Source organism: Rhinolophus sinicus, chromosome 1 (genome assembly GCF_057876585.1).
Source record: "Rhinolophus sinicus isolate RSI-liver-muscle chromosome 1, RSI-T2T, whole genome shotgun sequence".
Taxonomy (NCBI): Eukaryota; Metazoa; Chordata; class Mammalia; order Chiroptera; family Rhinolophidae; genus Rhinolophus; species Rhinolophus sinicus.
In genome coordinates, this window is record NC_142501.1 from 109,376,775 (window position 1) to 109,520,953 (window position 144,179).

Sequence of the window (144,179 nt, forward strand, 5' to 3'; positions counted from 1 at the left end):
GCATTTGTTTCTTGGCATCTGTAGGAATGAATAGGTATCTTCAACTTTTCAAATACCGTCTTAATTTAGTAGTTGATATTGCGGGAACATATCTATATGTACCTAATGATTAATATATCCTATTTTCCATTGATTGGATGATTTCTTTTCATGAATGAATAGGTAAAACAATCAAATTGAGTCTAAGTTTTAACAGTTATACAGAGTAATACCGGAATTTAAAAGTGTAATGGCAATAGTTAAAGAAAAATATAATTCATTTCTTATAAAGACTACTCATTTAGAATTATTTTTCAATTGTTCCTACAGAGATAAAGTTTATTTTCACACAATGAAAAATGCTGGAATTAGGTTCTTTTTGACTAGGGGAAATCCCTACCTAAAATGTAAGACACGAAAGACTTAGCAGGAACTTCATGACAAAGAAGTTAATTTTTTAAAAAAAGAAAAGAAAGAAAATGAAAAAGGCAGTCTCCACTAATCATCAGATCAAATACCAGGTATATATTATTTAAACACATGCACACACACACACAGCTGGCTGAAATTTGGCATTCCCAGAATATTTCTTTAAATTATTTATTCTTTAAAAAAATACTGGATTCCCACAGCACAATGAATCCCTACAGCTTCCGTTTCCATCAGAAATAAGGGTCAGAGATTCAGTTTCATATGAGTGGATCTCATGTCATGTGTTAATGCTTCAGATAGTCGGCCACATATGATATCTAGAGCCATTAATTGAGCAGTCGAATCAGCCTATTTTGTATGTCAGATTTTTAATCCTGATATGTATGCAGCATTTACCAATCCAGATGTACTCTATTACACTGCAGCTATGAAATACTTTTTCTTAACTTCCTAAAGGGGTTAAAGGAGTGTCATCTGAGAAACATCTTACTCTCTATTTGTGATTATTCTCCTCTTCATAATGATAATTCAAATGATTAACTCCACATGTTATATTCAAGAGTGAAAATAATATGAATATATTTAAAAACTCTATTCCTACATATACCTTTGACTTTTGATCCAGTTTGTTTATCTACCATCATAGCCAATCAGCTTCTCTGTACAGCATTGATACTGTCGCCTAAATAGCACAACACTATATTATTTTAATGGATTATTGCCCTCTCCCCTTTTTTGCATTTTTCCATGAGAACAGTTTGAAAAAACTTTCCATCTTGTACTTTGGGCTGTCATTCTAGGATATATCACAGAAAGCAGAAGAACTGGCTAAGCAAGTATTTGGAGCCAAAAAGCATACACACATTTTTGGGGACGGGGATGCAGTAAAGAAATTGGAGTGTTTCTTGTCTTCTCACTGAATTAGTAAGGAAGCAGTTAGGGAGTATTGTGCCAAGCAGTGCTATTTCTTTGGACTATTTTGCATTCAAAATAATTATAACGCAGTAGAATAAAAATATCAGTTAAACTGATGACCACAAGTAACATAGGTAGTGAGAGACGGTGATCAGGAAGTAGCTCAGATAAAAAAACAAAAAAACAAAAAAAAACCCACAAAAAACAAAAAACACACATGGACCATCTACCTACTTGGGGCCGGGGGAAGTGGCAGAAATTGGAAAGAAGTCTGTCCTGAGAAGTGAATATAAGAAAGGCATGGTGCCCATTTAGATAGGTTGTCTATTAAATTAGCTTTTCTGGAATTGGGAAAAGTCTAAGAGAAGTCAACAGGCAGAGATACAGAGAGACAGGTGGTAAATGCAATGAAGGTCTAACAATAGGTAGAATGGACCCAATCTCTAGGTAGAGACTTATGAATCCATTTTAATCACTGGGAACTTGTAAAGAGAGGGGAAGAAACTGTAATGCAGAAGGAACCAGTGTTATCAAGACATTTATTCCTTCATTCTCCATTTGACAAGTATTTATATAACAGCAATCACATATTCTTATACTAGTTTGAGGTTCCTAACCTCAAAGGACATACAAAATGTCCTTTGCGAGACAAAGTCTGTGAGACAACAAAATACACTATGTTAAGTGATGTAATGGAGTAATGTAAAAGATTCAAAGGTAACGTAGGGGATATCATATCTAACTTGGATCTGAGGTCTAAGGAAGATGGTAAACCTGAAGGAGACTCGAGATTGAGTTACCCTTCTGGATAGATAAGAATGGGAAAGCCATTTTATGCAGAAAGAGCATTAAGAACAAAAGAAAGAAAGCTTGAGTACATATAATGCATTTCAGAAACAGTGTTTCAGTACAATTAGATGCCTGGTACTTGGGGAGAAGTATAAGAAGTGGGACCAAATAGTACACAGGGTCAAATTGTGAAGGCTCTTTTTCGTTACTCTGGAGAGTTTATATACGAGGTCTGATAATTAAGGTCACGAACTTAATGCAACGATGTTGCTAACTAATCTTTTCTGATATCAGAGGGATTATTCATTATGCATTTGTACCAACTGGACAAACAGTTAACCAAGTTTACTATTTGGAAGCGCTAAAAAGGCTTCATGAAAAAGTTAGACAAAAACAACCTGAACTTTTCGCCAATAATTCATGGCTCTTGCATCAAGACAATGCACCAGCTCACACAGCACTGTCTGTGAGGGAGTTTTGAGCCAGTAAACAAATAACTGTATTGGGACACCCTCCCTACTCACCTGATCTGGCCCCCAATGACTTCTTTCTTTACATAAAGATAAAGGAAATATTGAAAGGAAGACATTTTAATGACATTTAGGACATCAAGGGTAATACAACGACAGCTCTGATGGCCATTCCAGAAAAAGAGTTCCAAAATTGCTTTGAAGGGTGGACTAGGTGCTGACATTGGTGTATAGCTTCCCAAGGGGAGTATTTCAAAGGTAACTGCAGTGATATTCAGCAATGAGGTATGTAGCACTTTTTCTAGGATGACTTGGCAAACTGAATTTTCTGACCTCTATATGTGTATTTTCTAAGTTTGATTATCATGATTACACTGTTGAAGTCTCAATTAGAATAAAAATATCTTTTACCATGTAACACACACATACATACACACAGACACAAACACACACACTCACACCACACAATTACTAAATCAAACATTGCCACTTCTCAAAGAAACCAGAGAGCTATGCTTCCCTGCACACAGGTGTACTTATATATGAATGGACAAGAGGCCCAGTGACTTATGAAGAATAATTATATTTGACTATAAAAGGCGGTGAGATCTCAAGTGTATATATCTACCTCTTACAATTTTCAATATAGTGATAGATGATGCCAGTTGATCTCTGCAAATAATATTACAACATAGCTAAATGCATATATTTGGAGACTAGAAGAATGTAGAGAACAAAGTGAGCATGTGGGACACAGTTATTCTCGAAAGACACTGGTGAGTGGAGGCAGTTCTTCTCCAGGGCACCCTGGAGAGTCAGTGAGCCCATTCTACTGGATTCTAATTCCGCTGGATATAAATATTTAGGAAGAGGAGAGTGAACAAAAGGACTGTATGGCGAGCAAGAGTTCTTTTTAACTTTTAGCCAGCAAAATTGTACTCAGAACTGCAAGAAACATGTGATTTTCCAGGGTTACATTGTTTAAAAGTTACTAACAATCTTTTTTTTTTTTTTTTTTTAGCACAATTTGATGGTTTTCAAAATATTATTTTCTTGAATTTTCTGCTGTATATTGTCAACATCATCCTTAGATTTTGTGTGTGTGTGTGTGTGTTTGTGTGTGTGTGTGTTGGTGTGCACGTGTATGTGTGCTTACTGTGCCAAACACGATTCTATCACTACTATCACATCTCAGAGAATTAAGTCACATCCACAAAGAGATTATTTGGGACCACAAAACAGAACTCTGGTATACCAGGCTCATCTCATCCCATCTTGTTTTCACCCGACTCTCTCATTTAATGAACTTGCCTCACTCATCATGAAAAAGAAGCAATTAGAGCTGAAATTTACCAATCAACCTTCAATCCTATCTCCATCTGCATGCTCTGGGAGTATTTGCTCCTTCAATTATTCTTTCTCTTCTGGACCACAAGCCTCTTCTAGTCTACTAAGTTATTCTCATCCAGCTACAAAACATGTTCCATCTTTAAAACAAACAAACTCCCATAAAAATAAAACAACAAAATAAAACACACAACATTCCTAACTCCAAAGCCCCCTCAGGGAATCTCATTTCAATTGTTTGCCCTTCAGACACAAACGTGTTGAATTATCAATGGTGTCACCTTTATGTCTTCTTTTCACTTCAAAATGTATGTTGCTGTCATAGCTCCCCTGAAACTGTCCTTGTAATTATGACTCCTAAATTTGTATCTACAGTACAGCCTTCTCTTCTGAATTTCAAATCATATATATGATTATATATGATTATATATGATTATACATGATTATATATGATTATACACACATACACACACATATTGCCTACTTATCTAAATCACATAGTAAATGGAGAGACGATATCAATGAAATATTTAAAAATGAGGAAAAAAACAAGGATTCTGAAAGCAGACTGCACTGGTTGGAATTCCAGTTCCACTATTCCTTAGCTATGTGACATTAGAGTGCTTTATTTAAGTGTTTAGGCTTCAGTTTTCTCATCTGTAAAATGGGGATAGGAATAGTAGCAAAGTTGTAAGTGTGTACAAATGTGTTCAATCAAAATGATTAAAATTCTGACTGGCGCACAGTAAAGTACACAATAAGTCTCAGCTGTTTTTCCTTTGTTATCCATGGCATTTCCAACCAGCACATCCCAATAGATTCCCTGTTGTTTAGCTTCATGCCTGTGCACTCACCCAATCCCATGTCACTGCCCAGCAACTCACGCCAGCACCTCAGCGTCATCTTTGTATCCTCGTGTTCCCTCATCCACTGCATCCAAAGTCATCTCAGTGTTTGCGGTCTTACATCTCACCTCCTTCTTGTCACCCACTCTAAAGGACAAGCATCTGTGGTCTGTCCTAGCAGAACCAATTCCTAACAGGTCATTTACCTTCAAACCTCCTGCCCCACTCTAATTCCTTCTCTCTTTTGAGGCAAGAGTAATTTTCTTAAAATGCCAACTGAATCATGTTCATCGCCACACACTCCTCCCAACTTAAAACCTAGAGTGAGCTCCCACTGCAATTAGAACCAAATTCAAACTCTTGGCTTCAGCCTGTGAAGGCAGGTGTGTCTGGCCCCCAGTGGCACTGCCCCATGCTACTTTTACCATGCTCTGGCCATTTGACTCCCAGGACGGCTCCCACAGCACTGACAGGCAGAAAATTCCAGTGGTCAGGAGGTAACAAGAGAAATGCTTTCCTCAATGTACATACAGGTGGTAACCAGATATCTGGGAAATCCTCGAAAATGCTTCAGAAACAACACTCTCTTCTGAGTTTTATGACCTGAGCTATCTGCCTCCGTTCCCCCTCAAGATTTTCAAAATTTTTAATAGGATTTTGAATTGTTATAGAACTCAACAAGCATTTTGCCGTGAATACTTTGGCCTTAAGACTTTAAATTTGTTTCTCTTTGACCTCATCACCTGAGCCATGTGTTTCACATTTTTCACTTCAATGGAACTGACAAGTCTAAAGTCAGATAGAGCTTCTTAAATGATGGCTTAATTTTTCCAATTTTACATCATTTTTAATCTCTCCTGTCTGCCCCATCAAAAATAATTTACAAAAATTAAAGATGGATTTATTACCTACTTCCATTAGAAAAGCTGAATGTCCATTAAATCTCCCTTTGGCACAGCTGGCTTTATGTTTTACAAATGCACCGGACCTGATGCCCTGTATACTCTACCCACAATGCCTTGTCTCAATATAAAGGGTTGGAGATTCACTTATTGGCTCCCATCTTGAGTGGCGTTATGTTGATTTTCAGTACTTTCCATTGATAATAGTATTTTTTGAAACTGTGTCTTCTACCTTCACATGCCCAGTAAAAAATAATAGATATTATGCAACACTCATGTCAGTAGAGGAGAGAGCCTAGGATAAAGGCTCAAGGATATTGATTTTGATTTTTCCAGCCACATATGTCCCATCCCTCCCAAACATTCTTGATAGGATAATACTTTTCCAGTTGTTCCTTAAGAGGTCTAAAAACTGCCACATGTTTTAAGGGGAAAAATTCTACCCACTACCAAGAGACTCTCAGTAGAAAGGCTCTCTGTATACAGATGAATTAACTTTGTAGGGAAAACACTTGGAAATGGTTCCAGTATACCTTAGATCAAAGGCTAAACATGTGACAATCAATAAATATTCCTATCGGATATTTTAGCTTCCTCGACATTGCATATTGGGTGCTTCTGTATATTTTCCTAGCATCCCACATTAAAAAGATATTATTTAATGCAGCTGTCCTTTACACTACACTGTGAATTATTTCAATAATTCAGGTAACATACGACATAACATGGAAGAAATTATGTCTCATGAGAACTTCAGTCCAGGTAACACCGTGAATAGATATGTGATCCACAAACAGAAAATGTCCCCCACACCTCAGTCTCTGTTTTTGTGATACGGGTTCATGCCTAAAACTAGCTTTGTTTTAATTAGATTATTGATGTCTTACCCAGGAATCTGATATGTGAAGTAAATTGATTCTGGGTTAACATTATTTGATAATAAATGCTAGATCATCATAGAAAACATGGCATGAGCTTAGAAAGATGGAAGCCAATCAACTGGAAAAATTCAAGTCTTAATGTTTTGATCTGCACCATAGTCACTTTTCCTTCAAAGAGCTCATGAATTTCATTATTTAAATGATGAACTAAGTTGCTCATACAGAAATACGACCCTATGAATTGTATCCTCTCTAGTTAAAATCTATAGAGGACTATTTTTTTGACCCCACTGCTTGGCTTTATGCTTGCTTTTCCTTGGCCGTACATTCCACACACAGATTCCTGGCTCTTTTGAATTGGTTAGCCAGGAAAATCTCAAGGAAATATTGTAAAACTTTTCATGTGTAAAAGAGGTTTTCTCTATTTCCACACTCTTAAAGTTTAACTTCTCAGAACAGGAAAGAAAAGGATATTAAAAGAACCAGCGTTGGAGAATAGACAGGAGAGCCAAGAGGAAGGAACAGACCCTGAAACTAAGAGAAACACAGCGGAAGGTTTGGAGACCCCTGAATGGTAGCACATCCATTTCTCAACAGCATCGGCAACCAGGACATGGATAGGATGACAAAGCAGAAACGTGAGTCTGGAAGAATATGAGAAGATCATAAATTCTCTCTCTGAAGTGACCTTGCCTTCTGAGAAAAATAGTTAACTAAAGCTTTCCTCAAAATTATGAGGATTGCCCCAGGGGACCACTGTACTCACAGAGGACCGCCTCTATATAGGAGTGATTTTCTATTATTGAAGAGAATGCTTTCTCTGCTTTTCACTCTCATTCCCCTAATTTGTTATTCAAGATCCAGTATCTTGTTGATATGTGGGTTTGAGGTAAGGTTCCCGGAGTCTTGGTCACACAGCAGAATCATATTACCACAAGCGAGATAAGAATCATTCCAAGTCTGCGTGTCAGCTTCTATAGCTCTGTTATCTTTTTAACTGTGGAAAGGTGTGTGAGACCCACACAAATAGAGTCAATGAGAAAAAAATCATAACGTTAGGAATTTGCCAACTCTGAGGATCGCTCAAGCGGAATAAGCAAAAAGATTATAGCCCTAATTAAAATTCTCTCTGCAGTTTCATAAAACTTTAAAAATAACCTGTATGGAGGGAAATATATTGGGGGGAAGATATTAGAAATTATTAGAGTTTCATTTGATTTTTTAACAGTGGAATTAAGATTTTGAATTCTACTTTCCTGACAACCACTTTCTTACTTAGGGCAAATCACTTATATTCTCCTTGCGTTGGCCCTGCTCTTTTGAAACTAGACTTTATAAGGACATAGACATTAAAATAATGAATTATGTAAAATATGCAAAAATGCACAGCAACAGTCACATAAACTACTGTGTCCAATAGTGTAAAGACTAGCAGTCAGAAGTCACAATGGAGGCTGTTAATAAACCAAGACTTTTCTTGTATAATTCATACGTCCATCATATTTTAGTTCTCCAAGGCAATAGACCCCACAGTGTGTAAAATCTCATTGACAGAAAGGAGGAGTTGGGCGCTGTGCATAGGAAACACAGGTTTTTCTTTAGAATTCTTTCTTGACCTTATAATTTAGCAAAAAAGGCTTTGAACCAGCCTAGTTATAAAGCATATTGCCACTGACACAGAGCTGTAGGGAATTTATATGAATGAATGAATGGCTTTATTACGATTTATTTATTTAAAAGGTATTAGATGGATATTTAATAGTGATACTCCATTCATGCAGGGAGAGATAGGGCTTTCAGCAGGTACCATATTTACATCTTTGCTGTAGCACTTCTAACAGCTTATTGCATCTGTTTCACTGAGTGTCCTCCTGCAGGCCAGGAAGGAACATACTTGTTTGGTACTGCTGTGACCCTGCATGTCGTGTATGCAGTGGGCTGCTCTATTAACACTGAATTCATGAAGAGATGAAAACCAGAAAAAAAAGAATCAGGCTACTTACTTGTCTTGTTCTCGTTTTTAAATAATGCCATACTACCATTTAAGGGGGAAAATATTTCTCCTTGTCACCAACTTCCTAGGTTCAGAAGTAGATTATCAACATAGTAGGTGAAAGGGCATTCTCAGAGTAAATTTGGCTTTTGCAGGTCAGAGAAAAAATGATCTTCCCGAGAGTCTGCTCTACCAAGATTTCTAAACTAACCTGTAGGGCAGAGTGGCTAGATATATTTAGATAAATTGTTGACTGTCATACTGACTGCTGGAGACTTGATCTATTATTGTTTAATATCACGAGCTGGCACTAGGTTTGGCATTCTCCTCAAGACCCCACCATTTTAGCTACATCACTAAAGGAAGGTGGAATTATTAGACCCCAAGTATATGAGTGCTATGTGCAACATCTAATGGAAAGTATACAATTCTAGTTTGACCCTCAAAAGCAAGTAGCTTCAAAGAGTCAGCAGAGGCCCAAAGAGCTAACACTTGCCTATTTTTCTGACTTTCAAATAAAATCCAAATTTCTAACCTTTGTACCTGAGAAGCGTTAAAATCTCACCCCGTTCTACCTTGTTACATGCTATCTCCCTGTTCATCTCCTTTTACTAAGAGCCAGTTCTCAAACCAAATTATTTGCTGTCCCTGTACCTAAATATCCAAGTCTAGGGTTGCTTCTGTTTTACCTGCTTAGAACTGAATTCTTTAATATTTCTACATAGCCAAATTCTTATCTTTTCAGATGTGAATCAGAAGCCACTTCTTTCCTGCTTACCTCAGTGTAGAGACCCTTGTTCCCTCATGAACATACCAATATATCATATGTTTCTGTCTCTGAGCCTGAACATGCCCCACAAGTGGCCATTATGGCCCACCTCAGCCAGAGTGCACCTTCCTGACGAGGCAGTAAGTTTTTGAGGCTGATGGGAGCTGTTCCTGAATCATCACACTGCCTATCAAAGTGGGGTGATTTCTCTATGTGGTTGATGTGTGGAAATAGGAGAGAGATTACAAATAGTCATGGAATAAAAGAAGAAATATGCATTCAAAAACTAATATAGGATGAAAAAATTACAGAGTTCAAAGTTGTAAGATAACAAAAATTAGAGCCCAGGTATAAATATATAATTACTGCTCTATGTCAGTAACAGAAATACATGTGAATTATGTAATGAAAATGGCAATAAAGTAATATCAGGAGATGACTGTTCATATTTTGGGGGATGAATAAGGATATTCAGAAAGTCTTCATGGAAGAGATAAGTCTTCAGTGATTTTTAAAGCAGACAAGCTTTATTTCTAATACATACAGTACTCACCATCATCAGAGTTATCAAGATTTCTAGAACAATTTAATTAAGTAGATATTAGATTATTGACAGTTTTGCCCCACAATAGACTAAACTGATTTGCACTTTAAAATTCTTAGAGATAGTGTAAATATATAGTGTAAATATATATATGTATGTATATATTTAGAATAGTTAACTTTTCCAAAGACAAAATTTCTTTCTTGTTTCTGTTACTGCATTTGGTCACTGACACTGCTGAGAATTACCACCTTGTCATTACATATCATTCCATAAGTGTTAGTTCATTTTTGTAGTTTTGTGAAACTTAACTTTTTTTGCTCGTGAATCTAAAATTAACCAAATTTTTTAAGAGAAAAATATCATCAATGTAAAATAGTTGTATGATATTTTTACAGCTATGCTTTGTGACAAATCACTAAGATATATTACATTTTTTGAAAGGAATTAAGATTATAAGATAGTGAACAAGAAAAGTCAACAACTTAAAAATGAGTTTTCAGTGATAGAAAATGCAAGTCTCTTTAACCACATAATAAGGGTTACAGAAGAAATTCCAGTTATGTACTAAGGTTTACATATTTTCAAAAGTGGAAGTAAAGATGAATTCTATTAATAAGTGTACTTTATCTTGTACTATCAGAAAGAAAATAGATGTCTTATCATAGAAACCATGTTAAAAACTCATAACAATTTTATGCTATTTTCACAACGGTCAACTAGATGACAATTAAAAAAACAAGAAAAGCCTTACAATGAAGATAGGTAATTTACTCAAACAATTTAATTTTCCAGAAAATGATGAGAAAATATTTGACATATTTATCTGAAATTGTTAGGCAATTTCAAATCTATAAATCTGATGCCATACAAATATTACTATGGCCATGTCTATTAAATACAGATTTATTTCTGTGCAGCAGAAAATAAGTTGGGAGTTGACCCCCATATGGCAATACAAACTAAGTAAGTAAATAAGCAGTCAGGATACATCATATGTAAAAATATATGAAAATAACTTAAGTTATTGGATTTTTTTCTTACACTGTCAAATACTTAAACAGTTCATTTTGTCTGATGTTTTTAAATAATGGTCTTATGGGTTCACTCTGAGGTCAGGTATATACGAAAGTATAAGAATTGGATTTGCTTATGTCTTTGTTCATTTCTGCCACTGCAGACTCCTTTGTAAAAATAACATTTATCATTTAAGAAAGCTGAAAGTTAGATAGTTAAAAGCAGAAAATATTAAAGAATGCTACTATTTCCTTATGGGTTGAACCACCATCAGACTTTAAAAATTATTAATTGCAGTTAAGGAATAACACTTGAAATATCTTTCCTCATGACTCTGGTCTAATAAAATCTCTAATCTCTCGTAAAGATGGAAGTACCTTTGAATTATTTTAAAAAGTAAAATAGAATATTACTCACACGGAAGAGGGGAGAAAAGCGTGATAGAGAGTCCAGAGGTGACATGTGACATTTAATCCTAAGTCTCGAGACCATGACAGAACTGTATGAATTTGAAGAGCATATGTATTTACTCACCCTAAATAGAATTATATGCTATTCACCCAAATTAACACCTATATGGTTAATTTTTAAAATATTCTATATTATCTACAATTAGGGAATCATTTTCTTTAAATTCCACATATAAAATGTTGAATCATAAGTTATGTTTTGACAAAGAGCTGCAACTCTTCAGATCATAAAGAGACATAAAAATTATTTGTCTCAGTTAGATTTAATAGAATAATGAAACATGAGAGCCAAGGGGAATTGCATGTTCCTGAATTTGCTGGATTTGATTTATGTTTCAAATGGAAATCTAGACTCTGGTGTTTCCAAGAAGAATTCAGAGTTTCTGTGAAGTTTAATTATGACATGGAATAATAATTGCATTAAATCACACAGGAAGAGTAATGGAATAGATTGAAACATGGGGTCACTCACTGCCTTAGCTTTTATTTCTGTGACCCATGGAAACCATGAGAATACGAATTAAACTACCCATGTAAGAATACATGAGGTGATGAAGCAACCCAAGCACACATTAAACTCTGAGCCACAGGCACACTGAGACATAGGGACAAGAAGAAATAAGTAGAAATCATTGTCCATCTTTTTCCATCTTTCCATGGTGTGCATACTCAAATTTCTACCCATCCACCCATGTATCCAACACGTATCTCTGCTACAATCTAGGGTCATGGGAAACCATGGGATATCAGGCCAATGCTTCTATTTGTGGAGGAACCTCTTGGACCTGTGAGCAAAGCTATTTTCAATACTACATGGAGAATGCAAAAAATACCAGCAACTCCTGAGATATACGAATATTCTATGTGGGCAGAGAAATCACTTTGAGTTGGCATTCACTAGGAAACTGTTTAACAGCTGGATAAGAGGGATGCTTTTTATTGAGAACAGTTCATCCATGGGGCATTTTGTTGGTAGCAAAACATGGACAGTAATTTCCGACTGCAGTATAGTTGTTATCATGAGAAGGGAGGGTATGTGTAGAATATATGGGATCAGCAAAACAGGGCCAGAGAGTCAGACGAGACTGTGCACAGGTCGACAATGGGATGTGTTGTCCTGTGACTTCCTGTCCCTTTGTCCTCTGGACTTCTAAAGCTCTTCGTAAAATACTTTTGCGTGAAGGTATTGTTATATATGGTTAACTAACTCTTCAATAGCCACATAAGATTCAATAAATATCGGTTACATGTCTATTATATGTCAAGCTGTGGGAACTCAAAGATGGATGAATTGTTTCTGCCCTACACAAATGACAGCCTCAGAATTTCTTCTGTAAACATGAAGACTGAGATGGGGGTGGGCATGAGGGGAGAGCACACCGGGGAGGAAGGTGGGGAGACAAGTTCCTGAGCAGTTCTAGACTTCTTGTGTATGCAGGTGAGATTGACATCTAGGTTGCTGTTGACTGAGACACAAAGTTGTAAAAAAATCTGCAAGCAATATGCTCTTTCTAAAAGTACTCAATTATTGTAGAACCCAATTTCTTCACTGGTTGAGGTTGAGGGGTCCTATTTGAGTTCTTATCACCGTCAGAAAATAAAAATCTCTGACCATCCTAACCATTAGGCTTTACCTATGTATGAGAAAAATGAAATGATACCTAAGTGAATGACTTAACTGTGATAAAAGCCACTTAGCCATTCCAGCCATTCAGTTAGAATTACTGGTATAAGCTTCAATTTCTACCATTTTTGGTGCCAAAATTTTATACTACACACACACACACACACACACACACACACACACACACACATACAAACTGAGTGAACTTTTTTCATATATATATCCATTCCCAAGCATATGAATGAGTATTCATGTATGTGTGTGTGTATATATAAAAATGACTCCTCTAAAGTCTCTAACTAAAGGGAATCCACAGGGTTCAATTATAAAGTGGAGGGGTGGAGGGGGAGGGAGGGAGAGAGAGGGAGATGTAAATGATTTCACTTGATCTTGACCTTGAATGTAATTGTTTCCTAAAATATGTGTACATATGAATTCAATTTATTTTTTAGATGCAGCAAGAAAAGAAGAAGCACTATGGACTAACCCGAAGAACTATATGGTACTTTGATGGAGTTGGGAAAACACAAGAACATCAATTGACAAGGAAAGTGCCACAGCTGATAGGGATTGGCTAGGATGAAGCAGTCCTGGGGTCTGAGCCACAGTCACTTTACACTTGCTTTTCCTCCCTGTCTAATGTCTGCAAGAGGATGAAGATGCAAGGACTCAGTCTACACATCTGCTTCCTTTACTTTCAGACAAGTAGTTTGGGAAAAAAAAAGAAATCCTGAAACACTGGCCTTCTGAATTCTTAGAGATTTGCTGTTCACCAATTTGGGTGTGAGACTCAGTGCAATGTAATGGACTTAACTGTCCAAATGTCACCCTCAGTTCCCTTTTCTTTCTCATAGGCGTGCTGTTCCAGGTTTTTAAATCACCTTGAGTATACGGCTAAAAGCATTTTTCTCGCTTTTATGTAGGTCCTTCCTTTCTGGTTCAGGTTCATTGTCCTATACACTGGACTCATACTTACTTGTAACAAGTACTTTAACACTTAATTCTTCTGTCTATTGTTTCATACACATTAAATTTGTCTCTTCAAATACATTATAAGCACTCTAGCGCTCAGTATAACATCTTAAACTCTTCTTTTTACAATTCAGTTTGGCAACTGTTACTGAATACTCACGACTTTGTCTTGTAACTGGTGCTACAACTGAGACCACACAGATGATAAGACAGCAATGCATTCCCCATAATGCCTGTTCATATTGATTCTCTATTGTTTGTTATTTTGCAAATGGATTAGAGAGAAATACTTGGCTAATTGGTAGCACCTATCTGATGGTTCAATAATCAATCTTTGATGGATCATAATAAAACACACTCTAAAGAAGCTTCCCCAGATAAGTGCTTCTGATATGAGTGACCTTAATTCTCAAGATGTTCTTGAATGTCTTGAATCTAATAGGAGTATCTGCAGTACATTAGGAAATTAACATAGATAAGCCTTACAGTTCCATATTTATGTCTACAACAGCGAAAAAGTACCTGATTTCTGAGCATTTGAGAAATTGCTGTTATATTTCTTATTCATCATTTGCCTCTTTATATTTTCTGCATACATTAAGCTATTGATTTTTCATGTTTGTATTTTATTTTTCTAGTATGGATATAGCTTTTCATATTCATCAGAAACTTTACTTTTGAAGTTGACCAAGTTACCAAATTCATCTTTATTTTAAAGGTTATCCTAATTAGTCAAATAATGAGTTGGGAGGTGAAAACAAAGCCATTATATGTTAGCTGAAACTGTTATAGTATTCTGAATAACAACAAGGACTTGTAGCCAGATAGTCTGAGATTAAATCCAGACTGTTACTTACTTGCTGTGTGACATTGGGAAGATGGCTTAACCTCTCTGCATCTCATTTTCTTCACCTGTAAAGAAAACGAAAGACGATTAAATCGATTGATGTACATACAATGTTTCTAGCTGTGCCTGGCTCACAGTAAGTGCTACAAAAGCATTTACTATTACTACTGTCATTAACACAAACAGACTTATTAAAGTGTTTTCCCAGTATAGGTTGATAAGATTCTCAAGAAAGCTGCTAAGAAAATAAATTTGTCTTGACCTCAAATACAGAAATGCAAAACAAGCTTGTTGACTAGCTGATTATCACATACTGGCTTACAAAGTATCTTGATTTTCAGTGATGAGGCTGCACAATCTTTGTCAGTTATTCAGTTACCAGGATTAGTGACTGCTCCACAGCTTCCCAGGTCTGCTGACTTTCTTTTCTGTTATATATGGTAGAGCAAAGTTGATGATGTTTTGTTTTGAGTCCTCAAGAAGGCACTTTATTTTGCTCTTACATACATGCTTTAAATGTTTAAAAAATATATGTATGAGAACGATCTTAGTTGACTAACATTTAGAGAATATATTTTGATATTAACATGAAAGAATAAATGTGATAAAATCAGGCTACTATGTCTTTATAGGTCAAATCGGATGGTAAAGAGTGACAAAAATCATCTTGAATTGTAATATAGCTTCGATTTTAACATTTTATATTTTATTCCACAAGACGCAATATTGCTGGCACTGTATTAATATTACATCTAGAGCAAAAATGTCATTTCCTTAAATCTTATTTCCTGACCCATAGTTTCCTAGGTAAATATGGGCACTAAGACATCAGGGAGGTTTCATATAAATCAGTATTCGCCGCCCTCTGCACATGAAAATGACCATGACTTCTTATGAGTACAACTGCATACTTTTAATTTTACTAATGTCTAGAAACTGCACTGAGCTTTACATATATATATATATGTTCTTCATATATATATTAGTTCTTCATGTCTCAAGGACCTATGTATGTGACATAAGGTGAGAAACCTTTTAAGTATTGAAAAAGATGAGAAAAACATTTTTAGTTTCTAAAGACCACCCTTAACATATGTGAACAGATACTAATGAGATTTGGTCTCATTTCATCTTATTTATAATGTATTATCTTAATAATATATGCGCATTGGTGTGTATATATCTGTAGCTAAACGCATTTTTTTCCTGTTGTGCTTTTAATTGAATATACCTTCCCTGCAGGCTTATCTTTTTACGTCTATTGCAATTCTTGAGTACTTAAGACATGTGCTTCTATCTTCACGACAAAGGTTCAGACGCTGACATTAAATAATGTGTACATGACCACATACGTACATAAGTAATGGGCAGAGCTATGAATAAAACCCACTTTAACAGGGTTTCAAGTCTTATTTATTAAAATGAGCCAGTACACACCTTTTGCCTATGACACTAAGAAATCTACATTAAGTGAGTCATAAAGAATAAAATTTCATTTTACTCATTGAATAATGTCATTAGAGTAGGTAGCAGAGAATGTAAACTGGTACAATTTTTATAGGGCATTTAGACATCTTTAAAGTTTTACGAAAATGTCAAAATATATGCTTTACCAAAATTAAATAAAAAAAAGGTTTGTGGATCCAGCAGTCAAGTATTTTGTAAAATAATATTCATTGCAGCTTTGATTTTAAGAGCAAAAAAATATTATACAGCTATTTAAAAGAATGAGATAAATCTATAGGTAGTAACATGGAAATTCATAATGTTCTAAGTAGAAACTACTTTTGGAGAACAGCAAACGCAACATTATTTTATAATTTTAAAAAGAAGAAAAAGCATATAAATTATAAATGAATATTTGTGTACGTGCGTGCATGTGTGGCTGTGAAGGATACCTGCCAAACCTTTTGACAGTGACTATCTAGGAGTGAATTAATTGATTGGTAGAACAGAGAGGAAGTAGATAACCTTCAATTTTGGATTTATATACTTTGCAGTGCTTGGATTTTCACAAATATGCGTGCATTAATTTAATAATCAAACAGAAATAAAACTCGAAGCACATACAAATGTCAAATGTGTAGATAAAATGCAATTTTCTTGGTTGCAAATACTCTCTGATTGACTTTTGTCAACGTGTGTTCCCTATAAATGGAAATGAAAAATGGGCATTTCTGACAAGGATAAGGTCATCTCTAGGTTAAAATAGTACAATGAATCAAAACCAATATTACATTCTACATACAACAAAAATTGTAAGTCATAGCATTTGGGAAATAATGCCAAATCTCACCAGCCACAGTCAACCAAACCCAGGCTCATTTCATTCTCAGAATTTCATCAGCATTTGCCTGAGATTTTAAATTGAACAATGGACTGACTGTGTGTGAATGAAATGCATGCATTCCTTTTATACTTTTTAAATAGCAGTGCAATCTGGGGAGACCCTGGGGAGGGAGCAGAGGGCCTGGGCGGCAGCAGGGGAATGGGTGTTGTATGAGATAGGGACTTAATGAGATAAGGGAATATGTATTTTTGTGAGGGGGAAGCAAACTTCATAACATTTTCCGTATGAAACACACACAAGAATAATGGAATAGATTATATCTTGTGAAATGTGGCCTACAGTAAGTTACTGTTGCATGTCCTTCTTCCATAGAAAAGGAATGAACTGGAGACATTCACTTACAATGAAAATCGTCTGTATTTTTCTCAATTGAGAGAGTTCATTGAGACTTCCTAGAGTAGTTTTATTACATATTACATGGGAAGGAAAATACACATTTTTTTGTTCCAATAACAACCTTTTATCATGCACAACAATATACCTCCCTGGCAGTTGTATCAAAAAGAAACTGCTGCAGATCGTGAGTCAAAGTGGAGGGGCTTTCCAAAGGGTCCTTCATCTGCAGCTTTCGGCAAGTGAAACACAGGCATATTTGGGGGAAAAAGAGAAATCATTAGCTTTTTCCGACACCTACCACAGTGTAGCTTCTGTTTGTTTTTGGTTATTGTTCCCTAGCCCTCCACTGTTCATTGAAAAGAAGGAAAAGGAGAGAGAAAATTTGTGAACATTCTGCTACTTAGTGGTCATGCTCTGGGGACTTGGGAAGGCTGCACTCAGCAGATGGAAAAGGTATGACAAACGCCGCACATTAACTATTTTTCTGTCGGACCGAGAATCCTGGAATCCAACATTTTACTGCAACCTGTCATCTCACCCGTATTCAAGGGGGCTCCAAGTCTTCTAGGTTCTCCGTCTCAAACAATTCTCATGTTTCTTCTTTTGAGCTGTTCTAAACACTTCTGAGTCTGGCTTTAAAAGAAACTTTTTTTGTTGTTTGTTTTTTTTGTTCATAAAACCTGTCCTGACAGCTTAAGCAAAACCTGTCCTTCTCCTTAAGCAATACCAAGTGGCAGCGTTTCTAAGGAAACCACCCCTTTACCTGATGCTCAAACTCTTGATAACATTGACCCAGGATAGATTTCAGTTTATTTGCACGCTTTCGTTTGTTTCCAAGATTGGTATAAAATGTTCTTTTCATTGCTTTTTCTTCAAAAAATAAATTGTGATTTTTGTGATTTCCAGGGATTCTTTTTGAGACTTGTTTAAAATCCAAGCAATTAAGAAGTTTGAAGTGGTTTTTGTTGTTTATGTAACCATATCTGGGATTACTTTTATATCATGTGGGTTTCAAACTCCCTACTTTATGGGATTTAAGTTTTCTTTGCGGCGAAAAAAATGAGTAATTCTTGCAAATTTTCCATGGCTCTAAGAAAAGAATATATATTCTTTCTTTTCTTGGTATGTTTTATATACACATTTATTACATTGTTTTATATATACATTTATATAATACATTTATTACGTTGAGCTTGTTGCTTCTATTGTTTAAATCTTTTATGTCCTTACATTTTTTAATCTGTTCATTCATAAAGAAAAACACTGCATCTTCCTCTATGATATTATAGTAAAATTCTCTCAACCTCTAATATAACTTTCCATATGTATTTTGCTTTACATATGTACGGTGTTTAGTGTTTTTGATTCCATTGTCAAGCTGAGTGGTGATGACTGCCATGTAATTGTCTTCTTCGTCCTGTTTAATGATTTTTGTCATGAATTCTATTTCCCAATTTTTTATATTCTGCCACTCCATATGTCATTTTTCATTTACCTTTGTTAATATAACCTATTCCACTCCTTACTTAAACATTTGGTGGGGGGAGCTTCAGTTGCACAAAATTAGTTTTATTATACTTGGTTCATGGCACACTGACATCAACTAGTTTTAAAAAATAAATAAATAAAGCAATAACAACCTCCAAAACTACCAGGCAAAATGAAAGCTAAGATCTTGGCAATAATGTGTAGTTAACCATATTGTTCTCCCATCAAGCCGTCTCACTACTTCTGCCTACCCAATGCAGTAAGATCCCAAAAGCTGGGTTCATTTTTTTCTACACTTTTCCTTTTTATAGACTTTTATTGTATCAGTATACATTACTTAAAATATTTTTAAAATTGTATGTGTTTCTACATTTATGAAAAGGATGTCATACCATATGTAGAAATCTGTGACTTACATTGCTGAAATTTAGTCAAATTGTTGTGTTGCTCTCGTTCATTTATTTTGACTTCGTATATAATTTTGTTTAGTAATTATCCAAGTTTTTTCACTGCTTTCCTATAATAGGTATTTGTGTTTTTTCCATGTTTTTACATCTCTCTCTTTTTTTTTTTTTTTTTTTGCTAAATTTTCACTACATATATTTCACATCCTTTTTCTTTTAAATGTCTTACTCCTATGCTAACTTCCTGGATCTCTCTTCCAAGATGCTTATCTTTCCCCTATGTTTTCCATCTCTTTTGACTCTGTGTTTGCTTTGTGTTGTGAAGGTTTATTTTACTTTATCTTGAACTTGACAATCATTGCATTTTTTAATCTGAAAATTTCTCTTTACTTTTAGTGTGTGTGATCTAAACATATCTACTTGATCAGTCTCCTTACTTTTTTTGTTGAAGTTATCATCTGACCTTCAATGGACTCTACTTCAGTTGGATCTACCAGCTGCTTTCGCTTACTCAGACCCTTACCTGACTGGGTTGTCATTTTCCTTTGCCTCATTATTGTTTTCAATTCCCTAATTACCAGTATAAGTCAGGTCCTTTACATTTCTCAAGCATTGGAATGACATCAAGTAGTAGGAAGCATAAAACTTTTGGTCTCTGTGCATTGATGAGGAGCTAACTGGCAAAACATTTCCTCTCCGCTATAATATGGAAACGAGGATCCCTAGCTCTAAGCTTCTCCTAGAGCAAGGATTTGCCTTCTCCCAAGTGGAAAAAAAAAGGGGGGGGGGCAATTCAGGTCATCTGTGTAATTCCCTGGGGTTCTACTGCAATCAGGGTTATCACAGAGTCACACCCAGGTTGAGACAACTAATGTGTTGATAAGATGAGGTCTTTCCCTAAGGGGACCAGGGCCTCCGAGGTAGCCATAAAATCCCAGGGAGGCAAGCACTGATCACTTGCTGGCAAGGCACCAGGGAAAAAGATCAGTGATCCTAAGGTCATGGAAAACCTTAGAACTTAGTTTGGAGGGTTAAATAACACTAGATTTTCATGACCCAAAAGGAAAATATTACTGCCTTCCTCTCATGCCAACTGACAGAACATGTCACTTTCATCTCCAAGCCATTCCAGATCTGATCTACTAAGAATGCAAGCTCTTTTTATATTTTATCTCTGTCTTATAATGCAAACTCCTTAAAGCCAAGAGTTTTATCTTCGAATATGTTATATACAAGAGTGATCAGAGCTAGAGCTAATTAGTGTTTTTATAGAGTCATTATTATTATCATTTTAAGTGTAGGCATATATCAACCTGACAACTCAAATTTATAGGATAGATAAACGAAGAACATTTACTCATTTTACAAAAGAGGACTGCCCAGGGCTTATTAAATCTCACATTCTTTAACATTTTATCAATGTAGCATAGGACTTTTCAGGAACACACATAATTTTATAAAGCAGAAAATGCCATCTAAAACAGATTAAAAAATAAATAAAAGTTTCTATGCTGAGTTTCCTTTTCAAGAATATCTTCAAACAGAATGTATCAATGCTGCCTCTTGAGCAGTCTCCCCCCTGTTCATAATTCAATGGATTGAGAAATTTCTCCCATCAGCCCCAGCACTCTGGGCCTATAGCCTGGCCTCATATTCCAATTTGCATCCTCTCTTTGCTATAGGTAATTAAAATTAAAACAAAACATGCTCTTTAGTGCTAATAATCTTACAGATATAAGTTAGAAATTGAGAGACAATTTATAAGAATTCAGCTGACTCAAACAATGTATTATTCTTTCAGCAAAATCGTTTCTCTTTTTATTTGATCTTTATCTTGAGGTTTGTTAGTCTCCCTTTTAGACCCACTGTCATAAGAGATCCTGGGTTCTCTTAGACTAGATGGAGGTATCTCACCTGAGTTTTGCTGTTGTTGTTGTTGTTTGTTTGTGTTTTGTTTGTTTTCTTGTGAGTTTTTTTTTTTTCCTTTTGTTATTTATTCACAGTAGTCACCTAAAATCACTTGATCAAATTTTGGATAACTTCTATTTCAACAACCACAATTATATTGTGTTAATAACAAAAATAACACACCTCTAATTATAAGTGTGAGATACTACTGGTTCTAGGATGTATTTTCATTTCAAAGATGTTAAAATGTGAAAGCATGTGTTATACACAAGCAGTGAAATATGGAAGCAAGCATTTTCTGGCTTGCGATGCAGAAACTTTAAGATTCTTTTTATGTTTGTAGGGCATCAAGCCTTAGATCAGATTGACCCCTAACTTTCATTACCAACCTTTCCTAATTTCTAAATCAACCTTACCAGGACTCGGAATACATAACGATTACTGCCCCATGAGTTGTGGGTCCTAGTAAATCTGGCTGCTTTAAGCATGGCTAATCCTGGGACTCTATGTTCTTAGAAGTCACTGTTTTCTCTGACTGATCTTACTGCTGGCTTTTTGGGAACTTAATCTCTGTCTGTTTTCTCATTCGGCATACCTGCCTCTTACTGGACCTCGAGACTATGCAAAGCCGAGCTGGCATCTTAGTTCATTCGAGCTGCTCTAACCTCAGAGTAGGTGGCCTATAAACAACAGAACTTAATTTCTCACAGTTCTGGAGCCTGGAAGTCTTGGATCAAGGTGCCCGCGTGGTTGGGTTCTTGTGAGGGCCCTCTTCTCAGCTGTAGACATGGATTTACCTTTGTACCCTCCATGGCAGAGAGCAGAGAGAGGAAGCCACCTCTCTCCTGACTCTTATAAGCCCATGGATCCCTTTCATGAGGGCTCCACCCTCATGACCTCAGCTAAGGCTAATTACCTCCTGAAGGCCCCACCTCTTAAGATAATCATGTGGGTGGGGGGCACGGTTTCAATGTATAAATTTGTGGGGCCCACATATGTAGTCTGTAACAACTGCCTTGATTGGATACAGAATTCTGAGTGGCTCTTTCTAGTTCTTTCAGCGTAGAGGTTAGGAAGGATCCTATACTCTACCTGCGCTGCTCATTTGTTGCCCAGGTGCCTCTATTTCTTATTTCCTCATCCACCTTCTCAGAGATCAGTACCTCTCGGAACCAAACCTGGGGTTGGTCTGCGTCTTCAGCCCCTCGGTATTTCTGCTGGATTCCATGTCAGGAGTTCACTCTTCTCTAGCACTTGAAACCCGCAACGTGCCCAGCAGTGCTAGACTATGTATTTCTAGATTTCAAACAACCTGCATTTGGGAGAGCTGGGGCAGGATGGCCAGCACCGCCAGAATAATGCCTGTCCCACCACCGTCAACATGAGGTTTGGCACTAGTGACCAAGACTTCACTTTCCTAGGATAAATAAAAAGCCCATCTCTCCTGCACACATTCAGACTCCCAGGTCAAGCCTCCTCTAATTAATGGTGTATTGTTTTATGTGGAGCATGGATTCAAAACTCAGCTGCCAACATGGAATTCCCTTTCATTGGCTTGGACTGACATGGTGTATAAACTTCACTGTTGTCACCTCACTGGGCTCGCAGTAGTCCCTTCTCTCTATCTTCTGCCCTGGCCCCCTGAACTGCCGCCATCCCGGCCCATGGTTCACTGGGGCTATGTGAGAACAGGGAGAAAATGGAGAAGAAAAATAGCTACCGAATCGATCTCTCCTTTGTTCTTTACCCAGTCTCAGTAAATAGGAAACACGATGAACGTGGTGTTTTTATTTTTTATTTTTTTCTTATAATATTTTATTGAGGAAAGGTTAACATTAAAAGGAAATTTTCTGACTGTATGAATGTTGCAGAGTTATTTTCGGACCTCTGGTCCTTCACCCATGTCAATACGTAGTAGTGGTGTGTAGGAAGACACAGTGGCAGGGAGATACATACAGTTATTAGGGACAAACTAAGAATGAATATCAAACACAGTCTTAAAGATTAGCAATCAAATACCAAGATGATGCAGTAGGTAAATGCTATGCTTACCTTCTCTCACAACTACAACAAAATCACAACTAAACTATGAAACAACCATCACTGAAAATTACCTAAAATCTTGCTGAACCGAAGCCCTACAACTAGGGACCTACCTCAAGACCGGTAGGAGGGGGCAGAGACTCTGAACCGGCTGGTCCCACACCCTTGTGTGACCATTAATGATCAAGAGGGATATTTTGGCTGTGGAGGCCCCCACCCCCAGAGGAGTGAGAGGTCTCAGCCCCACCCCAGCCCAAGGTTCCAGTGCTGGGGAGAGAAATCCTCATAATTTCTGGTTATGAAAACCAGCGGAGATTGTGACTGAGACTGAGCATGGCTGCACTGCCAGGTGCTCCTCTTAAAGGGACCGCATGCAGACTTACCCACTGACAGAATTACTTGCTCTGAGCTCCAGCACTGGGGCAGCAACTGGAAAGGTGAGAGGGACATATAGTGGGGAACTGAGTTGTCTGGCTTAGAACTGGGTCTAGAGAGGCAGCTTTTTCATGGATGGAGGAACTGGTGGAGGCCATTGTTCCTTTGCTGAGTCCTCTCCCTTCCCTATGTGTGGACACAGGTGGCCACCATATCTAAGTCTCTGCCAATTGTTCACCACACCCTGGCGATTCAAGACCTGGCCCCACCCAATTTTCAGTCACACCCAAGCTGCTTCCAGTGGCGTTTTCATACAAATTTTCTGCCTTGGCTCATGCTGCAGACTTTCCTAGGGTCTCTCAAAGGTTCACAGAACCCAGACAAGCAGCATCCAGCTTGAGCATGTCCTGTACCTCTGGCTGAGCAGCTCTAAGCCTGGCACTAGCAACAGCTGGCCTTGGTTTGAGACTTGGCCTTTCAAGGAGCATCCAAGCATGGCACGGCTGCCTTTCAGATTGCTTTGTGGCTCCTGCTAGGTGGCTCCAGGCATGGGCTGTGGCTGAACTTGACCTACAGCAGATCCCTTTTAAGGTGGTCCTGGGGCTGGCACCCCTAGGGGCCAGCTTCAAAATGAGCTACAACATCACCCAGCTGCCTCCAAGTATGACGCACCCAGCAGGTGGATTGGCCAGGCACCAGGGCCCTGCTGAGGCAGATCGTGCTCCACAGGATCAGCCCCTGCACAACAACTCTCCCCCTGTAGTCAAGGCCAGTCCTCACAACCAGTGAGCCCAGGGTCAGTCCCTCCCACTGATGTGCAATTATCAACCAAGGCTCAAACTACAAGAGGAGGGCACACACAACCCACACAAGGGACATACTTGCAGTTCGTGGCCCAGGAAGACTGAGCCCCACAGCACACGTACTACATAAGGCAACTCTACTAAGACCGGAAGACATAGCAGCTGTGGGGACAGAGCCAGGAGTGCAGTTTCCAGGCTCTTGGCCTCACGTGGAAAGGTGCTGGCTCAGGTAGTAAATGGTCATCAATTGTGATTGGATGGCCATCAGCTGTTTCTAGTTGGCCGTCAGTTGTAACCAGTGAGCCATTGGTCACTAATATAACTGCTGTGGCTACGCTAGCAGAAAATGGGGGCTAGGAAGAAGATGGTGGTTGAGCCTGCAAATGGTGCAGTGAGGGTTGTGAACAGTGTGGCTCCTGCTTCTTGTGTCTCCAACCCATTCGCCAGCGAGAGTATAGTGGTATGACTCCCCTATCTGTGACTCCGTGGGTGTTCCTTTTTGGCCTCACCATGTCCTGTGTTCTTATGTGGGGAGCGGGAGCTGAGATCCCGCAGGCCACCCTGCATGACAGCAGCCCTACCTAATACATAGAAACAAACACAGGGAGGCAGCCAAAGAGGGGAGACAAAGAAACATATCCCAAATGAAAGAACAGAACAAAGCTCCAGAAAAGGAACTAAGCAAAATGGAGACAAGCAATCTACCAGATGCAGAGTTCCAAACACTGCTTATAAGGATGCTCACCGATCTCAGGGAGAACTTTAACAAAGAGATAGGAAATATAAAAATAGAGATAGAAAACATGAAAAAGAACCAATCAGAAATAAAGAATACAAAAACAGAAATGAAGAATATATTACAGAGAGTCAACAGTAAATTAGATGAAGCAGAGAATTGAACCAGCAATGTAGAAGATAGGTGTGGGGACAGAGTCCCAGAGAACAGTTTCCAGGCTCTCAGCCTCACATGGAAAGGTGCTGGCTGGGGTAGCAGTTGGCCATCAGCTGTTACCAGTTAGCCATTAGCCACTGATATAACTGCCGTGGCTAAACTAGCAGGCGGCGGATGGTGGCTGAGCTAGCAAGCGCGGATTGCAGTTAGCACAGTGCATGGCAGTTAGCACGGCGGATTGCAGTTAGGAAGTGAGATTGGTTGGCAGAGTAGACAGCGGTTTGCGGATCGAGTGGCTCCTGCTTCCTGTGTCTCCAACCCAGCCGCCAGCGAGAATATAGTGGTATGACTCCCCTATCTATGGCTCTGTGGGTGTTCCTTTTTGGCCTCACCATATCCTGAATTCTTATGTGGGGAGCAGGAGCTGATACCCCGCATGATGTCCCGCATGACACCCAGCATGACACATGGCACAGCGAGCAGGATATGGTGCCGGCCAAAACTCTCCGAAGGACGGTGGAGCAGTTTGTGTGTATGAACACTCAGTCTCAGGAAGACCAGGAGGAGCAGCTGCCGGAGAGCTCGACCCCTGTGGAGGGGTGGGAGGACACGGACGGTTCCCCAACCAGCATAAGTCCGAGAAAGTGAAGATCATTGAAGCCCTGTGGGCTGGGAAGTGCTTGCTGAGGCAGCCCGGATGCAGAACTTGTAGTCCCATGAGGAAACAGTTGCTGAGTCCTCCGTGGGAGATGAGGGTGAGGTCAAGGTCGTCCCTCACCCCAAGGGCAGCCCTGGCGAATGACTATGGACTATAGGGAATTGCTTTCTATCCCTAATTTAATAGATCGCTTGACTGTTTGGTTGGGAACGTACCACCATGTAGTGGAACTAGCGGATGTTTGCTTTTGTCTCGACTGACCACCGTCGAGAATATGTGAGATCCCTGGTTGTGCCCAGAAAGACTGGCGGTACCCTGAGAAACCCTGGCTGTGCCCAGGAAGTCTGGCTGTGCCCAGAAAGGGTAGCAGTGCCCTGAGAACCCTGGATGTGTCCAGGAAGTCTGGCTGTGCCCAGAGAGAGTGGCAATGCCCTGAGAGGCCCTGGCTGTGCCCGGGGAGACTGATGGTACCCTAAGAAGACCAGGAAGTCTGGCTGTGCCCAGAAGGACTGGTGGTACCTTGAGAAACCCTGGCTGTGCACAGAGAGCCTGGCTGTGTCCAGGATATTGCATTCACCTTTAGGCTCCTCGCACAGGGTTCCTCGTGGAAAACGCTTGTCGCATAGATTGTGAGGTGAGACCCTGTAGGGGTAGAGAGTGGGGACAAAGCCAGGAGTGCAGTTTCCAGGCTCTCGGCCTCACATGGAAAGGTGCTGACTCAGGTAGTAAATGGCCATCAACTGTGATTGGATGGCCATCAGCTGTGGCTAGTTGGCCATCAGCTGTAACCAGTGAGCCATTGGCCACTAATATAACTGCCGTGGCTACGCTAACAGCAAATGAGGGATAGCAAGAAGATGGTGGCTGAGCTAGCAAGAGCGGATTGCAGTTAGCAAGTGAGATTGGTTGGCAGAAAGAAGTGGACGGCAGGTTGCAGATAGTGTGGATCCTGCTTCCTGCGTCTCCAACCCAGCCACCAGCAAGAATATAGTGGTATGACTCCCCTATCTATGTCTGTTCCTTTTTGGCCTCACCATATCCTGCATTCTTATGTGGGGAGCAGGAGCTGAGACCCCGCATGACACCCTGAATGACAATAAGGTAGCAGAAAACACCGAATCACAACAGCAAAGAGAAAAAAAGAATCCAAAAAATTGAGAGTTTATGGGGCCTCTGGGACAACATCAAGTGTGCCAACATTAGCATTATAGGGGTACCAGAAGGAGAAGAGGGAGAGCAAGGAATTAAAAACCTATCTGAAGAAATGACAGAAAAGTTCTCTAACCTTGTGAAGGAAATAGATATACAAGCCCAGGAAGTGCAGAGTCCTAAACAAGATAAACCCAAAGAGGTCCACACCAAGACACATCATAATTAAAATGCCAAAGGTTAAAGACAAAGAGAGAATCTTAAAAGCAGCAAGAGAAAAGCAGTTAGTCACCTATAAGGGAGACTGGCAGCTGATTTCTCAATAGAAACTTTGCAGGGCAGAAGGGATTGGTGGGAAATATTCAAAGTGATGAAAAGTAAGGACCTACAACCAAGATTATTCCACTCAGCAAGGCTGTCATTTATAATTGAAGGACAGATAAAGAGTTTCCTAGGCTAGAAGAAGCTGAAGGAGTTCATCATCCCAAACCAGTATTACAAGGAATGTTAGAGGGACTTCTTTAAGATGGGAAGGTGGTTAGGAATGTATGAAAGGGGCAGGGATTAAGAAGTACAGATTGGTTGTTACACAGTAGTCATGGGGGTGTAGGGTACAGCATAAGGAATATAGTTAATAATATTGTAATAACTAGGTGTGGTGCCAGATAGGTACTAGGTCTATCAGGGCGATAGATGGGAATGGGGTTAGGGGCAGGGTGAAAAAGGTGAAGGTATTAAGAGATACAAATTTGTAGTTACAAAATAGTCAAGGGGATGTAAAGTAGGGAATACAATCAATAATATGCTAACAAATATGGTGGTACTAGTTAGGGGGATCACTCCCTAAATTATATAAATGTCTAACCACTATGCCATACACTTGAAAGTAGCATAAAATAATATTGAATGTCAACTCTAATTGAAAAATTCAAAAAGGGGTGGGGGGAGATCAATCATATTGTGATAGCGTGGTGCAGTGTCAGATGGTTGCTGGACTTATCATGGTGATCACTTGTTTAGCATAGGAAATAAAATCAATAATGTGGTAATAACATTGTATAGAGCTAGGTTGGTACTGTTGAATAACTATGATGCAAACCTGAAACTAATATAATATTGTACGTTAGCTGTATTTTAGTAAAAAGCCTCAAAAAAAATAAATAAAAGATTAGCAATCATCATGGACGTAGAGGCGAGCTTCTTAGGAATGTTCAGCAAAGTAGTTTTACCCCATGAGATTGCATGATGTTTTATCTAAGTGACGTCTGTTGCTCTCTTTAGAATTCATAAAATGTAGCAGGAATACGTGACTTGGCAGACCTGGGCTGAAAGAAGGAATTGTCACGTACTGGCTGTGAGACCTTAGACAAGCCTTCTAATCTCTCTGCGGCTCAGTGTTCCCCTGTAAACTAGGGACCGGTATCTGCCCTGTGTATATCATTTTAGTGCGACGGACGATGCAAACAAAAATGATGTAATAAATGTGAAAGAACACGTGTGTGAATTTTGAAATGCTGGGTATCTGACAGTGAATAGGAATAATCCCTCTAACAGTCACTGTCTTGTCACATGATGTCTGTTCTCCACCCCCTTGCCTTTCTCTCCTGGCCCCAGTAGTCTGAGCACCTCTGGCTGCTTTGGGATTTGCGGGCCTTGCTTCTGGGTGGAGGTTATGGATACATGCTGGATTCACAGACTAACAGCTGCCCCAAGGAGCGAATTTAAGTTAGACATAGATGTAAAAAATGGTGGCAGTGATTGACTGTAGAATGCAAACTTGAGGTCTCTGCATGCAAATTCAAGAATGGGATTACATGCGGTGCCCTTGACCCACTGACTGTCTCCCGCCACTCTGAACTGTGAAATGCCCTTCAGTCATGTGCTCATCTACAACCTGAACAACAAAGCACCCTGTGCAACCACAAAACGTTCTCACATCTAAGAAACAGGCCCCGTTGCACATTCTTATTCATTGGTATCTACGTTTTCCCATACGATCTATTTATTTGTCTGTAGGAAACGTCCACTTTTCAGACTGTTTCATTGAGTGATCTATAAGCAGTGGTCAATCCTATTTGTGTTACATTTATAGGACCCCTTGAATTTCCTAAACTAAAGAGGAGAATCTGCTGTTTAGCTAAGAAATCTGTTCAACTTAATGCAGATTTTATACTTCCTTTTAAATCCCAGACTGAGCTCTTCTTTTTCAGTTTTTCAGAGAAAAACCGAAGCATGTACTTCTAAGAAACCCGTGAATGCAGCACGTGTCTCCATCATTAAGGCAAACAGCATCTTTCTTACATAATGGGAATATGAGGCATCAACTCTAAATCTGATCTGGTCCTAATTCAATTAAATCATTACATTCTTGTCCTTCACTGATTTTCTTGCCTACAGAAAACCATGCAATGAATGTGTTAAATGGCCATTTTTAAATAGTATGTGCATTCAAAGAGGGGGAAAAAAAAGCCCACAATTTAATGCTAAAAAGGGGAATAAACTGCTGATCTTTTTTTTTTCTTTCTTTCTTTTTTCTTTTTTTTTTTTAACAAATGGCTGGGAGGGTTATAATGTATTAGATTTTTTTTCCAGGGGTAATCTTAGATGTGGAGTGAATGAAGTGAAGTCTGTTATCAGTCCATAACATCTGCCGCAGTGTCAAGTGATGAAATGGGTGACTCCAGAGCCCAAGACAGCTGGGACGGCTTTCTTAATGCAGGAGGGTATTGTGCAAACAAACAGACACTGATACGGTCTATGGTTGTCACAATTATTCAGGCTGGTGATACATCTTCCCGTATTAGCTGCTTGAGCAGTCCTATTTCTTTTAAAGTAAACTACTGTATAACAATCACCATCCTGGCCTGTGAGTCAGTGGGTACAAATAGAATAAATACTCTGGATATAAAAAATAAATATAAATTAAAATTTATCACCAGAGCAATAAACTGAAAAACAGATGCAAGATGTAACAAAACAAAGCAAAATGTAGAGTGAAGGTGGGACAGAAGAAAAGCAAACCAAAATCTAAAACGTTACCTAAAACAAACAAACAAACAAACAAACAAACAAACAATGAATGAATAATTTTCTTGAATCTTTACAGTGTTACGGGTTCCTGTGTAGTTTAAGTAAAAGGTGTTAAAAACACTGGGGCAGCTGATTTTATTTCATGTTTCTGCCAAGGTCTGTGATCAGCATCACGGGACCAGTTATTAAAAATGACGGGGCCTAAGTTTTAAGCATGGGGGAAGGTTTTATACAATGGAGAAAAGTAATCATTCAGCAATTTATTATTTACATAAATCTATATTTAAAGGAGTTACCGAATTTCATTACAAATGAAAGCTTGATTTCCTCCAGACAAGCTTTCTGGTGGATACAGAAATATTTTGATCCTAATTGGAAATGTTATAGCCTGCACATGACTTTCAGTTCAAATATTATACAATAAATCCTCAAATACATAACCTGGCTTTTGGATCAACAATCTAGGACCTGGTGCAAGAATTATAACCTTTAAATTCTCTGTGCTCTGGGCACTAAGAATCACTGACAGCAAGACTGTTCATGAGACCTCAAAGCTCATGTAGTCTCATGTAATAATCGTGCAGATGGGAAAAGTAATATGAAAGAGGTGAAGATTTTCCTAGTAGGTAGTTTGGGCTTGTGTTTATTCTATCACATTAAGCCACCTCTTTCTCCATTACCAATATACTTACCTATAGCAGAATTAAAAGTAAGCCATTGTCCGTTTCTGTTAACAAGACAGACACCTGAAAATCAAATAAAAGTGGAAAATTAAATCCAAGTTACTAAAGTTTTATTGAGATAGTGTATCTTAAAAATCAGGATGAAAAAAAACAAAAATCCATTCAAATATTTTTATTTTAAATTTTACCAGGTGCACACTGGTACGGATTTTGTAACATGCATTTCAAGTATGCGTTCATTCATGATTAAGTCAAGTGCAAGTGCCATGAAGGCCCCAAAATGCCTAAATTGGTATTCTGTAAGGAATGGATCCTACCTTATTCATCACTGTATCTGTCGTAATATCTCACAGTGCTTCAATGCTTGGCAAATTGTAGTTATTCATCAAATGCTGATTCAACTTTTTTTTTTTTTTTGGTTTTGAAGAAGCAAAAATAAACTCAATTATCTTAGAAATCAGGTACAACTGTTATGAGAATGCTTCCTCTCTGACAATGGGACATTGTCGCTCATTCATTCATTCAACAAACACTTGTTGAGCAGCTCCTGAATTTACCTTTTAAAGGTAAAATAGTGGAACAGTGAATGAGACAGAACAACTCCTGCCCTTAGGAAGCTTACAGTCTCTTAGAAAGGACTGACATTGAGCTAGTAATCCTAAGTGTAACAAAGGAGACATTCAGGGAACCCTACCTACCGTGTTTCCCAGAAAATAAGATCTAGCTGGACAATCAGCTCTAAATGCGTCTTTTGGAGAAAAAATTAATATAAGACCCAGTATTTGTATTATATTATATTATACCCAGTCTTATAGTAAAATAGACCAGTCTTGTATTAATTTTTGCTCCAAAAAACGCATTAGAGCTGATTGTCTGGCTAGGTCTTATTTTTGGGGAAACACGGTACACGTAAAAGGAAGCTCAGCTAGTAGTGTCAGAGAAGGTACTATGGACCCACTGTTTCCCTGAGGAACTGGCTTTTCACGTTAAAGTCACAGAAGAAGTAGGAGCTCCACATGCAACAGGGGAGGGAGCAAACACAGAATTCTAGACAGAGAGAAAGGCATAAGCAAGAAAAAGCATGGTGAGCTCCCAAACCCCAGGAAAGCAGGGGTAAGTGAGGGACAGAGAAAAAGGAGGTGGCAAGGTGCTTGGAGAGAGGAGTGCTTACGTAAGATCGAGTTGAAAACATAGACCTGGCCATACTGTACAGGAACTTAGGAGCAGGAACGATATTCAAACTATTTAGCAGTCACTAAATCATAGGCACTAATCATTCAGAAGTGACTCCCGGCCCTGAACTCTAATATTAACCCAAAGACAATCAGTTAGCAGTAGTTACATATGTGAGTGTGGAGTACAGGACAAAAATCTGGGTCCCTAAGTGATGGCCTGGAGCTCAGCAGCTCGATGGGCCTGGAACCATCACCTCAGGAGTGTTACGTTTGTGAAAACAGACACTTAACACTGTTTAAATCACTATCCCTGCGTGTCTTTCACAATGGCGGCTTAGCTTTGTCCAGACTAAGATAGTCGGCTATATAGGTTGTTCAGAGCAGAGATGGGATTATAGCTTCTAGAGAATGACCACCTGTCCACACACATTTTGACGGTGAATAATACTAGTATATGCCTCTCTCAAGAGGTGAAGTCTGACACACGGCACCCCAAAGAACCATTACTCAGAAAGTTTATAAAGCTGCAGTGAGGGGAGAGTTGATACAAAATAAGAGCTTGCTTGTTTATTTGTTCATGTATTTTTAGCAGTCAAAAAAATTATTTGACCTAAACCAAGCATATGCGAGGTAGAGGTTTTAGAACCCTAGGACTGCCTTCTGACCATAGTCAATTAATCCTCCCAAATTGCCACCCCCTCTTCTGTTTAAAGTAAAAAGATATTTCATATGGCTTACAAGTAGGGCTGATATTCAGCAAGTGTGTGTTGTTTGTTTAATATTTGTATCTGTTGATATTGTTTCAAAGAGATTTTGCACAAATGGCACCTTTATAAAACTGCCCATCCATGCCAGCACTCTCTATTCCCCTTACCTGTCTCTCTTTTATTTCTTCCCCCAGCGCTTTTCTTTATATAGCATACTATGAAATTTACTCATTTACTGTCCTGCCTGTTTACTGCCTGTATTTCCCCACTGGAATAAAAGCTACACAAAGGAAGGGATCTTCCACTGTTTTAGTTCCTTGGTGTATTCCGAACATCCGGAAGGTAACTGGCATTAATAGGTGCTGTGGATAATTATTAAATTGAGCTTAAGTGACGTGGCTTGTTTTGCTCCTTAATTCAGTGGTGCATTGCTACTACCCACCTGGTCAATCTTACTTACTGCACAGTGGTGATTCGAGCTGGTGGAAGAGGCATGCCCATCCTAAGGCTTGGACTAGAAATGGCACGTTATGGTTTGCACTCATATTCCACTGGCAAGCACTCCATCACACACCTACACTTAACTGCATGTGAGGATAGAAAATATAATCTAGGAGAAAAAACACCTCTAAAACAAAAGGAGAGTATATTTTGGTGGACAACTGACAGTTTCTCCTACTTTGACCCTAAGTGTTTGCTGAATACTCACTGAAGCAAAGGTCTTCATTGAAATGGATTGATGCTGTTACCCAAGCAAGAGGTTTTTCTGAGGGAAAAAAAAAAAAAAAATCAAATATGTATTGTATTCCTTTTGCCAATACTAGAATAAAACTGAAAGTATTATCTACAGATGCTTTCTAAGTAACATAGGAGCAAAATTACAGAAGTGTAGGATGATGGCTTCGTTAAAATATTGCAATAGTTAATTATGTGTCATATATTTAACTAAGCTTTAAATATCTAGAGCACATTTTATTTTATTTTTTTGCCAAGAGATCAATCAAATAGTAAATAAATAGACTTAATTGTAATTATTAGGGTTAACCTAAATTAATTTTAAAAATTAAAAATGATAACTGTTGAACAATATATCTAAAAGTTAACATTAAAAATTAAAAACCTAACTTGTTTCTCATTAATTCAGTAAACATTTTTTGGTAAATCTTCCTTAATTTTGTTTATAGAAATTAGTATCCTACATACATTTGATATCCTTGTAGTTTATAGCACTAACAGTCAAGTTATTACTTTTTATGCCCTGAACAACTAAGAGAGTCTCACTCTCTTGGAATGGGAGAGAAATTCACACTTAATGAGTGACAAATGTATACCAACAAATTATATGCTTGTTATTTTTCCAAATAATATTTGTAAGGTAAGTATCATTGTTAAAGTTTGTGTATATTTTAATAATATTTCCAGCATTACCCATCTTATAAATAGGACGTCCAGGATTTGAATCTAGTTGGTCCAAATCCAAAACCAAAGAAAACTGTTCTAAATAGTCACACAGTTAATAAATACATTAATTCATATTTTTAATTTAGACATTCATGTATAAATGTAAGTGTTTAGAGGGCAGAATCCTTATCTGTCTTGTTTGCAAAGTATTTTCAGTACTTTAAACATTGCCAACAGAATTAAGGATTCAATAAAACTTTGTTGGATGAACGAACGATGGTTAATGGCTGGAAATCTGTTATGTGCAAAACTCTGTGCTGGATCCTATTGGGGTAAAACCTTGAGGATATTATATGAGGTCCCCTAAGTCATAAAGCCTTAGACTCTAGTAGAGAAAAATAAATATTGTACAAATAATGCCCCAATAACATACAAGACAAAAATATCAATGCTTTAGTGCAAGAAAGAGAAGGAGATACCATCTATGTGAGAAATCCAGGACAGTCTTCTTTGAAGATGTAACAAATGAGCTAGACATTGCAGAATAGATTGCATATCAACAAGTCAAAGTTAGGAGTTGAGAGGAAGTTAATGACTGATGAACAACACAGCATATTCAAAGTTGTCGAGGTGGAAATACAAGAACATTATATTCAGAGATTAGTAAGTAGTCTTAAAAATTGTTGATCTTTTTGAAAAACAAAACAAAAACAAAAGAGGCATAAACCATTATATCTATATCATCTGTGTAAATGACTTACGTGGTTCCATTATATGGATGGCGATACACAAGGGACCACTGAATCTAGAGACAATCTTTATTCTTGAAACCCTTTCTGATGACAGTAGTATGCAGTGACAGAACTCTGTAATATAGCATCTTTCTCAATTAATGATTTAAAAACAAAAAACCACAACATAGTCTGAAAGAGTGTTCCACAGATGTCCTGTAGCTGTAGTTGGGCACGAGGTCAGAAAACAAGATGTACAGGTTTTCGTTTGTTTTTTTAACTTTGTAACTAACTCAACCAAATAAATAAATTGGTTTTTCACCCTCTCAAGCACCAACTCATGAGTTTGCTGCCTAATTGTTTTTGAGCATATAGGTCACTGTAAGATGATAAGGAGAACAGAATTACTCCAACTCTTATTGAGTAGGATTATGTGAGAGGCCCAGTGCGAAGTGATGGTGATACAAAGATACGTTAAACAGCCTCTGGCCCTGAGACATCATTGTCTACATAGGACAGTCTTCCAAATAGATTGATAAGAATACCTTACTGAGCTTTTCATGTACAAGTAGAGATCTTTCATTCTAGAAAGATCTACCATGAACCGAAATTAAAAAAAAATAATAATAATAATTTAGTAAGTTCTAGATCAGTTTTGTTACATTTGTTTTGTATCAGAGCTCTCAGAAGAGGAAGATTTTGCAGAATTTGGAAAAATAATCTTTTGTACATTAACAGCAAATGCTGCCAATTGGCGTTTCTTTCACTCCTTTCTTCCCTTTCTCCCTCCCTCCCTTCCTTCTGCTATAAATCCAGTATTTCCCTTATGGCAAGACTAATTAATATTTTTGAAAAACAGCTTCTCAGAACCTAAATATTCAGAAAATTTCTCTAGTATTTGTAATACTTTAATAATATAATACTTTCTAGACTAATATTTCATTTCTTTAATTAGCTAATGACTTTATCATATTACATACAGCTCATTAAAAATATCTTCAGATGGACTTGATGAAAATGGAATTTGATACTCTAAGGAATTTCAACTAAGCTTAATTATTTTTAAAAGATAAATTTCTTTTTTGCATTGGTATTTGTATCACTGACTTTCTATAGCTGAACATATACTCACAGACTTGAGGAGATATGCTTCAGTTTGCTCTTCTGCAAACTGTTTTTGAGAATCATTATTGAGTGGTTAAATCAATTTTATAGGTGAGAATTGGTTTTTCAAATGAAAGACAACATAGTAGCATAAATTAGAATAGAGGTGAAAACTATCATGCTACATTGCCCAGAGAAAGTATATGCTTAGCTTCTGAAACATTTTTTTATGTGAATGTGGATGTCAAGTCAGGATATAATTCTTATTTTGGGAAACAGAATAGTTTGAAAAACAAATACGCTTCATTTAGGCATAGATAATTGATGGTAGTTGGAAAGAAGACTTATTTTTCATCTAAATAGTTAGGATACCATGGGCCATAGAGGTCAATTGCTTGGTAAAGTTCTCTTCCTGAGTGTGCAATTGTAATGGAAGCCACCATGTAATTGATATTCTTTGAAATGGCTCAGACAGGTGATTTCTCCATTGATTTTTTTTTTTTCATACATGACCAAGTTACCACTATCCTTCCAAAACTAGATATATATTTCTTGCTTGGAACTGGGCATAAATTTGTTTTTTCTTTACTCAAGGAAAAAAGAGGCCAAATTGTATTGGATCACAGTACAGTCTGTTTTGTCCCATCTGTTGCCTTGAAAGGTTTTGTGGCTGACCTTCCAGCCTTTTATCATGGCCGGCTTTGTCAACATCAACAACTGATTATTCAGTACATTTAGATTTTGCTAGAATTTGCCTATCTCTGGGTAACCACCTGTTTCAAACACTGAGGTCAAAAATCTAAACACAGTCATACAGGTTCTCCCATTCATATCCTGTTCTCCTGGTTGGTTTTGACTGAAAAGGAAAACTGCTTTAACCATATTCTTGTTTGTTCTTAATTCATTTCAGGCTTGAAATGAATTATGTCTATTTCAAAAATTAGTTTGAGGCAGAAAAGAAATGAGATTTCTTCCCTTTTTTTCTCAGTGTCACCAGTTGCCCTTATATTTCATTGCTAGACATAATTATTACATCATTTAGGTCTCAATACAATGGCCATGTTGCTAAATCATGATAGCAAGCCACTGATAAAGTCTTTTGATTAGTCACAGACAGCTTTTGTAGGTGTCAGCTTGTATTCACTGCCGGCATCTTTTAAGCAATTTGGTTCCTCAGTAACTTTGTGTAGTCCTTCAGTTAATTACTGCTCGTACATTCTGGGGATTGAGTTGAGTTAACGGATGTCAGTACCCTTTCAGGATGCTAAATAGATGATCCCACAAATCCTGAAGGTGCCTGAGGTGATGCTAGCAGAATTATCTATAGCTATTTTCTACTTGGCATAGAAAATCCAGATAGTCACATACCTTCTACCTTGTTCTGAGAGATCCCCAATTACTTTAGCCAAAAACTGTCTCCAGCAATTTAACATGGTTCCCAATGTAACTCTATTAGAGATTGATCCTTATGAGTTCAGCCATTTTTCCCAGTCATCACCCAATATAATAAAATTATTTCCAAAAAGATGAACAATTTATAAAGCATTGTCATCTCAAGAAGAATGTGTTTGCTCCTTATTTCCCAGAAGGAAGTAATGGTCTTGTGGAATAAGAACATAGTTTAAGAAAAAGAAAGTTTTTGGCTCCCATTCTAGATCTGTCATTTTCTAGCTATGGCTCAGGTAAAGTCACCTCACCCCTGTGTCGGTCAGGGAATAATAAACCCACTTGCCCCATCCACCTTCCTCACGGGGCAGTTGTACAGGTTACATAAGCTAGAATAGGTGCAGGAGGAGAAGCAGTATTGTGTGGTGACAAAGAGCACAGGCTCTGAAGCCAAAATGCCTGAGTTCAGATGCCACCAAGCCACTGACTGCTGACTGGGTGACCTTCCTGTGCTCAGTCATCTCATCAGTAAAATGGGAATAATAACAGTAACTATGCAGAGATGATTGTGAGGGATAAATGAATTAATAAGTGTGAGGCATTCAGAACAGTGCTTAGCACCTAGTAAGCATGATGAAAATCTGGCTGTTACTAAGCGAGTGTGCCACCATCCGCTGTGAAGATGAGACAATCCTCGTAAGTTTTTAGGGAGTAAATTTGAAGGGAACAGGGCTTAGGCAAGGAAAGAAGACATGGGTAAAGTTACATAGTGGGGAGCTCTGGGTCCCGAAAACAACAAGAAAATAATTCAGGAAAGGGAAAGCAGATTTGGAGCATGATGGCAACCAGTTGGTAAGGTGTACACTTAACAATTTTGTTCAGAGTTGGCTTATGTTATAGTTTCTGCTCTCTCACATGCAATGAAAAATGCAGCAGGCTACAATGAAACAATATTTAGGGATTAAGAACATTTTAATATCTTACATGTATATTTATCTTCTCACATTAACAATCACACCAGGAATAACTCAATAAAAGAAGCCTGAAAATGATATGCATTTTGAGCCATAACCTTCCAGAAATTATGCAAATAAATTGTAAGTTTCCTTCAAAATAAACATCCTCATTCTCTCATAATAACCAAATAAAAACTTATAATAACTTACTCAGTTATTCCAATAATGTTGCCATTGCTCGAAATAGCTTTAGAACTTTTTCTTGAATGGCTTTCAGAGTCAATTTTGAGCTACATGAAGAAATCAGTCAATTAATTTAATAGCTACACTTATAATTTCATCTCATATTTTATTCATCAGTTGGTTTTTCTCTCTTGAAGATTTCTAGATTACAGTCAAGGCTACCAACCTAGTGCCTTTTACTCCTGTGATAACCTTGTCTTTTTTAATTTATTGGGGTGACAATTGTTAGTAAAATTACATAGATTTCAGGTGTACAATTCTGTATGACATCATCTATAAATCCCATTGTGTGTTCACCACCCAGAGTATAACCTTATCTTTTATTCCTAAAGAATTAATTTAATCCAATGATCAAACAACTTTTTTTGGACAGCTTTAGATAATAAATACTTTAGGTTTTGTGGGCCATCCTGTTTCTGTCATAACTAATCAAATCAGTTGTTTTAGCTTGAAAGAGTCAGAGACAATATGTGAATGAATGAATGTGGCATTGTTCCAATAAAACTTTATTTACAAAACAGGAGGTGGGCCCAATTTGGCCTACAGGCTGCGGTTAGACAACATCTGATATAACCTTTCAGGTAATGATGAGAATAACTGCTTTTTCCCCTTTTTACTAATAAGGAGTAAATGATGATGTAATGTAGTACTCACACACCACAGGCACTCAGAACAAGTCTTTCATCTTTTCACAGCTGCTATAACATACTGGAAATCACGTGAGCTTGGATCCAGAAAACTGTTCAAGTTCTGCCACCAATTAGCTGTGTAATTCTTTGGCTTCCCATCTTTCATCTGTAAAATGGAACCAACTTTCATTACCTTATGGGGTTCTCATGAAACTTAAACATGACAAAGTATGCAAAATTTCTGCTACAGCAAAGTTTCATAAAAAAAAAAAAATAGCTATTTCAGACTCTCTATGAGGATTTCTATCTCAAAGGGCTACCTGAGACCTTTATATCCCCAAAAGCAGCTGAATCACCCTCATTATTTCTCTTCAACAGTAACAGATTTTGGGATTCCCAATTGTTCTTTTCTAGAAATCATGTTCCATGAGAGAGAAATGAAGGTGCCTTGTTCCCAGGTCTCACAGAGCTTTAGAAGTAAAAACGACTGTCAAGATCAGCTTATCATTCTCACTTTACAGGTAAAGAAACCGAGACTCCTAGAGATTAAATGGCATGCCTGAAGGCACTCATGGCTCAGGGGACGGGTTCAGACCAGGTCTCCGTGCTCACGACGCTCAGTCCAGAGTATTCATACTCTAACATGCAGTCACCCTGCTTCGGTGGTTTTCACACTGAGTGAGGCTTGAAGCAGGTTATGCTCTCTCTGGGCCATGTGCTTATACACATGCGAGTGAGCAAATGCAGACTCACGTGACCCATTTGTACTGCAAAGGAACTGACTATGGCCAAGTGCAAGAAGGCAGTTCAGTAAATGGGGAGGATTTCTCACAAACCCCTACTGTATCAAGTGAAACATTTAGAAGATAGGCTGGCTGCCATCCATGGCTTGAGATAGGGCTTCAGTGCCATCACTGAGTGTGTGCACTGGCATTCCATAGGATCACACCCCGTAGGGCTCATGACACTCTACACACTGTTCTTCCCTGCTGATATAACTTGGAAAATGTCACTGCATGAGCCTTGCGGCATATATGGCATTTTGAACACACTGAAGAATGGCATGACATTTGGAGCAGCTGAAAGCAGAGCCACACAGTGTCTACACTGCACGCATCCTAAATAACACTCTTCTTTTGTTTCCCCCTTCCCTTTCCTTTTTGCTCACAATCATCCTTGCCTCTACTACTGGCCAAATTCTACATTTTGCCCCTTCAAAAGCTCAACTTTACTGAAACTTCAGAAACATGAAATCCTTATGGTCTTTACAGCATTTGAATACATTTTCTTTTTATTTTGCTTTGTTTTTTCAGTTACTTTTCATGTACACAGAAATCTGGGAACTGAGATGCTCTTCAAATAATCTCCCAAAGAAAGACCTTTTTGGTTGCTAAAAGGAGAATCTTTATCATTTTCCTTGAGGGTAAAAGTATATAGATATGTATGTATTAGTCACATATGACATTTTTGTCATTGCCTGTTTACCTTAAATGTTTATGATACATGCTGCACGTGCTAAGGGCCATCTCTGTTAATAAAGAGCTTTTAGAAGTATAATTTTTAAAAATGTTGATCCTGAGCATTTTATTATTGAAAAAAACTCAATTTAAGGAAACAAAAAAATTTAGCTTTCAGGTTAATTGAAATGGCTGATGTTAAAGTGCACTTTTTAAAGATACTTATTTTTACATGGATACATTATACATATCAATTCGCTTTTTCTGCCTTCTTTCACAGTGGTTTTTCCTTTGTATTAAAATATTCTGACAACCACATTTACAATAAAAGTCAAATGGGTAACCATGTCTATTTGTAAGGAGAGCAATGAACATACCTTTCCTTTCTCACTCATGCTTTCAAAAAGTCAACTGTATTCTAAATAGAAATGTTCATTGATATGTGATCGAGGAAGCAACAAAAATGTAGACACCATGTTAGCCATTTTATGTCAGTGCATATTTTTTCCATACGTAAAAATCCGCCGGACGATTTCGTGTTAGAAGGCACGCAGATGCTATTGAATGACTTGTGGCATGGCCAAGCTGCCACTCCATCAGTCTCTCATCCCAACACCACATTTTCCATTAGGATGTTTCCATCAGGATCAGGTTCCTCTTCAGGGAGAAGAGCTGCTCATCTTGTCTTCCTGTTCTTCATAAAGGCAGCCTGAGAAAGCCCATAATCAGCAGAGTCATCAGGAGCTGATTTAGTTCCTCCTAAATGTATTGGTAAAGGAGAGATCGGCGGGTCATTTTAGCCACTCAGTCGTGATGCTTTCCTGTTGCCACAGCCTCCCCCCATCTCTCTCTACTGATGTCCTTAACAGGCGTAATATCTGGTACTAGTTCAACTTCATGGGGAAGTTTCCTGATTATACTCTTACACTGTAGATCTAAATCAAGATTTTTAACTATGTGTAACAGAAAGAGCAGAGCATTTATTGAGATAAATCAAAACAAACAAAAATACATGAATTAAACCATCCAAATAATGAAACAGGAACATTTTGGGTTTCAATTATTTAAGTAATATTCTCAATAATTCATTTTAACTATGTGAAAAAGTTTTAAAGGACAGACAAAGTAAAAGAATACATAACTTTTAGGAATTTATTGTTATCAAAAAATATTCTTTTTCCCCATTGTACCTTGAGCTATAATCTTAAACCTGTATGCAGCCCAAAACTATGCAATAACAGCAATTTATTGTCAATATCCACATGCTAACACTTGTTGTGGTATGATAGTTTGAGACAAAGATATATAGTTCTATTACATGTAACTTTGGGTAGCATTTTTGTCTCATTAGTCTACATAATAAAACATTAAAGATTTTTATTTTGATGCAAGTAATTTCCTTTATGTCAAAATTGAATTTTATATGAAAATAATTTTATAATGAATCTTGATCTAATGTTGAAGGTAAATTTGTCATGCAAAATTTGGTAGCACTTTGGAATTCAACCGAAGTTCAGAGGTTTTAAAACAGGACATTTGGGAAAATAAATCTTACTAATTCATGAAAGCCCAATTTAATATTGTAAAGGATAAGGACAGAAAGCAAAGGCAAGTCACTATTACAACTTAAAATTACATTTCTGTGAGCACTGTGTAAAGAATTGTGTTTTATCTGACTTGGTAATGAGACAAAAGTTTCCAAAAGAGCAGACTGTGAAAAATATTTGTGAACATGATAAAGAAATGAAAGAAAAAGAGAACAATCTGAAAGCCAATAGGTGCTAAAAAGAAAAAAAAAAGAACATTATAAAACACCTTTTCAAAGGTCTTCTAATGTACAATATTTAAATACAAACAGTAACTAGTGTTACACCAGCTGCTCTCAGGTTTGCAAAATATATCAAAGTGCAGCATATTGGAATGAGTCCTGAGTTTCCATTTACTTTATCTGTCCAGACACATCAATTCTTTTTACTCCAGGCTGATAAAGTGGAACTGCAGCAGACAAATGAGCTAGTGGGGCTGACATAATGTGTTTGTCACAAAGAAGCGCTGGATAAAAAAGCATGACTTTGATCCTCTAATAGGTTACTATTTTACAGTACCATGGATTTCATTCCAACTCGATGCCTTAAGTCGCCAGTCACTGTTTATTGGCCAAAGTTTATTCCCATTTCATCTCCGACTGTTAAAAGGTTAACTCCTGCAAATTCCATTCCCTAACCAAAAAAAGAAAAAAAAAAGGACATTTATGTGTAGAGTTGATTAGTGATTTCTGTAATATGATAAAAACTACCCTGAGTTAGTGAGTAGAGGAAAGCTAGCAGGTTCATGACTTCTTTTCACAAACCCAAGGTGAAAGGTTGTAATTTTAAAGGATGCTGGATTGGTATTTGAATGATAATACATGCCAGATGATTGCCAGATAATTGTTTTATATATTTTATAAATAAAACATATATCTATGTAAAATAATATGTAAAATATAAAATTATATATATAAATAATACTTGAGCATTTCAGATATAAAAAAGCTACTATTTCTTTCCATAAAGACTTGAATATTTCTGATAATAAAGGTTTTGGTTTGAGTTCTGAATGACATGAAACACTGGCCTATTTCATCACCGGACTCCACTAAGTAAATTAATTCAAAGTTTTTTTCTTTAGTGTATCAGACAAATAAAAACACCAAAGGTGGAATCTGTCACTGGTGAACAGACATGAGGAGGACAAAACAATGGGCTCCTAGAAACCAGTCCTCCGAGCAGATGAGTAAACATTGCCTTGAACACATATAATGGGGACAGAGATTCTTTCTCTGATACTTGGTACTGCAGCATCACAGATTGTTTTCTTTTAATTTTTTTCATAGTTTATAGATCATTAGCCCAACAAATGAAGAAGTGAAATGTAATGAATGAAAAGTAGTACTGTGAATCCAAATCAATAAATGAATTCCAGTCTGGCCATAAAGCACATGTGAATATAATGGGATACAAGGAGGAGAAAAATACTATCCGTGCCAGCAATGTTTAACAATTAAAATATATCTCTCCAATCACACGTTCAGCTGAAATGTACTAAAGAAGTTATGATACTGTCATATTGCAAAGTTATAGTTATACTCGACACCGGGATAATTATTGCTTACTAAAATAATTAAAATAACATGCCCGCTCATGTTCTCTTAAACAATTGTTTTATGATATGTCTTTTGGATTGACTATTGAGGAATAGCGATATTTACAATACCCATCTACATCTCTTTTCACAATATCTTGAATTACAGCCACACTTTGGGCCATCAAAAAACTCTACACATACTGTGCAAATCCATCAGCAGTCTATTTCCTCAGTACTGGGCACACCCAGACTGTCAGGAAGGCAGAGGTGACTAGCAGTTAAAGAGAAGTTAGGTTTCCATGTAGACAAGCCCTGACTGCTCCAAGCCAAGAAAGTTTGGCTACGTAGAAAAGTTCACTACATTCCTATTTTTCTCCATATCAATTGGTAAGATTTGGTAAGCTGATAATTAAAGTGAAATCTGTGCACTTCACCAATGTAATAGAGCAAGATTCATTTTGATTTAATTTCAGAAGCAAGATTAGATAGATCTGAAAGTCAATGTTAAGACTGTGCCCTCCGATTTCTGAGGAACTTAAGGAAATGCAGAAGTGATTGTCTGTTGATGTCCGAGTTCTTTAAGGATACCTGAGCAAGGGATGTTACTATTTCCCACACATTTGGCTTGTTTACACACTGAAGCCAAGAACCAAGGTGGCTGTTAGCACGTAGCCAAATGCCCCAGTGCAAATTACACATGGCACCAAAGTTGGACATCAGTTGTAGTCAGGTACAAAACGTTTGTGGCTACTCTTAGCCTGGTAGCACATTGACCAAAAGTGTTCTGATTGCCCTTGGGGTAGAACAATGGAACATTGAAGCCAGTACATGCTGGAACAGATAGATAGATGACTCAGGCCAATGAGAAACCGAGCTGCCTACAGACTCATGCTGTAGGGTACTGTGCTAACGCCCAACTTACATCTGGTTCAAGGAGTTGGGCCTCGGAAATAGATTACTTTCAGTTTCCCATGCTGTTTCATCTCTGGTTCCTATCCGGTAACCAAAACATCCTGTTGGTAAAGGCTACGGTTGGTGGACAAAGCTTCCCCGGACTGGATTTGGGAGTACAGCTGATGCAAGATTGAAATTGCTGTTCTTAAAGTTTTAACCCAACTCCGTGATGCTGGCTATCAACTAGCAATAAGAAAATACTATACTGCTGTGCTCATGGAACTTCTGTGATTCCAGTTGATATTATTTTAATTTTGTAAAATTTGGAGTTGAAATCAAGAGAGAATTTGCCAGGTCTCTTAACCTGGCTCACTGGTGTTTCCAGGGTACCCCTCTGGCATTACCTCTGTCACCCCAGTATTCTGCCAAGACAGAGTACTGGACACCAAATTGGTGAGGCTGTTAGAGTACCCACAACAGAAAGAACTTGAAAGCGGTAGAGAAATTCAGTCCTTTATGGTGACACTATTGCTGAGACTAGCAATAAGCCAAATAACACATTTCATATGTGAAGAGTCAAGAGGGCCTGTTTATTAATTTTACTGATTCTCTTTAATGTAGAAATACTAACATTAATAAAAAAACGTCATCTAAGACCAAGTAAGAAAGTACATGGGCATATAGAACAAGAAAACAAAATGTACATTTTTTTTCAATTTATCCATACATTCATTGAAAAATATAATAAGACTCAGATGAAATTAATAGCCCTCCAAGAGATAATAAAATATAAAAGCTACTTACCTATTATAACTTCAAATCCACGGACATGAGGGGTAAATAAATATGACTCTGAACTCATTTACTGTTTTAAAGTGAAGCCTGACATCTTGTGGCCTCCCAAAATGCTACATGTTTATGAGAAAAACATTTCTAATTTGACTGTTATGCTTGAGTCGCCAATTCTCCGCATATGATTAAAACATATTTCATAGAATCTGGTCACAGTAGTTAGCAATCGTAGGGTTAATGTGCTGCGCCTTTATTTAGGAGTCAGATTATATTGATACTTGTGATCTGAATTTATGTAGGCAATTCAAAATAAGATCCCTTTACCTAGCAGTATCCTCAAAGTCTGTGCCATGGGAATGCTTTGCAGATACAACTGTCACAGAGTGAAATACTCCACTGTATCAATTACTAAACTACGTGCTCAAGGGTTTCTCTCCATGGTGCCTGGTAACGTGAACAATTCCAATGAGTTTCACCCTTTTTACTCAGGTTCCTAAAGCAGAAGAGATGGTGCAATTCAGTTCTGTTGTTGCTAATTAGGCACCAATGATAAGAGTCTTGTAAACAAAGGGACGGGTGTTACCTAAAGGCCCAGGGAAGAGCCAAGACTGCAGCACTCTCATTCTTATCTAAATACTAGGTAGAAGCCCAGGTGTCTTCTTTATGCCCATGTGATGATGAACTAACTCTATAGCAAAGTGCGCTCTACATTCAGTCAAACCTTCTGCCTTGTTATTTCAGACTCATCACAACACATGGTAAACATCCATTCTATTTTCTTGAAGATAATGTTTTTTGCTACGACCAATATTATGTTCAGCCTTTTACATATTCTTTGTTTGGTATTATTCTTTTCCTGTGATTCTTTCGTCAGATTATATATCAAAAACATTTTACATTCAAAATCAGTAGACAAGGTTTAAAACATTTTTTTAAGAACAGACTACCACGAAATACGTGTATTTACCTTTGAAATCTGCTAATTATACATAAGATTTCAGAAATTATCACAAAATGTTTAGTTCTCGATGTGTTTGACTCCATTTAACAAAGGGCATGCTGTCCTAAAGCCCTAGGGAAGCGTTGTTTATAAAACAATTTGTGGCAGACAGTGACATCTTGTGGATGAAACGATCATAGATTTAACTAAAGTAATCCAAAAACACGTGTACAAGCAAATGTTACCATATAATTAGGTTAACAATGTTGATTTTTAAGTTGGGTATCTGGGATTTGGAATATCCTGTGTGATAGAAATAACACTGTATGTGGAGATTATGTTCAAGCTCACAAAATTCTATCTAACTTTCAATGCGATTATGAAATGTGGTTTACTTTCATATTTCACTAAATTATAGAGTCTTAGAGCCAAATGGCATTTTACAGAACTGTTCCAACCCAACCGTGTTACAGGTGAGCAAACTGAGGCCCACAGAAATTAAGTGACTTCACAACAGTCAGGCTGCATAAGGATAATTTAAGGCTAGAGCTAAGGGCTCGGATTGTTCTGGTCACTCCTACTGCTTCATGGATAGTCCACCCTGCAGTATTTGCTCATTATATGGAGTCTAAATGCCACGGATAGAAACACTTTTTTTAGGAAATGAAATCAAAGTTCCAAAGTATAACGCTAAGGATATGGGTCCTTAACATCCTCTGCCATTGCATCCTGAGTGGAGACGTCAAAAACCTTTCACCACTTTTACTAAAGCTGAGGGGGAAAAAAAATAAAAAAATCTATTTGTCATTCACTTGTGGTGACTCCCATGGAAGGTGGCTCAAGGTGAGTGGAGCCTGGAGGAATTTAAAAGGGAAGACCGGCAGTTTCACGAATTTTGCCTGAGGAGGTGGTTAACTGACGCTTCATCTACTTAGAAACCATACTGATTATTTTTCTGCTTTGCCCATTTGTTCTACAATGACTCCTACTTCCCACCCCACCAATAAAAATAAAACAAAACAAAATTTCAAAGGAATGGATCCACTGATTATTGTTTACGTGCCATGAGGACACTCGGAAATGTTACAAACATGCCAAAGTTTCTTTGGCTAGCCCATTGAGAATCAGAAGAGACCCACACACTCTAACCAGTGCATGGGTGCCCAAAGGATTGTATCTTAATGTTAACAAATGTCTTCTTTCCCAAAATCTCCACTGTTTTCTACAACCTGTATATCTTGACTTGGACTCCATCAGTCTATCAGAATTACTTTCACCAAGATGCTCACTGTTCTTGCCCTCGTCAAATTCAGTGGTTGAATCCCTTTGCAGTCTCACCCTCTGTCATCTTAAAATAATGATGCCCTTTAAAGCATGGCTGTTAATTTCTCTCTAAAAGGTCTCCTAGAGTCATATGATTATTGGGCAACCCTCATATGGTGACTGAATGGTTGGGGGGGGGGGGGAAGGGACGAACTCCAGATGTCATGGCCTTCTGTGTGACAATGCTGATGAATGCTACTCTTTCCAGAACGCTTCACTGGGTTAGCCAAGACTTTGTTGAATCTGCATCTTAGTTCAATTTCTCCCTTTTCACAGGTGTCAATCCCTGATAAATCTTTTGTGAATTCTTTTAATCCACAATTAAAGTTAAAGAAAAATCACAGAGGAAGCATTAAAACCGTATTAAAAGGTGGCCTGTAATGGTGCGCGTAGGAACCTAATCCTGTATACCTGGAACTACCGCACTCACCTGTGTAGGTGCTGACATCCCATGTGCTCTGATTCGATCTTATTCCCACGCAGAGGGAATTTTCAGAACTATGTCATTCAGGGGGACAGCTTCTAGACAATCTTAGGACTTGCGAGTAAGATCTTTACACTCAGTTTTAACAACTGAGCATCAGCTTTTCTTTCTGTACCAACATCCTAAACTTACATGACAAGGGCGATACTTAGGCCCCTGATTTGTTCCTATGTGACTAATTCCTGTCTTGGTACATCCTGATACCCCGTTCCTCTAGGATTGTTGCCCTGCATGTTTCATGCTGCCATGCCTTTGGACAGAATTACTGTAGCTGAACGGCCATGTGGCAGGTGTAGATCATAAACCCAGCTCAGGCGTCCCCACAGCTGACTCTGTGCCTCAGGTGACATTGTTTGTTTTAATTCCGATTCCCCATCGCCCTGCTGCATACCCTGACGGTATCCCTCACTGACAGCCTGACTTCAATCCTTCCCTGAAATGCAGCTAAGGTTGCTTCCACATCCCCACATTGCCTTCTGGGTGCTTCCATTCTCAAACCCTGCTTCTTACCTCCAAATCTGGCATGAACTAACTCTCCCCTCACTTCTATTTTTCTCTTCCCACCATTGAAAGAATACGTCTTCCTCTTCTAGGAAACTCTTGTTGACCACACTACAATTTGCCCAACGAGACCTCTTTTAAAGAGTTTTTGTTTTGTTTTGCTTCGCTTTTTGTTTTGTTTTGTTTTCTTAAGGGACATTTACACGAGCAGCAGAGACCTCTACTGGTTATTCAGGTTAACTTCCTAAAACGCTCATTTGATGTAAAAAGCTGAGTTTCTCTCTCTACTTTCTTCTCTATCAGTTGGTAAATGGTGCTTAATGTCATTGATGCCATGTAAACGCTGGCCTAGGTTTATGTGTGTCTTACAGAAAAAAAGATTTTACTCTGAGGGCTGAACCACAGGAGAGAATATTCACAGTAAAGCAAAGGAAGTTAAAGAAAGAGCAGATCACAGATAAACTGCAGTTTCCAGATAATACGGACAAAGCCAAGATGACTGTCCCTGTGGATAATTCAGGAATGGGAGATGATGCCAGCCTGAGGCTCCAGCCAGTGGAAAGTGGATTTACCCCTTGACGATAATGAATGTTTTCCCTCTTTTTGATGCAGCATAATTTGAACTACCTGTACTGACAAAGTTTTTATCAATGAATGTGCTGATGCATGGCCGACGTTTATGCACAGTTAATAATCAATTTCATAAACAACATCGATTTCTGCCAGTAGACCTGCTTTGGTATTCTCGGTAGCTTTCTTACTTGACATGTATCTACTAGTATGAAAACAATGAAGGAAGGTTGAAAACTTACCTTGGATCCATGGATATCTCTGTCTTTTATGGGACCTGGGTGGGTGGCATTGTTAGGTCCTCTGTAGAAGGAAGAACCTCAGGAAGAGCTAAGAAACAGAGAGGTGTGGGGGGCAGGGAGGGATGGAGAGAGGGACGGAGGGAGAGAGAGAGACAGAGAAAGAGAGAGGAATTTTCAAAATTCATATAGTGAGTTTAAAGTTGGTTAGTGCCTCTTTTAAAATTTTTGATGGAAGAATTTGTGCTGTCTGCTGTCGGTGGTCTCTACAACATGACTGATCCGTGTAACACTCCATACTAAACACTGAGTGATCCTGGTCTGCTTTCTACTCTTAACAGTTCGTTTCTCACAAATTGCTTTTTAAAAGGCATCCTATGGGTCCTCATGGATGCCCGGGATTACAGACCAGCTGCTCCTGAATCTCAATGTACTACTGATGTTTGTTTCCAGCTAGCCTGTTTACATATAACTTTGAACATGCGGAGAGCCCTGTTTTGTTATGAGATGGCTAGTGACAAAATAATATTCTGAGCAGGAGCAACAGGAATTGAGCCACTACACCACTGCACATGGCCGATGTTTACTGTATGATGCAATGTGACTCATGATGACACGTGATAGGAAAAACCCTCATTTTGGGGGGCCCAGCACTACCAACACAGCGGTTGTTTGGCATTAGCATGATTCTAACGAGTGTTTTTATCAAGCGGCAGGTGACACATTGGGAGAATTCTGGGCCTGATGTCTATCCTAGCTCTACCTCTTATTTGCTGAGTGGTTTAGTTACTTCATTTTAGTGTCCTCACCTGTAGACTAGGAAACATGGATATTAAATAACACAAGGTCCATGGGGCATGGAAGTAAGAGGAGTACTTACTCACAGCCATAAAATAACATTACAAAGAGTATACTCAAATTTCTTTATAAATCAATTATATTTAGTAAACAATGTGGAGGTACAAATGTTACTTTTAATTTTGTCAAGATACTATATGTTTACCTGAAAAACAGTTATGATTTCAAAGAAAAAAGAATTGGGTTGACTATCTTTCATTGTTGCCCAGGGCAAGAAGTCATGCTGTTTTGGTGATATAATTTAAGTTTTGAATCACATTGTCACGCAGGGCGGCCTGCAGGGTCTCTGGTCCCGCTCCCCACATAAGAACTCAGGATATGGTGAGGCCAAAAAGGAACACCCACGGAGCCATAGATCGGGGAGTCATACCACTATAGTCTCACTGGCGGCTGGGATGGAGAAACAGGTAACAGGAGCCACACGATCCGCACCCCTCACTCCGCCACTTGCTAGCTCAGCCACCATCTTCTTGCTAGGCCCCCATTTCCTGCTAGCATAGCCACAGCAGTTATATTAGTGGCCAATGGCTCACTGGTTACAGCTGATGGCCAACTAGCCACAGATGATGGCCAGGCAATCACAGTTGATGGCCATTTACTACCTGAGCCAGCACCTTTCCAAATGAGGCCGAGAGCCTGGAAACTGCACTCCTGGCTCTGTCCCCACACACATTAACTACAAAAATAAATTATGTCCAAAAATCTGGAGAGGCCAACAGAGGAAAGGGAAATGGCTAAAAAGTCATGGTACACAAGAATGCCAAGTAGCAACAGAACTTTTGTGAGACGGCTGCCATACTCTTTACCCAGAGGTCTTCATGAATGGGAACAGCTGAAATGATACTGTTTCCAAGAGAAAGGACACCAAAATCCTCACAGAAATAGTTTTCCTGAAGCTTCTATATTAACAACAGCACCCATGTCCATGTAACAAAATCTTGAAAGCGGTCCCCCCGAGATAGCATGTTCTGCCCACATGAGGATCTGTGAGTTTTTGCAAAGCAAAATCAGCACCCACACAACACAGTGCAAATGCTGGGACTAGGACTGGGGCTTACTTACTCATATTCTGTGTCTTTCCGCAGCACCACAACGCTTCATTCAATAGAGAAACTCCTGCATTGCTACCCGCTGGGGGACCATGGTCCCCGTAAAAGTTTCTCCAGTCAATGTTGAGGTGTTGGGTGGGGGGAGGGGACTAAACAGCTGCTCCCCTGGCCAGTCAGCAAATACCCAGTGACTCTCTTGGTTAAATCAATTCTGATTTAACCAAGACTGAACGTGCAGAAAGAACAGCTCTGGTGGATTACATGGGAAGGCGTGGGACTGCCAACAGGAGGTGAAACCGGGAATAATTGTTTTTATATTGACTAGAAATATACTTACTTTGACACCTTCCTGATTGTGTCAAGATGAGGATTTATGGCTGAACTTGGGATTGACTAGCCACAGGATGATTTTCAGTGCCTCTATTCCCATCAGTAGATTATTTCTTGGTGTGCCAATATTTATTCTATTGCTGGAAGAATTCCTTGTAGCTAGTTGTCTGATGCTTATCAGGAAGGATTTGGGCCAGCCTTGTACTGGCAGGGCTCAGGAGACTAACTTTCATCTTTCTGCTCTCAGACAAGCCATCACGGGATACATCCAGGGCAGCTCACTGCATTGCTTTCTGTTCTTCACACTGTCTCATTTTTGGCAGTTGAGATATAAACCTGCAAGGAAAACTCAAAAGATTATTCGAAGACATCAATGTTCTCTAATATTGAGGTATTTACTGTTTAAACCTCACAGTCTTATGGAAAGGGTGGACTGTCATGCCTTTGATGTATTTAACCCCTTTAAGGCTAAATGTGAACGTACTAATAAAGAGTGCACACAACTGCCTCATCAGTTGCAAGACTTTGGAAAACTAAGAGAACAGAATAAGGTAAATGCCTCTGATTGATGGATCCTAGGTGACTCCAGAGCCAGAACCCCAAAAGATGAAATGTGAAAATGGTTGTTTTTCATCAATACGTCAAGTGATTACAGAACTCCCATCTGCTCTCCAACATTATTTGGTCATATAGAGAATATAAAATTATTAGCATGGTGCATGGTGTAGTGACAATAGATTTAAGAGTCCAAAAATGTTTGGATCCGCTTTGGTATCTGCTATTTAGTAAATATATAAACCTGTGAACCTCAGTTCCTGTATCTGTAACTTGAAATAGAGTGCTACTGTTCTAAACCAAGGCCCTTGCGCTCAAAATGTCTACACTGTCTTTCAGAAGAAAACACTAAGTCACTGTGAATATGTTAAAGGTCCAACTGTTGATAAAAGGATATGTTGAGAGGTGTAGATTTAAAAGCCATCCTCATGTAAATATTAAAGACAGAAGATTAAGTTATTTTATCTTTCAAAAACTATCTTCATTCATTCAACAAATACTGGTTAAGCACTTACCTGGTAGGCCCTGTACTGGACTCTCAGAGACTGAGAGAAAATTGACCAAACCCTTGACTTTGTGGAGCTTAACATGCCGAGGGTGAAAGAGAAGTCAGCTTAAGAGAGTCACGGTCAAACCACGATTCCATCTGAAAATATGGTTTCTCTGTTTTAATGCTTCTCAATCTTGGCTGCACCTTAGAATCATGGGAGGACCTTGGGATTATCAAAGGCTGGGGCTGCACCTCCTGTGCAGCCTGAACCCACAGAGCAGACCCATGCCCCATATTGTGAAAGTCCCTCCAGGTTATGCCAAAGTGCAGCGAGGGTTCTTGTCTGCCACATAGCAGGCACTCAGAATTAAAGGAAAATGTTGTTGAATATATTAAAATAGATACTTTCCCAGGCATTCCTACCACAAGACAGCTGCAACTGGTTCTTTTGGTCTACACTCTAGTTGCATACATTAAAAAAATGAACCTCTCATAAATGATGGTTAAAACAGAAAATCGGAATTAATTGAAACTGAGACACAAGTGCAGACACACATGCACACAGTCACAAATGAAACCTTAGTTCTTATTCCCTAAGCGTGCACTGCCGGTTACATACTCATAGATGGTAAAGGGGAAGGGATCCCATTCTTGAGGCTCAGGAAAAAATGTTTAACGGGAAGGTTTTCATTTTTCATTCTGCCTCAGTATAGGCATACCCCATTTTATTGTGCTCTGCTTTGTAGTGCTTTACAGATGTTGTGTTTTTTTACAAATTAAAGACAAGACCCTCCACCAGCAAAAAATTATGACTTGCTTAATGGCGGTGCTCGCTTTATTGCAGTGGTCTGGCAGTGAACCCCCAATATCTCCAAGGTCGGCCTGGGTCGAAACAATTAAGGAAATGCTGATTATTAAATGGTGTATTCCCTGCATCACTCACTAAAGTTGTAAGTTAAAGTTCGCCTTGAACTTTACTTTTGGCCTCCAGGCTTCATGGTAGATTGGACTGAATACAAGTTGGTCAGCAACTTTGTAACTTCAGATGGACATCCCTGGAAAAGTGACCCAGGTGGATGCCTTCATCTGTGGAGAGTTTTTCATGAATGAAGTACCACTGAAATTATTAACAACCCAGAATACAATATTTGATAATGGTATTGTGAGCCCACAGTATCAAAACTTGTCAAACTGAAGCCAGATATTTGAAGAAACTGTGTGCCCAAGAGCTAGGAGAGTATGTGCATTCAGACAGTAGGTTCGTTATGTCAAGGTCAGAGATAAGGGTTGGGAGAAGTGAGTTCTTACAGATGAGTAAACAAGTAAAACAAAGTACACAGAAACTGTGCTGATAATTTTCAATAACTTCTTGTGGATGTTATGTTTTTGTTTCTTCTGTAAGAGTAGAGAAGAAGAAAGGAATACAACTTTTTTCATACCTCTAAAGTAAGTGTCCTTTGGTTTAATTTAGATGACAAGAACTTTAACCAAAATCTCTTAGTGGCATTCTTTTAGGGGCACATAATAGAGTATTTGGTATAATACTTTGCACAGAAGTGCTAATAAATATTTATGAAATGTGCATTGTTCTCTTAAATTAGCATGATCTTGGTTATACCAATTTAAGCTGGTTAATAATTCCATAACAATCATAAGGATCTGGATTATGTTCCCATTAATTTTCTCACTTTGTCAAGAGCCAGTGAATTTTAGAAATATTATTACATTCTACTATTAGTTAATAATTTCAGCTATCATAATATTAGGGAAGGAGGGATTTTATATTGTACTGGCATGGCCATCACTGCCTTTTTAAAGTTACCCACTGAGAATCTAAACCTTCTGGTTTTTCAATTTTTTCACCTATAAAATAGGCATGATCATATTTATTTTAAATAACATCACAAGATGTAAGTGGATAAATGTGTTCATTCATACCCTGTAATGACTGCTTTTTCAATAACAGCCTTTTATGAATGTCTGAAGGACACATTTCATGCTAATAGCTCAAGAAAGTATAAAAAAGGGTTAATTAAATACATAAATGTAGTATATTAAAGATAATGGACATTAGGTGTCTTAGAGGGAGTTATAAGTATAGAAAGAAGGAAAATTAAAATGCATATGTGAAGTTTGACAAGAATTGGAATAGCTATGTGATCTCACAGTTTTTTATTAGGTATGTATAAATAAATAAATATAATGTGTCTGTGTGTATATATATATATATATACATACATATATACACACATGGAGAAAAGATGTAGTAATACATTAGTTATTAGTATGTTAGAGGGATAATAAATGTGTTTTCCATGCTCAAATTTTTAGCCACTTTTGAGAAACAAGGATGTCTGGCAAATGGAAATTAACATGTCATCTTTATTACTGATAAAATCATTGGGGAATGTTTCTTATATGTGTTACAGTCTTGAGCTTCCGAATATCGTACGCACGAATACATGGCATTTTTTTCCACTCAGCCGTAAAGTGCAGTAGCGGAGAGACTACAGTTGTGCTTTTCCAGAGCAGGAAGAGTCCACCGAGAAAAGGAAAAAGGGGACACGTTAGATATGGCCAGTTCCTTGTCCCAAATTCACTAATCAGATAAGTCATTCCTTCTCAAGAGATGCCTCAGGAAGCCAGGACTGTTAATCTCACAGACAACCCAGCACATTATAAACCTAGAAAGGAGAAAGGAGTTGAGTCTATGGAAAGTGGAAAGTCGTCACTAAAAATAGTGCTGGGGGGTAAATGAAGGTGGATGGGGCATTGTTTACTTATTATTAAAACAGCAGGAAGAGAAATGCAATCAGTGACTTTGGTTTCTATTGTAGCCCAGGGAAGTGCCTCTGATTCTGAATTCCTGATATATAAAGTAGAGAAGTTTAATAGACCCATAATGTACCAAAGAAGGTTCAACTTACGGAGAGGTAGAAACAACTAAAGCTTAAAGGGAGAGAAAACCCAATTAATTTAGCAATTTTACATGTTTAGTTCTTTAGAATAAGTATATATACATATTTTAATAACTGAAATTTGTTATAAAAATCTTATTTAAAATGCATGTGATTTAAGTGGCTATTCTATAATTTTAAGGAGAGCATTGATAGGTATTGTGGAATCCAGAATGATTATTTGAGAAAACTTGGCGAGTTGATTGATTCTGCCCATGCCCAGAGACAGCAGAACCGTGCATCTGGGCAGTTATCTGAATTTTAAGCTGACTCTCTAGCAATGTAAATGTTTCAACAAAACTTGCTGGGGAAACCAAATCTGCTGAATGAAGCAAAATATATCCACTGTGAATATACGGATCATAAGATAGTAAATAAGGGGTTTCAATAACAAACGAAAAGAAAACCAAACAAAATCTTCCCATCTGCTCAAAATTTCCTTTCATTTAATTTTGATAACATAGCCAAAAGAGTGTTCGAAGGTTAAAAAAAATAAGAACTCTTGGGTCAACTTTTTTCCCCCTAATATTCTTTCTGTTGCTTTTGGCAATCTACCATATGTAACGAAGAGCACATTCTTGATTGAGAATGTCTCTGGCTTGTCTTTGAGTTAGACTAAAAGAATTTGCATGTGAATCAAGCAGAGGTACTAATGCAATCCTGCAGAAGACCTTTGTATAACTATATCTTTCCTTGATTTCTATGGAATAAAGAAAGTCATAAAAATCACATTCCAAGGAAACCAATGAATTATTTTTCAAGCAACCATTCACCATTGAAAAGATCTTTTGAGTCAAACTTAATACCAATTTTTTTTTTTTTTTTTTTTAATCTCCTTTCTTACTTTGCCTATGAGTCTATGCATTTCAATTGTTAGGCATGGCTGAGGTTGGGAGAAACAGAAAGAAGCTACTAAGAATAACTCTTGGTCCCTTCAAATGCTTCCAATTTTCTTTGTTAAAATCTAAAGTGTGCCTTATCAAAAGAAAGGAGTTTTGGATAATCCTTTTACCTTTATATGAATTGGTCACAATAATTCTTTGCTGAGAATAAACACTCCTTCCTATTCTGGGCCATGGATGTATTTATGTGTTCAACATGTGTCATTTACTCTACAGGCAGTTTATATATTTTATTCTATGAAACAGATTATGCTAGTACTCTCTCGTAAACACACACACACACACACACACACACACACACACATATATTTCTTGAATGCTTAAATGTAAGTAAAACTTCGCTTGTTGGAAAATGCACACTTACTGTTCCATGAGTTATATTGTGAAACTTAGTAGGTTAAAACTACTGCCCTTTAAATTTATTAGTTAAACAAGTAAAGCATTTTGTGTTTGGTTTCTCTTAGCATACAAGCATTCTTGCTAGGGCTCACTAGAAGATGTAGAACCCACTACCTCCAAAGCTTTGAATACTCGTATGTCACTTGTTCACTTAAATGCACTATTTTTATCAAAAGTAGCATGTTGACTATTTAAACTCGTTTCCCATCAACAATAATAAGAAGGAATAAATAAAACTGGAATTGATGCAGAACATTCTCTCAAACCTGTAAGCCTCTGAGCTTCTAAAACAGGATGGGCCAGAACCATATTTGATGTGTGGTATATTCTGTCTCCAAAATAGAGACTCACAAAGTGCTGTATATTTTTCTTAGTGGCAGGAGAGGTGAGTAGCTATTACGTGTCCATTATCTTACAGGTGATATGCTGACAAAACCCAAACCACTGGATTCTTAAGAATTCCATTAACTGTCAGGCCTTTGAATTTCCGTGATGTTTAGCTGCCACTTTCTGCTGTCATATTTGCTATATTAGGTCCTCTAGGGTATTCACCACTTTCTACTCACTAAGTTCAATTAGTATGAGGACATGGGCAGAGTGAACCAGTGTAATATTCCTCGGAACATAAGAAGATCAAGAGTTATCGTAGCTGCAAGGGAAGTGAGTTACCTCACATTGCTCCGTAAAGTATAATTTTTGTTCTTTCCTGCAGGTGAGAATAGAGCACCCTTCACCAGATCAACAGTGCACAAAGCACTCAGTGTTAGTAATCAGCTGCAATGAGGATGACTGCCTGGACTCTTTCCAGTAGCCCACAATCATTTGCTGTGTCTCGATTTGTTTCAGGGTCTATGTAGGTATATCGAATGGCGATATTGTGAGCATCATCAACCCAGCTTCTGTTAATTCTTTTCTGGTAGTGCTGATCGCTTGTGCTTCTGAGATGGAATATTGCTTCTATGGTGACTGGGGTGGGTGGAGGACTTTTTCATGGCCTTCCATTTGGCATAATGACTCTTACTCCATAGGTCACAGAACCACATCATAGGTTCACTCAGGTACTAAGTTTGTCTGTCCCAATGACATGTTTGGGTCAGGAGGAAACAACTACAGATAGGTGTATGGGCCCAATAGGCCTATTGTGAGATAGGCTTTAGCCATATTCTGTCTATCATATCCATAAACCTCCGCCCACTTTTACCAGAAAACCATGAAGATATTTTTGGTGACTTTCTTTCAGTTCAGCTCAGATCGCATATTTAATATTGCTCAGAGGACCGAGTATTCCCATTTTCCCACTGCATAGTTATTCAGCCAATGGCCCAGACCCTATTTCTGAAAGGTGAAAGGGATAGTTAACAAAGATATGGTAGTGATTTTCACCATGGAAACTGGCTTGCTCTTTAAGCAATGGGCTACAGTTCTGTACAAAATGGACTTAGATCTAGGTATTGATTTAAAGATGACCATTTTCCATTGCGGCAACTAATAGAAGCCTTTGCTCATCAGGTCTTCATTTTTAAAAATTACACAAATTAAATGACCCTCTACTCTACTGTTCATTTATTTCATGCCTAAGACTACCATTATATATTAGCTTTCAGGAAAGTTCTTTGCAGATCAAGACCACTGCCTACAAACCATGTCTTTCTGCTCATACTAATTCCTACCACTACTTTGCCCTTGATGGTTAACTGTTGTCATCTGATCTCTGCCATACTAGCATCTTATCAACCTCAGTTACCTTATGGAGCTCAGTTCCGTGCGGCATCTCAGCCAACCATTCCAACTCTCAAAGATGGGGAGGTAATGTACTCTGCAACCTCCAAGGGGACACCATTAAGTTATTTCCAGGTGAGCTCACATTGAGACATAATTCGGGTATTGGCAATAGCATAAATTAGGTGATCACTAACAGATATTTAGATTGGATTTAAAAATTCAACTACAATTAAATATTATTTGGCAATAAAAAGGAATAAGTACTGATACATGTTACAACAAGGATGAAACGAAAAAAAACTTTATACTAAGTAAAAGAAGCTAGCTACAGAAGACAGTGTAATGTGTGATTCCATTTATAAGAAATGGTAGGATAGGGAAATCTGTAGAGGAAGAACAGGGCTTTGTGTTTGCCTAGGGATGGAAGAGGGAAGTGAGGGGATGAGGAATGACTGTTAGTAAGTACTAGGTGTTCAAAAATTAGGTTATGGTGATGGTTGCTCCCTAGAAATATACTAAATACAATTGAACTGTACCCTTTAAACGAGGGCATTTTATGGTATGTAAATTATTTATCAGTAATGCTGTTAAAAATTCAACTAAATGCTATTTTGAAGAAACTGTCAAACCAAAGAAACATACTAAGAAAGATAATACATTATTCCAAATAGACTTTGAAGTAAAAAAAAACACAAAACATATTAAGGTTAAAGAGTGTCACTAAATTGAAAAAAAAAAAAAAAAGGTTCTTTACCAGGGTCAAATAACTATTCTCAGTGAATACATACCTATTAACACAGCCTTCAAGTAAATACCAAAAAAGAAATAGACAGGAATTCAAGGAAGAATTGGCAAACTCACCATCTTAGTGAAAAATTTTCACATGAATGTCTCAATAATAGGTAGATATGACAATGACTATTTACACTCATATATGAGATTACAAGCAAGAAAATTATGAAGCTTAAACCAGGGAATGAATAAATATATATTCATATATATTCATATACTATACATATACATATATATTAAATGAATATTCACCTGTACACATGTAATATATATGATGCATTGACCTATATACAAAATGATACATACAAAAAATATATATATATATATATATATATAAAATACATATGAAATGTATCTGCATATAGCACATTACACATACATACTAACAATGTTATAGGTAAGAATTGAGACTATTCTGTCATAAGGCACTACACTACATGTGAAGAAGTATACACATGTATATTAACTTGCTCTGTCAGTCGAGAAGGCCTAAAAGTAATGACACTCTGTAGCAATAAGCATGCCTACCACTCAGATCTTAGGTTCTAATACCATACTTCAATAAGAGGACCCATGACTCCTTGGAAAAATACCATGGCTAATTCCAAACAAAAAATATATCAGATGGTCCTGCAGAATCATATAGCTCCAGAAGGTGAGAAAGTACTAAAAAACAAAACAAAACAAAACAAAACAAACCCCACAATGATACGGCTATGTTAAAGGGACAAAATGCCAGCTAAAGGAGTTTCCAATGGCCAAAGCTGGGGAAATTTGAGCAGCAAAATAAGTAAAGCAGTATTGAGTTAAACCCAAAATATAAAATTAGTACCCATTACTCTATACGTATAGAAATTATGATTGAAAAAATAAGTATATATGGGGGATTAGACAAATCTTGCATGGAGAATAATTACAAATAATTTGCGTAGACACCCCACCCTCAAGGAGGTGAAAGACAACTCCCACTCTTTAAATGTAGGCTGCATATAGAGACTTCCTTCCAAAGTACACAGTATGGGGGAGGTGTAAGTACAGTGGAGAAACCTGACAAGGGTGTCGCCTCAGTTATACGAGTGAAGTTCACATCAACAGTGGTAAGTCAGGTGACAGTACGTATACCTGATGTTATGTTATAAAAATGTACTTCCCCCCCGTGGTACTCCTTCCCAAACCCACTTCAGTTGAACCATGAAAAAAAAAAAAAAAGCACAAAAAAAACAAACCATCTGAAAAATTACAACAGTGGGACAATCTACAAAAATATATGACCAGTGTCCCTCTGATGTCAAAGTCATCAGAAAACAACAACAAAATATCTGAGAAACTGTCACAGCTAATAGAAACCTAAGGAGATAGGAGGACTAAACATAATGCAGTATCTTGGTTTGGATAGTAGAATAAAATGTCAATAGGCAAAAACTAAGGAAATCTGAATAAAGTATAGTTTATTTTAGTTAACAATAATGGGTCAATAGTATTTCATTAAATACTATTGAAATGTGTGGAATGTACCATACTATTGTAAAGTGTTAATAATAAGGAAATAGGCATGGAGTACATAGGAACCTTTTCTTTTTATTATCTTTGCTACTTTTCTAGAAATCTAGAACTATCCCAAAATAAAAAATAAAAAAAGATTTATTTAAGAAATCATTTCTTTTCTACGTATTAGCAGTGAACAATCCAAAGGTAAAATTAAGAAGTTATTCTATTTAAAATAGCATGAAGGATAATCAAGTAGGAAAAAGCTTAATAGAGCACATTGACTTGTGCATTGAAAACAACAAAACATTGCTGAGAGAAAATAAAGAACGGGTTGGAAGCCTCATGTCAATCTCCCAAATTGATTTACTTTCATAAAAGAATGCAGGTGATGACTTATATTTTGCAATTTTAGAACTTACAGTGATTCAGACAGTGTACTATTGACTAAAACGCAGACATATAGATCAAAGGAACCAGGCAGAGAGGACAACAATGAGGCCTTACATTTATAATCAATTGTTTTTTTTTTCAAGAGATATTATATATAATAATATAATAGCGATATTGTATAATATATATATATATATGTATAATATATATATATATATATATATATATATATATAAAATGTCACATATACATATTTATGAGGTGTAATCAAACAATATGGTCAATGTTTAAATTAAAAAAAAATTATCACAATTGGTTTTGAAAGAGGTACCAAGACAATTCAATGGGGGCAATGTGGTCTTTTCAATAAATAGTGCAGGGATGATAATTGAATATCCATGTACAAATAAACTTATACAAATAATAAATCCTGACTTCACATCATGCACAGAATTAACTGAAATAGGTCTGAAGCCTAAATTTAAGAACAAAAACTGTAAAACTTCTAAGAAAAAAATCACAGGCGAAATCTTTGGGTTAGACCAGTATTTCTCAACTTCCTTTTTCATTATCACCCCTTTAAAGAGATTTTTGAACATTTTTATCTAACTGTGTCACCCATATACAATTTTTATTTTAATACAGTAGCCATAGTTTTTGTTTTGTTTTTGCTTTGTTTTTTAATCCAAGATTTTTTTGTACCCTTGCAGAAGAACGCATGGTTACCCCTTTGAGACTGATAGGCCTAACTGAGAATGCACAGATTTAGCAAAGGGTTTTAGATGCATTGCCAAAACATGAGCCACACAAGAAATACTGGTAAATTGAACTTTATCAAAATTAAAAATTTTTGTGCTTCAAAAGACATTGATAAGAACATTAAAGTACTAACCACAGACTGAGAGAAACTGCAGATTACATGTCTGATAAAACACTTGTATCTAGGATACAGAAAAAATTTCTTCTGACTAAATAATAATGAGATAAATAGCTCAGGTAAAAAGTGGGCAAAACAAAACACATTAAATAGACATTTCACCAAAGATGGATATAAATTAAAATGTTCTCAGTATTACTTACCAGTAGATAAAGGCAAACTAAAAATAAAATGAGATATCATTACATATCCATTAGAGTTACTATAATATGAAAACAGACATAACCAAGTGTTGACGAAGATGTGGAGAAATTGAATCCCTAAATATACTGACAACCATACAATCGCTTTGGAAAATAGTCATAATTTCTTAAAAAGTTACACTTAAAGTTATCATACAACTCAGAAATTCCACTCCTTAGACTATACCTAAGAGAAATGAAAAGATATGTCCACATATAGCCATATTATGAATGTTCATAGCAGCATTATACATAATAACCCCAAAGTGGAAATCATCCAAATATGTATTGGCCTATAGGTAAACAAATGTGATATATCCATAAAGTGAAATATGATTCAGGAATGACAAGGAACAAAGTACTGACTCAGGCTTCAACTTGCATGGAGTTCAAAAATATTCTTAAGTGAAAGATGACAGATAAAGGACTATAGTATGATTCCATTTGTATGAAATATCCAGAAAAGGCAATTTTTTTAAAGACAGTAATTTTCCTACACTGGGAATGGATGTGGATATTAACTGTAAAAGGACATATGGGGATTTCTTTTTTTAGCTGATGAAAAAGTTCTAAAGTTTAATTGTAGTGACAGTGCCATAGCTCTATAAGTTTACTAAAAATCATTTATTGTACACTTATAGTGACTGAAGTTTATGGTTTATAAATGGTTTTCAATAAAGTTTTTTTTTTTTTTTTTTAACCCTATTAACTATTTTGTTTAATAGTGTTCTAAATAGTCATGGACTGACAAAGATTTTCAACTAAAGAGGGTAAAGATCTACAAAAAACAATGACAAAACAGTCCAGATAGATTGGTCTAAGGAAGTTAAGATTTAGTCAAAAAAACAAAACAAAACAAAAAAACAATAAACAAAAAACAGTTTATGCTCCACCTTCATGGATAATTCAGAACCCAGAAGAAACCGAGAAACTCAAATGTAGGAAAATATCACAGCTGACCGAGCTCACGAGAGTACTGTTTTAATTTATGTTGAAACCGCCACGATGGGCTGGGTGGGGGAAGACGAAAGTGGTAGGACTGGAGTCAGAAGTGTCACTCATCTTGCTGAAAGGCCGCCCCTCAAGGAACAGGACTGTGAGCACGTAATCAATGCTCAAAGTAACACCATGGCTCTGTGATAATATATCAAACACTCCGCTAATGTTTTCCTGACCAGAATCTGGGACATTGGGAGAATTGCCTAACCGTCAAATTGTAAGTCAGGAATCTTGGAGATTTGAGTGTATTCTTGAAGCCAAGGGAAACCATACAAACAGAAAAACTCTCCGGGAGTGTGTGTGTGTGTGTGTGTGTGTGTGTGTGTGTGTGTGTGTGTGTGTGTAATATACCGGGGGTGCCAAAAAACGTATACAAGTGGACACTTTGGTCAATGTTGCTCACGCAGCAGTTCGCTGTAATCAGAAGCATCTGGATGCTGATGGTAACCACTTTGAGCACCTCTTGTAATTGCAGAAGTCAAATGTGACTTGTATTCATCTTTTGTTACCGGTATATGTTGAGTATTACAATTTAAGCACTTTCCTTTCTTAAAATGTGTATACATTTTTTTTGGCACCCTTTGTAGAGTTCCAAAATTGTAATAGAGCCCATGAGTGAAAATTAGTATGACAGATGAGTTATCTTTTTTAAATTTATTTTATTTTTTTTAATTAAAGTTTATTGGGGTGAGAATTGTTAGTAAAGTTACATAGGTTTCAGGTGTACAATTCTGTATTACATCATCTGTATATCACATTGTGTGTTCACCACCCAGAGTCAGTTCTCCTTCCATCACCATATATTTGATCCCCTTTACCCTCTTCTCCCACTCACCTCCCCACTTACCCTCTGGTAACCCCTAAACTATTGTCTGTGTCTATGAGTTTTGTTTCTTCATTTGTTTGTCTTGTTCTTTTGTTGTTTTCAGTTTTATATCCCACTTATCACTGAAATTATATGGTTCTTGAATTTTTCTGTCTGACTTATTTCGCTTGGCATTATAATCTCAAGATCCATCCATGTTGTCGCAAATGGTCCTATCTTAAAGCTAAAATAATGACAGTCCTATTAAGTTTTCACTACATGGAGAGATTTTTTCCCCCATTATGAGCCAATATTAACATTAAAGACATACTTCTCTTTCTGTAATAATCGACTTCTTGTTTCACGTGACACATGTTCACACAGCAGTCACAGCTTAACCATTTTCTTTTTTATTTGGGAAGGATACAATCTCTTCTTGAATATAATTAAGAGACTGGGAATAGTATCACTGGAGGGTCCGGATACACCTTGTTAACATCGTCATTCCAACAGAGACATCTCAGGAATCAGAGAGATGGCCCTCATTAACAAGAGAAAAGAAGCTTGACAAGCTATGGGATGGCAGAAATATGTGCTTGTTAAACAGAGTTTCACAAAAAAATGATCTGATAAATCCCTAATACCATGAAATTTCTTATTTCCCAAGAATTCTCTCATTGCTCTATATTTCTCAGAAAATAGAGAAACCACAGGATGATTTTTTCCCCTCAAGCAAGTGTGTTTGTGGCTAACCAACTAGCTGAGGAACCCATGGTGTAAAAGTCGTCAGTTACTTAGAAGATTTCATAAATTAAACCCCTTCGTACCTTGGAGAATGTCTGATTTAGGTCGCTTACCGACAAGCTAAAATAATAATAATGAAAAAAACACAACACTGACCTTTTCAAGAGCAGCTTCATCAAACATCCTCCGAGTATACTTTCTCCTGTGAACTGCACATGTCAGGGAGCCGAGACTTGGAGCTAGCAGGTCCTCACAAGGAGAGCCACCAAGAGCAGGATCTCTTTTATTTTATCAGCTTGGCCCAGGTTGCAAGGGCATGATTTCAAATAATCAAAGCAGAACAGCCCTCCCGCAAGTGTAATGAATAAAAATACCGAATATTGAACGAGCACAGTTTTCAGAGGGTCTTCGGGACATGGATGTTTTCTCGTATGTTTACCATGTTATCACAATTGTTCCAATATGATAAAGTCAACTTAATAAGTCAAAATTAGAGCTGCATTTATAATTTTGACCTTTTGGTGGTTTATGAAAGGCTGGTGGTGATACTGGTCGTCTGCTAAGTAATTTTCTTCTGTTCACCTTCAGTATTCCAGTATTATTACTGAAAAGTTTTAGCATACAAACAAAATATAGCTGAGTTTAATTTACTTAATCTGAGAATATCTGTCTCTTAATTTATAACTTTAACTCATCACAAGTATTGTGGATACTTATATGTTTGTACTTAATCTTTGTCAATTTGTTTTATTTTTTTTAATTTATCATGATTTATAAACCTTTATCTATGTAATGGGATTTTAACAGCAAATAGTTCAGAGCGATGTTGTATTAAAATGAACAAACTTCACTCATTCATGTGTCAATGTAGACAAGCTTTTGTTTTGTTTATTGTTTTTGAAGGACTTGTTGGGTTGTAAGCCACAGAAACCCAGTTTATGGAATTTTAAGGAAAATTTTAGTGTATTGGCCTAGGTGCCACACCATAGGGAAAACAAGGACAGTGCTTGTCTCAGGAGGGCTACAGGATCCTAACCGTGGATTCCACGAGTGTCTGAGTGAGGTCTGCGGCTCCTTTCTCTGCAGGTGGCTTCATTCTCTAACATTCGCTTCCCCATATAGAAGGATAAACGTCCAGCTCTGGACTGACATGCTGGTAGCTTATGACCAAATAGAACAGGGCCTTTTGTTAATTTCCTGTGTTTGAAAATCTCCGAAGAGCAGCTTACTAGGTCAGTTTGGGTCACCGGCCCAGCCCACTACACTTGTGTCAGTCATACGAGGCAGGTGGATCAGGAAATTTGGGGGCCATGAAATGGCTCTTGTGACTAGAAGGGCAGCATTGTGTGATTATTACACTCATCTCAAAAAAAGGTGAGCTGGGCAGACGTTGGGGAGACAAAATAAGGGATAGATTTTTATACATACATACATACATACACACACACACGTTATTATTTTCCACCATAGGTATAATTATAACACGAACCTCATAGCACTTTTGTGAAAGCTCAGTGTGGTAAACTATGCAAAGGGGTTTTGAAATCTCTAATGCAGGTTACTGCATGAGATTATTATTCTAATACGGCATCATGTACTTAAAATATAGCAGTTACTGCCTTTACCACTAGATGGGAGGCAAGTATAAGTAGCCTATCAACAAGCTGCCTTACAGTTAAAAATCAGCCTAAAACAAAGCTATATTTTTAAGTGGCCTTCAATAGGCAGATGGCTAAATGTAAAACGATTTAAAGTGAGGTCTGCCTATCCCTGGAAAATGACATACTATTTCTCAGATATAAGTGTTTTGTTTACAGTGTTATCACAATAGTTCCAATATAATAAAGTCAATATATTAAGTCCAAATTAGCGTTTCTCTCAAATCCATTCATTCACTCCTTCAAAAGCATGTTTGCTGAATATACACATTTTTCTTGTTTACTTTTCTTTTTTAAAAATAACACTATCACTTTATAATTTACATATTATGCAATTCACCCATTTGAAGTATAGAATTCAACGGTTTTCAGTTTATTTACAGAGTTGTGCAGTCATCACCATAATCCGATCGTATAGCATCTCTCTCAAGCCTCAAAGAATCCGTGTACCAATTAGCGGTCACGTCCCATTATTCCCTGACCATCTTCCCCTCCCCTGCCAGCCCCAGGCAAACTAATTGACTTTCTTTCTTTGTAGATTTTCTTATTCTACACATGTGTGTAATGGTTAACCAAAGCATCTGGAGTTGGATTTTCTTTCAGAGAAATCAACATTTGATCAGTATTTTCTCACAGAGGGATATTATTGATGTGTGAGTGTTTTCATTGCTCACTTACTCATTTTGTGCACCTGTAATACATATCACTGCACTAATTCTTTCCCCAAGTAGCACAGTTTGCACCTTACTGGAAATTCAATATAAGTCCCTTTGAGCTGTATAAAGAAAAAAAAACAAAGACCTGGATCTGGATTTTCATTAGTGAAGAGTTTGATACAAGCAGAGTCAATTTGTGCTTCAAAGCACACCACTACTAGTGATCAGTATGTATGGAAAATACACTATGTACTTGGCAGTGTTAGAAGAACTGTACGTGTATTAACGTATTTTAATTCATAACCAGATCTTAATAGAGTAAAAATATCAATCTGAGAAAGATTATTTGAATGAGATCAAGAATGTGAATGTTTTGAAAGCTCTAATAAACCATGATACATGATACCATTACTGTAAATTAGTGTGCACGTCCCGACTCTATTGCTTTAGAGATGGCAAGACTGAGGTACCGGCTGACATAGCTAGGAAGTAGAAGAGCCCCAATTCAAACTTAGGCAACTTGTCTCCTAGCCCTACACACAGCAACATGTACTCACGTAAACTCATGGAGTGTATGTCATTTTTATTAACTGTCGTAATTTCAGTCCTGGTACACTAACCTACATAAATTAGGTAACCAATACCTATTTTTAGAATAAATGTATATTTTTGCTTTATAAACATTCAATTTGAAGAATGCTGACATGTACTCAGTTTTTATCTCTTTCATTTCTCACAGTACTCTTTTAAGGAATATCTGGCAGCTAGGTGAAGAAAAGTGTGGCTGCCTTACAATTTTCAAAAAAAATTCCATATTTAAATTCCTTGATAAAACAAAACTATATTTTTATTGTGAAAAAATAGTTAAATCCAAAAAAGTGACTATCTACCAGTTACTGTAACCAACATATTTACTTGTGAAATAGTCAAGGTGAGCCTTAGAGTTCAAAGTCTAATGAGAGAAAAAGATCAGAAAACAGACTTAAAATGCGGTATGGCAACCCCAAGTTGTTTGTGAAGAGAAAGAGGGGACATCTAAGTAGGAGGGAGAGTGTGAATTATGGGGCTATGGATGGGAAGAGTTTTCCTGGAAAAAGTGCCACCTGGACAGAATTTTGAAAATAAATAGAATTTCGTGAAAGAAAGGAAAGAGATTTCAAAGTCCCTCAGAATTAGAACATTCGTGAAGACAAGCATAGCTAAAACATAGTGCCTGCTGGAGAGGCGGTTGCAGTGAGGTATAAAAACAGAAATGAGGTTGGAAAGGCGGGAGAATCCAGGTCATGGAGGCCTTTTCATTCTATGATTTCAGCACTAAAGAGAGTCCATTTAAAGACGTCAATTGGAGAAGAGAGGTAACCAAATGTATATTTCAAAAAGGCAGCTTTAGTGGTAGTTTGGAGAACTGAAGGAATCTGATGGAAGTAGGATGTCCAATTAGGATATTGTTACAATAGTTCAAGGGAGAAAAATGTGTAGACTTGAAACAAAACAGACATATGGAGAAAAATCTGCATGTGTTAAGGGAAATAACACAAGTAGGTTGGCTAAGCTTGGTGACTCATTCAATGTGAAGTATGAACAAAAATGGGATTCAAAGCTGATACCCAAGACTTTGGCTTGTTCAACTAGGCAGAAGGTGACAGCATTTACTGATGGAAAATTCAAGAGAAGGAACAGGGTATAGAGGGATTGTACAGAGATGAGCCCGGATACTGTCAATTTCAGGTTTCACTGGGACATACAAATGGGGATATTCTATTAGTAATTTGATAAAAAGGTGTTGAGGCATGAAATAAATCTGAGCTGAAGATAAACTTTTCAGAGATGCTAGCATACCGGTGACAGCTGAAGTAACAAGAGCAGGTAAAACCTGTTTGAATACTTTGCCCACTCATCTTCTTGGCCAGCTGTTGGTCATTCTTTAAGTCTTCGTTCTGTTGTTCCTTTTCTGTTAAGTCTTTCCTGCCTCTCTCAGGCTGACACGGGTCTAAAAGTGTCCATGGTATCCGTACATTTTATCATTCTCCATCAGGGCAGTCATCAACTTGAATTGAAATTGTTTGCTTCCAGGTCTGCGTTATCTAGCTTTGTATATTAATATTCCACGTCTTTTCAAGCCTCACAAAGCTTCTGGTACATAATGGATTTTCAGAAATAGATCGAGAAATAGATCTTTCAGAATCAAACCTGTAAAAGATTTCCAAACCTTTATTAGTGATATAAAATGTAACACTATAAAAGGTGAAATCCATATTCTGTACTTCAGCACATGAGCCTGTATGATGCAATGTAGTTTGGTGTAAAACATCTTGTTTTAAAATCAGTGGTGTCTAAAACCCTTGGATGTCTGAAGTGTTAAAGGGAGTCAGACACTTGTAAATGTTTAATGAAAATGTTTCTGCCCAAAAATTGTGATTTTCTTACTTGACCTTTTCATTCGGTGTATTGTGGATCGTTCAAAGGATCTCAAGCAATGCTTTCAATAACCCTGAATGCTGTTAGTGTATAACTTAGATCATTATTTATTATTATATTGTTCCATTGAGAAACCTTTGTAATAAAATGAATTCTGAAAATATTGCCAATTGGTCCAGTAATACAACACTTAAGATGCCTCATGGTATATTAATTGATTTTCCTTACTTTGGTTGCTGGTAAGCATGTAGGGCAAACTAGATGCAATTTTTATAAAGAATTGAGGAACTTCGTAAATTTTATTTGAGGAATTAAGAAAGACTAATGATTATGAACTGAACTGACAACCATGATATTTAACATAACAAATATTGCAGCAAGAATGATTTAAAATCCCGTTCAAACACAGGGCTGTGTCTCTAGTTATGTAAGGAGCATGTGGGAGTTTGGAAGCCCAGATTTGTCTGATGTTCTTGTCATTTGCATTGAAAAACTGCTTTGAAATTCTTGGATGAAAATGTTCAAGTTATAAAGTTAGTATATTTTACATCTGAGGAGCTATGTAATGTGATTATTTTAACAATGGTCCTTTAAACACACACAGAAGAATATTTGTATTTTAGTTATAGGTACTTGCTATGCTGTTGTTGTTTGTTTGTTTTTGTCCTCTTAGGATAGGCAGAGTATAAAGTCAACTTCATTCTCACTTGGTACCGTTTTCTGTGCTGCTAACACAGCAGATATGCACGGTGATGGAGGTACTGAGTATTCTCTCAGTTTGCAGCCAGGCTCATGCTTTCCAGTCCCTTCCATCTCATCTGTTCTTAGTACTTTTCCCATGTAGTGGTATTAGCAGAGGCTGTGGAATCAGAAATCATGTACAGAACTTCTCTGCATCCCTGACGTGTAAGTTTGGGGGTAGGCAGGAGAAAGCTGGATGGCTCAGATAAGATAACTAAAGAGACCATACTGAGAATCTATTTGAAAAGGTGCAGGCAGGGTTTACGGAAATCAGGTGGAGATGGAGCAGCACCCTGTCGTTAGTAATCTCAGGGAGCCATTATGAACCCTAAACATGGAGCTCAAGTGGAGGGGATAGGGCTGTGGAAGACGGTCTCATTATAAGAGCCATGGCCTTGGTGGAGGGACAGCAGACTGGCTCAGCAGCAAAGTAGCTGAGGAAATGATTACTCCAGTTTCATTCTGCTCTACTCTCCAATCTGCTGTCAGGATGGACTTTCGAATGAGTCTGCCCTGAGGACAGGGGATCAAGTAGCCTTATTGGCACAGTCCACAGAGGTTAGCCTCTCAAGGTCAGACCAGGTGGAGAAGGGTGGAAATGAAATCTGAAGGGTGCCTGAGGAAGACACAGCACACGTGTTTACAGACATGTGTGAATTCTCAATCCATTTCACCTCAAGATCAATGTGAGCATAGCAGGCAGGGTTCCACCAGAAAAAACAAGAACTGAGAGTAGGAGGAATGAATGATGGATAAAGAGTTTGAAAAGCATTGGCTTACATAACTGGGAAGGCTGGCTAGGTAAGTCCATATTCCAGAGGGCAGGTTGTCAGGTAGGATGAGCTGGACGCTCTTGGGCAGGAGCTGCCCATAGGTGTGATTTGCTTCTAATCAACAGAAAATTGCAGTGGTGGTGGGATGTCACTTCCATGTTACGTTATCAAGACTGCTCCACCGATCCTCTGGGGGCCTGAGGATGGCACCTAGAATTCAGCAGCAGCCTCCAGTTCAACAACCACAGGAAATACATTCTGCCAACAACTTTAGTAGGTTTGGGAATGGATTTTCCCCAGTCAAGCCTCTCAAGGAGGGTGCAGCGCCGCCGATACCTTGATTGCAACCCTGTGACATCCTAAGCAGAGGACCCAGCTAAGCTGTGCCTGGACTTTTGGCCTACAGAAACTGTGTGTTATTTTAAGCTGCTAAGTCTGCACTTATTTGTTCTATGAATACAGGTTACTAACACATGAACTCCTTGGAGCAGGTTTCATAGAAATGTCCACACGAGGAGAGGTTCAACTCCAAAATGACAGATACAGTTAAAACCATCTGCAGTTAGGCAGCCAACTTGGGGAGGTCAGAAACTGTCCTAAGTACTTTACATACATTGCCTGCGAAATCCTCACAACTTATAAAGTAGTTACCATTATTATCCCTACGTACAGTTCACGAAACTAAAACGATGAGAATGCTCTGTACAAATAAGAAAGCACTCAACGCGTACTCAACTTTTTGGACAGTGTGGAGTGGAGGATTTCTTCTGCTGTAATTGTTTGCAGTATTGGGAGGATACAGGACCCAAAGGCAGAAGTCCTACCTGCTTAACAGAGCCAGCTGGAGTCAAACATTTATACTGCTTTCCAGGTCTCCCGGGCAGGTAACTACATTAGATCCCTTCAGTCCATGGGAAGACAGGCTTTACTCTGTGTGCAGACCTCTGGGCAGGCTTATCCCTCCAGGGACGCTGTGATAGAGAACGTCTCCCCTTCCACGTGGCAGAGAGAGGACAAATTTTCTCTGCTTACACCCAGAAAAGGCTGTGAGATTAGAGGGACCGCTGTATGCCCTACCCCTTAACCAAGCTAACCTAGCCTCCTTCCCTATCTTGCCTCACTCCTTATGGCTCACTGTCTGGAAAAACAAAACAAAACAAAACACCCCTCCCAAAAACAACAACAACAACAAAACATCACTTAAGAAATTCGATTTTGCAACAGAAATAGACCAAAACAACAATATTATTATTGTTAATCTCTACACCATGGCAGAAAACTCAATAGCTTAAAGGAGGTGGTCTAAAACAAATAACCAACACTGACAGCGCCTACGGAGAGCCACGAGAGAATGTGCAAAGGGGTCAATAAAATAATTTTCCAGTTTTATGGAGTAGAGAAGATGAACCACATAATTAAATGGCTTCTTCAGTGGGTTCCAAAATAATTTGATAATCTACAACTATTCCTGGTGAAAATTGTTAAGCTTCGAATAGATGGATGTCCCCTTAATGATATTAGAAAACTGCAGCAAAAATGATCCTTAAAATGAATATCACGAGGTTTTCCAAGATAGTCAGAAGTACAACAATGTGCCTACCATTTTTTCAGCTATTCAGCATTACACTAAATTTTTTACCTATCGCAATAATGCAAAATATTATATCAATAGTAGGAAAGGGAGAGACAGATTGTGTCAATATTTAGACTTAGAAAAACATGAGACTAAAGATACAAAATAACTAAAAAACATAGATGAATTTAAGACTGTGACTAGATGCCAAAATAACATACAGAAATCAATGGTTTTCTGTATGCTAGAGATCACGAATTTATAAAAATAAAAGAAATAAGACTCCTTTAATAAAGACATAAAATACCTAGGAATCAACCTAGGAAGAAAATAACAAAAGTTAAATAATGAAACTTATAGCATTTTGTTAACAGGTCAAAAAGATGACAAAATATTGAGAGACATTACTTTTGCAAAGTTTCAACATAATGATAATGGAAGTTCCGCAATTAATCCACATAGCCAACCTAATGAGAATCAAAATATCTATAGGATATCTTAAATACAAGTTTACAGGTTGATTCTGTACTGCTGGAAGGATGATATGTAAAAATAACCCCCAATAAATGATATCTAAACTAAAAAAAAAAAAACAAATACAAAAATATACAAAATATACTCGTAATACAAAAATATTAGAAAAAAATACAGAATAAAATCTCTGCTATATTACACTAGGGAAATACTTCCTAAATAAGACACAAATCCAGAAGCCACAAAGATTAAGGACAGATGTGAGTGCATAACAAATAAAACTTTACAGGAAGACTCTGTGATGTCAAAGGACCTGGAGGAAGAAGTACTGACTGCACATGTACAAACAGCTGGCCTCCCACAGCCAAGGTCGCCACCAGCGTTTCCTGTGATTCCAGTGTTTTCTGTTTCCTGAACGCTAGGCTAGCTCTGGCTTCAGAGGTCTGCGCTGCTTAGTTCTGATGGTTTTGAAAGACTTTAATTCTCTCCATCAGATTCTTTCCTTCTCCTCCGGAGGGTGGTTTCTATTTGGCTGCCTGATCCTGACTGATACAAGATTTCCCTGAAGATAGACTAGGGCTAACATTTATCCTGTTCCTTTTCAAGCCATGTTATAGGACATGAGGTCCATGCCAATAAATGACAGTTGGGAGGTTTCACCCTCCACTCTGCTTTCCCTCTCTTTCTGCTAAGCAGAAGTAGATCTTAAAACACTACCCAACACAATTTTCATAGTTTATTTTCTGTGCAATGCATTCTTCACTTTTATAAGTGTTAAACAATAAGCACATAATTTCAAATTACAATATTTTTTACAGTTTTTTTTACAGCTTTTTACAATATGTTTTCAGTTTTCTTACCCTAGGTTTATAGTTTTATTCTTACTCTTTTCCACTATTAGGAAATGGGAGGAGGGAAGGAGGGAAAGAAAGAGATTATTTTCTTAATTCTTAGGTACAAAATTTTGATTACATACCACCACTTTTACAAAAAGATCCTTTTAGACAGATTTCAGTAAATACTTGATAACTTGATTTGGTTTTTACTTACTGATAGAACTCACTTTTCTAGTTTCACCTTGCCAAGAAACCATAATAAATGGTGTCATAAGCCCACTTCCCACCCTTCATCTTTGTTCTCCTTCTTCTGTTAGGACTATTTCCTAAATCATTTGAGGATTGTTAACAAACAATAAATATCTTGTTGTTTAATGAAGAACAGTCAAATGGAACACTAAGTTTAGGAAGACCACTGATTACTCAGTAATGAACGAATTGACTTACTTTCAAATATTGGACAAGAAAAGACAATTTCTTGCAAATTATAGAGGGACCAAATTATCCTTGTATGTTACCAAAACATCATGTGGAAAAAGGACCATTTCTTAAAGGACCATCTTTAGCAACTCAGAAATCTAAAAATAATTTGTAGCCTGCAGTTCATACCTCTCTGTATTGAAATTAATTTATTCTTGATATCCATCCATCGTAAAACACATATACGAATTATGATCAGAAAGCAAATATTTCTACCAACACTAGCTTCTCTCCCCATGCATAAAAGCCTACAGGATGCATGGAGAGCCCCTAGAGGGAAGTAGAGGACTTCTCAGAGGCAGCTGCTCCGCTCTCTTTGTTTCTGCTGTTTTAACTTTGTGTATAGAACAATCATTGAGCTGTCAACCCAAATTAGCACAGAAATGCATGGGATCTGTTCAGTCCAAGCCTCCTCCTTCCCCCAAAAACTGTTCGTCAGTTGACTGTAGCACATTGAGTTAGAAAGAGATATTTGCAGGTTCTCAAATAATTTGATAGAAAATATGAAAAGGTAAAGAGAAGCATGTGGCCTTTGAAATTGATTGCATTATTTATATAGGAAATTCTCCATGACAGGATGTGTCTAACATGTGATCAGATGGGACTAGCCCCAGGTTTCTTCTTTGGTGACTTAGCAGGATAATATTATGTATGTACTTTGGACTAAGCCTCTTCTAATAACATGAAATAAAGAACGAAAATTATAGTTGACTTCCTTTTACCACAGTTTTCCATTGATTGCATTATGTATTTCAGAAAGGTACTCTGAGAAAAAGCATTAAAAAGGCAGTCTAAAATTTTCTCAGGTCGTTCGAAGAACATTCTGCCTTGTGAATGTACAAGTTATTTGCATTTAGTCTCCCATAAAACTCAAGAAATTACTGAAATTAACACATTTTGCACATTAAATAAAAATAATGCCATATTATTTTTTTTTAATTCTATTTTTAAATGATCTTTAAATGTATGAAATTAAAATTATTATCCTGTTTTTCTGGTCAGGTTACAAACATTTTACTATGTACATTTATTATTTATTTGTTTATTTATTATAAATATTGTGTGACTTTTTATATGCATTTTAATATGTATTACTGAAGGGTTAGAGAACATGGACCAAAACTTTTTAAAATTTAATTGTGGATCTGAACTGGGTTTTTGTATTGGATGCTGCTGAAAATTTCATAGTACCCTGGTATATGTAAATAAATGTAAGCAACAGAAAATAACTTTAATTAATTTAGACATTAAATAATCTATTAAAAGAATACTTGATTGCTCAGAAAATCTCTGAGAGAGCTGGTACCACAGACTTGGACTACAGGTAGCCAGGACCAACACCTGCAAGTACGCAAGTACACTGGGTCCATGAACACACCTGGAGGGTAAGACCATGGCCCAAACTACGGCAGGGACCAAGCTGCATGAGCTGCTGTCAGCTGTCTCCAGGAGCTAGAACCAGCTTCTTCTGCTGCCACCATCCTTGTCAAAATAGATTCAGTGCGCTCATGCTTTATTGCATCCCCAGCTTCTCTTTCAAGCACTGGTGTGGACCTATGATGACCACAGCCTACCTAAGCCCCTACCTGAGGTGTGGGGGAAGTAGGATAGCAAACACTGTAATTACTGATGTTGCCATGGTAATAAATAGGTTGTGTTCTATCAGGTGTTGATTCCCCACAAATGAAAAAGGTATTTGCACCAGGTGACAAAAGCAATGACATATGTCCACTACACATACTCCTCAGCTGCTGAGATTTAGCAAATGTTTATAAACCGTATACCAGGTGCCTGTCAATAATGTGGTCACTAAGGATACAGCTGTGAACCCCACAGATAGAGTTCTGCCTTTGTGGGATTTACATTCAGGCAGGAGAGGGAACATTAAAACAACAGACTACATGTGTTAATAATGTATGTATTTTGTTACATAGGGTGAAAATAAATAATAACAATTAAAGTCTGTTAAAAGGAGAGAAAGAGAAAGGGGAGGTGAATGGAAAGAAGCTCTCACCTAACAAAACCTCAACCTTTAAAAGGGCCACCTCACAAAGTCTCATTAGATAGCACATGCAACTCAAAGTTAAGGATATCTAGGTTACGTCCACTGCTCCTTTAATTTAATTGTCCTGATTCCAATTTCTGTAAAGTTATAGGTGAATTAGAAAGTTAACAATTGTTGGGAAACAACGATCAATGGGACTCAAGTTCTGCACGTTTTGAGTAGAAGCACTGACAGTTTTTGTTCCAAATTTTATTTTCATGGATGTCTGTATATCAGACAATCTTGAACGACAGATACCTCTTTGCACTGGTGTGGACGTAGATTTGTGTCCTGACCAGGACAATAAAAAATAATGTCTCCCTCTGGGACAAATGTTGGGCGTATCTGTGAACAGCTACATTTAAATAAAATACTGGGGTTTTCAAAGTTTGGGGTCCTTTGCTTTGATGCAAATTCATTGCATGTGTAGCACCCACTGAGCCTCTTTGCATCACCCCCAAGAGATTTGGGGACTAGAGGAAATGTTGGAAACATGAAGCTCAGGCTGCTGGCTACGCCATGAGAGACAAAGTCCTTTGTCTCTGGCCCAGGACTTCCATATCTGCTGTCAATATCCATGAAATCCTGCCTGAAAAACCAGTCAGCTTACAAGTAAGGGGAAATCCCAGCCACCTTACATTTCTTCACAACAACCATCAATATACAATATACTATTTATTTACTTATTTTTAATTGCAGTAAGAACACTTAACATGGGACCTACCATCTTAATCAAGTTTTGAGTATAAAATGCAGTGTTAATTACTTAAACAATGTTATACAGCTGATCTCTAGAACTTAATCATCTTGCGTAACTGAAACTTTATACCCATTGAATGAATGAATATATATATACTTTTTACAACAGGGTGAGACAGACAGGAAAACAGGAGAGTATCAGTTAACCAAGATAAGCATAAACATGTATATGGCAGTGTGGGTAAATAGTGCAGGTCCTTTTTTCTGCAACTGGCCCTGAGGCCATTTGCTGTCTTTTATAAATTCCCTCTTTTAAGAGCCTCTGCCTTCAGCTAGTTCCCTATGAGGTTGTATTATTTGTCCAATTAAGACGTCCAAACCCTTTTCCTTGAAAGGCTGGAGCTCTGGATATTTCTACTTCTCCTCCTCCTGCTACTCCTTCTCCTCTAAGTTCTTGTTTTTAATCAGGCTTATTAAGGCATAATTTATTTAGAGTAAAATTTACCTTTTTAAGTATATAGTTTTGATTTGATTGTGATTATTATAACAATCAAGATACAAAATACTTCCATCAGCTCAGTTTTCATCGTGCATCGCTGGTCCCGCAAATCCGTAGCTTCATGTGCTACTTCAATTCAGGCGACAATAGGCAACGACTTCGTCAACTTCAGCATTATATTAGTATCCACTCAACCTAGGCCGGCCGAATACCAACTATCAAATTCTACCGATCTTCCTGAAATTCATACTCTGTGGCCCCTACTTTTACCAATTTTATGAAGTTTTTAGTTGTAAATGTAAACAGGGAAGGGACTTTAAAAAGGATGTCAGGTATCTAGCTCATGGTTACTGGTACTAGGGATTCAGACTTCAGTGTATCCTTTTGGAGTGTAGGGGTCTACACATAACAAGCGCGGTGCTTTCAGTTCTTAATGTCCAGGCTAAGTGTAGGGGTAGATAATTTCTGTTTTCAGAAGCTAGAAATGGAAACCTACATTAAAAACAAACAAACAAACAAAAAACCAGACAAAACCCTCAAATACCATGGTGGACACCCACATAGGACCACTGTCTATTCTTCAATGTCCCAATTCTCTCTAATACTGAATAATGTCGTAAATGCTGTGCTAGTCCCCATAGAGTATGCTGACAAAGAAAGCTGCCTGAATTATTCCTGTTCTTCTTCATAGACTCTCTGAAATAGCTGCTACTTTCACATTATAGCTCTCCATATTAAAGAGAAAGTGTGGTTACATCATTTTTAGAGGCAGGTGCCTGTTTCAGTGCAAGATAATTTAAAGTGAAAAGGATTTAAGAAATCTTGAAGAAAAACTCTTCATTTTCGATATTAAAACACTGTACTAATATTCTTTGCAAAGCAAATTATGGTAAACTACTATTGGTTTGTTAAAATAAATAAATGCCCTAGGCTAAATCATATGGTACAATAGGATAGCAAGGAATTTGTTCTTTAGGGCTCCTGGCCTAGCTCCTTCCTTTTGGTATTACTCAATTCCTTAGCCAATTATTACCATTTATTCTCAAGAAATAAGAAAACACATTTCTAATAGGTTGAAAATGATTTATAACTATTTCTGCTTCCAAGGAATATTGAGTATTGATTATGCAAAGTTGTAGGTGAAATAATTCTATGGGGAAAGTGTTGTTTAATAAAATTTCCCCCCCAAAAGGGGAAAAACCTTCCCAGAAAATATACACTGATTTAATAACCCACTAAAAATATATAAACTGGAATCACTTCTGGAATAGCAGAGTAAGGACCTCCAGAAATCCAATCCTCTACAAAAGCAACAATAACACCAGAAAAACGTGGTCAAAATTAACCTTTTCAGAAGTCTGGAAATTTACTCAATGTTTACAGCAATATGAGGAGCATTTATTCTATAAAAATGACTGACTCTCATAAGACCACACACTTTGTGGCATTTAGTTTACCCAATTCCCATCACCTGTTCATCAGTTCTGCTATAGCCTTAAAAAACAACAGCCTCACAACCACAGCAGCTGTGAAAATCAACAGCCTGTGAGGCACTGATGGATGTAAATGGGTCTGATGTTCCCTACAAAGCCCAATCACCAGAGCTTTGTTACTATTTGACCTGACAGCTCCCTGGAAAAGCCCCATTCTCAGAGCTTGTCTTTATTGGACCTGACTGAAAACTCTCTGTGAGAAGAGTTCTATCCCAGGGCATTTGCCAAAAACAATCAGTGACAATATTTTAACATCACAGATGCTTGAGATGGTGATGCTAGTCCAAGCAAACATTAGCCTGACCAAAAAAATACTTAAGAAAAAAGCTTGGGTATGAGGTGTTCAGAGGGGGTTTTTCAAAGCTCAAATATATTCCTGGGAATCCATAAAATCATGTGCACATGAAGGGCTGTGGCAACACCCAGGAAACACCTGGAAGGCCTTAACGTCTCTCCTGTGGCTCACCTTGAGGTCCTGTGCACAGAGGAAGGGAAGTCAAAGGCAGAGTTGTAAATAACACACTGAAGGTGTGCCCCCAACACATACACAGAGCCCCTCAAAGGTTTAGTGACATTCTGGGTCAAATCATTCAAGGAGACCCCTGTGTAGTCACTAGGTAACCACCCAATTAACAGAGGAGAGACTCCAGTGGCTTCACATGATGAAGAATACAGACACTGTAGAATTAGCCCATAAAACACTAAACAAATGAGCAACAAACCCTGGTAAACAGGGTAACTTATTTCCAGAGTTGTCACATTTATTATTATATTTCCAGTTTTTAAGAAAAAACAAAGATACAAGACATACCAAGAAACTATGACCCATACACAAGAAACAGACAGAAAAAAAAAAAAAAATGCAGTCAATGAAACTATTCCTGAGAAAACTCAGACTTTGGATTCATTAGACAAAGACTTAAAACCAGCTATTAAAAATATGTTCAAATGACTAAGGCAATAATGGTTACAAAATTAAAGACAGATGTGAGAATGATGCATTATCAAATAGAGAATATACATAAAGACACAGAAATTGTAAGAAAGAGCCAAATAGAAATGTTGGAGTTCAAAAGTACAATATTTTATTCAAAATTCACTAGAGTGGCTCAGCAGCAGATTTTAGTTCGAGAAGAAAGAATCAGTGAACATAGAGATAGATTAATTGAGATTATCCAGTTTAAATAACAGGAAAAAAAAAACCGTATTAAAAAATAATGAATCAACCCTCAAAGACTTATGAGGCCAAATAAAGCGTAACAACTGACTTATATGGGGAGTATCAAAAGAAGAGGAAAGACAAAATATTTGAGAAAATAATGGTCAAAAACTTCCAGTTTGATAAAAAAACATTCATCATGTCTAAGAATTCCAGCAAACTTCAAGTAGAATTAACTCGAAGGAATGCATATCTAAGCATATCATAGTTAAAATGCCTAGAGTCAAAGAAAAATTCTTGAAAATAGTGAGAGATAAATGACTTATCGAGTACAAATGATCTTAAATAAGATTAACAATTGACATCTCATCAGAAATCATTGATGTCAGAAAGTAATGGGACAACATATTCAAAGTGCTGAAATGACTGTCAATCAGGAATCCTATGCAAAATGATCCTTCAAAAAATCAAACAATAATTTAAGACATTCCATGATAAAAATTGAGGGGATTTTTCATTTACAGAATTACTCTAATGGGGGTTCTTCAGGCTGAAATTTACCAGACAGTAAATCAAAAACACACACAAAAGTAAAGAACCCCAGTAAAAATAAATGCATAGGTAAGTATAAAATATGGTTTTTGTTCATAATGCTTCTTCTATTTAATGTGTAAGACACCAACGTAAAGCAATAATTACAAAACTGTTGATAGTGTAAAATGTACAAATATGTAATTTGCATGGCAATCAGAGCACAAAAGAGCAGGAAGAAATAATGCTGTATTGGCACAATTTTTTGTTTAGTATTGAAATTAAGTTGGTAATAAACTAAACTAGATTGTCACAAGTTATATTCATTGAAATTCCGAGGACATCACTTAGAAAATACAAAAACAGCATAAAGTTCAACAAAAAAAAAATTTAAATGGTATACTGTTTTATTCTATTTAATATCTATTAACATGAAAAAACAGTGATTAAGTAATGAGAGAACATAAAAGACATAATTTATGGAAGAAACAAACAGCAAAATAGCAAGCATTAAATATTACCTTATCAGTAATTACATTAAAAGTAAAGGGTTAACTAGTTTAATGAAAAGGCAGATATTCACAAAATGAATTTAAAAAATGACCCAATTATGTACTGTCTGTAACAGACATGCTTTAGATTCAAAATCACAAATAAATTGCAAGTTAAGAAAAAAAAAAGGATATACAGTGGACCATTGAACAACATGGATTTGAACTGTACACGTCCACTTATATGCAGATTGTTTTCAACTGACCACCTTTCAATTGACATGTGCAGTTCAATCGATCAGTCATCGACTTGCCTATCTCAAACCGATGTTGTTCTAGGATCAACTCGACAGTTAGGAATTCACATATGTGAATCCACATAACTATAATCAACTGACCATAGGTATGTGCAGATTTTTGACTGCAGAAGAGGTCGGTGCCCCTAACTGTCATGTTGTTCTAGGGTGAACTGTACTAGGCAAACCGTAATCAAAAGAAAGCTGGTATGGCAAAACTATTATCAAGTAGACTTTAGGATAAAAAATTTTACTAGAGACTAAAAAGGACCTTTTATAATAATAAAAGAATGAAGCCACAAAGAAAACACAATTATAAACATATATGATCCTAACTAGAGAACCACAAAGTACATGAAGTAAAAACTGACAGAACTGATAAAAGAAATGGAAGTTTCAACAATAATAGTTGGAGACTTCATACCCTACTTATAATGGTGGCTAATACAACTACACATTATATCAGTAAGAAAGTAGAAAACATGAACAATTCTATACACTAACAGAATTAATAAATATAGAACATTCCGGAGTATGATTTTTTTCCTTTTGTTTTTATTCTATTTTTTAATTAGTTTTAGGTGCACAAAACAAAGTAATAGTTAGACGTTTATCATTTATATCCCTCACATTGTGTCAACCCCCCTCCCCCATCCACTATCCCTATGACATCGCACACAGCCAATACATTTCCACTGTTGGCTATTCCTAATGCTGTACTCTGCTTCTTATAAGTATATATATATATATAAACTTGTAGTTGACATTCATTATTGTTTAGCTTCAGGTGTACAGTGCAGTGATCAGGCATCTACATCTTCCCTGAGGTGGTCTCCCTAACAAGACAAGTGTCCATCGGATACCCTACAAAATCTTTACAACATTATTGATTACATTCCCCAAATTAACTTTCGTGACCCCGTGGCAATCTCGTGGTTATTGACTGCTTTCTAATCCTCTCACCTTCTCCTTTATCCCCACCCCCCCATCTAGCAACCCTCAGTTTTTCCTCTATATCTCCAGAACTGTTTCTGATTAGTCCATTCACTTATTCTGTTCTTTAGATTCCACATATAAGTGAGATCATATGGTATTTGTCTTTCTCTGTCTGACTTATTTCACTTAACATAATGTTCTCTAGGTCCATCCATGTTGTTGCAAATGGTAAGATTTCTTTCTTCTTTATGGCTGCGTAATACTCCATTGTATAAATGTGCCACAGTTTCTTAATCCAGTCGTCTACCGATGGGCATTTCGGTTGTTTCCATGTCTTGGCTATTGTGTATAGTGCTGCAATAAACATAGGAGTGAAAAAAAAAAAGAAAAAAAAAAAAAGCAAAAAACATACACCGGAATGGACATGGGTAATTGAAGAGACTAAACAGTCTATTAAATAGAAAATTAACTTGAATTATTTTTGGTGTATTTACCCGCTGTTGTCAATTTGGGCATTATGGGTTTAGGTATCATCATTAGAAATTGTGTGGTTAGGAATTGAATTGTCTGTGCTATCATAAAAACATCTTGGTTTAAAGGATGCTACTTTTAACTACTGGAGAAATTTAGTACAATTTCAAGTTATGTATTGTTTTAACAGTTCAAAGTTAAAATAAATTCTATGAATTTTGTGAAGAAAGCAGCCACAAAATAAGCCATAAAGTAGTTGGTCATGCCTCTAGATAATATTTAGCTAAGTTTTGGAATTTGAATGGCTCTTTGGACTTAATAATTTATTTCTATTACATTTTATTTCAAAATAAGAGGACTTATCTGCCACACACACACAAAAAGAATACAGAAAGAAAGAAAGAAAGAAAGAAAGAAAGAAAGAAAGAAAGAAAGAAAGAAAGAAAGGAAGGAAGGAAGGAAGGAAGGAAGGAAGGAAGGAAGGAAGGAAGGAAGGAAGGAAGGAAGGAAGGAAGGAAGGAAGAAAGAAAGAAAGAAAGAAAGACTCTACCCAACAACAGCAGAACGCAACTTTCCTCCCAAGTGCTCGTGGAGCATTCTCCATAGTAGTTCATGTGTTAGTTCATAAAACTTACATTTAAAAGGATTAAAATAACAGAAAGTATGTTCTCTAGCCACAACAGAAAGGAATTATAAAACAACAAGAAAACGCTATTTGGGAAATTTACCAATATGTGGAAATTAACACACTCTCCTATAATCAGTTAACTAAAAGAGAAATCACAGGGGAAATTACGAAGTATTTTGAAGTGAATATACAACAAAATTTATCAGTTGCAGCTAAAAACAGTGCTTAGAGGAAAATTTATATGTGTAAAAGCATTAGTAAAAAGAATATCTTATGTCAATAACTTTCCTTTGCATCTTAAGAAATTAGAAAAAAAGAGAGCAAATTAAGCTTAAGGTAAGCAAAAGGAAGGTAATAATAACAGAAGTGAACACCTGAAATCTATGTAACTTTACTAACAATTGTCACCCCAATAAACTTTAATTTAAAAGAATCAGAGGAAAATAAATGATAAAAGAAAAGAAAACGAAAAAAAAAAAATCAATGAAACCAAAAGGTTATTTATTGAAAAACAATAGAGAAAAATCAAGGAAACGATAGTTAACAAAATTCAAATTATTAAAAGAAAGAATGAAAGAGTGGTATCACTACTAACCTTACAGAAATACATTTTTAAAAGAGATTAAAAGAGACTGTTATGAATAATTGTACACCCATAAATTAGATGACCCAGATTAAATGGAAAGTTATTATTGAAAGTAGTAAGATACAAATCACAGAAAATGACTCAAAAAGAAAAAAAGCAGTCTGATAGACCTATAACAAGAGAATGAATTAGCAATAAAAAAAAAGAAACAACCAAAAAAGAAAAAAAAAAAAAACACTTCCCATTAAAAAACAAACAACAACAACAACAACAAAAAACCATCTGTGCCAGGTGGCTTCAATGACAAAATATGCTAATATTTAAAGAAGAGTTAAAACCAACCCTTCACTAATTCTTTGCAAAAGTGGAAGTAGAAAAAAGACTTTCCCAGTTATACAATAATCCAGAGGTACTCTGATGCCAAACCAAAGACATCACAAGAAAACTACAGACCAATATCCCTTATTGGCGGATATTCGGGGGATACTTAAAAAAAATACTAGAAACATTATCTAGCAACATAAAAAACATGAGGATCTTATACCATGAAAAAGTATGATTTATCTCTGGAAATCAGGGTTGGTTTAACACCAAAAATCAGACAATAATTAGGAGTCCAGAAATTAACTAATTAATTTGTGGTCAACAGATTTTCTACAATGATGCCAAAACAATTCAGTGGGAGAAGCAATAGTATTTTCAATAAATTATCCTTTAACAAAAGGATATTTACATGCATATGAATGAATATGAACCAGTACTTCACATCATATTCAAAAATTAAATAAAAATGTATCACAGACCTAAGTATAAAAGGTAAAATCATAAAGCTCTTAAAAGAAAACAGGAGTAAAACCCTTGTAAACTTGAGTTAGGCGATAGTTTCTGCTTCAAGTCACACCATCAAAAAAGTGGAACAGCACCTCACATAATGGGAGAAAATATTTGCAAATCATATATCTGATAAGGGGTTTATATATATATATATATAAAATCTTTCAACTCAACAATTAAAATATAAATTACCCAATTTAAATAGAAAGATTTGTATAGATATTTTTAAAAAAAAATACAAATAATAAATAAGGTAGGAAAAGATGCTCAACTCCATCAGTCATTAGGGAAATACAAGTCAGACCCACCATAAGATACCAGTTCATTCCATTAAGATGGCAAGAAACAAACAAACACAACAAACAAACAACAAAACCCAAATGACAAGTGTTGGCAAGGATGTGGAGAGCATGAAACCTTCATACAGCTGTTAACTTCATTAATGGTACAACCACTTTAGAAAACAGATTGGCAATCCCTGAAAATTTTAAACATACAATTACCATTTCACCCAGCAATTCCACTTGTAAGTATTAATATATACCCAAGAGAACTGAAAACATAACGTCACACAGAAACTTGTGCATGAACGTTAACAGCAACATTATTCATAATTGGCAAAAAAGTAAAAGTAATTCAAATATCCACCCACTGATGAATGGAGAAATCAAATATCTATACAAAGGAATATTATTTGACATTAGAAAGGAATAAAGTACTGATACACGCTAGGGCATGAGTAAACTTTGAAAATATTATGCTAAATGAAGGAAACCTGTCAGAAAAAGCCACATATTTTATGACTTGATTTACATGAAATGGTCAGAATGGTCAATTTGTGGTGACCATAAAATAGACTAGTGGTTTCCTGTGCTAGGGGAGGCTACTAAGTATGAGGTTACATTTTGGGGTGATAAAATTTTTCTAAAATTAGATAATGCTGATGATAGCATAACTGTAATACTGAAGCCACTGAAGTTTATATTTTACAGAATGAATGTTATGGCATGTGCATTGTATCTCAATAAAGCTTGTTTTTGAAATAAAAAAAAATGTATATTAACTAAGATGGCTACTTTGATAAAATTTTCGTAGTAAGTACACCTAGAAGGGAAACATCCACCTGAATAACATGCAATGTGATAGGGAATGTGGGTTCCCAAGATCCCTGAAAAATCCCTTGAGCTGAAGAGTCATTTACTGACACTAAATGTTATATTTTAACTTTTGAAATATCAGAGAAACTAGAAAGAATATGGGCAAAATTTACAAAAACTTCTTCAGCATTTTAATGCTCCTCCTGAGTTGCAATAGACTGTGTGAAAATCAGGACAACAGCTACATTTTTCTAAAGGAGTTTGCTAAGATCACTGGCAGGTGTGTGCATGGGGAGAGGCTGAATAACCTGCAATCATTTCACATTCGTTCATCAAATTGTTCTGAGCAGAACTCTGCTAAATTCTCGTGACTAGAAACCAAATAAAATATGAACTCTACCTTCAAAACTCTTAAAGTCTAGTGAGAAAGAACATAGATCTATCAATAAACAATTGTAAAACAGTCCTGTAAATTTTATACTGGAGATAGACGCTTGGTTCAGTTGAAACAGAACTTTCTTCACTTCCATCTGGACTGGAATTTGTACTCTAATTGTAGGTTTCAAGCTAAAGAGAAGAATTTCAGAATTTAGTGAATCTCAATTCTATTCCCAGGGGGCAATTAGGAGGAATAGAAGCAAAATGTACTACCAGGTATTAGAAATATGTGTGCATCTTCAAACAGTTGCAAGTGAAGTAAAAACTGAGTATCTCTACTGACATGAGCTTTTCAATCTGTGTAGAGTCCGACAGTCATTTTAAAACTGGGGACCGTCAGAATCTCCAAAAGGAGCATATGTTCCAAACCTCTTAAAAAATTCAAAGATTTGTGTCTATACTTGCACCCATTTAATTCGATAGAAATTAACAAGGTATATGCTAAACACTTACGAGGCAAAGCTGAATATGAAATGAACCTTCCATTTCCCTTCAGAAATTACCAGTACCATCTAACAGGTTGCAACAAAGGGTTAATAACCGTACATCTTTTTTGTCAGTAGAGAAGGTTCCTTTTCATTTTTTAAAAAATACTCTTTATCACTGAATTTTTATATTCATTTTCAAAGTTCAATTAACAGATAACCAAAAAACAACATTTTAGCAATCTGTCCATTCATTCAAAACAGGTATCTGTCAGCATGTTAGTGACAGAGCCAGCTGGTGAGCTAAAATTATATCTATTCAGTTGCTATTATGCCACAACTCAGTTGTTATTCTGCTGCGACGAGAGAGACTATCTAAATAATATAATTACCTGGCTTGTGAATTTTCCATAATTAAAAAAATGTGGGCTGGCAGCTACTAGAAAAAATATAGACTCTTTCTTTTAGCCCCATCTTAATTTCTTCCTGGCCTAAGAACATAAATTCTTGCTTTTTGCTGTTGCCTTTTTAAGTTACATGGGGAAAAGGCTGCATATTTTCAAGATGTAAGAGCACACCACACCCGATTGGGCTGTCAGGACACCATGTGAATACATGTTATCCACTTCTCCAATAGATGATGCTACAGCTGTATTTTACCCAAAGGGTCTCCATTCTGGAGCAACAGGGCCATTTAGCAGAAGATCTCAGCTGTTTTCCCTCCTCTGACATTTGAAATTTAGTTTCAGGAAAAGCCATGTCTCACCATATACAAATAATTTGGAAATGCAACCCCGGCTGCTGCTTCTTATCTCAGTCTTAGCTAAGAAATCTTTATTTTCTTAGGAACCAAAATATTGAGTTTGAAGATTAAGAGACAGAACAGGTATACATGCTTGCTGTGCAGACAAATCTCGGAGGATTATATCTTAAAATATGTTTAATTGGGAAAATAAAATGACTTAGAAAAGTATAAGACAGTCCTATAGTTGGTAAAGTTGTTCTTCCCTGGGGTATGAGTTAGTAATTCTGAAAATATAACCTAGTACTTAAAGGAAAATATCAATCATTTTATTTCCACAATGCATCAAAAGGTAAATGTAATTTCATTTCTTAAATCTCATTTGGTGCTACCTTAGGTCGACTTGCATTCTGGTGTGGTCCAACTTTGATATGAATGGTTATCTCTTTATCCCAAAGAACAGTTATATCTTTCTATGAGAAGTATACTACTATGTACTGTGTTTCCCCCAAAATAAGACTGGGTCGAATATTAGTTTTTGCTCCAAAAGATGCATTAAGGCTTATGTTCAGGGGATGTCATCCTGAAAAATTATGCTCGGGTTTATTTTCCGGTTAGGTCTTATTTCAGGGAAACATGGTAGCACCTTGCCTTCCAAATCTGGTTTGTAGGTTTATTTTCCACAAAACAAGAAAACCTGATCATTTCTTTAAAGAAATAAAGAAAAAGATGAATTCTATATTCTCTAACTAAAACATATATATGAATTAAGTTAATAAATACCAGTAAGTGTCTATGTTCAGTTGGCCCTTGAACACATGAGTTTGAAGTGTGCAGTTCCACTTATATATGGGTTGTTTTCAATAAAATGCAGTCGACCCCCATATCCCTGGGTTTGCATCTGTGGATTCAACCGCAGAAGTGAAGGGCCAGTGATATGCATTGTTCGACACCATTTTACACAAGGGACTTGCGTATCCTCAGACTGGTGTTGGGGACCAATCTCCCACGGACAGAGGGACAACTATGATCATGTTTTTGAGGACTCAAAAGTTACATGCAGATTTTTGATTGCACAGGGTTTGGTGCCCCAAACCCCTGCATTGTTCAAGGGTCATCTATACTAGTATTTTTGCTTGATCCTATCTTTTCTGAATTGTGTAGTAAAAGACAAAACAAATGCATAAAATAGGAAATACATAAAATTAGTAACAGGACACAAAGTGGTAGATGGGCTCATCATGAATGAATGGGCTAAGGGTAAAGGTACTTTAGGTTCTGGAAAAGAGCATGAACAAGGATGTGGACATACAGTACTTCAAGGAATGGACCTGCTAACTCAGAAATTCTATATTGGTGATGAATAAATATGATGGAATATTAAAAATATATAAGACAACATTTCAGGCTGGTACCCTGCATATATCTTATATACCAGAAATTCATGTCTAAACCGTTTCTTAGATATTTCCAAAAGTGGGCTTTTCAGGAGTTATTTCTTCATTGGACTAATAGATTTTAGTTAGATATCAACTTTTAAGGAAAAAGAAGTCAAACTAGATTTTTAGGTTCTTTTTTAAAACTTTTGAATGTCCTTCAGTACCTCTACATACTTTTTAATTCTTGCTGTTCTTGTCACAAAACTAGGGTTTCAAAGATACTTTTAATTTGGCTCCTTTTAAATGCATCACTGAATAAATCCTCGTTTTGAACAACTATATGAGTAACTGGCAGATTGTTAATTTAAATTCCTTCTTGGACTGTTCAAAGGTAGCAGAAGTTAAGGGTTTATATTTGGTTGTAAAATCTTTTATGGTGACTTAAAATTCGTATTCATAGTGACATGATAAAATATTCTCATTTTTAAAATCTCCTTTGCTGTTAAGTCTCTGCTCCTCCATTTCTCCAGCCATTCACAAACATTCTTGGAAACCTACTGTGTCCTGGGCAGTAGGAATGTGAAAAAAAAAACCAGGAGAAGCCACACACACACACACACACACACACACACACACACACACACAAAGTGTCTCGTTATAAAGAATACACTATAATTAGTCAAAGGAGAATCAAAAAGTACAAAGTAAATATTTTAAAAACTAATAGAACATGTGATATAAATGATATAGGTATTATATTTTAACCAATTAATAATATGAATTAAAACTAATATTCAAAGTATTCTGTATATACACAATGGACTAAAATTCTTAAAAAAATAATACTTGAAACTTGCTGTGATTCAAAATGTAAAATAATGTGCGACATTCACTATCTGCCTTCTACCAAGTTTAGCTTAATTTCTATTTGCAATTAGCATTCATGGAGATGAGTACATATAGAATAAATACCTTTGTTGAAAATATGAATTGAATATTAATTCACTTATCTTCCTCACCATTTCTTTCTTGCTTATTATAGAAAATACATTGCATTATGAACTCTGAAGGACACAAAGTAAAAAAGATATTGCTGCCTTCTAAAGCATACAATCTTGTTGGAAAGTCATACAATAAAAATGAACATCATAAACATTGGGATGCAAATAGTTCACACTAAAGTTACAAATAAGTTATTTTATGATCTTGGAGATGGTAAAGACTAATTCCACTTATAGGGATTGGAAAGGCTTCACCAAAGCAATGGCGTTTGACTAAGACTTGAAAAAAACTTGAACGGCAATGAGGGAGTGGAATAAGGGGGTACCTAGGCTAAAAACCACTGAGAACTCTTCCCGTGATGCTGGAGGAATCCAGCTGAAAGATGAGGTCTGGAGCTGTGGCAGAATGGGAGGACAGACACAGCAGATTAAGGAGTTATTTAGAGGTAGAAGGGACCAGATTCAATGGGGGATTTATTGGAAGTGGGGAAGATGAAATGACTTTGTCTAAAAATGAGTCAGATATTCTAGTCTAAGGCTCAAAAGAAGGTTTAAATAAGAGATATAGTTGTAATTTTGGAAGTAAATGAGACTGACCAGAGACAGAAGATTTGGGAAGGCCTCTGGGACAGAAGACCTGGGGAAATGAACACTTATGAGTCATGTGACAACAGAGATTCTATAGAAGGAAATCAAGAAGAAAGAGGCGATTAGGTAGAAGAAAATACAGCACAGAGTTGTGTGTTGGAAACCAAGTTAAAATGACATGTCAAGAGAGGAAATATATAACCTAATTGAGTATCAGAGAGCAAAAACAAGAAAAAAATAGTGTCCATTATTGCTGGGGAAAAATATAGGACAATACTAGTAAATGTCTGGAGAACAATTTCAGAAACACTGGAATGAGAGAGGGGGATAATTTCTAATTGTCTGGAGCAATGTAAGTGTAATTGTGATGATGATTTCATGAGATCAGAATGAGATTCTACACTCTAATGCTTGAACACCTCAGTGAGTCTGAGAAGCACCACAGAATAACAGAATCAAAGATCTAAAGACAGGATCCTTGTAAAACAATTCATTTTGATAGGGTGAAATTGAAGTTGAGACTTGGACACTGGAGAGTAGAGAAAACAAAATTCAGAAATATCTCAAATATACTTAAATACAAAAGCATCTATCGAAGGACATTTTGGTTGTTTCCATGTCTTGGCCACCGTAAACAAAACATGGAAACAACCAAAATGCCCTTCGATAGATGAATGGATAAAGAAGTTGTGGTATATATACACAATGGAATACTACTCGGCGGTAAGAAAAGATGAAATAGGACCATTTGTGACAACATGGATGGATCTTGAGATTATAATGCTAAGCGAAATAAGTCAGACAGAAAAAGCAGAGAACCATGTGATTTCACTGATATGTGGTATATAAACCCAAAACAACAAAAGCATACAAAATAACTCAAATTCTTAAGTCAGATAGTGTTTGTAGCATGCCACAAAAAATGCTGAAATTTTCTTTAGAGAGCACAATTTAAACAAACAAAAAAAGATCAAGTTTACCATTGATTTACAAGATTTTGAAGTTAAGACCAGCATCTATTTTCTTTGAACCCTCACCACGCCCCACGGATTGTGCACATGCTACTCTTTCAACACCTGATGGTTTCTGACTCATAGACATACTATGTGGGGGTCTCACCTCTGTGTAAGGTTCACACAATGAAGTAAGGCAAAGGCCTCAAAACAGGGCACATATCTGGTGTAATCCACATGTTTGTCACATTGTGGTGGGTATGGTTTTTATGTTTTATTTTGTTTTGTTTTGTTTTTTTGCATCAAATTTGTACTCAGTGATTTTTTTCATTTACTTCTTTCTTTTATCACAAAGTTCTTTGCTAGTACTCTCATTAAAATAGTCGTTAGCTGATACAAGAAAACAAGCCAATCACTTCAACCAATAGCAAGTGGGTGTCGGTGGTTCACTCGCCCTTACATCATAAGACGCGGCAGCTGATTACTCCGTGATAAACAGCTTCATCCACTATCAATAAACTAGCTATTCAATAATAGCACAGATAGTTAAACATGGGATGACTGCCTGCAACTAATTAACATTAGACAATGAATGAAGATGAACATGGACAGAATCAGTCCTAGAAATTAAATACCCTCATCTATAATATGGGGGCAATAATCATAAGGACTATATGAGTTTATATTTGGGAAGCACCTTGAAGAGTGTCTGCCCATACTAAGTGTCATTAAATAAGTGTCTGTGATTAAATGAGTCAATAAACAAACAAACAAACAAACACATAAATAACCATTGTAAAAGGTCCTTGTTGAGACATGGCTAAGGTGGAAGAATCAGTGTCTGAGACGGTAAGCTCACGCTTACCATGTGAAGAGAACTCGACTGCAGAATCAAGCTCGTCAAAGGGAAGCTGGGGCTGCACCAAAGCCATATGATATTACACCACCCTCTCGGCCTCACTATACCCATAGTCAGATATGTCCTTGGATTTTTCAGGTACAAGAGTCAATAACTTTTTGATTTTTTTTTTGCATTAATTTGATTTGACATTTTGCCACCTGAAAACCATAAACTGCCAACTAATACACAGGCCTAGTGCTGCTAACTGAATTTTCATGTCCATTTCTTTAGTCATCAAATATTTATTGAGGACCTTCTATGTCTCTGGCTATATTGAATAAGTTGACATGAATACTGCCCCATAGAGCTTGTAATCTAGTCAGGTAGAGAGACAGGCCAAAATTACAAAGTCTGATAAAAGCTATTAAAAATAAACTTAGTGTCAGAAAATAGGAGTATGGTATTAATGTAGGGTGCATTATTAGAGGAAGTCCTTTCTGAGCAACTGAGAATATGAAATTATAAGAAGGAAGCAATTCGATAAAAAGTAAGGAGGCTTTGTTTTTTCCTTCTAGACTGAGAAGAAAAACATGAGTGAAGCCCTGAAATGCAACCTGTCTTAGTGTGGTCAAGGGTTGGACAGAAGACCAGTTTAGCTAAAGCCTAGCGAGTGTATTGGGGAGTTATGTAACAGGAGACTTTGAAGGGGTTACCTTCACTGAGATGACAGCAGGTCAGGGAAGATGGGGACAAAAGAGTAGTGCTGCTTTTGAACGCACACACACAGATACTGTTTACCTTGGACATAATGGGAGAAATGTGAAGCTGGATGTGGTGGGGGTAGGAGTGGATAATGCAGTGGCAACCCAATGTTCTTAAATTTCTCAATGAAACAGGAGACACAGTCATCCACAGAGAACGGGGTCTGACATTTTAGATTGGGGACTTAAAACTATGTGAAACTTTGTTAAGACCCTTCTGGGAGTGTCCTTGATAATCAATGAGAAAGGTTACAGTGTGCTTTCTATGTTATCCCTTCTGTTTTAAAGTGTGTACCATTGAAGGTATCTTTCAATAGTTAGCATTAAATGTGTATTGCTGGTATAAATAAGTAATGCTCCAAATACCACAGAACACTGTATCTCTTTCTTACTTAGTATATGGACTATTACTATGGAGTGTGGCTTTTTTTAACTCAGATTGCTAAAGCATGCAGAGTATCTGAACATAGCAGTTAAATAGCATTTGATGTATATGTAATATGATACATTTCCAAAGATACATACAATAGTTCTAACATTTTTTTTAAATTACAATTTCTGGGGTGACAATGGTTAGTAAAATTACATAGGTTTCACATGTACAATTCTGTAATTTGTCATTTATATCTCACATTGTGTGTTCACCACCCACAGTCAGTTCTCCTTCTGTCACCATATATCTGACTCCCTTTACCTCATCTACCACCCCCCCTCACCCGTTACCCTCTGGTAACCATTGAACTATTGCCTGTGCTATGAGTTTTGTTTATTTGTTTGTCTTGTTTCTTTGTTGTTTTCAGTTTTATATCCCACATATCAGTGAAGTCATATGGTTCTTGACTTTTTCTGTTTGACTTACCATATGACCCAGTAATCCCTCTCCTGGGTATATACCGAAAAAACCTGATATCATTTATCCATAAAGATATATGTGCTCCAATGTTCACTGCAGCTTTATTTATGGTGGTCAAGACATGGAAACAGCCAAAGTGTCCTTTGATAGATGATTGGATAAAGACGATGTGGCATATATACACAATGGATTTCTACTCTGCCATAAGAAAAGATGAAATAGTGCCATTTGCAACAGCATGGATGGATCTTAAGGTTATTATGTTAAGTTCTAATATTTTTTATTTGAGGAATGCTCGGAAACTTGCTTATCTAAAGTTCATCGCTATTTTGTATGATTTTCCCACACAGCCTCAACTGTATCTCTACCATCACAGTGCCTCCAACCACTTTAGCAATGATGAAGTATATGTATATGATCTGATAGGCATTTAATTATTTTACAAGACGGGAATGTTTTAAAATTCATACCCATATTCTTTCTAGAAAACACCTCGAACGTTTCAGAAACTTTTCACCTGTATTGAGCATACTTTCCTTCTTCCACACTAATCTGAAGCTGTCTGGTTGAGAACCATCAAATCAAAAGTGGACAAAAATTCATATATATTCATGTAAAGGAGTCTCTGACTTCGAGTTGGATTGTAGGATGGGCACTGACAGACCAGATGGAATAATAAAGTGAACAGACCAACTCATCATTTATAGAGACATTTTCCTCTTTCGTAGGCTGACCCTTCCTTACTCAACTCCTTTTATTTTTTTTACTTTTATTTATTTTTATTTTATTTTATTAGTTTCAAGTGCACAAGACAAAGCAATACTTAGACGTTTATCATTTATATCCCTCACACTGTGTGAACCCGCCTCCCCCATCCACTATCCCTCTGATATCGCACACAGCCATTACATTTCTACTGTTTCTATTCCTAATGCTGTACTCCGCTTCCTGTAACCATATACATATATATATATAATTATAGTTGGCATTCATTATTGTTCAGCTTCAGGTATACAGTGCAGAGATCAGGCATCTACATCACCCCTGACCTAGAGAACATTATGTTAAGTGAAATAAGTCAGACAGAGAAAGACAAACACCATATGATCTCACTTATATGCGGAATCTAAAGAAAGGAATAAGTGAATGAACTAATCTCAACTCTTTTTAAATGCCCACTAATCCCATTCATTGCTTTGTTCTCAATTCCAGAGACTACTTGACATTGTGATAATGCTTTAAAAGGCGAAATTATTGCCACTCCTAGGAATACTGGTCCTTTAAGAGTATGTAAGAAAATTAGAACAAAATAATACATTCATAATGATAATACATGTTGGCACCAGATTGAAGAGAAGTTTCAGGAGGCAGGTGGTTCCTTCTTCTACGTGCACTGTTACTTACACAAGGCACATGGACCTGGCTCTACTAAAGCAAAAGCCAGCTACTCCTGGGAAATCTGTACTTTTTCACCTTTCCCCTCTTCCCTCTTCCTTCTTCCCTCTTCCCTCTTTTGTCCTCTCTCTCCTCTCTCCTCATTCCCTTTCCCTTCCTTTCCCTTCCCCTCTTCTCCCCTTTCCTTCCCTCCTCTCGTCTCCCCTCCCCTCCCCTCCTCCCTCTCTTCCTCCCTCCTTCCCTTCTTTTTGTCTTTTTGTTGTTGTTGTTGTCTCTTTAAAGGGAAGAGAAGAGTCAGAGACCTAAAAACAAGTAGTCTTGGCAGGTGTAGTCTGTAAAGGACAGCCAATCTTGATTACATAATGCACCTTACTATAATAGAACTCTTTGAAAGCATCCATCAATACTCATTAATTTATATTTCCCCAAATACTTAGCTTTGCCCTCTGCACATAAGTGTTCACAAGTATTTTTCAGAGAATTTGAAGATGTTTTTGTCATTTTGTAGTGTAGATAAGAAATGATGATTGCTTTAGTCCATTAGGATTTGTGCTTCTTTTTATAGGTATTTTCACATCATTGCTTAATTCATTTTTTAATTCCACAATCTATTGTTGAGAATGAATTTTGTGTCAGACCCTGTTTTCAGTGTTAAGGATGCAAAAAACAAATCCCAAAAGTTGGTGGTCCTGAAGGAGCTTCCAGTCTCATGGGGGGAACAGATAAGTTATATACAATAGTTTATGGTATTCTCTGTCCAGGTCTTAATTTATAAAGGTGATTTAGTGATGACAAGGAGAGGCCAAATGCCAGTAAAAGAAAAATTTATTGTCACTCACAGTTTCCCCCAGAAACAAGAGGCCTGGCTCCCCATGCAGGGCCACAGAAGGGACACCTGGTTTTGATCAGGAAGCAGATGTCAGAGTGAGGGGTGAGACCAGGCCTTTACTGGGGCTTCTGCTAGGAAGGCCAGCGGGGTAAACAGTTTAGGATTAGTTAGTCTGAATAATTCCAGCAGGCTTTGGGCTATAGGGGTGACCTCTAGCTCTCCTCTAGCAGGCCCTGGAATGGTTAAGGCAGAGGAGTATTGCTTCCTAAGTGTACAGGTCAGACAGAGGAGGTCTGGCTGTGGGTTGGTTAGTTGCATATAAAAGGCATGTTCCTGGCAGAGACCTTTGCTATTTCTAAGAATTGGCTCGCCCAGGGTGGGGCAGTCTCTCTGGTGTTCAGAGCCAGAAAGGTTTTTCAAGATGTCCTAACGTCATAATATAAAGAAAAAAAATTAAAGATGATTAATATTTATGGCAGAGATATGAAATAGACACTAGGCACATTGCATTAGAAAGAAAAATCTGTCGCAGATCAACATTGGCTTTCTGTACGGGATATTAAGTATATAGTAGCCAAATGAGATATCAGGAGTAACAGTTCAGAGGTATGAATGAGCATGGAATATTTGGAGGAAAAAACTCAAATAGTTTTATTTATCTGTATCATCTGGTTCTTATGGGCAAGAGACAAACATTGATTGTGGAGGCTGATGCCATCAGTAGTAAACCAGATGATCAGATCGTGGTGTATTCATTCAAAGGGTTGTTCTACTCAGTTCTCAAACTCTTCAGGCATAGTAATCACCTGGACAGCCTGGTAAAACACAGATTCCTGGGCCCCGCCCCAAGACATCCTGAGTCAGCAGGTCTGGGGTGGGGCCTGGGAATCTGCCCCTCTGACAAGATCCCAGATACTGCTGAGTCTGCTGGTCTAGGAAACAGACTGAATACCGCAGCTGCACAGTCGTGTGAAGGCATGAACTACAGTACGAATGGATCTAATCAAAGGAATGTTGAGTGAAAAAACCCAGACACCAAAGAGCAAACTTGGTGTTATTCCATTTCTATGAAGTTCAAAGTAGGCAAAGTTAATCTATGCCATTAGAATCAAGAGAATGGTTACCCTTGGGGTGAGCGGGGAGTGGGGCTGTCTGTGTATGAGGGGAACTACATGTAAAAATGTTTTGCATCTTTACCTGGGTGCTGGCTACACAATAGTAGGCAGTTTAAAATATTCATAAGGTGGTGCTCATATTAGTTTTTGCACTTTCTTCTTGGTATCTTACACTTAGCAACAAAATCTACAAAAAACAAACAATGATGGAAGCATAGGAAGAACCCAGAACCCAGTTATTGTGCATTTACCTCGCTCTAGATGCCATGCTAGACATTGACAGAAATACACAGATAAACACAACATAGTTAATACCTTCAAATAAATCACGATTTAATCAGGGAGTGAGACACTTCAATAATAAAGATTATGATTTATGGCAAAAGTGGTAGAAAGTGCTGCAGGATTTCAAAGGAGAGAAATATAACTTCTGGTTCAGAAGACCAGCAGAGCCTTTAATGAGGAAATGGTAGTTCAAACAGGCCTTAGAATGATGTGTAGTTTTCACAATTGATTTGGCTTCATATTTAAAACCTTTCTTCTTCTTCCTTTTTTTTTTCCTGTGCAGGGCATTGCAACCAAACTCTCATGTTTCTCTCAATTGGCAGCTACACAGGCCTTGTATCCAGTTTCAGCTGACTCAGTTGGTAGTCATGCTCAACGAGAACTTCAAATATATTGCCAAGAGTTAAACAAACTATTTCAAATATACCTTTCAAATTTGGTGAAAATCTACCCATTTTACTTCATATAATAGCTAAGAAATATATATAATGCAAAAGATGGGCAAACGAAACAAAAGCTCTTTTCACTAATACAGGCAAAAAAATGAGGTACAGGTAACCCCCGTATAACATGGCACTTCTATAACACAGTTTCGCTCTAACATGGTTCGAGAATTGGGGGAAATCCTCCTACAACACGGCATCCTAGAAAACAGTTTCACTCTAACACGATTTGAGAATTAGAGAAAACCCTGAACAACACGGAGCGTAATAAGAGCTTTTAAGAGGAAAAGATAACTTATTTGAAATTTTTCATTTGAGCATAGATGTTGTATTAGATTTGATTGCAGAATTTTAAAATTTATTAGAATTTTAAATCCATTTTGTTCGTGGAGTATTAAGTTCAGAGGATGAAGGTATCTCTTAAACAGAAAGCACCCTCAGTTAATGGTTCTTAGTAGTGATGATTAAGAAAACATTGTTTAATACATATTAATATGTTATACTTTTGGTAAAAATTGCTTTAATAAATATGCTTTTCTTAATTATAAAAATATAATAGTGTTGTTGTTGTTTTTAATTTTTTGGAACCTAACTCCCTTTTTTGTACTAGTTCTTTATTTTGAACAACACGGATTTGCATAACACGGGATTTTTAGGAACCTAACAACCGTGTTACATGGGGGTTACCTGTATATTCTTTCAGCCTAGGTCTAAGGGCACAAAAATACATTCCTTACTTTATTTAACAACATGTGATCAGTTCGTTATATTGTTAAACGTAGCTCATCTGAGATCCTGCATAATGGTAAATGACAGAAGAAAAATGCTACATAATAGTGTCAACAGCAGAGGTGACCCAAATACGAATACAAACACATTCAAAATAGGCAATTTCCATGAATAACCTTAAATACAAAAATTATATTGCACCATGCTTTTAAATTAAATTTCAAGAAAATTTACAACTGGACCTAATACAGTCTCATCCAGTCTCATATTCTTCTCAAAAGCAGGCAGGAGTCTTACTCAAATAGCTGAATGTTTTAGTGGCTGCATCATTCTGTATTTCATAAAGACATTCTGAGAGTTCCACTTTTTCTGCATCTCTGCCAGGACTTGGTATTACCAGTATGTATTTTTTATTACATTAGTTTCAGGTGTACAAAACAACATAATGATTAGGCATTTACACCCTTCACAAAGTGATAATCCCCCCCATCCACTGCCATATATAGCTGTTACAGTACCATTGACTTTACATCCTGTTCTGTACTGTACTTTTATACAATATATATATATATATATATATATATATATATATATATATATATATATATATAGACGTTCAATACAGTAGTACTTCGGTTTTTGAACGTCTCTGTTGACGAACATTTCGGTTTATGAATGCCGTAAACCCGGAAGTAAATGTTTTGGTTTTCAAACACGCTTCAGAAGTCGAACACGTCACACAGCTTCCGCTGAGTGCAAGATCCTGAGGCCTAGGTGTCAGCTGTTTGCGAACATTTCAGAACTCGAACTGTCTTCTGGAACGGATTACGTTGGAAACCCGAGGTACCACTGTGTTATTCTACTTCAGTTTCAGGTGTATGGTGCAATGGTCAGGAGGCACCTACACAATCTATGAAGTGATGCCCCCAATAAGTCCAGTGCCCATCTGTCACCCTCCATAAACTTTACAACATTATTGATTATATTCCCCATAATGTATTTTACGTCCCCGTGACTATTTTGTGACTACCAATTTGTACTTCCTAATCCCTTTACCTTCTTCCCCAGCTCCCAAGCCCCTCCCATCTAGCAACCATCAGGTTTTTCTCTGTATCAGTGAGTCTATTTCTGTTTTGTTTGCTAGCTTATTGTGATTGTTTTAGATTCCAACTATAAGTCAGATCATATAGTATCTGTCTTTCTCAAGCTGACTTATTTCACTTAGCATGGTACCCTCCAAGTCCATCCATGTTGTTACAAATGGTAAGATTTCATTCTTTTTTTATGGCAGAATAATACTCCACTGTATAAATGTACCATAATTTCTTTATCCAATCATCCATTGATGGGCATTTTGATTATTTCCATATCTTCGCTATTGTGTATAGTGCTGCAGTAAACATAGGGGTGCATATATTTTTTTAAATTAGTGTTGTGGATTTCCCTGGATAAATATCTATAAGTGGAATTGCTGGGTCATAAGGTAGTTCTATTTTTAATTTTTTGAGTAACCTCCATACTGTTTTTCATAGTGGCTGCCCCAATTTGCAATCCCACCATCAGTGCATGAGGGTCCCCTTTTTCTCCACACCCTGAGCAACTTGTTGTTTGTTGATTTATTGATGATGGCCATTCTGACAGGTGTGAGATGGTATCTCATGGTGGTTTTTATTTGCATTTCTCTGATGATTAATGACGTTGAGCATCCTTTCATGTCGATTGACCATCTGTATGTCTTCTTTGGAGAAATGTCTCTTCATGTCCTCTACCCATTTTTTAATAAATTTTGAGTATTTTATAAATTTTGGGTATTAACCTCTTATCAAATGTACTATTGGCAAATATCTTCTCCCATTCAGTAGAATGTCTTTTTGTTATGTTGATGGTTTCCTTTGCTGTGATTAAACTTTTTAGTTTAATGTAGTCCCATTTATTTATTTTTTTCTCTTGTTTCCCTTGCCCAAGGGGATATACCAGTAAAAAATATTATTAAGGGTAATGTCTGCAAGTTTACTTCCTATATATTTTTTTCTAGGAGTTTTATGGTTTTGAGTCTTACATTTAAGTTTTTAATCCATTTTGAGTTTATTCTCGTATATGGTTTAAGAAAGTGGTCCAGTTTGATTTTTTTGCATGTATCTCTCCAGTTTTTCCAGCAGCATTTATTAAATAGACTGTTTTTACCCCAATGTAAATTCTTGCTTCACTTGTCATAGATTAAATGACCATATATGAATGGGTTTCTTTTTGGGCTCTCTATTCTGTTCCATTGATCTATGCATCCGTTTTTATGCCAGTGCCATACTGTTTTGATTACTATAGCCTTGTAGTATATTTTGATATCAGGTATCATGATACTTTACACTTTATTCTTATTTTTCAGTTTTGCCATAGCTATTCAGTGTCTTTTATGGTTCCATATAAATGTTAGGATTATTTGTTCTAGCTTTGTGAGAAATCTCATTGGTATTTTGATAGGGATTGCACTGAATCTATAGATTGCTTTGGGTAGTATGGACATTTAAACTATATTAATTCTTCCTATCCATGAGCACAGCATATGTTTCCACTTATTTGTATCTTCTTTATTTTCTCCCTTCAATATCTTACAATTTTCTGTGTAGAAGTCTTTTACTTCCTTGGTAAATTTATTCATATATATATATATATATATATATATATATATATATATATATATGCAATTGTAAGTGGGATTGTTTTCTTAATTTCTTTTTCTGATAGTTCATTATTGATGTATAAAAATGCAACCAATTTCTGAATATTAATTTTGTATCCTGCTACATTACTAAACTCATTTATCAATTCTAATAGTTTTTTGGTGGAATCATTGGGGTTCTCTATATATAGTATCATGTCACTTTTCAGAAAAAAAAAAGCTCTTGGTTTCACCGATCTTTGGCATTTTTTTTTTTTTTTGTCTCTATTTCATTTATCTCTGCTCTGATCTTTATTATTTCCTTCCTTGTATTCATTTTGGGTTTATTTTCTGTTCTTTTTTCCAGTTCCCTTAGGTGTAAAGATAGACTGTTGGTTTGAGAATTTTCTTGTTCCTTTAGATAGGCCTGCATTGTTATAAATTTCCCTTTTAGGATTGCTTTGGCTATGTGTTCAACAGATTTTGGGTTGTTTTGTTTTCATTTTCCTTTGTTTCAAGATATCTTTGATTTCTCCTTTGATCTCATTGTTGACCCATTCACTACTTAGTAGTATGTTTAGTCTCCACGTTTGTGTGCTTTTCAGTTTTTTCTTGTAATTAATTTCTAGTTTTATATCACTGGGGTCAGAGAAGATGCCTGATACGATGTCAATCTTCTTAAATTTATTGAGACTTGTTTTGTGTCCTAACATGTGGTCTGTCTTGGAAAATGTTCCATATGCACTTGAAAATAATGTATATTTTGCTGCTTTCGAATGAAATGCTCCAAAACTATCAATTGTATCAATCTGGTCTCATGAGTCATTTAAAGTTGCTGTTTCCGTGTTGATTTTCTGTCTGGAGGATCTGTCCATGTGTATCAGTAGGTTGTTAAAGTTCCCTACTATTCGCTATTATTGTTGATCTCTGCCTTTATGTCTGTAAATGTTTGTTTTATATATTTAGGTGCTCCTATGTTGGGCGTATAGATGTTTTCTAAAGTTATATCCTCTTGTAGGATTGATCCCTTTTTTATTATGTAATGTCCTTTGTCTGTTTTCATCATCTTCATTTTAAAGTCTATTTTGCCCAATGTAAGTATTGCTACCTCAGATTTTTTCTCATTTCCATTTGTGTGAAATATCTTGTTCCATCACTTTACTTTCAGTCCGTGTGTCCTTTGAACCGAGGTGGTTCTCTTTTAGACAGCATATGCATGGGTTTTATTCTCTTATCCACGCAGCTACCCTATGTATTTTGATCGGAGCATTTCATACATTTACATTTAAAGTTATTATTGATAGGTACATAATTGTTGTCATTTTATTATTCCTATTTGTGATCTTCATTACTTTGTTTTCTCCTTTCTTTTGCTTAACGAAGACTTTTGCTTAAGATTTCCTGTTAGTACTGACATGGTGGTGATGAATTCCTTTAGCTTTTCCTTATCTGGGAAGCTCTTTATCTCTCCTTCAATTTTAAATGACAGCCTTGCAAGGTAGTCTTGGTGGTAGGCACCTGTTTTTCATCACTTTGAATATTTCCTGCCACTCCCTTCTGGCCTGCAATGTTTCTGTTGAGAAATCAGCTGACAGTCTTACCGGAGTTCCCTGTTGAGTAACTAGCTGTCTTTCTCTTGTTTTTAGAATTCCCTTTTGGCTTTAACCTTTACCTTTTTAACTATGATGTGTCTTGGTGTGGGCCTTTTTGGGTTCATGTTGTTTGGGACTCTCTGCCTTTCCTGGGCTTTAATTGGTACTATTTTCAATTATTTCAATTTCTGAATTCATTGCTAGTATATACGAATAGAATTAATTTTATTTCTATTGTTCTTGTATGATGTGACTTTGCTAATCTCATTTATTCATAGTAGCTTTTGTAGAGTCTTTAGTATATTCTACATATATTATGATGATGTCTGAGAATAGAAACAGTTTTATTTCTTGTTTTTCAGTTTGAATAGATTTTATTTCATTTATTTATATTTTTTTGCCATATCTCACTGGCTGGGATCTTCTTAAGGTAAATGCATTCTGTTTTCACTATTAAGTATAATGTTAATTGTAGATTTTTTTGGCAGTTACCCTATGATAGGTTCCCTTCAATTCCTTGTTCGCTGGGAATTTTTAATCATGAATATACTCAACCATCCCAGCCAAATTCCTCAAAGCCATTTGAGCCATCCCTGCTGAGGGGCCAGACATGTGAGTTAGGCCCATCTTTGATCCTTCAGCCACAATCCAAACAACACAGCCAATACTTTGGGATAGAGATGAGACCTCATTACAGATTCCTGCTCAAATTATTGAATTACATAATGATGAACAATAAAAAGATCTTGTTTTATCCACTTTTTTTGCGTGTTTTTTTTTTTTTTTACCATGGAAAACAATAACTTAAACATTTGGTAGCTGAGAAGAGTTCACTAAAGAACTTATTTGTTAAGGTGTGGACAGTGTTTAGGAAAGCCATAAAGCAGGATATTACAGTCTGGGGTGAACAACAGCAGGGATCCACTGTCCCTAGGCTTGAAGGGACAAGAGCAAGGAGAGTTATCACAACTCAGAGGCAACAGTTGTGTGGAGAAAGCTCCTCAATAGGACATGTGGCCTTTGGGACAGGCAGAAAGGAAACCAGGGGAATTAATTCCCAGTTTCACCTTCTGCTTTCTGTTTCCTGCCAATCCTCCTTAACAGAAAGCCAGTGGTCATACTGGAAACAGAAATGTTAGCTACCACTGTTGCCAAAAGCAGGTTCTTGGTGTCATCACAGGAAAGAACTCAAGGATGTGCCAAATAAGCCAAGCAAGCCAAGCCAAGTAAGCAGGGGATTTACTAAGAGAAGAGAGTACACTCCCGTGAGAGTGGGAGCAGGTAAGGCAGGAGAAGAGCAACTACCCCAAAGAACAGAGGTTTAGGAATTTAGTACTTCTAAAATGAGGGCGAAAAATATTCAAGTTTTAGGGGTGGCATTCTTGGCGTTCCTAGGCAGGTCCTTGCTTTTGGGCAGTGGGATTCCCTTGTCCTCATTTAGCCCTTGTAGGAACTGTCATGGCCACACAGGTGGTGGAGAGGAGATCTTTCCCTACCTGCAATGCTAATAGTGTTATAATCCACTACAATTAACTAACCTTCACCTTGAAGGGCAAGATGGCTTCTTGGATCTGTTCTCAGTCACCAAAATCTATTTCTGGCTGGTCCGGTAGCTGCACTTTTTCTTAAGGATGATCTCATCTCCTCTCACTTTTGTTTCCCCTTACTTCTTCTTTCCTTTCCTCCCTCTGTCTCCCCACAGCCCTACTCTTTCTGCTTATGGTAACACCATCAGTGCTTTTTATACAAAGTAGCAGGAGAAAAAAGGGAGAAAGAAAAAAGAATCGCTAAGACTTCGCCTCTGCAATTTCTACTTCTGTAGGTTTTTCTGAGGTAACCCAACATAGACAAGACCATCACAAATCAGATGCAGGTTTAGCTCATGCTGAACACTGAAAGATCCCCCAGCACTCAAGATGCTAACAGAGGGTAAAACTGTCACAGAATCTCTCATCACAGCAGAATTTCTGCATAGAAACGACAAAGATGAAGTCAGAGGGAAAAACCTACCTGTGATGTATTTACTACCGAGGACTCAGCTGATTGTTTCTGGGACTCTGGAAACAATTTAATATGTGGCTCATTTGTTAGCCAAGCAAGGAAATCTGTTTGCCTATCGTGAGTTAATTAATTCATGTTTGATTGCAGCAGCTGAAGAAATGTGTCCAGATTTTCAAACAAACAACAACAAAACAACTTGTTTAAGGTTGCTAATCTTTACTTAAGAACAGTTGCTCAATAATTTGAAACTTTGGGAGTCATAACAACTGTTGATTAAAAAAACAAGGCAAACAATTGGTTTTCTTGGCTTTTGATGCATCCACAGATGTGACTGATACTGCTCAGTTGTCATTGTTGATAAAGGAGTCAACCCTGAGTTTGAAATAACTTTAGAATTAGCCTCTACAAATAGTCTGCATGGGAAAACTTGAGGTAAAATATCTTCAAAGTTGAAAAAAACATTCGGTGAAAACTGAAGTAAACTCTGCTAAGATGGATCACAATCGATGGTGGTAAAACATATATGGAGCAGAAAAAGGCTTAGTTGCACAAATTTACAAAGCTTGTGAAAATATAAGGTGTTTAAAGCTTGTAGTTATTCAATGTAGTATTTATTTTTCAGCCGATACTCTGAAGAAAATGCTTGACTCTATCATGAAGTATTGAACAGTCGTGTCAACAGTGAAATTCAGTCACTCTCATAGGCTTAACAATTGTCGGTTCTGTGAATTTTTGCCAGAAACCGTTGAGTTGCTTGACTTACCCTACCTCCTTTACCAACAATTCCATAGCTTTGCAGCAGTAAAATTTTATTGTGAATTTTTGATCTCAGGGTCAAGATTGAAATTTATCTGCAGCCCTCAACCACTTTTATTTCACACTAAATGGAGTTCAAAATTAGCTTTTTCTGTATACTTGAGCATGTTTCTTAATTAATTCAACCTAAAATTGCAAGGCAAAACAGTGCTTATCTGTGAAACTTATACTGCATTAAATTCATTTCAACAACGAATGTTTAAATCGCAAGTAAAGTTAAGCTGTTTGATATGTTTCTAGTGCTGTCAAAAGTTAAAACAAGAAGTGAGATCTCCATACCCACAGAGATTTGCATAGAATATGTGTTCCAAGCTCAGACTACAGTTCCAGAAGCATTTTTGTTATTACCTCGATGCAAATGCAAATATAATTTCCATATTGCACAATCCACTGAAATGAGCAGTTGAGGACTTTTCACCTCCCCTTCAATTGGAACTGATTGATACGCAGTGGAGTAACATGCTCCACACCAATATCGAGTACAATCTAAGAATTCTGTAAATGCCTTTGAATTGATGAACACGCTCAATTAAAGTCATATGCTTATTGGATATTAGCATTTGGCAGTAAACATCTGCATGAGAAAGCATGCAGAAAACCTATTTTCGAAGATAAAATATGTACAATCTCCTTACAGATCAGCATTCACAGGTGAATGTGTCCAATAGTTTGATTATAGAGAACTCTAACTCGGAACTCCAATTAAACACAACGTTGCTTCCTCCAAAAAGAATTTCACTCTTCACATGAACAGACCCATGTTACCAAAAAATGGTATTCAAATCCTATTAATACTTTTACAATATTGTCAATAAAAGTGTTGCGGAATTTCTTTCTTTGTATGTAAGTATTACATAATATCCTTGGTTTTGCCTCGTCTTGTGACGTTTCATCCTTACCACAATGGCCACCTCATATGTATATGGGGAAACAGTGGAATGACCAGGACCAGAGATAATGGTCTATGCTGGCAAGGGGTATTTGAAAGTGCGAAGCTTTCAGTCTCTTCTATATTCCTTCCTGTGTTAGGTTTCTTAAGTTTGCATGTTTTCTCTGGATCCTACAGAGCCCTGCCAAGTTCCGGCAGCTTCCCTTTGGCTGTCCCTAGCGGCTTCTCAATGCCCAAGTGTGAGGTTTCTCCCAGGCCTGCAGATCTGAGCTGCCTTTCTGTGTGTTCTCACTATTCTCATGCATAAGCTCATCTTCACTGCCACTAGCAGTGCATGCATGGAGCCAGCAAAAGAGTTAAGGAGTGTGGGGGTGAGGTGCCAAAGCATTGGGGGTGCCAATGGGCCAATTTAGGGGACTCCAAAGGTGAGGTGTCCCCATAGGCTCATGTACAGGGCTCTCAATGGTGTCTGAGACGTGATTAGTAGGATTTGTATCCCTTCGTTATGTTCTAAACTCTGGCTGCTGCTCTCCCCGTTAGTTACCCAGCACATGCCAAATCATGCAGCTCAGGTCTCAGGACTCTGGATGGGGCCAAAGAGAAATGGGCGTCTCTGTCAGCATCCTGCACACCTGGGGAGGCCAGGCTCTCACTCACATGCTCTCATGTTCCCTCATGGGGGAAATCAAGGGCTGAGAAGGGCTCTCTTGTGGCTGAGCTGCCCTGCCCTAGAGGAGGAGTGACGTGAGTGATTGCAAGCTGTTCCTCCTACCGTCTTCAATGTATTTAACCTTGGATGTTGTTGTTGTTGTTGTTTTCTCCGACAGTGTGCTGGAACCTCTCTGCTGGACTTGTGCATTCCAAAACGCTTGTCACTACGAATGATTGTCAAAAGTCAGTGGTCTTTGGGGGGAAGACGGTAAAAAGTCCAATTCTGCCATTTTGATGATGTCACTCCCCAGGTGACCCTATCTGTGTTCTAAACTGAACATGTGGTCCTTTCTTAGCCCTTTCCTTGTGGATGGTCTCTAAGGCCTTCTCAAGCTGCCAGCTGGTTCCGTCATCGTTACACTCACTATTGTTACCATAATGATTAGTACCAGAGTCACCTGATCTCTAGGCATCTTGTCACTCCTTATGCTCATTCCTGTGTCACAGTGGCAGTGATCTGAGTAGCTGTGTTGTCACCACAAGCTCAGCTTTCAGTCTGACCTCAGCTAAAAGTTATTTGTGCCCTCCTCAAGTATGGGGACAACCCAACCTAGAGCCCCGAGCTTAGAAATATATGACACTATTTCCTGAGGTTACTCTGGGAAAAGTGATGGTACAAGTCATAGTCCTATCAGAAAAGAGAGGACACACTAACTTTCAATAGGGAAAGTTTAATAAAGGAACTATTTTCAAAATGTGTGTGGGTGGGGGGAGGATTTAGAGACACGAGACAGAGTACTTCCAGGGCCAGCAACAGTGTGTGGGAGAAACTGAAAGGTCCTGAAAGAAGCCATCGCCTTGGTTATGAGAAGTACAACAAGCTCATGCAACCCAGCCTGGAGCAGGATGGGGAAAACATGCCAAAGTCACTCTCCTCCTGCCCTTTTCTTCTTACAAGTGTCCCTCCTCCCTGCTGCCCCCACAACTGACTGAGTCTACCTGGAAGCCAGAAGGAATAGAAACACATTGGTCAATCTGAGTGAATCACTATCTCTGTACTGAGGTAGGGAGAGTGGAAATTGGATCTATAGAGGTAAACAGGCAATATCCAGTACAGCTTGCTATGAAATTTGGATGTTTTTTGTGCTATTCTTGGCACAAAAACATATTCACCTTATAGTAATAACCTTTCATACAGGCAGTCCTAAAACGACATCTCTTTCTATCTCCCCACCAGATCTACTCTGAAGTATTACCTTTTGGAGTTTTTATAACTTAGTGTTTCTAACTCTAACTTTCAATAATGTACCCTGTGTTCCAGAAAATAAGACCTAGCCAGATCATCAGCTCTTTTGAAGCATCTTTTGGAGCAGAAATTATTATGAGTCGGTATTATATTATATTATATTATATTATATTATACCCGGTCTTATAGTAAAATAAGACCAGGTCATATTAATTTATGCTCCAAAAGACAATTAGAACTGAGGATCTGGCTAGGTCTTATTTTTGGGGAAACACAGTATTTGAAAATAATAATTTATTGACCGAGGGAATCTGAATCATTCTCCTGATACAATTCTATAAAAATGTATATAAAATACCATTACTTAAATATAGTTGAGATTGAGATTAATGGGATGAAATAAAATGTGTGTGTGGGGAGACATATTAAATATAAAGAGGATATTTAAGTCTTGAGTATTAAATGTCATTGCTGAAGCGGTGGCGGTTTTATAAGACAAAGACACACATCCTAGTCTTTAGGAGAATGGGGTTTTAATGCTGAATAGGGACAGAAACTGTGACCTTTAATCATCATGAGGCAACGAGATAGAACTGGGACCACCTCACGGAGTCCGGGCTGTGAAAGAACTGGCCATTACATGGAAGATGAGAACAGCTCTTCCCACTGACCCAGCAAAGTGCTAAGGGAGACTTTCTCTGCCAATGGTTCTAACTGGAAAACAAACAAACAAACAAACAAAAATCTCCCATTAGAAGAATAAAGTAAGTGCGTGGCCAACTAAGTGAGTGCTAAGTCAACTGAGGGGTGTGGAAGCCCCAACTTGAGAAATTAGAGTAGAAACTGGTTCCAGACCACATAACCCCTAGGGGTTACTTACTAGGGGTTACGTAGTCTGGAACTAGTCTTGCAAAAACCTAGCAAGAGCCAACTTGTTCCTTTGGAACTTTCTACAACACGAGGTGCACAGGCTCCTCAATAGGAAAAAAATACACTAGAGATTCAACCAGGAATAATCCTCTCAAACTGCATGAGTAAACGATGTAGCGTAAGGTAGAACACGAATTAGGGGGATTAGGAGTCCAAGAAAATCAGAAAGAGCATGTGTTCATAAAGTCTGTCTCCACCTGAGTGAGTATGCTTTTCCAGGATGGGATGGTGGAGGAGAGCCACGCTAGCTTTCCAGGCTCCTCAGAGCACTGTGTTTTCTCCTTCTGTTTATTTAAGTATATAGTCCTCACTGCGTCTGCTCTAGGAATCTCTTCTGCTTCCGGAGGCCGTCTTCTGCCAGCCATGGTTCTGTGACTTTCTTTCCCGGATACAGCCATTAAGGTGCACAACACAGTTAACTTACTTTTTGAAGGTGTTCGAATCTCCTGCTTCTTATTTAGAGCTGCCATCCGTGGCCACTGGACTGCACTCCCACGCCAGCACTTCCATTCCGTCTCCTTTCACTTCCTTCCCCAATGGCAGTGCACATTTGTTGATGGTTTTTGAGCACTGTCTTGGTTTGAAGGTGTCCGTAGTTTCTTTTCTTCCCTGTCACTCCAACGATTGCTTCCCATCATTATTTCTTTCCAGCTTCTACCTTACTTTTGGAAACACTTGTACATAATTCAGAAATGTGTGGGTTACATTTCTTTCCTAGCTTCACTTATATATATTTTTTCTTCTTGCTTTTTCTGATAACCACAGCCTGTGTTAGGGTCAAATTTATGGCTAAATACCTATGTTTACTACCTCTTCCTTAAAGAAATACATGTTACATCTTGCTTTTGTAAATCAATCTTCATTTAATTGCAGGTGTGATGAGTATGATATGCACTTTGTGGAAAGCAGAAGAGAATGAAAAAAAGAAAGGATATATCTAGCACAGCAATGTAAAGTATGTTCAAATAAAAATATTTTAATGTGAAGTTACTAATTTGGCCAGAGGAGAGTCAATCTTTATCTCTTTTTCCTCATATTTCATCTTTTGTGAAATTGCTAAAATCTAACTTCCCTCTTTCACTTCCTGTGTGCTGTAAAGAAGGAGGGAAAAGCATGAGAATAACACATAATGAGGAGACTGCAGGAATGCTCAAACTAAACTGTATCCTTTGTTTCAGGTAAGTGGCTTTCGGAGAAGCCCATCCCTTAGGACCAGAGGGATGCTGCCAGTTAGCTAGGCTGAGGGTAACTTTTGCTGACTGTGTCAGAAAATGGAAAAGACAATTTAATGTGCACATTTATAAAATCATACATTGACAGGAAACAAGTCAAACTTAACGAAGCAGCTACACCTATGGTTACCCAGGTGAGACAACTATCAGCTTAAGGAAAGAAGTCTTTCACATTAATGTGTATTGTTACATTTTTTTTTTTTTTTAAGGTGAGCAGATTCCTGAAAATCCTCAATGCAATTTGATAAACAAAGAATCAAAAGAAGTAATTACATTCCTGTTGTCTCCTATTAAGATTATAGTGTTTAGAGTTACTTCAGTTTTTAGAGGTAGAGACTATTATTTTCACAACAAAGTAAAGAACAAGAGAATCCTAAGGGTCTGACTTTTGTAGAGAAGCGATTTGACTTTTAAAAATCAAGGTGATCAAAAGATCTGGCAGTTTGGAGCGCACTACATTTTTCACGAAGACGCACATAATTTAAAATGAGAAATTCAGAAGGATGTTAGAATAAATAAACAATTTAGTATTCAGGAAAGAATGGAAAAAAAACTGAAAATATGCAGGGTGTTTAGAGTTTAACAGAGAACAAATTGTATGACAGATGAATAAAGTAAAAAGTACAGAGTCACACAAGGAAGATGAGTTAGGAAAATATGTTGATGGGAACATGCGCTGTTATATTAAGTGACAGTGTTCTGCCTGTTTTAAATGTTTTGAACATATACCTTAGGAGAATGTCAAGCTGAATGTTTTTGTGTTATGCAGAAAGAATTTCTGTTTCATAATGCAGGCACATTCTTGGACAACTTTCAGCTCAATCTGAATACATTTTATAGGAAATCATATTGAGGTCTCAGTACTTGTTTAGGCTGCAAAACATTTCTTGTGATGCCATATGAAATCTTCTGAGTATAATATACTACATCTATGATAATATTTTCTGTAAAAATCAATGATGTTGGTGGTTGGTTTTTATCACATTTAATACTATCCTTCAAGAATGAATTCTGTGATGTGAGTCCGTCTCTATTAACATCAAGAAAGATGAAAAGAGTCTCCTGTGCCAATTGTGCATCTCAGATATTTCTTCCAATAATAGATCTCAGGGACAAAAAAACACTAACTAAGCAGATCTTTTTCAAACAAACAGCCTATTCTAGGGGGGAAAAAATGCCTTGGAATTATCTTAGGAAACTGAGCCAGGAGGGGGAAATAATACACACCAACTTCAAATTATCACTAACCTTTTTAAGTAAAACAAATGTGCTGTCTCCAGAAAAGACATACATCTGTCAACTCAGCAGGGAAACTGTTGCATTATAAAAGAAAATTATTTGCGTTTTTTGTTAAAGTCAAATTTAGGAGCTATAGCACCAACATACTGGTATTTGACTTTTATGACAATAGGAAGTTGAGACTCCTTTAGTCACTTTGTAGATAAGAAAACGGAATGCAAAGCAAGTTAATGAATTTGCAAAGATCACACAGTTGGTGACTGTGCAGGACAAACTGGCTCCAAAGCTTGCTTGTTTTAGAATACCTTGCTTAGGAAGGCGTCCCTCTCCTGTACTTCTCCAGGTAACTCGCGGGTGAAATTTCCCTTGCTTATGGCATTTCAGATGACACCCTTCATCTGTCTAAAGACCTGATGGAATACGCAATTGCATATACTCTTCAGAGGTTTGCTTGCTGGAGGGGACGTCTCCTTTCTGTTCCTCCACACTTGTTAGTTCATCTATTTTCTTCAAATACAGTATCTAAAGTAGTTATTAAGACAAAGATCCTTAAGTTGAATTATAGCAAGTATGGATAATAAATTATTGCCCTTATTGTAGGGAATTAGCTTTTGAAGAACTGTGATGAAAGAAATTTTAAGGCAAATGTTTGAGCAAAAGGACCCTTAATAATATATAGGATTATGTTTCCTTCATATGTTAAAGTTGGTCTTTCTCTGGAATTGTACTTTATAGGTATTTGAGTTACTTGCTTAGATGGGTTCCTGAAGGCCATAAGGAAGGGGCTGGTCTGGAGGCTGGGCTGAGAAGGCCAGGATGCTGGGAGCTTTGGGGCTAGTTCTCTGAGGCCACCACCGGGTTAGGCTGCAGGTGGGCAAGTCAAAACCAGAATAAGTATAAATGACAGAGCACTTGAAAACTGGGGAAAGTAGCTGAACAGAACTAGAAGAGTAAGAGTGTGGTTGGAAACACTGCAATATGTGCTTCCTATGGAGTTTCTGAGACAGAGACAAAGTCTTTATTCGACTTGGTTTTCTTAGCTTGCGTTTATTGAGAAGAGGTGATGAAGGAAAAGGTTAAAAGGATAGTATACAACTTACACAGGGCCTACTAAATACTACAATTAAGCATATGTACCCTACCTGCCATTTCAAAATTTGATTAAAACTAGTGTTTCTAATTTTAGGGAAAATCTTTCCCCAAGATCAATATGCCGATCATAATTTCTTAGACAAAAATTAAGTTAGCCTCGGGACAATGACGTATAGAGTAGCAAAGAAAGATGGCGTATATTGAACAATTGGAGAAAATCAAATAAATGTGCTCCTATATATATATAGACTTACTTTTCTAAGCATTATTTCTCTATGTGTTTGTTGATGGCAACTGTTTCATTAGAAGCACTGGGGTTTCTTCAGGACAGCTTTCCTCTTAAAAGAAAAATGTATTCACCAGCCATAGAGAATATTGCCAACTCTCCATTAAGGTAGGAAAGTAATAGCACATCGATATAAGGCTTTTGTCTGACAGAAATGCAATATGATAATTCCTTTCATGGTTTCAGGAGACAGATGCAAAGCTCATAAGAGCCCAGAGAAAATAGTCACTAGCTTGCAAGTACATTAACTAAACATTCTTAGGAGTAAAAAGACATCGAGATAAGTTTCCAAACCAGAGACATAGACCAAAAGCAATTACAAGTTTCTTTATATCTATAAAGCAATTATGACTTTTTTGAATGGCATATTGTCATACACCATTCTTGTGTGTGTGTCCAGAATGTCCCAAAAGCTATATATTAATTTTCATCTTAGCTCAGGACAACTGCAAATGCAAGTGTTGAACATATACCAACAGCTTGATAAAAAAAAAAAAAAAAAAAAAAAAAAAAAAAATCAATGTTTGCTTTTCATAGAAAATATTAGAAATACCAAAAGTATTAACCAAGTGTTTCTGAGAAATATGTATTCTGTTGCAGTTTCTTCATTACTTATTGAATCTCCTGTCTTAGCCAGAAGCAAAAGTGCGTAGGAGATTAGAGAACGATAACTGCAGGGTTTTCCCACAGGGACAGTCATGAGACTGAGAAACAATTGATCTTGAACAAGAATAATATAATTTTATTGTCTAAGATAAAACCCAGTGTTCCTGAGAAAACGTAAGAAGAAGAAAACTTTGGTGAGGAAAGCAGGGAAGTATAGAGCAGTAAAGAAAGAGGGGAGGAAGGGAGATTATAAGCAATAGAAACAGAGAAAATAAGAAAAAGACAAAGGGCACACAGCACAGCAAGACTCAGAAGTATGAGGGATCTATTTAGCCTCCTCCATCATCTTCCTCCATCTCTCATTATGTGGTCAGATTGATTACCATTTCCTTCCTACCCACCGGACTCATTATCTAGATTCTGGCTCTTTTGGGGTGAACAGTACACAGACTCAAAATGCGATATTTTACTAGAACCCTAATCACTTTACGTAAGCCTCTTCCTACAATGTCAGAAAGAATATAGAATCCATTTTCCTAGAATAGAGTGTAGCTAGCATACATTTTCATGTCCAAAACTCAAGGAAAGAAAGAGTTCTATAAAGAAAGATGTAATCAACACAGAGATCAAATAAGAAGAAAAATAAATATACACTGCATTTACAAATGGTTAACCACTGAAAAATTTTACCAAAGTAGTTTTAGTGGATTTTGTGGGTTAATCCCCCTTTAGTTAATTAAGGGGTATTAAAATTGGGTACATTTGAAAAAGTTATTCAAGTGAAACAAAGAAAGAGAAAGATATTTCATCATAGTATATATAAGAACAAACTGAAAGTAGCATCCATATGGCCTTTATGACTAGATGAGATAGAAGGAAGTATAATTTTTCTAAGAAGAATTAGGAAATATCAGGAAACTCAAAAGTTTTATTTTAACAAGATGGAAGAACAGAATTCTGGAAATCAAAAGCCATTTGTAATCTGTTGATCACTAATTGATTGCTTTCGTGAAGACTGGAATAAGACTACTATTGCAACACTATATAGACCTAGGAAAAGATCCAAGCGTTAATTTCATTAATTGAATATCGTTTCTTATTTGTTCTGATAATATCTTGGAGCTCTGTTGGTTTAGATAATTTTGTGCTAAATGATTCTTATGATAACATTATACAATTTTATTTTCAGAGAAAATGTAGATGGCACTTTATCAACATGTATACGACTTTTTTTTTTTTTTTTTTTGCCAGATTGTTCAGTATGCACAATTTCCTAACGGGCTATCAACTTTGCATTCTATGTTGGCAGATTTTATTTTCAGCTTATATAAATGACCTCAGCTTTAATTTTTTTTCTTTTTTTTTCAAAAGGATACGGAAGCAAGTATTACATTCTCAATATGCCTTACATTTTGATCAGAATGAACATACAAGCAGAAAATATCCAGTCCGTATACGATGATGGAATCCTGGTCCAGGTAGGAAACGAAGGAGGACACACCAGAAGCATTGCTGCAATGTTCCCTGAGCAGTGGTCATTGACGACCAGCTTCCCCATGTGTTGTGTTTCTTCCCACGTAAGGCAAACTAGAAAAAGCCAATGATGCTCCTGAAACCAAGCACACAGGCTGCCCTGCTTCTCATTAGCCCACCCCCACCACTCCATACCAACAACTTCTAGTCAGAGCATACCTGAAGCTTATGCTTTTTTCACTATGAAACTTTTCCACTGCCCTGGCTGCCTTTGAGTCTCTGGCAAACACCAGTGATGCTGGCTGACTCTCTTGCTAGAGCAAGCTCTGAATAACACTCTGATGTTATCACTTGGGTGGCCTTTGCTATTCCCACAAAGCCATTCTTAAGGCTCGTTAACAAATAATAAAGGAAGAAAGAAACTTGTGTTCCATGGGGGGTGCTTCCTTGCCACTCTACTGGTTTCCGTAGGTGAGGACACTCCCCATGCCTTTCCTTTTCCTTTCTCCAGCATGTGGGAAAGGACAAAGTTATCTGATTGGTGAGCAGTAGAGATTAGTGCCAGTTTCCTGTTTAAGTGGACTTCAGCTGTCAAAAATCCTAAGCATGGCGGGTAAGGCTATGCCTTTGGATCTAGGCTTTTTCAGCAATTAAAATTGGTGACATTGGGCTTCAATCTGCATCATCATTCTTTCGAAGGCAGACAAAAGTTTGGAGACTCTTTTAAGCACCAACAATATGTTCTCCCTTTTTGTGGTTTTAAAACTTTTTTTGATATCAGAAAAATGGAGGCCATAATCCTTTCCTGCTTCACAGAACAAAAGACCCTGAAAATTATAAATTCCTGCTAGGAACATAAGAAAACTAAGTTTTGTAGAAGAAGTTCTGTTATTTATTTTCTTTCAAAATGATTTTTTTTTAAATGCCGTCTCACCCATTTTTTTTTTTTTTTGTAATTTTGCAAATTTATAATTTTTGCACTTTCAGTGTGTGGGTGTGTGCAAATAAGCCTAATGTGCTTCTGTTAATTTTCACACTGTTTTCTGCTGTGTTCCTGCTGAGCTGCTAAAATCAACTCGGGAAATGTCATTACGGTTACCTGAGTATCAGATAAATTATTGTTTTTCGTTCTCTTACGGGAAAAACAGTCATTTTAACAAAACAAATAAAATGTCATGCATTGGACTGTTTTACTTTAGACGACGGGGTTAACTTGTATGCGCGCACAGGGGTGGGAAGTCTGAGTCAAATTCTGTTCCAGGGCAAAGACATGGGGGTCTGTATAGGTGTGTTGATAAAAACGCCCAGCCCATGACAAACAGATCTTCATAAGAGAACAGACTTATTTATTCTAAGATTTAAAGATTTTTCAAAATTCTTTTTCATATTTAACTGCTTTAATATTTATAAAAGGATGACTTAGCCAATTCCTCAAAGTGTACTTATGATGCAGGGGACGATGAAGCAAATAAGGAAAGGAACATGTTCCATTTCCTCATTGGGCTAATGTAGGAGTTCAGGCCTAAGTGAAGGAAATGCGACAAATGATTCACAACTTCTAAGTGACTTTTCTGTAGGAATATGGCTGCGTGTTCTGAACGTTCTTTTAAATTCCAAGTAATATATAAGTGCTGACAAAAGCTTCTGAGACCAGAAAACTCAGAGAGAGAGGCAATGATGTTTCTGAGAAGAACTGGAAGATGAAAGGGCCTGGAGGTGGCAGATACTAGTGCTTTAATGCAAGAATGCTTAAGTAGTGCTTATTATGTTCCCAGTATTATTCTACATGATTTGCAGATATTAGTTCATTTCAACCTTATATCAACCCTATGAGCTACTAGTATTATCCACATATTATGGTAAAAAAAGAAAGCCAATAGCTATCAAAGAAGTTGATAATGCACATTCCCTCTAAATGGGCCAGATAGAGGGAAAACAGAGCAGTAGCCAGAGGGACCCAGAGTCGGTGCTATGGACGGAATGTTTGTGTCTATCCCGTCTCCCCCAATTCATATGTTGAAACCTAATCCCCAATGTGATGGTATTAGGAGCTGGGACCTTTGGGAGGTCATGAGGTCATGAGGGTGGAGCTTTCATGAATGGGATTAGTGCCCTGATAAAAGGACCCCAGGAGCTCTCTCGTCCCTTCCGCCATGTCAGGACACAGCGACAAGATGGCCACCTAGGAAATGTGCTTTTCCCAGACATTGCATCTGCTGGCACCTTGATCCTGGACTCCCCAGACTCCAGAACTGTAAGAAATAAACTTCTGTTGTTTAAGCCACCACAGTCCATGGTGTTTTTGTGGTAGCGGCATGAACAAACTCAAACAGTATCTTTCAGAATGGGTGGCACCAAATATACTTTCTAAAGATGAGGACGTCACCTAAGAAAGCAGTGACCACGTTCCTTAGTGATGAGGCAGAAAAGGGAAATAAAAGTGAACCTGAAGGGGGGCTGCCCAGGCCTGCATCCCCTCCCCAGGAGCCACCCAGGCTCATCCCCTAGAAATAAATCTAAGGTGTCTAAACCCCCATAAAAAGAGGAGACAAGACCCAACTGGTATTAACTGGTTCTTCACACATGTGCAAACTGCCAAAACCTGCCTGTTAGTTGAACTCTAGCTTAATTATAATGCAATTAGAATGGAATGAACATTAAGGCTGGGCGCTTCTGTGGGTTTTTCTGTATGCGTTCTGGGTAAGAGCATGCGCAGAAAGAAACTAGTTATATAACCAACATATGTCCATCAAATAAGCTCAGTCTATACATCACATCTCCTGCTGTAAGGAAATTTACTTACCCTTTCCTATATAAGGAAAAGCTAACCTAAAGTTAGGTGCACTCATCTGCCCCGGCCACTTCTATGAAGGCATCTTGAATAAACTTACTTCCTTGCTCTCATTTCAGCCTGAGTCTGTGAATTCTTTTCCCCTTTTGCGAATGACCAGGGGTTAATTCCAATGACAAAACACTTACTGGCAATGTCTATTGAAATGATGTGACTGCACCACTTCTCCTGAGTCAGGTATGCTATGAGAGTCAGAGGACTGGAAACTACACAAAGTGGGTGTGTTTTATGAGGGAAAAGCCTATTGCTGTAGCAAGAGAGTAAGATACCCTTGAGCTATGATACCGGAGACTATCCTGATCACTCCCTCCTCAAAGTGTCATCTGTCAATAGCTTTCTGAAACTCCCAGACCTTCAGAACTGAAGGGCAAAACAAGAATAAGCAGCAGAAGACATAAACGTGAGATCAGAGAAAAATGGAATGGGATGCAAAATCTCCTATGTGTCAAGAAAATTCAGCCCGAATTAGGCACAATCCAGATGAAAACCGTAATCCCAGTGACCTGGAGTGTGACAGTCTGATAAAAACGGTGGTCGAGGAGGCAGGAGAGCAGAACAAGGCGCAGTATTGGGTGGTCCAGCACGTGCAGCGGGGCGGGTGTTATAGCATCAGGTTTACAGAAGCTGGAAACCCGGTTCCTACAGCAAGAAGAACACCTCGGGCTTGGGATGAGATTTGAAATGTGAAGGATACTGACAAAATGTTTTCATTGATTTATCTATGATGACACCAATCTTTTCACTGAGTTTACAACTAATTCAAAACCTGTCAGTAAGAACAAAGGGTTTACATTTTTCTTTCCAAGATGTATTATAGCGTACACACATGTGGGCAAATTTCCTTCCTTAAAACTTTATCTTTCTTGCTAGGACCTTGACCTTCTGTAGTTCTCACTATTTATGCATGCCACAACCAAGTTATAGAATTGCTGTCACCTTGAAAATGTCTTTCTTGGATTAGTAACTTTGTGTTTTAACCCTGGATAAATTTATTTCATAGGCTCAAATCACTAATCTATTCATAATTCTGTTTCATTTTTACTGCTACACTTCTTTGTGTCTTTGCTCTATTCAAATGTTCAAATGCCATTAGTATTTCATTTTCAGACTGTCAGAAAATTTTTAGGAAATATGTTGAAATCCCTTATTACTGAGAGATTAGAGATGCATCTATTGTAATGCATTACATTAGGTTTAGACAAAAAAAACTTGTTTTTCCCTATTACTGTATTAAATAACTTTGTAATATATCCAAAACTAAAGATTATTAAAAATTATAGTTGATGACTTTTCTTTATAAAAACAGAATTGAGATAAATTATAGATTTTTACGAAAAAGAAAAACTTACACACAACAGAAATTAATAGCTATATCCATAATATATAGTTAGTATATTTTGAAAATAAAAAAACTCTAAAAATGTACCTAATGATGTCAATAAAGTATATATTTCAATATATGAATAAATTCTTTAAACAATTATGAGGCTGGTTTCAATTCATAATTTTATTAATAAATGTCTAGACACTGGAGCTAGACACTGATAAATTTCAAGTAACAAAAATAACATAAACCCGACAATATAATCAGGGAGATTTCATAAACATCACCCAATAAAACATTTATTTAAAAGTTAAAATTTTTTATAGCATTGTATTCACCGTTGATAGGATTCCTAAATGGAAAGGAATTAGTATACTGAGAAACCAAAATTGTATAAATGTATTAAAATGGCATTTGAGAAATTTTATGGTGTAAACCTGTTTTTTCTAGCTATCCTTGACTCCTTGATTTAAATAGATTGAGAGGAGAGAGAGAGAGAGAGAGAGAGAGAGAGAGAGAGAGAGAGAGAGAGAGAGAGAAGAAAGAGAGAGAGAAGAGAGAAAGAGAGAGAAGGAAGGAAGGAAGGAAGGAAGGAAGGAAGGAAGGAAGGAAGGAAGGAAGGAAGGAAGGAAGGAAGGGAGAAAGGAAGGAAGGAAGGAAGGGAAAAAGAAAGGAAGGAAGGGAGGGAGGAAGGAAGGAAAGGCTATGGAATGAATTACTCTTTAAAAAAGAGGAAGAAGAAAGGAAAAATTAGGGATATAATTTGAAAGTTTAGAAATATCAAAATGTTGAAGAAAATAAGATGGAGAACAAAAACATTCAGAAACCCTGTCATTTTTTGATTATTTGTATTGCTTAGGTCAGGAGCATGACGTTTAAGGCCTAATGAAACAAACTCTCACCTTGAACATCTACAGACAGCATAGTCTCATAAAGAAAACACCATGGTTTTCTTTGAGAAAAAATATTAATTTACTTATTCAGTCAAGAGACATTCATAGATTTGCGTAATACTATTCTGGCTATGGAGAATTGTAAATTGAATAGCTCTTACTCCCAGCCTTCAAAGCATACATAGTTTTTGTTTGTTTATTTGCTTAGGATTATTAACTAAAACAACTATAGGACACAATTAGGCTAGTGATTGCAATTTTCTGTGGTAACTAAATACTTTGATAATGAGTACAATCTTTAAACCCCAGTAAACTGGTATTCTTGGCAAGTAAAATTAGGAACTAGAAAATTTTTGTGGGTATTTAGGCAAATCACTGCTTTTATTCTTCTTCATACCACATCCCATGAACGGAGAACACTGAAACAAAATATCTGTGATACAATCAAGATGAAATCACTTTTGAAAAAGCAAAAAAATGTGAATATTTAAGTATTCCTGTCACAGAGACATTCTTTACATGGCACAACTTACAAATAATTTACTCACAAATGTTTCACTTCTGAATTTATCACATCCTTTTTTGCACACAGATGTGGGCATAATTCTCATTATCTCACTATTTTACATCTCATGCATTTTGATGTTCTGCTCTTACAGTGTTCTGAGGGTATTTTGCTTTCCTTTCCCCTTTTGGATAATTTTCTGGTTTTAGAAATGTTAGCTTTTATTCCATATTCTTTTATTTGGTTGATCAGCAAATTGCTAAAATTTTGCTGTTGAACACTTTTATTTATATTGTCTGATCATCTTTGGCAAGAGCAAAGATTTCTCTGCTGATGATTAAAATATGGACCATAAAGAATGCCCCATTAAACATACTGTGTGCAACTACTGCGCTTGGGGTGGTTTTATTGAAGTTGTTTTTTTAAATTTTATTTATTTATTTATTTATTTATTTATTTATTTATTTTATTAGTTTCAGGTGTACAAAACAATGTAATAGTTAAACACTTATCATTTATAACCCTCACAAACTGATAACCCCCTCCCCCCAATCTACTACCCCTCTGACACTGTATACAGCACTTACATTTCCACTGTCTCTATTCCTAATGCTGTACTACACTTCTTGTGACTATACACACACACACACACACACACACACGTATGTATAATTATAGTTGACATTCAGTATTGTTCAGCTTCAGCTTTAGGTGTACAGTGCAGTGATCAGGCATCTACATCGTCCCTGAAGTGGTCTCCCTAATAAAACAAGTGTCCACCGGATACCCTACAAAATCTTTACAAGATTATTGATTACATTCCCCAAACTGACTTTCGTATCCGGTGGCAATCTTGTGGTTACCGACTGTGCTTCCTAATCCCCTCACCTACCCCCTCAGCCCCACACCTCCTCCCGTCTAGCAACCCTCTGTTTTTTCTATCTCTGAGACTGTTTCTGATTCGTTTGTTCGTTTATTCTTTTCTTTAGATTCCACATATCAGTAAGATCATATGGTATTTGTCTTTCTCTGTCTGACTTATTTCATTTAGCATAATGTTCTCTACGTCCATCCCTATTGTTGCAAATGGTAAGATTTCATTCTTCCTAACGGCTGCGAAATACTCCATGAGGTTCTTGATTACATCCAGTCAATGTGCCATATTGCTATTCCAACTCCCGGGGACAGAGCTTAACAGAAAGCAACTTTTTTCTTTTGTCCAAAAACCTTGATTTTTAGGTCAGGTTGTTAGGAACAATATTAATAGTCACAAATCCTTTGCGGAAATAATGAATGTATATATACCGGGGGTGCCAAAAAATGTATACAAGTGGACACTTTGGTCAACGTTGCTCAAGCAGTAGTTTGCAATAATCAGAAGTGTCTGGACACTGATAGTAACCACTTTGAGCACCTCTTGTAATTGCAGAAGTCAAACGTGACTTGTATTCATCTTTTGTTATCGGTATGTATTGACTATTACAATTTTAATACAGTTTTCCTTTTGTAAAATGTGTATACATATTTTTGGCACCCTCTGTGTGTATGTGCCTGTGTGTGTGTGTGTGTGTGTGTGTGTGTGTGTGTGTGTGTCTTTGGGATTTTTTATAAAACATCACACACAGAGTTAGAAGATCTGAAGTAGAGTTGGGGCTCTGCCCTGAACTAACTGCATTAACTGCATGGTCTAGAGAAATTTACTAGTGAAAGCATAATCATATATGACCTCTGAGGCCTCTTGCAACATTATTTGTGCTTCCAAATATAGTTTGCACAATTGATCATAAAGTAGCCAGAGGTAAGAGCATAAAGGTCCATGTCTTAAATCAAGCAGTTTAATCAATTTAATAAAGATTTATTAAGTGCTAATCACATGTCAGTAGCTTGCCCTTTTACACAGAATAAGCTAGAAAATTCCCCACTGCTGTTAGTGTGTGTGTGTGTGTGTGTGTGTATCTAGAAATGTATGATTAAAATGTTTAACTGAGGTTTTTTTCTGAATGGAGAAATTAAGGATTATTTTAACTTTCCTCTGTGTAGTTTTTCAATCTTTTTAATTTTCCACCATAAACTTATATGTAGTTTTATAATCAGAAAAACAAACAAAAATAATAATTTTTAAATACATAAATGATGAAGGTAATTCCTTTCCCTGACATGAGGCTCGTTAAAGGGAAGTGAGTGAAGGACAAATTATACAAAATCATAATTTTGTTTTTGATTGAAATTGTGATTTCTATTGATCCCTGAGTTTTTAAGCCCAACCAATTTACATAATTGGTGCAACTGCACTGGCAGTTGTGTGGACTCTGTTTAGTTGTTTAAGTTAAAGATGTTAAAAATAAACGCTAGTTAATTTTGTATGTATATCATCAGTGAATGTTTATCCTTTTTCTAAAGAAAGTCCAGAAGGCCAAAGGTCAGCCTTTACTTCTCTACTGAATATGATTTTTGTTACATAATATGTACAGAAACAAGGTCAGTAAAAGACTTATTACATGAAAGTATTTTCAAGTAAATAAATTACAGTTCCATTCACAGCCAAAGCTACCTTGTTAGCATTTGATTAAATGCTTCAATAATTTTCCATGGCAATGTGTTTCAAAGGTGGTGAGGACGAATAACAGCTGCACATTTGTGGTTAATGTGTTGTTAAATTGATATAGAAAAGTAATATTGATGTAATAACTCTTGTTCACACATTCTCTAGTAACAGAAAGTTTATAATAAATTAAGAATGAGCTGACATTCAAAAACTAAATAATCTAATATTAATTATGAATTCATTAACATGCCAAAACAATTGTTTAATTTTGAGTAACATTTTTCAGTGTTTGTTTCAAAGTTAGTTAAAACTCACCTTCCCACAAAAAGGTTCATATTTCTTCTTTTCATGGAAAACATTAAATTTTCTAGTCTAGCTTTTTAAATTAGTAGAATTAAAGCCTTCATCAGAGGAAATGAAATTTGCATAAACATACATGCCTTAATAGCCTTTGGTACCAAAACAGAAATTCTTCTTCCTCTTCTTGCCCTAACTTTGTTGCACCATTTTTATGGCTCTAATGTCTTTATAACTGGATGCTTGCTATTTATCTTTTGTTGAAGTTCATTTTGTCTGTGAACAATACATTTTAGTACTATCCAGTAATTTATTTCAAATTTGTGTTAATTATGGTAAGTTAACTCTTACCTATTTATTGAGCACTGCTAAGTTGAATACAGTAAATTCTTTCAAATTAATGTGACTTAAATTAAAGTAAGCCAATTTGGTACTGCTGGGAAATGTGTGTAGATTTTTTTTTTCAGTGTTCACTCAATGGGAAATTTTTTTTTTTTATCACCTTTATTGGAATTTATGTTCCTGCAATTATGGTGAATAAGAGGAAGACATATTGGAAAGTACTTTGCTCATAAATAATCTCAGTCTCTCTCTCCCTCTATAGTCAAACTTACAAAGTATTACTCATTTTTGTTCATGAAAATATACTGAAGCTAACCATTCCTTTGATAAAATTGTCTCTTAGAATTAGCACAATTTATCCTTTATGACTTAGGAATCAGATTAATCTATACATTTTTACTTAGTTTTCACAAATAACTGCCTCAGTTATACATACTGGGTGAACGTTTCCTAAGCAATGACTGTCAAGACCAGAATGGAAAAACTACAAAGAAGCAAACTGTCAAGTTTATACTTCACCCTGAAGACCTCCCTCCCATTTCTGCCCCGGTCCTAGGGAGACGACTTTTCACAGATCAATTAAAACCTGTTTTAAAACCTCAAGGTGTATGTTTGCTTCTTGTTTTGATAAAATGAGAGTTTCTGTGATATTACAACCTAAATTCTCATCACAAGGGGCATTGATCTGTCTGCTGAAGTAGAACGTATATGTTTATGAGTGTGTACTTACAGGAGAAAATGTGCAAGACATATTAGGTGAAAGAAGGATTTTTTACAACTGCACAGGATACTCTTACTCAGATTTTAAAACAAACTCATTACTTCTACTGTGGTCGCTAATACTCTTCTTACATGTTAGTGCAAATACAGTGAAACATTAAAATGAGAAAATTAAGGATGACACTGTTAAATTAGTTGTCAGAGGGACATGACTTTTGGGGAGAACTTTCAAGTCCTTACAAACAGTAAGGATTTCATTACATGAGAAGTATTTTTTGGTTTGTAACCTCTGCATGAAAATCTGCAGAATGATGATGCTATTAAACCACCCCCAGTAAGATAGACATACACATTGTTTTTATTTTTATACTAGTGCACAGAATGCTGCAATACACATTCTTCTGTGTCTTTGCATAACCTTAAGAGTGATTGTCTAGAATACACGTCCAAATACAATCTTTAGGTGACAGTATATACTCACTTGAAATTTTACATGGTTTTGTCAAATTGTCATCCAAAGTGGCTACCCTGATTTCCTTTCATCAGCTGCCTATGACAGTTCTCACACCTCCACTACCCTCACCAATACAAACTATTTGTTAATACTTTAAAATTTTGGTAACCTGACATGTGAAAAAATGATATATGATTTTGGTATTCACTTTTGATAACTCATGCATGTGATCTAATTTTTAATATTGCAGATGTATTATTTTAACTCATCAATAATTATATTATTAAATAACTAGCACTGAATGTGACAAATTAGGAAAGCTTAATTTTTAAAATTCAAATCATGGCTTTACCATTTTAGACTATACAGTGGTTTAATGTTTACCTCACGAAATTAGAGTTTTGACCATCTACTGTACACTGTAAATGTGTCCTGATTTAGCAAAATTAAGTCTCAGACTTTGACTGCTGGGTTAGGAGAATAGTTTCAGGTGCCCCAGTGATCTCAAGTAGGTTAGCTGAAGTTCTGGAGAAATTTATCAAAAGCTAGACTATAAAAAAAGTAAATAAACTAACCCACTCATCTCCCCTTTCCAAACACACACACAAAAGTAAACGTCAAGTGTAACATACATTTTTTAGAGGGCCTTGGTTTCCTTTGGACTAGGTGAGGAGCACAGATTTATCATGACAACTTAAAATAAATTCCACATGTATCAATGTAGGGAAGCTCCACCAGGGAAGCTGAATCAGTAGGATAATGAGTAGGACACACACACTATGTGTGCACACCTATGCACACACACACATTTACTACAAGGAATGGGCTCACACAGTTGTGGGAGCTGGCCAGCCAAAACCAAAATCCATGGCAGCCAGGACAGGGAGGTCGCAAGCAGGATGGACCTCCAGGGCTATGAGCCAAAGTTTTTGTCCGTAAGCAGAATTTCTTTTGTCTTTTGGGGGCATCAGCCTTGGTTTTAAGGCTTTCCAACTGATTAAGTCAGGCTCACCCAGGTTATCCATGATAATTTTCCTGACTAAAGTCAACTGATTAGGAATTTCCATTATGTCTGCAGATTCCTTTTTTTTTTTTTTTTTAATTAAAGCATATTGGGGTGGCAATTGTTAGTAAAGTTACATAGATTTCAGGTGTACAATTCTGTATTATATCATCTATAAATCCCATTGTGTGTTCACCACCCAGAGTCAGTTTTCTTTCCATCACCATATATTTGATCCCCTTTACTGTCATCTACTACTCGTCTCCCCCCTCGCTCTGGTAACCACTAAACTATTGTCTGTGTCTATGAGTTTTGTTTCCTCATTGGTTTTTCTTGCTCTTATGTTGTTTTCAGTTTTATATACCACATATCAGTGAAATCATATGGTTTTCGACTTTTTCTGTCTGACTTATTTCGCTTAGCATTATAATGTCAAGATCCATCATGTTGTCACAAATGGCACTATTTCATCTTTTCTTACTGCCGAATAGTATTCCATTGTGTATATATACCACAACTTCATTATCCAGATTCCTTTCACATCAGCACCTAAATTTGTGTTTGATTGTATAACTGGGACTATAGCCTTGCTAAATTGACACATCACAAAAGCCATTGCACCATGCCATTCCTTTTTTTTTTTTTTTCCCACATCAAATTTACAAATGTGAGACTTTATTTTTGGTTCAAATTAGGCTCATTATCAGTAGAATATAAACCAAAACACTGAACCTAAAATTCTGGGGCAGGGGGACAGAAGGGCAGGTGGTGGAGGGGCGGCTATCACTTATTCTCACTTAAAGGGTACCCAGGGTCTTCATGGATATATCCAAAGGGAGTGATTATCCAGCCAACATTCTACATGGAAAGCAAGAAGGCTTTAAGCACAGTTAATCCAAAATTGAATATTATTGCAAACTATTAACAAAGGTTGTGATAACAGTATGACATTACAGGGAATTCTCCTATACACATTAAGAATTTACATTCTCAGATAATACATGGATGCTTTATACTTTTCAAATTAGCAGAGATCAGAGAAATCTGACTGTATACATCTGATGAGATTACGGGAGCTCGTATTTGAAGAGACAAAAGATAAACTTATTATCCCACATACATGAGGAATCTTTCTGAAGCAATTCATAATTATTTGCAGTGACGTGGCTCTTCTGTCTTTGATTTGGAAGAAAGGAACCTATCGTGGTCTAAGTTTTGTGAACTCATCAAAACGCATTGTATGTTTAAACAAAAACTGACCCTGAAGTCGGAGTTTAGGTTGTTAGAAACATCTTTTAGTGGACCAGGCCGTTTTGAACGGTGTTATTTAGGATTAGGGATTTTGTTCTTCCTCACTTCCACATCGTTCTCAAATACTGACTTAATAATTTGAAATGATTTTGAATGCACTGAGTACATCCACTTCCGACAACCACCCCTAGATAAGCATTTTCTACGGAGATGATGGTACGATTTGAATTGGAACAAATTTGGAGTGAGCTCAGAGCTAATTGGTCTTGGTATAGAATTCCTTTTGTGGGGAGGAAGAAGAAGACTACGCTGAAATCCCAAATCATATACTTATTAAATGGATTTTAAAATGAGTGGCTTATAGTCATTAATTCTCTAAAGGGGACACTATCAGTTATTTTCCACTGATTTAGGAAAACTTTCCAGGGTTCACATTCAGTTAGGTGCTTCATTGCTCCATTCTCGGGTGCTTTTTCTTTTAAATTGAGCCCAGGGGACAAATATGTTTTAGCCAAAACCATCATGGCGACAGCCACTTTGAAGATTCAGTAGTTTCTGTGTTTGTATGATGGAAAGACCCACAGAGTTAATATCCTGACGGCCTGTGGTCCCCATTTAAGGAAGTGTCCTTTTACGCAGGTGACAGTTTGAGTTCAGTGCTTTAGTTTTAATGAGCACGTCAATCCTACTTTCCACTTGGTTGATTTTTAAAGTTCTTATATCTGCCATTAATGGACACACAGAAGGTCTGCAATCTAAACTATTTGGAGGCAATGTAACTGCCATTTTTATTGCTTCTCAAATCTCTCTAAATGCATTTTTCTTTTTTGGTGTGAAAAACATTATTTTTAGAATATTTTCTGAAAAGTAATCCAGCCATCCCTTTTTCTATATATTCCAGTGAGCTCTGTGTTGCATTTGCTCTTACCAACATCCCAAGTACAAGACTTTATTCCCTTGTGAAATCGACATAGGACTGGAGTGCAAAGAGTGGAGAATGTCTTAGCTTGGCTTGCTGTTATTAATACAAAGTACCACAGGCCTTGTGGCTTGTAAGTAACAGAAATGTATTTCCTACAGTCTGAAGGCTGAGAAATGTAAGGTCATGGTGCCAACAGACGAAGTGTTTGATGAGGCCCCACTTCCTCTTTCAGCGATGGCGTCTTCCTGCTGTGCCCTCATTTAGTGAAATGGACCAGGGAGTTCTGTGGGGTCTCTGTTATTAGGGCACTAATACATTCATGGGGTTCCACCCTTGTAACCTCATCACCTCCCTAAACTATCACACTGGGGTGAGGATCCCAACATCTGAACTCTGAGGGAACACAGGCATTCAATCTACAGTGGAGCTGGAAAAAAAAAAAAAAAAAAAATCAAGCCTGGACAGCTATATGATCAGCTCCCATGTAGCATCAGCACACACCACATTCTGAATGACATCCAGAGAAAAAAGCGTAACACAGGAGATGGCCATGCTCCTTCTGGTCACTTCTGCTGATTCCCTGGACACACCTGCGTCCCTCAGGCACCCCTGTCTCTCTGCAGACACTCTTGCCTCCCACTTGGCACTGCTATGTCCTTCCCGGTTCTCTCAATCACTTGCTCGAACTAAAGCAGCGGAGTTTCTCAGGTGCAAAAGCTGTGCAATGATTTTGCAAATTATGCAAACTTGTTTCCTCCTTTGTGTTAGACTTTCCTGGAGAAGTTCCCAAATGTAACTCTGCTCCAAATACACTCAGGTTTTCTCCTTGTCACTTTTCTGACTTTGTTTGCTCCCATGACTTAAAAACAGAAGAGTTTATTCCCAATCCTTGAAAATACTGTAGCGGTGGTGGGGGAGCAGAATACTAATATGTTCCTCTCTGAATTACCTCTCCCCAGAGATCACAAAATTTACGTTATTTGACCAAACGTTTATTTTATTTTATTTTTCTCATGATCTTCCATCACAGGATATTTTTAAAACTCCTTGTTTCCTCATGGATATAGGATTCTGATGACTCTGCTCCCTTCAAACGGCCAGACTTGTTTAACGTGTACTCACAGGCATAGCTTAGGTTCAAACTAGGTCTCAAACTCTACTGGGTTTTCATTCCTAGATCAGGTAAGAGCAGCCGAGAATTTACTTATTGGACCTTAAAATAGTAGTATTTCTCAACCATCAGCTCTGCTCCATGGACCCACCCACCTCATGCCTCCTTACGAAAAGTGGAACTCAAAATTCACAAATAAACTTGCTATTGTGACTCTTTTAGAGTTGCTGTTGATTTTTTTCCTTTTTTCTTTTTTTTCTTTTGTCTGCCATATCAGGATCTGCCCTCTGTTGGCAAATCTGGCCACAGAATGGAGAGTGGTATTTCATCCTTTAGCATCCAAAAAGCAACAAGTTTTCTTCTTCCAGAAATTCAATTTTGTAAAATTTAACAGAACAGATGACTTTTGTAATTGACTATTTTCCTGCCTTTGCTTGAAAAGTTAATACAGCATTTCCACCCTACGTTCTACTTCTCCCTATTCTTCTTTTCTCTTTTTATTTCATTGTCATTTGTCTCCGTCAGTTTGGGAAAGTATAACAAGTATCAAACTGGGTAGCTTATGCAACAGACATTTATTTCACCCAGTGTGGAGGCTGGGAAATCCAAGACCTCCCAAAGGTTCCACCTCCAAATAGCATCACATTGGGAGCTAGGGTTTCAACCTGTGAATTTTGAAAGGACACAAACATTTAGCTCACAACATCATTGCATTTGTTGCATATATTTTTATAAACCACCTGAGATCATGTTGGAAAGTGGCAGGGTAGGAATCAATTTAATTGGGTGTACAGAAATACATCACGTTTTTTAAGGCAGGCCAAGACTACTTTCATGGAAATCCCGTGGTGTGGTGGCCTTAGGTACCGACTAAAGAGCAAAGGCCCTTAGCAGAAGATAGGACTTTTCCTATCTGGAGTTCGTGTCTAGAAGTCATGTGTTACGCAGCTGACTAAAATGTATTTTCCCCTCACATACGTGTGGCTGTTCATGTTTCACAGCACACATAAAAAATGATTCATCAGGTAGTTCCATTTCGGCTACAGATCGTCCCTTTACAGTAACCTTAAAAGTTAGCAGACAACTTTCATGTGAACATTTTCATCAATGGGTATCTACTTAGCTCCCATCATCCCCAAGCCACTCAATACGTTCTCATCCTCATCTTAGACAATTCATCCTGGGATATCTTAGAAAGGAAGGGCATCACCTACGGCCTTCTTTCTAGTATTGGAAGCCTGCGGGTCAAGCTCTTTTCCGTCTATTCTCCAGTCCCATGGAAAAGTTTGTTTTACCTTGTCCACTCACTCCACATAAACAAGGTAAGTCCACATAAACAAGAAAAGTGGATTGGGAGATGATTTGAATACATTGTTAAGAAATCCACTGGGCTATCGCATGCCTTTTTATATGTTTGGGCTTAGATTTGTTCTACAGTTTGTAATATTCACATCCACTAGGGACAGGCAGATTGCCATAGTTTTGTTTGTTTCATCACTACATTTTTTTTTTTTTTAAATACATTGGAGCAGAAGGTAGGAAGAAGGTATGCACGACAAAATAATAATTGGGATCATTTTATAAATGTGTAGAAGTATATACCAAATATAATGGGCATAAATATGAGTTTAGAAGAAAATGATTTTCAATGCTAGCCTCATTTAGAAAATATGGAAATACAAAACAAAATAATGGTTTTTAAAATAGAACCTTTCTACATTAAAAAAAAAAAAAAGATTGATGTGAATAACACACATAATGAAGCATACTGGAGTGACCATATCATTTAATGTCAGTGCCCTCGTTTTAAAAATAAATATGATTTAAACAATAATGCTTTAACAACATATAAATTAAGACTTTGAGTAGAAAAAAACAACAACAACACTATTTTTTTAAATTGCCAACATCCATGAATTTGAAGCTTATCTTAATGGTGGCCTAAGGAAGTCTATATTTTTCAGAGCACATTCTTCCGTCTAGTGAAACGTCCTCTTGTGGGATACCAAATCATAGGTACATATATATAAAAGCATGACATTCTTGATGACTATTGTTAAGAGCTTTCCTTTTACTTCCCTTGCAGGAATTTTCTGGTAATTTGGTTTAAATCTTCCTCCAAGCAGAGAATGGTATATGATTTGCTAAACTGCGGCTCAGAACAGAATTAATGTCTTTAATGAATCACTCTCCTCTGCAGACAGATACATGGCCTCTGAACCCCAAATTACAAAACTCCTTTTCAGTAATTAAAAAATAAAAATAAGCCTGACAGCAAAAGCCTTTTAAATGTATTTATTTCCATATCCAAAGTATCTTTCAGAGTTTCAGGCACATGGTACCCATCTCCACCAAATTTTTAGTAATGGTGTGGCCTACTTTAAATGTCACTTTTGCAAATACATGTGATTTATCCTGATAGCATAGTCAGTGTGCATTTAAGAGGGATATCTTCCCAGTAAAAATAAGAGTAAGCCTTTTTCAAAAGCTTACTTAAAAATGCAAAAATTGGGATATATAATCACTACCATATGACAAGTCAGGCACTTTTCTTTCTTTTGCACATCACACTAGAAACACACACACAGTCACAGGCACACGCAGAGAAAAAAGTTCTAGAAAAACGCATTGTGCTTAAATCAGTATTAACACCATATGGAGAGAGTTATAAAAAATATAATTCATAAAAAATGCTTTTATGTTAATCTTCCCTTAATGTTTACCAATCGATTATCTATAAAATGATCTGAGACTGGATCTTCTCAGCAGAAAGCACATATTTCTCGTTCATTTGTAACTCACCAAATATATTTAATCACTAGAATAATATTTGATGATAATATAAATAGTTAGGAGAGAGATCCAACAGGAAGGGACAGTTATTCCCGGGGAATGAGTCAAGTCTTTACATAAAAGGCACCACATTTCCACATTATTAGCAAATTTACTCAGGTGACATGGGCAAATTTGAGGACATATTAAAATGAACATAAAAAATCATAAAGGCAAAATGAAATCCCAAGGACATGCTATTACATAACAAGCTTTCTGTCGTTTTCTCCATATGATTAATTAGTATTAATTAAGCGGTATATATGAGGAAATACTTGTTTATTAATTTACATTGTTTCAGTAATTCAAAAATAGTATGCTATATTTCTGTAGTTATTAAAATATTTAAAGCTTTTTCATGTACATTATCACATTGAATATCTATAGAAATTCTACAATTTATCTAAGTCACGTACACTTAATATCCAACAATCAGTTATGCAGCATTTGTTATGCGTCAGGTACTTTTTAAAGAGATATGCAGAAAGAAACTCATTTAATCCTTGTAATAACGTATAAATATATTCTATTGTTATTTTCATTTTACTGATGATAAATATGATGTTAAATAACTTTTCCCAAATCACATACCTTAAAAGTCAGAATTCAGACTCAGGAAATTTGGCTTCAGAGTAGGTTTTTTTTACCGCGGAAAGATGTAAAAACCAGGTCCACAGACTTGTACCTAGAAGGTAGAAGGGTTTGGTATAAGACATGGTTCTGATTTCTCCAAGTCCAGTGGTTTTCCTGTCACACGTCTGTGGTAGAGTGATATAGACCATTTGAAGGCTTACTGTATACACACATACAAGCCACACTTGACATTTGAATGGCTTCTGGAGTCTGAAAGTTAGGAGGCCTTCCCAATTATTGTCCTAAATGTCTGCGTGCTCTCTCATAGGAACACTTAGTATCGGCAGGATAGGAAAGCATTTACTTGTAAGCTATCAGAATAGGAGGATATGATACCCAGTTGCAACCCATATGTAATACAGAACACCAGAAACAACATAACATGTATATAATTATCTCTATGGGAAGTCAAATTGACAGGATAGAAACCTGGGTCTCTAGAGATGAAGTGTCCAAGGAATCGACCTTACATTTATCCTGTCTCCAAGTAAACGCTCCAGAATATGCTGGGGTGTTTACCATTATTTGCTCTCAGTGAGGAGGTGAGAACATAGCCCATATCAGATGGTATTATATAGAGAAAGACAGAGAGAGACAGATGGAAAGAGAAATGTTCATACTAGCAATAGGTCATTTCTCAGTGACTCAAAGGGAACCTCCCCGGACACGTGGTGTTACTGTATTGGCTGCTGGGTTTTGGACATTCTTGGGATATTTCAAGGCCCATAGAAGTTCGTGTCTTTGACTGAGAGGGTGACTGTGTCTCTTGCTCTGGAGAGCCATCCATATGCATTCACGTTCTATTATCCTAAACTAACATTAAGTACATTATAAACATATTGTCATGTAACAAATTGTTATAGGAAAATCCTGAAGTTTTCCTTGTACCTCACAGACACACAAGAAGATATAAGGACAGATTTTTGTCTTCTTTTTCAATAACATTGTTTTTTAAAGAAACATTTTTCAAATCTTAAACTTCATTTAAGGTATCCTTTTCAAATTCAATTATGTACTAGTCTAAAATGAAAGAAAATTTTTATAAATGTTTTTCATGTACATAACATATTGAGGAACCAGGGGCTGTGGGAAGCAGACTTTGTGCTGTCAGGAGGTTGCAGTGACTCCCATGTGCTAGCAGGGACTCAGGCCTGCTTTTCCAGGATAATTAGGGACTGCACCTGATCCCCTTGGGAAGAAGGATTGTTTGGCCGGGTCATTATCCCAGGGAGCCAAGTGGGGAAGGGACCTTGTGGTTAGGCCTTTTGAGGTCCTCCCGGTTTCACCAGTTGTCAAGACACACATAGTATTGGGCTTTAGCACATCTATTTCATCCAGAGCGGGGCATCTTAGAAACAGACCTTGGGTCCTTCCCGAATCTTGTCTTACTCGACAATCATGATAACGCACAACTCACTAAAGCCTAGTGGTTCTGAGCATGGACCCCAGAGGAAGGTATCCTGGGCTCAAATGCAGCTCTGCAACATTCTCAGTTCCATGACCTTGGGCACATCACTTAACTCTTCTGTACCTCAGTCCCTTGTTTGTAAAGTGGACTTAGTACATACCTACCACATTGGGTTGTTTTAAGGAGTGAATGATTTGTTATTCCTAAACACTTAATATGTGCTTGGCATATTTATTTTTATGAGATAAATGATTAAAAGCCTAGAAATATTTAATGATCACCTATTTAATTATTTGGGAAACAATTACTTCCAAAAAGGGTTGTGAAGAGAAGATATAGGGATGATTAAAATGGACAAGGTCCAGGTAACACAGGAAGAATAGTGTTGGGACCATGCTATACTGAAAGAAACTTCGGCAATTATACTATGAACTTCATGTCAGTTAATACACGTACTTTTCAAAATTGTAGATGACATAAAGCTAGGAGAGATAGTTAGCATTTTGGGTAATGGAATTGGAATCTAAAACCATCTCTGTAATCTTGAATATTGGGTCAAATCTGGCAGGATTTAATTTAACAGAAAAAAATGTAGGTCTTACACTTGGGATCCTAAAAGAAGCAATACATACGTTAGGATGTAATTGATTTTTGGCTCAGTGTAAGTCAATTAATAAGTTACCCAAAAAAGCTAAATTAAGTTTAGGCTTTATTTATAGGAATGTGGTGTCTTCATCAATTAAAGTGACAGTACTGCTTTGCATTGGTCAGTCAGTCTATCCTTCAGGATAGTTTTAGGAGGATGTGGAAAAAGTAGAGCATACTCAGCAAAGCAGCTATGACACTGAGTTGATTTGAAACTGTCATTACCAGAAAGTGAGGAATAGAAGTAAAAATTGGCCTTGACTCGATTCCATCTGGTAGTCTTAACACATGCACACACTCCTCACACTTGGCAAACCATCCAGCTGCAGTGCTCAACTGTTAGAAGCAATAATTCTAGTTACCCCCACTTTGCTCTTGACCTTCTCAGTTCTCATCCATTCCTAACTTTTGGCTTGACCAAAGGCCTTGCTGCCTTTTTTTTTTTTTTTTTTTTTTAAACAGGATTTAGTTTCTGGGCAGTCTTCATCCTCAGACATTAACTGGATAATCGATATGCCCTTCTGGATCTCCTTGCTCCAGCTATCAGGGGTAGAATTCCGATCCTAGTAGACTCTCAAATGACTCCATTTTCCCTAGAGGTGACAAGCAGGATAAGATGCCGGGAGTAGCCTGCTAAAGGCAACTCTAGAACTAAAGATAGGAAGCAAATTGAAGAGAAAGTTTTCTCCTTAAGGACAACTGACTTTGTGACAGCTGGAACCACCTGGAATTACAGTGAGCCTTGACGGGAACTAGTGATTTCTTCCATTTCTACAGATATTTTAGAAGAAGTTCATTTTTCCATTTGTGGAACTCTTGAAGCAAACATTTAAAACTGAGACCAAAAATGATACAGTCTTTTCTCTGAGGTATTGTTTAAACCTGAGAGTATGTGATTTTATGGGAATTTTTCAAAAGAATCAGTGTAACAAATTTCATGTTCATCATCATTGAGGATCAAAAATAGAGCCAAAGTTTTACATATAATATGATAAGAACATATTTTGGTCATTAAGTAAAGCATTGGAAATTAGTCTGATAATTAAGAGACTGAGATTTACTCAGGAAACTGAAACAGTGTATTTCTCATATGAATTACCCAGATAAATACACTTTGGTTTTCCCTCATTTCTCTATTTTAAAATATAATTTCATCTTTAACTTGAAATATTTTTATATTTGTTTTCTTTCGGCCTAAATTGATAGCATCTTTCCTCAGAAATGGATTGCTACAAGTAACAAAATTAGCTGTTAATAAGACAATTTGAAATACCAGAGCAAGTTAACCTATTAAGATGTAGACATATGCTGTATAAATATTTTATATATGGTGATTGTGAAACTGATTTTTTTTATCCTGTCAACTTTACTAAGAACCCCCTAAACAAGTTAGGACATTAAACGATAAAATCAAGACTACAATTAAGTAGAAAGCGTATTATCAGGTATAAAGTTTAAAACACAAATTATGCAGAATTTAAAAACAAAAGCAGGAGGAATGGGTTTCTTGACATATTTTTTTAATCCCATATAGAAAGGTTGCTTTTCTAACAAGAAATTTAGAAACGGACTACACATATTTTCATTTCATAATGTAATAGTTATTGGGTTATTTAAAAAACGTTTCTAAAGTGTGTTTCAGGTTATGGATTCTCACTTGCTTTTTCGGAAGCAAAAAAAAAAAAAAAAAAGCAATTGAAGCGAAGATGTTTTGTATGTCAGGTTTTCTCTACCTTTCCCCATCCCGAACACACACATTGCATTATTTTTTCACATACACATTTTAAGACTTTCATGATTTTAAAAAGGAACACTGAGTAGAATGCTTACTTGTGACAGAGCCAAGACTATTAGCCAACATACATGGATATAGCACATATATCGCCATAGAAAGTACAGCCTTGCCATAGTAACTAAATTCTCCTATTCTTCTCTAAAGTGAGGGTTCATACCCTGCAAAATAACAATCAATCAATCTTTTGTTGCTTATACAATTTATAACTAAACCTATTATATCAGCCCTATTCTGCTAGTCTGCCTGTAGTGCAGAACCATCATATTCTAGACATTGAGACATATTTTTTCTTTGGTAGAGCTTATTATCATAGATGTGTTTCTTAATTTAACATGTATTAAGTGGTAACTATTGAGTCAAGCACTGTGTTAGAAATTAAGGAGACAATTCTAACTGTGATGATGAATTTTGTGTGTCAACTTGGCTGGGCCACAGGGCTAGATATGTGGTCAAACATTGTTCTGATTAAACTGTAACTCTTTCCTGAGTGTCTAGCCTGCCAGCCGCCCCCACCCCCATCAGATTATGAATTCACCAGGCCTCCACCATCATGTGATCCACTTCCTTAAACTAAATCTCTATATATATGTATATCTATTTATGGAGAAAATCATGTGACCTAATTCCTTAAAGTAAATCTCTTTACATCTCTGTATCTATCTATCTATCTATCTATCTATCTATCTATCTATCTATCTAGTGATATCTATCTTTATGGATAGAGTGATTTATAAATAGATACGTAGATACATAGACATACAAAGACATTTATTTTAAGGGATTGGATCACTTATTGTGACCTACAGTCAGTGAGTGTAGCTACGTCTATATCCTTATTATATCTATGGCCATAGCCATAGCCAAATCTATACCTACATTTGTTTCTCTGGAGAACTCTGACCCGCATAGTGACAACACATGTTCCCAGACTTTAAGCACACAAGGAGAATCATTTTTGGAGGTGCAGCTATCTATTTGAACTGGGAGTGAGGTTGCTGAAAAGAAGTGTTAAAGCTTTGTCTGAAAACCTATGTAAGACTGTAGTAGGTACAGAAGGATGTCACTTGTCTTGACAAGAATGGCAGCATGTACAAGTGAAAAGAAGACTGACAGCACACGCTTGAGGAATAATTAATAGTTGTTTGGCTGGAAAATTGAGGGTAGATGAGAAAGAAGTAATGAGTTGAAGACTCATTACTTTAAAGCAGCAGAACAGCACGTACACACACATGAGCGAGACAAAATAACTCCACTTAAAACAATCGCCCTAGGATAAAACACCCCTTCTCTTTCAACCCGATTCTCAAAAACCTAGACCCTGCATCTAGCCTTTTTGTTGTAGACGGCTGGCTGTGTTTTCCTGGTATTTAGACCCACCCTCCACCTTCCCTATCTCCCCATGCACGTTTGACTTGTCCTAGCACATCAAAGGGTGATATCACGGACGGCTGTGGGTAATCACCTGCTGATTTTTATTTTCATTGCTGACATTTCATTTAGTCAACCTCCCTTTGTGACTACTGTTTATGTGCCAAGTCTTTTATGAGATGATTAGAACGATGCAAAATAAGCGATGGTCCTTTCCCTCCATGTCTCTAAGACCACAGTGATGTTTCAGTCTGAAAACGGGACCAAAAATCTTACAAGCCCGATTATTAACACTCAGTGTATTTCCGCCTCGATGTGTTATCAGAGATGATCAATAGCCTGCATTTTTCACACTGATGGTACAGCTCATTATATGCCACTGAATAGAATGATATATTTCAGAATGAAAGTATTAACATCACTATGATGTAAAAATCAATAGCGTGCCATACAAGGAAAAATGCTATTAAGTAGGATTTTCATTTTTAAAATATATATTAGAGTTAGATCCATAACGTAATATGATTTATTATAAATGAACAGGAAGAACAGGTAGATTTCAGAGTAATTCTACAAGTAATGCCACAGAATCACCTTCCTGAACTAACTAATTAGCTCATTAAAGCATTACATCTCACTGAAAAGCAGTTTTTCTTGAAGATTGTCAGCTGTGTGATTGAATGACATGCAAAATCTCTTGGTATTTTATGGATGTGCGATCCTTGGCACTCAATAATGAAACTGCTCTTCTGTGTTTGTAGAAGAAGAGCATTCAATTTTCATGGAAATGTCAGAAAGATTATATTGTTTTCTTTTATTTATTTTTATTGTTTTGGTCTGGGATATGGCTGAGAGCCTTTGCAGTTGATATCCTTTGCAGTTGCTTCAAAATCCATAAAAACAGTTGGTACAACCTGAAAATACTGATTTATTGTTGATGCGAAAACATATGAATCTTTAAAAATAAGGAATAATGGGAGATCTATAAATGTCCAGTTGAAGATAAAGCATTTTAAGCTTTGAATACCTAGCTACTGATTTTGAATTAATTTCTTCAAACCTCTAATAAAATCTTATATGATGGGCTCACCGTAAACAGAAAGAGTGAACAGGCCCTCTGGAACTATTATATAGGCTGCATACTTGCATATGCTAGGCATTCGATAAATGCTTAATGAGAAAGTGTATAAATGAAGTAATAGATTAATATATTCATATTTAGAGAGTTCCCTTTGCCTAACTTGCTCTCTGACTTCTTTCCAATTATTCTAAATGTCTCTTCCATGACATACTTTCTTATACTTTTAGCTCAATTGTTTCCTATCTCATTTTAACCAATATTGCACTACCTAGTACTCGGGCATGTTTAATTTGCATTATTATCGTATGAGTCTTAACACTCATTTTTGAATTCTTATATTTTTTTTTCATGGGAGGTTAACATTACACATAGGAAGGTGGGAAAGGGAAGAAATAGAGCACTTAAAGGAAAAACAGAAAGAATAGGAATGAGCAAGCAACCGATTGAACTCCAGCTACAATGTTTCCCCGAAAATAAGACAGAGCCAGACAATCAGCTCTAATGTGTCTTTTGGAGCAAAAAATAATATAAGACCCGGTCTTATCTTATCTTATCTTATCTTATGCCCAGTATTATGTTATATTATATTATTATATTATACCATATTATATTGTATTGTATTATATTATATTATATTATATTATATTATATTATATTATATTATGCTATACTATATTATATTATATATTAGACCTCGTCTTATATTATATTAAAATAAGACCGGGTTTGTATTAATTTTTGCTCCAAAAGACGCATGAGAGCTGATGGTCTGGCTAGGTCTTATTTTTGGGGAAACACGGTAGAATGAAAAGAGGCACGTCGGATATATGTATCCATTCATACATATATTCAACTGTAAATGTTTGTGAACTTAGCAGATACTAGAGTACAGAGGAAGACAATAATTAATAATTACTGTGGCAATTGTTAACAAAAATATCAGTATAGGGTGGGTATTTTATAGAATAGTCACATAACCCAGTTTGCTGGGTTAGGAATGGCTGTGTCAAAGGCATGATCTCTTGAAATGGGTTAGCCAGAGGAATAGTAATAAAGAGATATGACAGATTGCTAATTGTGCCCAATCTTTATTTCCCTTTTCATATTTAGTAGTAAACTCCCCAATACTGCATCACTGTTAGTAGGACCCATGACACCCCAATAAACAGCATGATTCTCAGCTAGAGGTTTGTCCATATGACCAATTCTCATTAATACAATCTGAATAGATGGGTATTCACCTTCTGTGTTACTTTCTTATAGAGGAAATGTGAGTGCGACTGTGAAACAGCTGTGAATATAAGGTCAAAACGATACCCTAGGGAATGGTGAAACAAGACAGAAGAAACTCCAGATGAATTAATTAAATAAGCAAAACTAAGTATAGGATGTAGTGGGCATTTACAGGACCACATAATCTAGTCTTGTAGAGTGAGAGATGCTTTTTCTTTCCCTAAAAACTCTTCCTGCCTCTGAACGTCTATGTGAAGGAGAAAAAAACAAAGCGAAACAAAAACAACAACAACAACAAAAAACACTTCTATCTTCTTTTTGGACACTATTTTTTTGGTTCTTTCAGCCCAACCTCTTAGCCCATATTCACTGAAATAAAGAAGGTGTGGGGGTGTGCAAAGGTCCCAGGGTGAAAACACTCATTGAAGGCTTTAGTGTCCGGACTGCTGACTACATCTTCATTCTGTCTGGCATATACTTTTCTGTGTCTTCCACATCCTTTGGAATAAGCAATCGGCATCTCGGCCTTTGTTGATTCCTCTCTTCTTTACCTCCAGTGACCTTTTCTCCCCCATGTTCAAACCATAGAATTTGTTTGCATCCAACAGTAACTGCAATGCCTTTGAAATCTCTACTTGGTGCCTCCTACTTTCTGTTCTCCTGTTTATTACTGAAACTAATTATTGATACATTCTTTAATTGCTCATTTGTAGAAGCCCCAGCCAAAGCCTTGGGAAGAGTTCTTGGAACGAGTTCTCATATAAAGTTTTTTTCTTTTTTAAAGATATGTTTGCATTCTTTTGCTTAAGGAGGGGAGTCTGAATTGTATAAGCTTTAGGACTCTATAAACTTATTAGCATCTTCCCTGCCCCATTGCAACAAGTCTTAGACACTTTTAAAACTTCTAATCCAGTCACTCATGTACTTTGCAATGCACATTGTAGCTCACTGTTCTTAAGTCCTAGCCACTTCCAATGCCCAGCTTCAATTCCATGCATTTTTCCCTATAATCACTCCCCTGTCAATATAGCCAAACTTGTTCCTATCTCTCAAGAGTAGAATCCTGAGAAATTCCCAAACTTGGTGTATTCAAACACCTGATTTCTCTGAAGTAAATTAAATGATCATAACTTGTGAAAAGCTACACAAACAGTGTGGTTTCACTGTCAGTTTGTGAATGCATATGATTCATAAGCGCTCCATTGTACCTCTTAGTTCTTTATTTCCAAGTTGGCTATTTCATACCTGCTGCCTTCTCCTCCCCTCCCCACCTCCTGCGACTCTCATATCTGACTTCCTTTAGCAATTATAAGTTAGCAGACAGAAGCTTTCTTATCTTTCTACTATCAAATACACACAACTATTCTCATCTGAATATGACTTTTGCCTTTTTCTTAATACAATGGAAAGTCATCTTATCAGAAAAGAATTAATCATTCCACCCCCATCTCAATTCCTAAGGATTTAGCTCCTGCCCATAATCTCCCTCCTGCCTCATCAATTTTTTTCATCTCTATTGGATAATTCCCACAAACTTACAAAATCCATCTATTATCTCTACCTTAATAAAATAAAACCCCATTTTATGAATCACCACCTATGTCAGCCATAGTCTTTCTCTCTTTCAAGCAGATTACCATTAGTACCACACCACACGAGATAGTCCATCAATTTCTTATCTATTTGCAATGCTTTTTATGTTGTATCTATATATCCATGGGCAGATTTCTTTCCCTTTCTGCATTTTTTGGCTCTTCTATTACAAATATACCAACTTTTTATTATTATTTCTATGGCTTTCTAATAAGTATTGGCCTCTGATTATGGGAATTCAGCATAGCCCAGTAGTTACAAGCAAGGATTGTAGCATTGTAGAAGCAAACAGCTGGATTCAAAGCCCAGTCACTCTGCAGGAATGTACACTTGAAATCTATGTAATTTACTAACCATTGTCACCCCAATACATTTTAATAATAATAATAATAATAAAGATTCAGCACCAAAAACAAAAACAAAAACAAAAACCCAGTCATTCTGCTAACATCTTGCACAATCTAGAGGAAGTTAGTATCTGTGACTCAGTTTGCTGATCTGAAAAAAAAAAAAAAAAAAAAAAATTCTAGTTATTAACTATACTACCTAAGGTTTTGGGGAAGTCTAGAAGTATTAGCTATTATTATTAAGATTATTATTGCAATTGTCAACAATTTTTGTTTATTTCATTTTCCAATATGAATTTCAGATTAGCTTGTTTGTCATGAAAACTTTTAGAATATCTCAGAATCAACACTTAGTGTACCTTAATTATGACTATGGGAAGATCAGTCACTATTGATTCATATATTAAACTATGATAATATTTCGTAATATTATCATAGTTTGATAATTTGTGTTCGATTATTTGATTTTCCTTGAGTTCACACATGCTTCTTTTATTTTTATTTTTTTTAAAGCTAAACTCTCTGTTTTACTGGAAAAAAAATACATTCCTAATTTTCTGATAGAATTAAAATCTGCTTTTGGTTGTTTCAAATGTGACTTAATCTGACTCTTTTCTTTCCTTCTTCTTTTTTTTTTTTTAATCCCCCCAAATTCTCATAGAATCTTCCCTTCTCCCCATTCCAATTTATATTATTTGCAATATGGCCCTCTGAATAGGTTTCAACCTGGGAGCTCCATTCACCATCATACCGAAATTCCACTCATGCTTCCTATATTTGGATACCTTCTTCTCTTAATCCCCATGTCTTTCTTTTTATAGGTTAGTGTCTTTGTTTTCATCCAATATATATTACAGCTGCTTTCTGAGAAGGAGTGCATGAGAGATAAACTTTTTTAAGAGCTTGATTGACTTTTCTAGGTATAAAAAGTACTACATTAGAAAGATTTCCTCATAATTTTGAAGCCATCAATCTATTACTTTCAGCTTCCAACA